The sequence below is a fragment of the Chionomys nivalis genome, chromosome 24 (genome assembly GCF_950005125.1).
Source record: "Chionomys nivalis chromosome 24, mChiNiv1.1, whole genome shotgun sequence".
Lineage (NCBI taxonomy): Eukaryota > Metazoa > Chordata > Mammalia > Rodentia > Cricetidae > Chionomys > Chionomys nivalis.
In genome coordinates, this window is record NC_080109.1 from 19,043,521 (window position 1) to 19,187,699 (window position 144,179).

At 42.0% G+C, this 144,179-nt stretch overlaps 4 protein-coding genes across 4 annotated transcripts; 2 read left to right on the forward strand and 2 right to left on the reverse strand.

Annotated features, from left to right (window-relative positions):
- Positions 1-11,328: 11,328 nt before the first annotated feature.
- Positions 11,329-41,077, forward strand: Erich6 (glutamate rich 6). Its single transcript, XM_057756726.1, has 16 exons — positions 11,329-11,771; positions 11,802-11,848; positions 12,469-12,526; positions 17,759-17,870; positions 19,520-19,556; positions 19,797-19,852; positions 19,947-20,063; positions 22,358-22,433; positions 26,320-26,339; positions 28,537-28,694; positions 29,366-29,439; positions 30,538-30,674; positions 34,778-34,863; positions 37,210-37,365; positions 39,624-39,852; positions 40,814-41,077. Exons 1-16 carry the CDS (start codon positions 11,329-11,331, stop codon positions 41,075-41,077), a joined length of 2,070 nt encoding a protein of 689 aa, XP_057612709.1.
- A 12,121-nt stretch (positions 41,078-53,198) lies between these two features.
- Selenot (selenoprotein T) lies at positions 53,199-70,746 on the reverse strand. Its single transcript, XM_057757330.1, has 6 exons — positions 70,516-70,746; positions 59,813-59,923; positions 59,275-59,401; positions 57,666-57,753; positions 56,027-56,180; positions 53,199-55,630 (listed from the first exon to the last, which is right to left on the reverse strand). Exons 1-5 carry the CDS (start codon positions 70,650-70,652, stop codon positions 56,056-56,058), a joined length of 588 nt encoding a protein of 195 aa, XP_057613313.1. The 5' UTR covers positions 70,653-70,746; the 3' UTR covers positions 53,199-55,630; positions 56,027-56,055.
- Positions 70,747-80,986: 10,240 nt separating this feature from the next.
- Positions 80,987-108,280, reverse strand: Eif2a (eukaryotic translation initiation factor 2A). Its single transcript, XM_057756915.1, has 14 exons — positions 108,140-108,280; positions 101,280-101,349; positions 99,867-99,941; positions 97,118-97,236; positions 94,859-94,958; positions 94,017-94,099; positions 93,252-93,325; positions 92,983-93,127; positions 92,712-92,828; positions 88,789-89,360; positions 86,034-86,147; positions 83,152-83,268; positions 81,857-81,922; positions 80,987-81,351 (listed from the first exon to the last, which is right to left on the reverse strand). Exons 1-14 carry the CDS (start codon positions 108,189-108,191, stop codon positions 81,286-81,288), a joined length of 1,770 nt encoding a protein of 589 aa, XP_057612898.1. The 5' UTR covers positions 108,192-108,280; the 3' UTR covers positions 80,987-81,285.
- Positions 108,281-108,366: 86 nt separating this feature from the next.
- Serp1 (stress associated endoplasmic reticulum protein 1) lies at positions 108,367-112,299 on the forward strand. The gene is made up of 3 exons (XM_057756916.1): positions 108,367-108,840; positions 109,086-109,161; positions 110,396-112,299. The coding sequence occupies exons 1-3, from the start codon at positions 108,757-108,759 to the stop codon at positions 110,434-110,436; spliced, it is 201 nt and encodes a 66-aa protein (XP_057612899.1). The 5' UTR covers positions 108,367-108,756; the 3' UTR covers positions 110,437-112,299.
- The last annotated feature ends 31,880 nt before the right edge of the window (positions 112,300-144,179 follow it).

The following is a 144,179-nucleotide window of genomic DNA, read 5'->3' on the forward strand; positions in this document are numbered from 1 at the left end:
GGGAATTCAAGAATGAGGAGGGGAAAAAACTAAATTCAAACCCAGAAGATGAAAAACTCAAAATTATGCCTTGAGAATCAAAGCATAAATTAATGGGATAAGAAACAAACAAAAACACAAAGAATCAATCTAAGAGCTGGTTCTTTGAAAACATAAACAAAATTGATAGACCCTTAGCTGGATTAACGAAATGAAAGACAGAGGAGACCCAAATAAACAAAAATCTGAGGCAAAGAGGGGAACATTACAGCAAACACCAATACGTTCAGAATATTATGAGAATACTTTAAAAATGTGTTCTTCATTATGCTGAGTGAGGAAACCCAGACGCAGAAAGACAAATGCTGCATCATAGCTCCAGATCGTTAGATCCGGATATCTAACCTGTAGTGACTGCAGAAGCCAATGAGAGGGAAAGAGCCATGTAGGGCGGGGTGCAGAGGAACTCAAGAGACGGGGGTGGTAGGACATGGACATTGTGACGGGGGGGGGGGGGGAGGGAGTGAGACTGCAGGGGAAGGAGAGACAAACAGCACAAAGGATGTTTGGAAAAGCCATAAGGGAACATTTTTGAGACCGGTTCTGTGTATCCTTGGCGGATCACAGAGATCTGCCTGCCTCTTTCTCCCAGGTGCTGGGATTAAAGGCATGGCCACCCACCAGGCCCATCTTGGAAATATATTACACACACACACACACACACAATCATCATCATCTATATATAGGGGTGTATACATACATATATGTGTGTGTATGGCTATATGTGCGTGTGTGGATGTCTCTCTGTGTGTGTTGTTATATCACACGGGGTACTAATGTTCATCTCAAGAGCCACAGACATCTAAAACCCCAGTACCAAGCATGAGAAATCTCCCTTCAAATTGTTGGTTAGGGTTAGTCTGGGATATAAAAACAATATAGGCTATTGCCATTACCCTGCTTGCCCCCCAAAACTTGGAGGTAAGTCTCTATTGCTGAAGACAGCACACACTTCAGTCACAGGACTAACTCTAACCCCAACTGAGCTAGAACTGATGGGGAAGCTTCCTTCCTGAGGACTGGCTCCCATAGTATCAGAAGGTCTTCTGTAAGATGCCAAGAGAGAAACAATCAATAATCCTGCCCATCTGTGAAACCTATGAGTCACAACAATGAGTCTGGCAAGACATCTCCAATGACTGAATAGTGGCACTTGGAAGAGTCCAATGGCTGTCTAATTGGACCTTGCTAGGTGTTTGGTACCGTAAACCTAGCCAAGGATCCATGGCTGGAGAGGCTACAGAACATAGAGAAGAACCTGCTATGGTCATTCTCCTAGCTCATGTTACTTTCTCTAATTGCATTCTAAACACTTATGCTAGTATCCACGGGTAAGTGTAGCTCTCACCCCTCAACAAAAAAAACCTTTCTGTAAAAAGTGGGGGCTCCTATAGAGATCTGCAACTGGTCAAAATACAGAGACTAAGTGACAATGGGGTGCTCAGTCCATAGTCATCTACAGCACAACCGATACCCCTAAACTTAGCTCAGGGAGCATTATGGCAAAGGGGACAGAAAGATTTAAGAGCCAGGGCATCAGGATGCTATGTACCAGGCTTTTTCTTTTGGGTCACCAACCAGCTCCCAAATCATGACACAGAGACTTAATATTACTTATGATGCTCAGTTTTATCTTATGCTTGTCCCAACTCTCTCTTTCAACTTAAAGTATCCTGTTTCTTTCATCTATGTTTCACCTCAGAGCTTTTTACCTTTTGTTTTCTCTCTCTCTCTCTCTCTCTCTCTCTCTCTCTCTCTCTCTCTCTCTCTCTCTTTCTTTTTCTTTCTGTATGTTCTATTCCATGGCTGGCTGGCAGCTACTGGTCTTCTGGCCCCAGGTATGTTTTCTCCCTCATTCTCTTCCCCTCCCTCCCTCCCCCCTTCTCTTCTCTCCTCTCTCTCTCTCTCCCCTAGATTTCTCTTCCTACTTATTCTCTCTCCTTGCCAACCCTGCCTATTCATCTCCTACCTAGCTATTGGCCATTCAGCTTTTCATTCGACCAATCGGGTGCCTCAGACAGGCACGGTGAAACAGCAACACATTTTACATAGTTAAACAAATGAAGCCTAAGCAAAAGCAACCCATCTTTACATAATTAAAAAGGCAGCAGAAACAAATGTAGCACACCTTTCCACAGTTAAAGTGATATTCCACAGCACAAACAAATGCAACACATCTTTACATGGTTAAATATTCTTAAACAATGCTACCTGTGAGATAGTGTCTTCTAGACATGACAGGGTTGCTGCATCCCTGAAATCTCAACAATATAGTTGCCAAAACAAGACTCGCACAATGACAACCCCAATTGACATGGCAACATAAATGGGAGATGTTTCACAGGCCTCCATCCTTAAATGATGAGCTACAGGTAGTCAGTGGCTGCTTTGGGGCAGGGCGGGGAATCAGTTTTCTCCAGGGACCTTGATATGTTATCCATTCCTAAGTGGTCAGCCCCAAACACATGTACATACAAGCAACACTAAATGGACTCAGTAGGCTCTCTGTGTGCATGTGTATGAGCACATGCATGCTTGTACCTGCACGTGTGTATTTATATAACAGTAACTACAGCCGGGCGGTGGTGGCGCACGCCTTTAATCCCAGCACTTGGGAGGCAGAGGCAGGCGGATCTCTGTGAGTTCGAGACCAGCCTGGTCTACAAGAGCTAGTTCCAGGACAGGCTCCAAAACCACAGAGAAACCCTGTCTCGAAAAACCAAAAAAAAAAAAAAAAAAAAAAAAAAAAAAAAAAAAAAAACAGTAACTACAGGAGAAGAGGTAGTGAATTCAAGAGACAAAGTGGGCACAAGGGAGAAGTTGGAGGTGGAAGTGGGGAGGTGGGGATAATGTAAATATAGTACTAGTGTGTTGGATGCTCAAAACCATGAAAATTTTAAACTGAGAAAAGAAAGAAGTTACTCAAGACAGTTCAGTAGGCGGGGCTTAACAGGAGAGCGCTACTGTTCCCGAACATCGCGATCCTAGCTGTCCCTCTTCTCCCAGCTCCTGCCCTTGGTGCAGCGTAGCCCTGCACTATGGTAAACTACGGAGACACAAACATGATGGTACAGTCTCTAGCCTCGAGGGACTCAGGGAATACAGACAGTTACACTTGAACAGAAGCTCAGCAGATGTTGCAAGGAATCCCCTAGGTTAGGAACTCTTCTGGGTGCCCCAGAAACAAGACACTTTATTAAGGCACGTTCTAAGACAGCACTTCCAAAGGAAGGCTACCAGACTGGAGCATCTCAGCTGAGGAAACCTGCTCGCCACAAGTGCGAAGGGTATCCGTGAGAACTGAAGAAACGGTCTCTGCCCTCCTTAAGGCAGACGTGCGTGGGGGCAATGCGGCTGCTGTCCTCCAGAGTAACTTCCCAGAGTGCTTCCCTCCCATAGAATATCACGTTGTATTTGAGGGTGGACTTTTCATTCTTCCTTGGTACTAGTCAAGTCCTATGGGCTGAGCTGTTAGTGTAACAGTATGCTGCCCCCTCCTGTTCGTCTGTATTACTACACCCTGTTGTAAGGGGTTGAGGAGGAACAGAGGGAGGGAGAACTGAGGGAAAAAAGAAATAAACTGGACATGAGTTGAAACTGCCCAAAACATACAAATAGCTGTCATATAAACCATCAAATGTAATCCATTATTCTTTTTTCCTCCAAGAATAAAAATGGTAAATTTTGGTTGGGATAATAGCTACTAATAACGAGCACAATATTAGGTTCATTGCAAACACTGCAACATTTGATTCTCCCAATGTCCTAAATAGTACTAGTTTCTTTGAGCTTGTATCCAATTCAAAGGATGGAGACATAAAATATCGCATCAGAGAAAAAAAAAAAAAAAGCCAATGGCTTTTATAAAGACAGAATTTTGTGTAGCCTTCCAGAAATCCCATTGGAATCCACAAAGGAGAGAGGACTGGGCATTTAGCAAACCAAAAGGGATGGGTTACGCCCTTTTGTCTATTAACTTTTCTGTGCCTGTGTAAAAGAACCACAACCAAAGCAACTGATAGGAAGACGGTAAACCAGACCCAGACAGCCCCTCTGCGCTCTTTATCTGAGATGCATGTAGGTTTTTAAATGATAACCAAGGGTCTGAACAAATTCTCTTACAATTTGGAGTGGGCTAACAGCAGAAAATGAGGGTCAGTGCTAACCAAGAGTGGGAAAGGGGGCTGATGGACCCACCATGACGCCAGTGGAGAGCCTGCTGGGCTGTGTTTTAAACACCAGGGTTACAAAGACATAGGCGAAGCCCTGCTTTAGCTTCAAATCCTGGCAACCACCAAAATAGAGCTGGGTAGATTCCATATTATTTCTTATGATAAGTACGCCTACGTGCCTTCCTAAGCAAGTGTAATTCTCTCCAGAGGAAGATTATATAATCTTCAACCTCAGTTTGTTTATCACCAGAAGCAGGAAATGCAGCAAAAGGTTGCTGCAGTGTGGCCCGGCGAGTCTGGGGGTAGGCGAGGCTGCTGCTTGGTGCAGTCAACCTGCTCAGAACAAAGTTCAAGACTGAGTGGAGCAAACTTAGCAAGCTTATTGATTAAACAGAAAGAAAAGGCCTACACAAAGAAAGCCAAGTATGGGTGTCAGGAGAGGAAGCACCAAGTGCCTCACAAGTAGCAGGCTGCATGGTTTGGGGCTGCAGCTAAGTGGAGATATTAGGGAAAGAAAGCCTGTTTCTTATCCTCGGTTTCAGCCTTGAAAGACTTTTACATACTGTGCTGGTTCCTAGGTGAAGAAGGGAGTTCTGGTGGACACAAACCGCTCAAAGGGGTTTAGCTATAAACAGATCACAAGGAGGATAGAAAAAAGGCCAAGTTCACAAATCATTAACAACCTTGCTTGGGAAGGGTGTCAGAAACAGGAATACAGCAGTTTTGCAGCCTGGTCGGTCAGTTTTTGTCAGAATTCCTGGGCGTCACCCAGGTAGAGGTGGAAATCAGGCAAGGAAAGGCAGGTGAGAGGACCCTTTGCTCTCAGGTGTCCCCCTGTTTCCTGATTACGCCGACCTGAAATGTTTTCTGTAATTTTTTAAATAGCATCTGGTGTATAATATACAAACATTAATCAAATATGTAAGGGGATAAGGCTGCATGAACAAGAACAACAAAAACCAGCAGAAACTAAACAACAGAACAGGGCTACAAGATCCCGGACACGGGAGCCATCAGACACAGCCTCAAGGTCTAGTGCGAAGTAACCAACTCTCCCGAAATCCAGTGGGTTTTGTCTTGTAAACTCAGACACGACAGCACAGGACTTAGTTCACGCCTCACAGCTGAGGTCTACGGTGCCGATCTGAGCTTGAGCCGGCTGGCTCATACCTGTGACCAGCTGCCGAGGTCACCAGAGATCTCCTCGACATTCAGCTGGGTGGCAGTGTTCAGTTGAAGGCCCTTCCACTGCAACTACTGGTCTCTGCTCCGCATGGCTCCAATCCCCCAAGGATGAGCCCAGGCTGTCATGTGATGTTCGCAGGCAAGCCTCCCTCTGCTCGGGTGCTTTCCGCTTGTTTGTGATTGGCTAGTGCCAGTTTCACCAAAGCAGATGTAAACAGGGGAGATGTGAGAAGTCGCAAAGTTCTACCACAAAGGAGTATACGGAAGGGAGGAGGGGCATCTGTGATGATCTGTTCCACGTACCAATCTCCCCAAGGGCTTCTACAGAGCTCTTGGAAACCTCTAGGGGTGTCTCTCCCAGATAGTCTCTCTGTCCAGAATGGCAGGTTGCTCCAAAGACAGTACATTCATCTTTAAAAGCAAAAGCTGCTTCCACCAGGTACCACACATGTGTTCCCACCAAGTGCCACACCCCTGAGGGAAGATACCTGGGATTGCAGAACTATGAGGTGCTATACTGACTAGGCCTGGCCTAGTGAACCAAGACAGCTGCCAAGACAAGACAAACTTGGTGGGCATGGAGAAGCATGTTCTGTGTCCACTTACCAGTCAGAAGAACGGTTTCATTGAAGTCTCATGTTGAAGTCTCAGAATGGCAGCCTGTGTGGATAGCATTGCAGCATCCAGGCAAGTAAAGACTTGTGTTTCACTGAGAAAAAAAAAAAAAATGACTAATGATATTGTCACATAGCTTATGGAGGCATTTAGCTTAATAGATACATGGTTAATATTCAGTTATTAAAACATGACTCAGCATGTATAAAATGTGCCAAGTTGTAGACCTGTAAACTGTATACAACTCTTCCTATGTAAGTTACATTTTAAAAAATTCTTCTGGTGGTGTAGGAAGTCCTTCTGTGTGTGTGATGCTTTTCTTGGTTAATGAATAAAGGATCTGCTTTGGCCTGTGATAGGACAGAATAGAGCTAGGCGGGGAAAATGAAACCGAATGCTGTTCTGTACTGAGGGCTGATGAGCCAGCACAAGAGTCCTACAGTGGGCATTGAGCTTGGCACCCCGGGGTCCTGTGGCTGCTTTTAACAAGTCACGAGACATGGAATATTAAGGGCAGACCCAGTGTCTTACAATACACACCCTGATATCCTCTGCTAAAAGAATCCCTGCCCATCTACACCCATCTCCCACCAGACTCTACTCTCATCCCATAGTACTTACAGCATGCTGATTTTGTAACTGTCACGTGGCCTCTCTTCAGCGAAGGGACTTGTGAGTGCCCGCGGAAATCTTGCTTTGCTAGTTCCCCGAAGCTGAGCACAGTACCAGTGGCCTAACACTCAACAACGACTTTTAAGCGAACAAATCACAACTCAGCGTTCTTAGTCCATGAATGGATGCAATGTCCTGGAAGAGGAAAGGAGGAGAAAGGATGATCCTGGAGTCGTCAGCATCAGCCAGGATAAAGAGTATCTATTTCTTGGTGACTGCAGAGACAAAGTCCAAAGGTAACAAACAGAGTTAGGCTCTCAGATCAAAGGAGCTGAAGCCATAGGGGTGGTGAATCTGGGCTTGACATCAGAACTAGAGACAAGGTATGACTCCAGGGACAGAAAGCAAATGGATGCAGGGAGTCAGAAAGTGGGAAAAAGACTACTGATTCCTTTCCCTCTCAGCCCTCCCAGGCAGTCTCCAACACAGTAGCAAGAACAAAGACGGCAGATGTCACTGCTAATCAAGAGGCAGATGCGGTCTTCCCAAAATCACCTTCTGAACGGAGCTGGAGGGAAACAGAAGCTCTGATGTTTACAAATATGCCCTTCTTAGGCTAGCGCAGCCAGACACATTCTTCAGTAATTGGCTGTGGGCAAAGCTGTGGTTCTTTAATATTCCTCTTCCACTGTAAATCAGAGCAAGGCTTAACAAAAAATATTCTGAGGAAATGCACCTCCTTCACGAACTGCTAATGAATATCTATGAAACTACTAAGAAAAGTCCAGATATCAGGCATAAGAAACCCCTCTTCTACCTGTTGTCAGAGACCCCCCAAAACAATGTAGGCCACTGATGGAGCCCTTAGATGCCTCTCAGAGGTTGGAAATAAGTCAGTAGAGACACCATCTGCTTCAGACACAGCTCTGGAGGACCCCAGCCTGATCTGCCTCGAAAGCCTCCTCTCTGAGGACGAGATTTCGTAACCCTGATAGGTGCTATGCAAGCTTCCAAGCGATAAGCAACCAGTGGTCACACCCAGCTGTGATGCTATGAACCACACGAAGAAGAGCATGGCGTGAGAACCTGCAGGGTGCAATAGTGGCACTCATTTCCTCATGGTAACCAAGAGTTCTCCAATCAGACTTCCGGACTGATCAATAGGAGACAAGCCATACCTGGTACTGAAACTAGCTAACCACCCGGGGCTAGTCAGGTCATAGATCTTAGAGAAGAATCTATTACTGCCACTTTATTAACCCAGCGTAATTACTAAATACTTATACCCATTGGTAAGAGTAGCTCTCACCCCCTTCTCTTTGCAACAGAGATCATTGCAGAAAACCACAACTGGTCAAAAGGAAGACAACAAGCGATTCTAAGAGGGCCCATCACCCAAAGGATACATCGACAACACAGCTCCTGCACCCAAGGCTCAGCAAACATGGCAGAGGAGGGGCGGAAAGGTCATTAAAGCTAAAGTGCCGAGCACCGCGCCCCCGTGTCTGCGCTTGGTGCGCTATTACCCAGTTCGCGGGCTTCGGGCAAGGGGCTTGGAGGTTAAAATACACAAACACACACAGAGAGACAGAGACACGGGTCATCCTTGAATTCCCCAAGAATGCCCCTTAATTGTGTTCAGGGGCAGATTATATAGAGATAGCCACGCCCCAGCCAAACCCACCAGAAATCACTCTCCTGCCATCAGGAACTCCTGAAGGTCTCGTGCTCAGAGCAGCTGTAGGCACTCAGATCAGGGGAAAACAAGTTGTTTACAAGAAATTCAGGATCTGGGGTCTCACTGCTCCCAACACCAAAGGATCAGGAAGTCACCACAAGAATGTATCTCATAAGAAATGACAAGGAAGCTACACCCATGATACCTCAACAACGTGGAAATATCTACAGTATCCTGCACACCAATAAGAAATGGGAATTGTACAAAAATTTCTCAAAGTACTGGTATCGTGTCAGTAAATAGAGGGGAAAGCAAACAACCCATGACAACAGAGAAAACAACTACATAACACTATATATTTGTGGCAGGGAAAATGTGGGTTCCTAAAATACATGTGGGTGCTCAAATGAAGCTCTCCAGACATTATTTTACAGATCACTGAAGTTATCAGTATTTTCTAAACAGAATATTATGGATCTAAGACAAATAAAACCCTGGATCAGTTTTCCAAAAGGAAAAGAGTAACTAAGCAGAAAGGTAAGTGACTGACAGTTTGCACATCAAGGAATGAAGGCTTAATCCCCCAGCCATGTAATTTGTTACTTCTCAAGTCCCGGATCCTAAGAAGACACGGGAAACGGGGAGTGCTAAATGACCCCTTCTCAGAATGACAGACAGTAGCATCAAGGGAAACAAGACCCTGGTCCCTGTGGAAGAAGAGTCCCGGAAGGAGGCTGAACATATCCGAAAAGGAATACTCTTTACCTGTAGCCTACATCGGAACTGGGGAAACAGAGCAGTCACAGAAGCCATCCAGAGGCAGGCCGTCTTGACTAAGCACACCCACCCTGACCCCCGTCTCTCCCCACAGTGTGACTGTCTTCTGAGAGCTCTGGAAGCAGAAACAGAGCTGGATCCCTTTAAACAAGTCACTTCCCCATGTAGAGGGCCAGTTGAATTTGAGGACCTCAAGCTGTTTCTAACACCAGAGTGCTCTTACTAGGGTTTAAGCTCAGTTGTAGGGTGTATACCCCAGGCTCTAGGCTCACCCCTAGCACCCGTTCCCATAGTTGTAAAATTGTCTACAAAGGCTTTTTTCGTCTTAAATCCCACGTATCTTATTTACTCCCTGGAGCACGAGTTCTAATAGTTCTTAATAATAAAAGCCCAGAGTCAGATACAGAGAGGTCAGAGAGAAGAAGGAGCCAAACGACAGCCACTTTACCTACTCACCTTCCCAGTGGAAAACAGACTGAGTTCCTGTTTCCTCTGGACACATCGCTTCCTCTCTCCGCCCAGCCATATCACTTCCTGTCTGTCTGTACAGACCTCCAGACCTCTATGGTTAGCTAGTGACTAGCTCTGCCCTCTGATCTCCAGGCAAACTTTATTTGTACAAACACGAGATCACCACACTTCCCCACCTCTCCAGGTCTCTCCAGGAAGAGAGTGCCTTCCTGTCCTGGACCTGCTGCAGTGCTCTTTATGTCCCTGTCCACGCACATTTGACCCTTTTTCCAAAGCCCCCAGCGTGTTGACTAATTTGTACCCCTCACTCCCTGGTCTAAATCCTAATGCAAATCTTATCCAGTTATCTCGCTGAACCCTGACAGGGAATTAAGTACTTTTGCCAGTTACTTAGACAGTCTTCATCTGCCTACTGTCCTGGCCCAGCTTCCAACAGAGGCTTGGATCATAGTAGTGCTTAATAAATACAGTCTTGAATTAACAACCATAAAACATTGCTCAGTGAACCAACACACCTAACTTCTCATTCACTTTAGAGTCTTACTGGTAAGACCCTTGCATGAAAGACTGGCTAGACTCCCATGGCCCACAGCTAAACCTCAGTGTTAGGACAAGCTAGCAGGACATTCACACGAGACCATGTGCTCTTCTGTGGGACAGGAATTATCTATGGGAACAACTCCTCAAGAAGGGTCATTCTGACAGTATGTTAAAAAGAAACAAAGCAGGGCCACTTAGGATTGTCTAGATAAAAACAGAAGTTAGGGCCATTGTGGCATTGCATAATACATATCACGGAATTGTCCTGCCTCCCAACAGAAACTCTTCCTTAGATCCCCTTCCAAACCACTTGAAGGACATCTGTCTGCTGATAGGTCCTCCCAAAGGCACCATGCTGCTAGTACCCCTGTCTTCCTTCGTGTTTCCAGTAGTCTTTGATGAAACCTGTTCATAGTTACAGACCACCATTTTATATTCAATATCCACAAATATTTGCCGTTTCACCCACAAAGACCGGCAAAGGTCAAGTGACATAGCAGGAATCACACACAGTGACTTCTAGGCCTGACCCTGGGCATCCGATGAACAAGTCAACCCGATGTTCACTATGTTATCCTGGATACCTTTCTGAGTATGGGCAAAGATTTTACAAAATAATTAAAGTACCATGAATTGAAAACAAACGCCCTAGAAGATAAGAGGTGGTCCGTGGTGGCCAGATATCTCAGGTGGTTTCTACTTTCAAGATGAAAGGATGGATCAAGCAATAGACCAAACTAGGGCTAGAGGGACTCAAAATATGTCAGCCGCAAAATATATAGGATGTCTAATAGTAGTAGTAGTAATAATAAACATAAACAATTCAAGGCAATATTCTCGTAAGTCAAGTCTGCAAACTACACACCAAAGGCTGATGTCTAATATTGTAAACAGAGTTTTACTAGAATTTCCAATAGGCATCTTTCTACTAGAATCAAATCACACAGCTCCCTCAATGCCAAGTGGCGTTGTGGATGTCCATCTCCAGAAGCCACTTCCTCTTTTAAAACCTGGAGGATGACTCCAAGGGAGGCTGCTTCTCTGCAGATTAGGAAGGGCTAGGAGTTTGCCACGGTTCTGCCTGGGCTCCCTACCCTCCACTGGTGCGCTAAGGGGTACTGCTGCTTTAAAGCCCTGCGCTAAGGGGTACTGCTGCTTTAAAGCCTAAAGGTTCGGTCATTACCCTGGGAGACAGACGCTCAACTGCAGCTCGCGCTCCCAGACCTCTCGCCGGCAAACATGCGCCCCCGTCGCAGCATCCTAGAAGCCAGGAAGGGCAGCCCGAAGGAGCCCGGGAAGGGCAGCTCGAAGGAGCCCGGGAAGGGCAGCTCGAAGGAGCCCGGGAAGGGCAGCCCGAAGGAGCCCGGGAAGGGCAGCCCGAAGGAGCCCGGGAAGGGCAGCCCGAAGGAGCCCGATGAGGCCTCGATCGAGGAAGAGGAGGTGTTGGAGGAAGAGGAGGAAGAGGAGGCGGAGGGGGCACAGGGGAGGGAGGAAGTGGCGAGCCACCAACAAGACAATCCCGACCAGTTGATGGACGATGACGACCTCTGGAAAACCACGGACAACCGTGAAGGCCTTTCCGACAACGACGACGAAGGCTTAGAATTGCGTCCTCGTCTAACTAGCGTGGTCACCCCCAGCCTGAGCTCCACGCCCCCACCCAGCCATCTATCCAGCCCCATGTGGAGCGAGGAGGAGTTACAGCAGCCCAGCGAAGGCTCTTGTGCTTCCAGCAGCAGCAGCGCCTCGTCCCATAGAAGTAGTTTTGGGTTTCTCTTGGGGAGGGGAGCTGACCTGGGGGCAACCTGCGCACCCCTCCCTCTGCTGCCCACTGCACAGACACTATCAAGTCTTGACTGAAGGCCATGATGGCTCCTAGTGTAGGATATAGAGGAATCGCTTAGTAAAAGGTGGAAGATGGGTCTCTCACTCCCCCGACAGGGTTGCCTGAAGGGTACCGAGCAACTTACCGGGTTCTGTAGTAACACACACAGCTCTCTCCTGTGCCTTGAACTTCCTTGCTGGCCCCGCTAGATCTCTGTCTTACAGAAAAAGGAAAGCAGGGCACTTAGAACCACTCCTCAAACTCTCACAGTTCGCATTTTCCAGGGGGTTTGTCTTTACAGTTGGGGAAAGGGTGGTGTCCTCGCGTATTCTAGGATGTGTTGTTTACCAGTATCCGTGGCCTCTTCTACCCCTGATTATGTGCTTGTAAATACACGCGGGCGCATGCGCACAAAGTCATATACACACACACACACACATCCCTGTGACAACCAGACTGTCTTCATCCCTCACCAAATGTTCCCGGGGGACAAAATTTCCCTTCAAGAACCCGTGGCATGGAATGGCTAAATAGTTCAATGTTTCATTCAACAGGTTATCCTAAAATATTTCAAACATTTAAGAAAGACTTGTCTGAAGTGACTGTAGATAGGTAAGAAAATGTTTTCAATTGTCATGTTTTTTTAAGCAGATAGATTGGTTTTAGATTTTAGATTGGTTACGAATAGCGCAAGTCACTTACAACGTACTTCTTCAAAGAGTTTGGTTGTTTTTGCTTTTGTTTTTTTTTCCCAAGCATGCTAGTACATGATGTAATCCCAACATTCCAGAGTCTGAGGCAACCCACTCTGGCTTACACAGCATAAAACAAGAAAGTTCACAAACAACAACGCCTACATTAGTAGTCACTTTGTAAGAGAGAAAGATGAGGTTGCTGGCTTCATCTTATTGCCCACCTGTAAGTATGATGTGTCTACTTATCAACACGATACATAGTAAGGACAGACCACGTAGACAATAGTATAAGTGCTGGGGCTGGAAGATGGTTCACTAGTTAAGGGAGTGTACTGAGTTGGGTTTCCAGCACCCACTCAGGGGTGTTCCACATAGGCCTGCAACACCAGCTCCAGCACCTCTGGTCTCAAGAGGCAGCTGGACTCACTTGCACATTTCACCACTCCTAACACACACACACACACGAGAGAGAGAGAGAGAGAGAGAGAGAGAGAGAGAGAGAGAGAGAGAGAGAGAATGTTTGTGGTTTTTATCCATTTAATTCAAATTTCTAATGCAATGTGTGGTTTTTAAAGAAATAGAGTAGACAAACCAATAAAATTGAAATTCTCCACATCATTCTTCCCTGAGCCACCAGAGTTAACATAATTTTGGCATTCTTGGTTTTCCTTCTATTACATGTGTGTGTGCATGTGTGTGCACACATGGGGGGTACATGTGTCTATTTTCGTGCATAGGCATCGTCTTGAGGGGCTGCTCATCTTTCTTCTTTGAGATAATGCCTCTCATTGTTAGATTAACTGGTCAAACCCCAGGGGCCCACTGGTCTTTGTGTCCCTGTTGCTAGGGTTACAGATGTTAACTGCCATAACCAGCTTTTTTACATGTATTCTGGGAGAGGAAACCACAGCCTTGTGGATATTACTTTGCAATTTTATAATATATAATATATTTTAAAATATATGCATTATTTTGTTAGTTACAGTTTGAGAAAATTGAAAAAAAAATCCTCAGTTGAATGTTAAGAATCCAGTATATTGGATTCATGGACAAGAATATAAAATCCGATGTTGCCTAGAAACCAAGATTTCCCATTCGGTTGTGTTCAGTTGCCTTTACTTTCTCTGGGCTGTTTCATGGCCCCATTCTCATGATTTCCAGTTGTCCACCTTTCCTTCCTTTCTTTTCACTGAGAAAATTCTTTAGATAGTATTTTTCATGTAGTTCTCACGAGTACTCAAATTCCTAAGCTGCTCCCTGCCTGCAAACTTCTCTATTTTACCATCAGGTTTTATCAGTAATACAACCTAGCCTGTGTCTCAAAGCCTGGTCCTTTAAGATCCGAGGACATTGCCTCATCGGCTCCCAGGACCCAGGGTTAGTGATCAGTCTGCTTCAAACTCTTCTCATCCTCACACCTGCCCTTCGTCTCTCCCCTTTCTCATCCTCACCCCTGCCCTTTGTCTCTCTGCTTTTCATTCTCACCCCTGTCCTTCGTCTCTCCCTTTCTCATCCTCACCCCTGTCCTTCATCTCTCCTCCTTCTCATCCTCACCCCTGCCCTTTGTCTCTCCCCTTCTCATCTTTACCCCTGCCCCTTGCCTCTCCCCCTTCTCATCCTCACCCCTGCCCTTTGTCTCTCCTCTTCTCATCATCACCTCTGCCTTCATTTCTCCCCCTTCTCATCCTCACCCCTGCCTTTGTCTTTTACCCTTCGCATTCTCACCCCTGCCCTTTGTCTCTCACCCTTCAAGTTTGTTGAAACAGTAGCTGTGTTCTCTGCCCTGTTTCTCATCCAGGAGGAAAACTGCCCAGGCAATATGACCACTTTTCAACAACAATAACAACAAGCTGTTCTTTACCCTGCTTTAGAAATAAAATTACTGGGGCTGGAGAGGTGGCCCCAGTGATGAAAAGCACTTGCTGTTCTTGAAGAGGACCCAAGTTCAGTTCCCAGTACCCACATGGTCCCTAACAAACATCTGTAACTCCAGCCAGTTCCTGGTCTCCAAATGGCACCAGGCACACACACGGTACACATGCATACACACAGGCAAATCACTCATACACAAAAAACTAAGATAATTTTTTAAAGAAAAAAAAACTGCTGTCAGGTGCCCCAAATAAAAGAACAAGATGCCTTCCTGACTGGTTGTTCCAAGGTCATTTCTTGACTTACTATGATGATAGCCAGCCACCATTCCCTCCTTTCTATTTTTGGCTGTATGAAAATAGAAATTTCTCAGAAATTCCCTTTTGGGAAACCTTTCTCTTGTTTTTAAGTTTTCGTCTCCTCTGCTCTGGCCCTCCTCTCCCCTACAGTGGCATATCCTTTAAGGAGGTGAGTATTACTTACATGCCAAAGAGAGCATCTTTCCAGAGCCAGATGTGCAGAGTGCGTTTTTCTTCAGTAAGATCTGCAGAAGGAAGGAGCCTTCTGTACTGAGCTGCCATGTTGTCCTGGTCTTCAGCCATGTGATTGCGAGTCTGTGGGAAGCTCTTTTCCAGACAAGATTCTTGTGTCTCATAAATATTCCTAAGAATATGTTTTTAAAACTAAACACACACACACAAACTTCAAGTAGTCTTTACTGAATTTGGTGAGATTTTGGGTGGGTTTTATTTTTTTTCTTTAATGCCCTAAAAATGCAACCAACATCAGTTCAACTTCCATTTTCAATTGCCTTACTGATGCTCTCATTACAACGGTGCACACCTTAGAAGGCAGACTGTGGTGGTTTGGGTGAGAATGCCCCCCCAAAGGCTCATATATTAGCATGCTTAGTCATCACCCCCCCCATAGGCTCACATATTAGCGTGAACAGAGTAGAACTGTTTGAGAAAGTTAGAAAGATTAGGAGGTGTGGTCTTGTTGGAGTAGATGTGGCCTCGTTGAAGGAAGTGTGTCAGTGGAGATGGGCTTGAGATTTCCAAAGTCCATGTCAGGCCCAGTCTCTGTCTCTGACTCTGTCTGTCTCTCATGTACCTGAAGATCAGGACGTAAAGCACACAGTTACTGCTCAAGCCACACACCTGTCAGCCTCCCACCATGATGACCGTGGACTAACCCTCTGAAACTGTAAGCAAGCCCCCAATTGGATGACTTATAAGACTTGCCTTGGTCCTAGTATCTCTTCTCAGCAATGGGACAACAGCTAAGACACAGATGAAAGTGACAAAACAAGCTTTGGACCAAGGGAAGAGCCTCTCTGACTCTTGTGGATGTCCCTTCATCTGCATGGGCTTCCACTCCCTTGTCAGGGAAAAGGAAATACCAAGGTTTGGATTAGCTTGTGTGGAGGTAATCGAAACAGCACAGGCAAAGCAGCCTTCGTTCCTACCCTGGATGCTCTCCACAGAGTGAATTTGGTGGCCATCCTCACTTATCTTCCGCCTAACAGTTCCATAAACAATACCTGATGGAAGACTAAGGAAGGCAAGGACACTTAAATTTAAAAAAAAAAAAAAAAAAAAAGTATTCATTTTTGGTAGCTATTGCATCGCGAGGGAAATACACAGGAAATGTCTGGGGATTTCCCTCTTGTGGAGTAGTCCCTGCAGCTTGTCTCTCAGGAAGGTAGATAAACAGGATCGCCTCGGAGACTTGCCCCAGAGGCCTCCACAGAGGAGTTCTTTGCCTATTCTAGGACACAGTCATTTCAGAATCGAGAAACAAACGCAGGTTACTGATGCAATGTGCCAGGGAACGGAGTGTCAGGGAGGCAGGTGAGGACACAGCTGACCCATGGTGAATAGGCACCGACGCCACACAGACTAATTGAAACAAATGTTGTTCGATCGTTTTAGAAAACACAATCATTCGATTAAAATGCAAAGAAGCAAGGGAGGTTGAAACACAATGTTTACTTGTTACCACTAGAGTTGTTTGATTACCATGCATGTTCCTTAACATCAGCGCTTTTTAGAAAGTTTTTATAATTTCTTGGCATTCAGGAGGCAAAGGCAGGCAAATCTCTAAGATCGAGGTCAGTATGGTCTACAGAGCAAGTTCCATGACAGCCAAGCTACACAGAGAAGCCCTGTCTTGAAAAACAAATAAGCAAACAAAAAGCCTGTAAAATGTGTGTGCGCACACATGTGTGTGTGGTGTACGTGTACGCATGTTTGTGCGCAGGTGCAGTCAGGCCTGCATGAGCGTGTGGAGGCCAGAAGTATCTCCCTTTATTGCTTTCCACCTTGTTTTTTCTAAGACAGTCTCACTGGAACTGAGTTCACCCTTGTGCCTAGATGCCTGTCCAACATGCCCAGCCCTGTATTAATTTTAAACTAAATGAGATGCAGTGTGAACTTAAATTCATGCAAAGGTTTAAATGTGCACATCACGAGCACAAGCCGTATGGATTCCACGCATGTGCAGGCAGGTACAGTGCTAGTAAATCCCTACAGGGAAGAAGAAATGATGTTAGCAACCTCTAGGATCTAGAAAGAGTCAGGGGAGAGCTGGTGTACCCAAGCTATGCTCACCTACCGCATTTGAGCTGGGCCTACTTGGGTTATGATCACCTACGGCGTTTGAGCTGGGCCTACTCAGGCTATGCTCACCTAGAGCAATCTCTTTCTCACCCTCACAGCGGCTGTGAAAGAAATGCCAGGCACTCTCCTGCGGCTCTCTATGAGTCTGTGATCCTCACGTCCTCAGAAAATGTTTAGCACGCACCACAAGCCCCCAGGTCATATCCTGTATGACGTCATACAGGTCATATCCTGTATGACGGATGAGAGGCCACATCTTTCCCGCTTTCCGCCACTGCTGGTAATCAGAGACAACCAATGTACACTATGGTGGACATGGCTTCCCGTCTACCACTTAACTTCATGGGCCTGAACTCTCTTCAGAACCCCCGCCATGCTGTCTGTCTACGGCATTCAGTAACTCCTAATAAAACTCTTACCCAGTCCTCTCATGGACCTCAAATCTGAGGACTCTCAGGAAGGAGGGCTTTCCAAGGAATTGATTTGATTCACAAGTCCTGTTTAACTTTACTGAAAATAAAGGAATGGAAGAAAATATTTCAAAGAAAACATCAGAACTTTCTACGGGTATATGTCATCCAGCTGAAAATATACTAGAGAGAAGTAGATCTGCTAACAACCATATAATTAAACTAACATTGTGACTTAAATTTCAGAGATATGTACCCAAGTTTGTATGAAAGAGTTCAGATATCAGTACAAACAGAGGAAAGTTGGCTTCAACAAATTTCTAAGAAGGAACCAAGTGAGTATTTTGATTCCTTAGCTGTTGCTGTGTGGGGGTTGGGGGTTGGATTGCAAATTGGAAAATCAACCAGTGTGGATGGGGCAGCAGGGCTGACGCTGAATCCAGGCAGTGTAAATAAACATTGAGATACTGGGCAAATCTGTTCATCTCATCAAGCCTTAGTCACTTTATCTCTTAGCAAAATAGTGACACAGAAGTGCTGATCATCAAAATGAGATTAGATATTTAAAATCATTGGCACACAGTATTTGATAATTGGCAGTGTTTGTATTCATCAAGAAATAACTTGCCATTAAGACAAGCATAGTAGCATTTACCTTTAGTGGGAGTATTCAGAAAGTATAGGCAAGCAGAGCTTCGTGAGTTCAAGGCCAGCCTGGTTTACATAGTGAGTTCTAGAGCAGTCAAAGATATGCACTGAAACCCTGTCTTGAAAGAGAAAGAGAGAGACCCATTATATTTTTATTATATATCCTTCTATATATATTATAGAAAGGACATATGCACTCTTTTAAAAATTTACAAACCATCAATAAAAAATAGTGGTTTTTTAATTTATTTAATAAGCTATGGTTTAGGGTGTAGAGAGACTATGGAAGAGGGCCCATCTAGAATGCAAAAAACCATGGGTTCAACCCCCAGCACCATAAGAAAAAAAAATTCAACATTTAACGTACCTTACATAAATCTTTAGAAGAAATTATGGGGAGGAGAGGGCTTGTTTCAGTTTACAGTTTTACCGTTCATTGTTTGAGGAAGTCAGAGAAGGAACTCAAGCAGAAACTCAGAGGAGAAACCGTGGAGGAAAGCAACTTGCTGGCCCATGCTTTGCTAGCTTTCTTACTTATCATAAGCCAGGACAGCCTGACCAGGGAATGGAGCCACCCACAGTGGCTGACCCTTCTACCTCAATTAACAATCAAGACAACCCTCCATAGACATGCTGAGGTGGGTGAATAAGGATGCCCCCTATAGACTCATATATTTGAATCCTTGGTCCCCAGTTGGTGGAACTGTTTGGAAAGGATTAGGGGGTGTGGCCTTGTTGGAGGAGGTGTGTCACTGGAGATGGGCTCGATGGTTTCAAGAACTCCTACCATTCCCAGTGAGGTGTCTCTGCCTCCCGCTTTCAGGTAAGAATGGAAAAGCTCAGGTAATGTTCTAGCACCATGCCTGCCTGCCTGCTTCTATGCTCCCGGCCATGATGGTCATGGGCTCAGTTTCTGAAACTGTAAACCACCAATAAATTCTTTCTTCTATACACTGCCTGGAACATGATGTCTTAGCAGAGCAATAAAAAAGTAAGGCACATGCCCACCGGTGAATCTGGCCTGTTCAATCTCTCGATTGATAGTCCTTTCTCAGGCAACTCTAGGCTGTGTTAAGTTTGTAGCTAAAGCTAACTAGGATGCCAACAAAGTGGCACTGGTGTGTGAGAAGTTGTGTATCATTATCTTTCCAAAGAGCTGACCCCCATGTGTGTCTCTGTTCAATTCTTATTTACACAAAGGGAGGACATTTGAAAATGAAACGAACATAGGCACTTATTTTTCTATTTTATTTTTCTTCCTATTTAACTTCTTTCTCCTTTTTCAAGATTGATGATAACTACATATATACTTTCTGTCTTATTCTATTTTTAGAAAAAGTACCATCCCTAGAAACAAAGGAGGTGCAACCAGAAACGCCGGCTTCTAAGCTAAGAGGTAAATGGATGCTTGCTTTGCTGGAAAAGACAGATGTACATAGGCAGGCAGGGCAGATGAAGGGCTTAGGCTGTGTGTGTGCACATGTGTGTGCATGTGTGTGTGCACATACATACCTATTTGTGTTTGAGTATACAGGGTTATGAGGTCAGGATGGGCGAGGATCTCTAGGTTAGAGGACAACAGAATGCACAGCACAAGGGTTGCAATTTCTCATCTGAACCTATCCTTTCTCTTCAGAAACGTGGGTAATTAATCCTGAAGAGCGGAAACTAAGTATTTTATGTGAGACGGAGGTGAGAGCTATTTATCACAATAACCAATGCACTGTTCTTGTTGTAAAGCGACTTATTCGATCTTTAATTTTTCCCCTCTCTTTTTAATATTTAGTTTCATGAAGACTTTGTAAAATTCTTTGAATCTCCTCTAAGAACACTAACCAGCATTGGGCCTCCGCCCTTGCTGTCATATAGAAAAGACCTTCCCTATCTGGACATTAGCATCAAGGTAACTTCAGTTCATATGTCTTATTATTTCTGTAAAGGACTGCATGGGGCCACACAGTGATTTGTACCACGGATGTGAACAGACCTTCAAATAATCAAAGCAAAGGGTTCTTTACTTGGAAAAGCACGTGGTGGTTTCCTAAGTCTTAATAACTGAGTGCTGGAAAACAAAAGAACCTCTCTGCACTGTGGCTCCGGAGGTTCGAAGTCTGGGTCCAGATATCAACAGGGTCACATCTATAGTAAGACTCTCTCTTCGCTTTTTCCTCTTTAAGGACTGGGGGGCAATGTGTGGCCATCGCTGGCTGGTAGTTGCACCCTGCCAGTCTCTGCCTCAGTTGTCACTGGTTTCTTATTGGGTCCCTAGGTCCAAAGGTCCTTCTCTACTGACAACACCAATGACACTAGATGAAGGCCTGCTCTAATAACCTCATTCTAACTTGGTGGCCTTCATGAAGACCAAATAGAGTCACATTCCCAGGTACCAGAAGTTAGACCTTCAACATACCTTCTAAGAAGACACAATTCAACCAACGATAGTGGTCACAAAGCAAACACAGGTGAACCTTTGACATGTTCAATGACATTAAGGGACCAGTTACTGATTGTGTTTGAAAAGCTAGACAAAGGTTTCATTAGTGACTCCAGTGAGCCAGGGCACTGCCTTCCACTCCTGCGTGGTGATGGAATGACTGGTAAAATGGTCATCCCCAAACCTAGATAGACCTTGTGAAGGGAATGCCCATTCCCAGATCCGAATCCCCTAGATGAATTCTTCTGGGATATGCCAGGTGATGTTTTGTGCATGGGTAAGGAGGCCCCAGCTGTGCCCCATGAACACAGCACGTGTGCAGGACCGATGAGACCCTGTGTGAACGCACTGATGTGCAGCTCATTGCCATTGTGCACAGTAGCTGAACCATGTGGTACTAATAAAGGGCAACACGTTAAATACCACACAACTTATCACCAACAGCTATTGGCTCAGCTGTTCACCCAGGTCTGCAAACTAGACTCTTCAGACTGCAATTTTTACCTGAACCAAGCGCTTTGATTCCTCTGAGCCAGAAGTCTCTGGAGGTAGTGGGTTACAGTCTTCCTCTGACCCAGAGATGGACTTGACCATAAAAAAAAGCCTTGTGGCTTCTTCTCCAGGAGGATGTCCTGACCTAGACAAGGCTGGCTCCTTTGGCTCTGGAGGCAGACACTGCAGGTAGCATTGCCATGAGTTGGCGTTCAGGAGCGGAGGTAGCTGGCCTGTCTAACCCTCCTCTCCCCACACTCTTCCTGTGAAGAGTCCACTGCTGCCCGTGGTCTTCCAAGGGATCTCTGTCTTGCTTCGTTCTCAGGTGAAGGGATGAAAGAATCATGAACCAAAGGATGTACCACCAAGTCTCTTGTACAGAAACAGTCATCACTTCAGGGTGGCCCCATATTTCCCACCAGCACCTCTCCGTTGCATGGCTTTGCCCCCTCAGCACTCTGCTGTTGACAGGGCGCCGAGCTTGTTGTAGGACAGTTTCAAAAGCCTGCAGATATAGATGTCTTTACTCGAGTGGTCCATCCCCAGCGGCACCAGCTAAGGCCATCACCTTGATAACTGGGGACTTTGCCCGTCTCAGAGGACAGCTTAGACGGCAAATACAGATGTGCCAGGGCTGTTTATGATCCGAAAGGCACCTCTGAGTCTTTCCCTAGAGGATTTTTCTGAGGCACAGCTACTCACCTGCCCAGGATGCCCTGCAATCATAGGTGTATTGAATTACCAACATGGCCTCAGTTCAGGAACCCCTCAGAAGAGACTTACCTGAGCCACCCTGACTTCTGTTTTGTTTGTTTCCCCCTCATCTGCTTCTTCTCTTCCTGGATTGCCCCGTGGAGTTCAGAACCCCAATCAGGGGTCCCCCTGAAGGAAAGACTCTGGTTGACTATAGAAAGTTGGCAATTGTACGCGGTCAATTTGAGCTCTACCACACAAGCAGGACCAGAGAACAGCACTCCAAACACATCTCAGGTGGCTTCTTCCCTTCTAGCCCTTGGGCAGAAGCGATGCCACTCACTAGACTACACGGACCTTGCTAGCTCGATCCCTTCAGCCACAAAACCTCAGACCCTTAAAAGGTCCCCATCAGGTATTTCAGGGACAAGTGTTCTCAGAAAATCGGCCCATCCCCCACTGCCTTTTTTGCCCTGATAGATATTCACTGCCCACAAAGCTACTCCAGTTCCCCTTAGGTCTGCTGGGCCCCAGGGCACTTCTTCAGTTCCTTTCTCTTTCTCTCCCTTTCTCGGAAGGATGAGGAAGACCTAGTCCTCGAGTGTGAATTCTGTGGAGGTGTTCTACGGTCGCTCCTTTCCGATGCGGACATTTGCTCTCACAACACTGACACTGAGCATCAAAAGCGTGTAAGTTAGTTCTAAGTAAGGTTTGATGGAGGAACTGTAACGCACGTAATATTTTCCCCTGCTTCTTTCCCTTATGTGATTTTTCTTAAGGCCTGTGTGTTACCTGTCAAGGAGATGCCAATCACAACCATCGCATTCACTAGGACAGATATCATTTAAAAGACCGAGAGGAATGGGTTGACAAAGCTGGGAAGAAGCTGACTTGATGGCTAGCCTGGTGTTGGGGCACACACACGTCATCCCAGAACTGTTGGGGTCCATCCTGATGTTGGGGCACACACACATGATCCCAGAACTTGTCAGGGTGAATCCTGGTGTTGGGGCACACACACATCATCCCAGAAATGTCGGGGTCCAGCCTGGTGTTGGGGCACACACACATCATCCCAGAACTTGTCAGGGTGAATCCTGGTGTTGGGGCACACACACATCATCCCAGAAATGTCGGGGTCCAGCCTGGTGTCGTGGCAGACATACATCATCCCAGAACAGCCAGTGTCCAGCCTCAACAAAATTCACACGCACTAGGGCAGGAGTGTGAGGATTAGATTATTAAGCAAAAGGAACAGAAATAGGAGAGAAATAAAAGGCAGAAACACAGAACAGCATCGGGAGGGAAATCCACCAAACACTGAACCATCCGCATTTATTTTCCACAAGCTTATATACTTCCCTCTAAAACGGGAGGGAGGGAGGGGCTGGAGAGATGGCTCAGCGGTTAAGAGCATTGCCTGCCCTTCTAAAGGTCCTGAGTTCAATTCCCAGCATCCACATGGTGGCTCACAACCATTTGTAATGGGGTCTGGTGCCCTCTTCTGGCCTGCAGGCATAACGCAGACAGAATATTGCATACATAATAAATAAATAAATAAATATTAAAAATAAATAAATAAAAAATAAAAAAATAAAAGGGGAGGGGGGAGGCAACAGACTTCATTAGCATGATATTAGGAATAGGCTTGAATTCTCCCACCTTTGGTCCAGGTGGAGAGGATCCACCTCCAGACTCAAAATACTAATTAACCACACCCTAGGTCAGGATCTCTTGTTTATAACCACATCTGTTACTTTGAAAAAACAAAAATAAGCCCAAAATCTGTGGGCCCCCACAGAACTCAGAAGGTAGAAATAAGAATAGACGGTTTGAGGCCAGGTTGGTGTGTGTGTATATATATATATATATATATGGCCCTGAACAGAGTGGGCTAAAGGGAGGGAAGAGAAGAAATGTTAACAAACTTTCCACAAAAGAAATGAGTAATAGGTTTTCTGTTCCCCAATATTAGGTTTCTCTACCCATGTAGTAAGCCAGATCAAGCTGTATTGAAAAAAGTATAATAACAGGTATATTTGAGCAAAGCAACTCCCAAGCAGGTTCTCCAGTCCCAGAGATTGAGGCTGGAGAAGCCACGTGCCAGGGAGACTATATAGCCCGTAGGCAAGGGATGATGATGTGTCTGCCACAGGCTGGGTTTGTGTCCATCAAAAGCTAGAATGTTTAGGTGGGCTGCTGATGGCAACAGGAGAAGTAGTTGCAATATTTGCCAGGAATTCTGAACTGGGTTTTTTGGTATCTTTTCTTTGTTGGAGATTCTCTTAGAGGGTGGGGTTTGGAGAGAGAAAGAAGGAGAGGGGAGGGGGGAAATGGGGCTTTCCAGATCACACAGGGGTGAGCTGGAGGTACCAACCAAACATCCTGACCTTTATGGGTATATGGATGCCGGTTCAAATCTGGCTACTTCCTGTTAGCATGGGATGCCATGGGGAGAGGGTAGTCAAGAGTTGTTGGGCCCAGGCTCAGTGGGAAGTATGGGTAAAAAAACCATTCAGTTAACTGCCACCCTAGAGACTTCATGAACCAGTTCCTGGAAGAAGAAGAAGAGAAGGCAAGTTGCTAGGAGAAAAAAAATAATTACCACCGGCCCCATGAATGGGGCTAGTCATGGGAAGAGCAAAGATTTCCAGAAAGAATGGAATGGAGATGTGCCCCACTTGTATTAGCAAAATTCCTCAGACAGTTTGTGCAATGACTCAATAATGGTCTCAACCAGGCCAGATTTTTTTGAAAAAATAGCAGCATTCTTTCCCCAGGAAGATGCAGGTGTCTATAGAGCAGCTGGAACAGGTTTACACCTTGGTGTCACAGCAAAGGTTAGGGTTAAAAGGCATGAACGTTTTTCTTTTGTCTAGAGTCTGCTTGCAGGCTGCTGAGCCACACCTTTAAGTCTATACTTAAAAGACAGCTAAGGAAATTTGAAATCTTGAGCATGTGACTGAAGAGTCAATAGTTAGTGCTTTGTTATCTTATCAGAACTGGAAGAAGAACCTGAAGCACAGGTTCAGTGCTAAAACTCTGAACCTCCAAAACCCCAGGAGGGGGACTAATGCCCGAAACATCTTTATACACCTTAAATGATTTAGTAATACCTTTATAGCTTGCATTTATATATCTTAAATCATTTTCTGTGTTCCTTTAGTGAAAAGTTACATCCGAAACCTGTTTATCCTTTACTATAAAGCTTGTGAACAAGGCAAACAAGTTTGTATTTTTTTTAACAAGAAACTTAACTAATGAACTACCAAGGTGATATTAGCCTTTGGGGGAGGGGGCTGTTAAATTTGTGAAGCTATCCCTTGCCTAGTCATCAAATACCATAAAATCTGAGAAGGATAAATTTTACCAGAGTAAGCAGAATGCAGACCAAGCTGCTTCCGAATCCATTAAAAATGATAGGGATGCAGTGAATCCCAGAGGAGGCCCAAGCAACTGACCTCTCTGGGAGCACCAGAGGAGACCTGAGCAAGGGACCCGCCCAGAAGCACCAGAGGCCTGAGCAACTGGCCTGCCTGGAGCAGCAAGCGACCCATAGGGGAGCAGTGAGTGACCAGAACGGTGGCACTGCCTCCACCTCGAGGAGTGACCATCTGAGCCTTAGGTCTGCTTGCTCCTGGAGGAGAAATCACGTGAAGCTCTGCTCTGCCTAGACCTGAAGGAGCGTTGAAAGGAGCCACAGCCCCCAGCTACACCAACTGGAAGAAGAACCTGAAGCGCAGGCTCCACCCATGCCAACTGGAAGAAGAGATGGGTAGACAACAAGACGAGAATACACTCAACAACGTGAAGAGCAATGCAGCACCCCCAAACTAGTGGCTCCACAACAGCAAGATCTGAACACCCCAGTGCAGACGAAGCAGAAGAAAACGACCTGAAAAATAAATTTATGAAGATGACTGAGGTTCCTTAAAGAGGTAATAAAAAAATCCCATTAAAGAAGTAGAGGAAAAGGCCAACAAAAAAAATTGGAAGAAATCAACAAACCTGTTAAAGAAAACAAACAAACAAACAAAAGCAATCAGATAGGTGGAAGACACAATTCAAGACTTGAAAACCGAAATAGAAACAATAAAGAAAACACAAACTGAGGGAATTCTGGAAGTGGAAAGTTTGGGTAAATGATCCGGAACCATAAATGCAAACATAAACAACAGAATACAAGAGATGGAAGAGAGAATCTCAGGCGTTGAAGATTTGATACAGGAAATAGATTCAATGGTCAAAGAAAATGTTAAATCCAACAAATGACAAACTTAAAATATCCAGGAAATCTGGGACACTATGAAAAGACCAAATTTAAGAATAACAGGGATAGAAGAAGGAGAAAAAAGTCCAACTTAAAGGCACAGAAAATATATTCAACAAAATCATAGAATAAAACTTCCCTAGCCTATGGCACGTGTCTGGGAAAATGCAAGAAGTTTACAGAACATCAAATAGACTGGACCAAAAAAGAAAAGTTCCCTGGTCACATGATAACCAAAACACTAAAAATACAGAATAAGAATATTAGGAGCTGTAAAGGAAAAAGGCCAAGTAACCTATAAAGGCAGACATATCAGAATTACACTTGACTTCTCAATGGAAACCATAAAAGCCAGAAGGTCTTGGACAGGTGTTATGCAGACACTAAGAGACCACGGGTGCCAGCCCAGACTACTATACCTAGCAAAGCTTTCAATTACCATCGATGGAGAAAACAAGAACCTAGCACTTAGGCTGCGGATCAGATACGGATCCAAAGTGCACTCAGTAAGTACGTGAGATGGAAGAGAAATGCATCCCGTGATGCCAGCATTGGTCAACAGAATATGTGCGGTTCTTCTCCATGGCAGCACCTAAATGCTGGATACGCAATGCTTCAACGGCTGAATGAATCTGGCCGGTGGATTGGGCTACTGGATTTGACCCCATTCACCTCCATCACCTGACCTCCGGCCAACTGACTGCTACTTCTTTAAGGATTTTGACAACTTTTTGTAAGTAAAACACTTCCACAACCAACATAAAGCAGAACGTGCTTTCTAAGAGTTTGTTGAACATGAGATTTATGCCACAGGGCATAAATAACTGGTTTCTCATTGAAAAAGAAAGAAAGAGAGGAAGGAAGGAAGGAAGGAAGGAAGGAAGGAAGGAAGGAAGGAAGCAAGGAAGGAAGCAAGGAAGCAAGGAAGGAAGCAAGGAAGGAAGCAAGGAAGGAAGCAAGGAAGGAAGCAAGGAAGGAAGCAAGGAAGGAAGCAAGGAAGGAAGCAAGGAAGGAGAAAAGGAAAAGTGGGGTGATTGAAATAATTCCTATTTTGATTAATAAATATGTGTTTGAGACCAGTTACAATAATTTAAAAGCTGTGGTCCAAAATTATGTAGGTAGTTTTGCACTAACCTACATAATTGCCAGCAGTTTTCTTCCTAGGTTTATACCCAAGAAAATGGACAACGTGTATCTGAAATTTGTAAGCAAACACTCATGACTCTTCATGCACAAAAGTGGAAACATGCATCAGGACAATCGGTTATTATTCACCCAGACAAAATGGAAGTCTTGAAACATGCTACAAGATGGGCGAGGCCGAGACACCACACTAAGTAAGAAGGCCAGTCATAAACTAGCATCTGCTGTGTGGTTCAGGGGCATCAGGTGTGAAAACAGACAACCATGGAGAGATAGAAAGCAGGTTCAGGGCTGAGGCCTGGGGCTGGGTTTTCCTAGCATGCCCAAAGCCCTGGGTTTTATCGCTGCTACCGAATAAGAGGGGCATGTGTTAACACCAAATATGGGAAGGGAAAGATCAGTGACCCAAATGATCATGGCCAAATTAATTAAAGCAAGCAATTAATTAAAGCATGCTTTTTTTATTTGTGTACACAAGCTGACTCCACTAAGGCAGAGTTCAAGAAGTCAACATTGGATGTGAGGAAGACAAAGTTTTTAATAGCTCAGGGGTATGGCTTCCCAAATGGGGAATTTGGTGGCAAAATAGGCAGGGTTACAGGAGCAGAACATAACAATTTAGTCATAACGACCTCCTGAAACAAAAACATGATTGCAAGGGGGTCTGAACAACAGGTAGCCAAAAGAAGGTAGTCATAACAACCCTTTTGAAACAAAGGTAGGGTTGCAAGACGGTTATTAATTTTTTGAAGTAAAGACATGATTGCCAATCCTGAAACAGACAGTACAGAATCATTTGTAGTTAAGGTTACAGACGGGGCATAGACCAAACCTTGAGAAACAGAGGTTTAATCATAAGTAGGAATGAACCTAGTTTGTCTTTACGATGAGATGGCTTTCGAGCCTAAGACGGAGACAGGCTGGTTCTTCACATGGTGGCACTTGTGGTACTCCCAGAGCTTGGGAGGTGGAGACAGGGAGATTACAAGTTCAAGGTCATCTTTGGCTGAAAGTAAACTGGGAACCATGAGTTGCTGACTCAAAAACAAGGAAGCAAGCAGATTAGTAATTTGTGGCAGCTCCTGGCGGAATTACTGTCCATGGGTACAGGTTTTATCTGAAATGACTGGTAATGGTTGCTCTGAAAATACTAAAAACCAGCTGAAATAATTTTTTAAGCAGAGGAATTGTGTCACGGTGTGTAAACTTTATCTTAACAAAGCTACTAAAAGAGTTATGGCCTCTTGTTATCCATATCTCATTGGTGGTTTTGGGTTTTTACCCCTCTGATCCTCTTCACCTGTTTCTTACCCATAACCGGATCATACCCTCTTTGTCTTTCAGGCCTTCTGTTGTCTTCAGTTACAAAATCTTCTTGATTATATCAATGAGGAAAGGCTAAACATCCAAAGTACTAAGACGGACTTAATCAGTATTCATCCTCATGCAGCCCATGGCAGTGATGTCGATAGACTCAAGGCAAAGGAAAAAGCCATACAGAGGTAAGGCAGGGTCCTCGTACTGAGCCAGACAGGAAACACTAACCGAGGAGCATCTCATAAAATGAATCCTGGTCTCTCAAAATACATAATTATGAGGATATGTTTCATATAAAGAAATAGAAATGAACTAAAGCAAACTCATTATAATATTCCTGGTAGATGTCATGAGATTCAAAAGTTCCAAGAAGAACCTTAGTTCAAGAATGATTCCCTTGTCTACACAAGGCCCTGAATTGAATCCCTAGCACCACATACACAGATACTAAATAATGACAATGATGATGATGAAGATGGTAATGATGATGATGATGGTTATGATAATGATGATGACGGTGGTATTGATGATGATGATGGTATTGATGATGATGATGATGATGGTTATGATGATGTTGATGATGATGATGATGATGATAGTAGAGATGGAACCTAGTGAGCTCAATGGCTTAAAGTAGAAATTGTCAATTATAAATTATCAGCGCAATTCAAAATTCCTATGCTCGAGAAATTTGCCCTATGAGCCCACTCACATGCTCTGATGACATAAGCTGGATTTATAAGTGATAACAGATGAAAATAGCAAAAGATGGTACTTGAGCAGTTGAAATTTGTAGTACGCTATTCCCGCTTTCAACCACAGTTCCGATTTACGCTTGACGGTTTTGATTTTGTAGAAAACAAGAACGTCAAATGGCCAGACACTTCGCAATAGTCTCCCATGAACCGAGCACCCCGTTAGTTGAAGATGGTAAGGGGGTTGTCGGGGATGCTGTTCGGCATCAGAAAGCTCAGATGTTGAGCCAAGGCATAAAATCAGCACGTTACAGAAATGCTGAGAGCGTTCATTTGAAAGTGTCATAGAGTCTGTGTCTATGGGTAAAATGGGTCAAGAAACCTGGGGTTTAGGCTCTCTGGCTTTAGAATTCTTAGTCTTCGTCTCATCGTTATTAGATGAAGTGAACCAGGAACATCCCCAGAGCACTGCTTAGACAGCGACTGAGCGTTGTCAAGCTTGTGTCTCTGGCGATAGGAAGCACACGTTTCATGTTTCACTCTTATCTCTAACGTAGATGTGGAAAGCCTGTTAAAAGACATTTGAATGCTTCCTTCTTGTACTCGCCAGGGCTAGTCAGTGTGGGCACAGAACAGGAGCAGTTGAAGGACTGAGTTTTGTGTCAGAAATAACACATAGTATTTAGAAGAAATAATTTTCTCAGTCAGCAACAAGCTCCTTCTGTTATTGAAGAGGAACTTAGTCAGTTCAGTTTGTATTTTTGTAACTAAATATCTAATATTAGAGGGGGAGAGTCTTGAAATTCACTGTTTCTTATTGAAACTAAAGGCCACCAGGCATGGGGACACACACACCTTTAATCCCAGCGCTCTGGTCAGGCTCTGGGAGTTTGAGATCAGCTTCGTCTACTTCAACTACTTCGTCAAGCAGTCAGAGCTATATAATTCAGACCCTGTGCCCAAAAAAAGGAAAGAAAAAAAAAGAAAGGAAGGAGTGAGGGATAGAGGGATGAAGGACAGAAGGGAGGGAGGGAGGGAGGGAGGGAGGGAGGGAGGGAGGGAGGGAGGGAGGGAGGAACTCAAAGCCTGGAAATTCCTCATAATGAAAACTCTCTCAGAGGAATTTTCATTTTCTATTTAATAGAAAATTATGATCATTTTTAAATCAAAGAACCTCTTCCTAATTTAAATTTAATAGAGATCCTTATTTTTCTTCCATTAAAAAAAAACGTGTGATAAATCGATGCATTTGCCACAGGGTTTGAATTTCATTATAAAGTTCTTTTTAAGGCAAAGCATATATGTGCTTTCCTGAGAACTTTTTCTCCCACAGATACAAAGCCCTTGAAGACAATTTCTTACCAGCTTTCTCTGGATATTCCGGAAAAGAAGAGCGATGACGACGAAGATGATATTCTGATGGGGAACATCTCCATCACTTGCTGTGATTCCAGGAAAATGTGTGGAAAGGTAACTCTTTTACAAATTTTGTTTTTGATTTTTTTTAAGACAATTTTGCTTAAAACAAAAGTTCTCACAGAGCTTCACTGCATGGGCCATTGCTATTTCTCAAAAATAACTGGTACAGACTTGGGATTGCAACTGTTTCTACACTTTATGTCTTATTAATAATATTTTTAGTTAAAGCCTTTTGGCCTTAAAATGTGATAGTTGTACATTAAAGACCATCTGGAACTCTTAAAAAATTAAAAGGCGGGAGGAAACATCACCGAAGTCCTAACCTTACTTCCTCAGAATTGTGTTGGCGTTTAAAGTGTTCTATGTTTGCAGTGCACCTCCACGTTCCTGTAGTTAAGGAGGAAGAATTTTAAAGGGGACACTCCTCTCTTAAATGACCCAATGCAATCTCCACAGGTTGTTGGCTTACAAAAGAGTTCCACAATAGCCCGGAATGGAGTATAACAAAGGTTTATTTATCTGGGGATAAACTCACAGAAAGAGCAGCAATCCGCAGTCCTCTGCATGTGCTAGGAACTGGAACCGAATCCAGCAGCCAAGAGACCCACACATGCTTTTCATCAGCATTTATAGCACATGAGGCCACGCCCGATATGGGCCGGTACCTTAAAGGCTATTGGCCAAAGTAGTTCCTACAACAACTGGGTTCTAAGACGAGTGTATTTTACATATATTGAGGGGAATCTTCATATACTGATTGTAAAATTTATGTAGAAGTATAAAGAACCTAGAATTACCAAGACACCCTGGGAAAAAACCGAAGGGAGCTGTAGACCTCTGCTGATACAGCGATTAAGTAAGGGTGATGCTGCGGAAAAGATCAGCAGAGCCACAGAACAGTCTAGACTTAAACACCAGCAGACATGCATTCATAACTGCTGACAGCAGGGCCACTGAAGGGTAGTGAAGAAAGAAAGTCTTTTGAATGTCTAGTCTGGGTCAGCTTGGCCTGGGCGGCCGTATTCTTTATTAATGTAACTGGAAGGACTGCCTCACACCGTATGTAGAAACCAATTCTGGAGGAGATTAAATCCCGAGACACAACATACAAAACTATAAATATTAACCTTTCTTTCTTTTTTTTTTTTTTGTTGTTGTGTTTTGTTTTGTTTTTCAAGGCAGAGCTTCTCTGTTTAACAGCTCTGGCTGTCCTGGTACTTCTTTGTAGACAAGGCTGGCCTGGAACTCACAGAGATCCCCCTGCTTCTGCCTCCTGAGTGCTGGGATTAAAGGTGTGCACCACCCCTGCCTGGCTTCTTTTCGTTTTCTCAAATGTATACTATTTGAGGATTTCATATAGGCATGTGGTGTATTTTCATCATATTTAATACATACATTCAGTGTATTCCAATTATATTCATCTCCAGCTCTTCTTCCTAACTCTCTCCAGATTCAATTCTCATTCCCCTCCAACCCCTCCCCACATCATGTCTCTTTTATTTTATAACTCAGTCCAATTTGTGCTGTACAATGTATTTTGTTGACATCATAGAACAGACTTATACCTTAAAGCAGTATTTGGCAAGGACTTGATGAATTAAATTAAGATTTTAAAAAACAAAGCAAAAAAATGAAGAATCATTTAATTACATATGGCATATAAAGAAAGGTCTTATACTCTAAATTTATGAAGAATTTTTAAAAATCAAGATGAAAGAGTTAATTTTTCCAGGTGTGGCAGTACATACTTTTAATCCCAGTGGAAGGAGGCAGAGGTAGGCAGATCTCTGTAAGTTCAAGATCAGCCTGGTCTACATAGCGAGTTCCAAGTTAGCCAGGGCTATATAGTAAGACCCTTTGTCAGAAACAAAACAAAGAAACACAAAAGTGTATTCTACAGAAAAGTGAGCCCTTTGCCAAAATTCAAACAGAAACTTTTCACGAGAGAAAATGCAGATGACTGAAATCATACAAAAGCCTGTTCAGCTTCCTTCGTCACCCGAGAAATGAAAATTCATTACACACTAACCACACTGGTAACAGTATAAACTCTGATAGAGCTGAGCTTTGGGGAGCGAACCGGAGCATTTTCTGTGACATGGTATGTGACACAGAACTATAAAGTCATCTAGGTGGAGGCATACCCTACAGGAACTTAATACCAGCATGCAGACATGCTTAAGAATGTTCTAGTTATCCGGGCTTCTATCAGCCAAAAGATGGAGAAACCTGGGGTCCCTCACCCACAATGAGCAGTGACAAACAGGCGCAGAAAACCACGAGCAAATCAAAGTCACTGCAGCGCAGCGGCTCAAGGAGAGGGGTCTTCCCTTGAAGAAAGAAGACCTGACAATTACAACAGATGATCCTAGCTATCTTAGCATCTCTACTGCTATGAAGAGACACCATGACCGCAGCAACTCTTATAAAGGAAGACATTTAATTGGGGCTGGCTTACAGTTCCGAGGGTTAGTCCGTTGTCATCATGGCGGGAAGCATGGCTGCATGCAGGTGGACATGGTGCTGGAGACGGAGCTGAGAGTTCTTTGTCCAGATCTGGAGGTAGCAGGAAGAGACTGTCACATTGGGTATAGGTTGAGCATCTGAGACCTCAAAGCCCAGCTCCAGTGACACACTTCCTCCAACAAGGCCATATCCACTGCAACAATGCCACAGCTCCTAATAGTGCCCTGTGGGCCTATGGGGGCCATTTTTATTCAAACCACCACACGCCATGTATAGTACATTAAAAAAGAGAACATCTAAATGACGAACTACAGAAGTGCACAGAAATTACCATCAAATCACACTGTCAGATGCATCTTGGCAGGGTGCTGATACTGGACTTGGCCCACTGGGCTGCACACACCAGGGTAGGCATACCAGCATGGGCACACTGGGCTGTGTACACTGCAGGGAGCACAGTAGGAGACTACTGGAACCTCTGGTTCCATTTAGGACCTTGTGTGGTCATGGCACAGCGTTTGTTTCACAATTACTCGCGGCTGAAATAACATCCTCTGGCGCTTGTCTGAAGTATTCCATATTTCATAGCTTCTGGAAACAATAGCCTCCCCCCCCCCCACTTTTGAAGAGGCTGTCATTTCCAGACGGAACAGTAAGTTTTCAAAGTAAATGACAATGTTCATCCAAAACCTTAGATCATTTCACCCTAGGAATTCTTGTCCCGTTTTAGTGCAAGCCAAGATCAGGAATGCATAGAATTGAACCAAATCCTCAATTTATCATCAGTATTATCAGCTATGGATTCATGTTCACACTGAACTTCCATATAAAAGGGGTTGGACTTGGAGCCACGATGGTCATCTTCCTGCATCTTCACTGTCTCCTCACAGGCTTATTGCTGGGGAGGTAGCTGGGTAGAAAGTGCCTAGCGTTGCAGGGCCCTAGCATATGCAGGGCCCTGGGCTCAATCCCTAACCCAAGGGGAAAGGTGAATAAAGCAGTGTAGACAGATTGTTCTTTGGACCACCAGCTCACAAAGAACGGCATGGAGACTTATTATTAATTTTGAAAGCTCGCCCTATAGCTTAGGCTTGCCCCACTAGCTCTTACAACTTAAATGAACCCATTTCTACTCACCTACCTGCTACTATGTAACTGGTGGCTTTTTCCTCTCCTGCATGGCTTGCTCTGTCTCTGCAACTGGCTCGTGACCCTGCCTTTTTTCTTCCCAGAGTTCTCTGGACCCAGAAGTCCTGCCTAGCTAATGACCATTCAGCTCTTTATTAAACTAATCAGAGGGCACCTTGGCAAAGACACATCTTCACGGTGTACGAAAAGATTACTCCACAATAAAGTAGGTCAGATTTATAAAATACCCCTTCAGCCCAGCACTTCCACAGATGTGTGAATATCTTACAATAAGGATATGATTGTTACCATTGTGGTGTGACCGGTTTGTCTCCTTTTGTTTCTTATGATAATAAATATGAAAAAATTAAAACTTTCAATAGATAAGCGATGAGAAGGGACTTATTACACAACACTGCAGGCGTTCAGATGATCTGTAAACCATTGCTGCTGACTGTCCCATGTTGCTGAAGTAGGGCTAAGCACAGAAAGTAAGGAAATGGTTTGCTCCATGTGTGACATCAGCAGCCAGCAGTTAATGTTGTTTACTGTACATGCAGATCGTGAGGAATGAGCTCTTGGAGAAGCACTACAAACACGGAAGCAAGTTTCTCACCTCCTTTCCAGATGGAACAACACAAATATTGTATCCTTTCTTTCCATGCGTTATTGTATTAGCTTTACTTCCCAAGAAAGAAAACAGGCAGGGCCTGATGGCATAGGCTTGTAGCCTCAGCTACTTGGGAGGCTGAGGTATGGGAAGCTGAGGTGAAGGAGTCTGTGGTGAGGGAAACTGAGGTGGGGGAGGCTGAGGTGGGGGAGGCTGAGGTGAGGGAAGCTGAGGTATGGGAGGCTGAGGTAGGGGAGGTTGTGGTATGGGAAGCTGAGGTAGAGGAGGATGAGATTGAGGGAGGCTGAGGTGGGGGAGGATGAGGTGAGGGAGGCTGAGGTGGGAGATGAGGCAGGAAGATAGCAAGTCCATGACCTGCCTGGGCAAATTAGAGTGAACCAATCCCAAAATCAAAAATCACAAAAGAGCTGGGGAGGAGGTCTGTGACAGACCACATGTACTAGGCCTTAGTGTTTATCCCAATAGAAAATGGAAGAAGAGAGGGAGGGCCAGACAGAAAAGACAGGACAGAAAAGAGAGAGAATGGGGGGGGGCATCCAGAAAATACATATATACTCCCAGAATTCTACCATCCAGAGAAAAGCAGATGACATTTGAAATTCACCTTCCCTTATACTGTCCTGAGTCTATAAGCTTCCATATTACTGAGATTAATATATGCATATATATATATCATATATTTCCCTTTGAATGGGCTCTTTTATATAATGGTAAGAGAATATAAAATGCCATTGACATTGAGACACTCCACATTTTGTACCAGACAGTGCTGAGTCTGTGAGCCCATCAGTGGGGACAGCTCTCTGCCTCACCTGCTACGCACTTACAGTGTATTTCCTTGAGTTCAATCCCTAGGAGAAGAAATTCTAGATGAGAAATTTGAGCATTTCCAGCTCTGATGTTTTTTACCCCCAAACCACAGACCAGTTAATACACCCACGAACTAAGTCACTAGCCACTTCATCATAGGCCACTCAGACAGCCAGGCCATAGAGTTTGGGCATAAAAGCCACTCAGAGTCTCTGGAGAAAAGAAAGAAACAAAAACCCAAAGAGAACTTTTCATGAACTGAGTGCTTCCTGTCATTTTCGGTCAGCGTCCCAGATGTTTAGGCAAACCCTAACAATAAACCAGGAAAATACGTTCGCGGTTACAAACGACAAAGCTGGCGTCCCCGTGAGACAGAGTGGAGGTGCCAACTTTTACTGCTAATGGTTTCACGTCACAACTTTAATTCTTAGCACTCTTAGAGGCTGTGGCTGATGTTCCAAATTAGTCTTGATTACCCTTGTCTCTGAACATCCTTTGCACACAGACCCGATTAACACCACCAGACACGCTCGGTGGGCTTTCTTTCGGATCTGCTACAAGTGTGATGGTTTTCTTAATTCCGTTTTCAAATGGTCTCTGCTAAGATAAAGAAACCGAGTTGATTTTGTCTTGCAGCCTATGGTGACAGTCCTCCTGAACTCACTCACTGGTTCTAAAGTTTTGTTTTGCTGTGTCCCTGAGGCTTTCTGTATACACAGATCCCGAGTATGCTTTTTATCTCCCATTCCAATCTAGACATTTTCCCTTCCTAAATTTTCCATGGTTAGGACGTTCATGTAAAATTGACTAGAAGGGGCCAGCAAGATGGTGGGTAAAGGTATTTTTCCACCAAGCCTGATGACCTGAGTTCAATTTGCCAGGATCCACACAATGGAGAGAGAGAGAACTCAGTCCTGCAAATCGTTCTCCAACCTCTGTATGCATGCACTCTGTGGCGCATAGACACATATACACAGATAAATAAACAAATAAAATTGTAATATGAATATTAAGCATGGGAAGTTGTGGGAATAGACATCTTTGTTTAGGTTCTCACCTTAACAGGAAAGCATACCATGAAGTAGACTGCCAGCCTGTGGTATTTCTGTGACTACCCTGTTAGCTGAGATGTTCCGATCTATTTGAGAACTACTAAATCTTTTTATCAGGAAGCAGTATTGGTTTTTCAGAAGACTTTTCTGTACCTATTGAGATGGTCATGCTCTTTTTGCTTTCTATTCTACTAATGTGGTTTATTTTATTTGTCGATTTTCGATGTTGAATCACCCTTATATCTTTTGGGATAAATTTAACTTTATCATGTTGCACAATCCTCTTCCACGTCTCTAATTCCATTTCTTACCACTTTGTTGAGAATTTTTACCTTTCATAAATATATTTTCATCCATATAAAAGCATAAATTTCTTTTGTATTAAAACAGCGACCTTTTCAGAATGCTTCATAATTTCAAAAAGCTCCTCATAAATTAACTTTATTCCACGCGTAGCCCAGGATCACTAGAAATGTCACAGGACCTTATCTGACCTCAGCTATCCATCTGGAAATCTAGCCATTATCCAGGTGCCCAACAAGACAAAAGGTTTCACTTGTATCGTCCAAGAAGACACACCCACCAATCCCGCTATCCTGGCGGTGCTCGACTCCTCTGGGAGAAGCTCCTGCTATCACCCTAATGGAAATGTCTGGTAAGTTTCTCAGGCCCTTGCTGCTATTTTGGTTTTGATTCTGTTTTACACTCTAATTGTTTAACTGTATCTTTTCTCTTCAGTGATAAGAATGGCTTTGGAAAGATTTCTCTAAGTTAACTTCTTTAGAAAGTAACATAGCTCAGAGACACACAATGCCAGGTTGCTCACTGTCTGAGATACATTCCCAGCTAGTGAGCTTCCTGCAGCCATGCCAGACAATAATATGCAAACCTCTGGAGCCACAAAGCCTGGGAAGGCATTTCCATGCAAGCCTGGGATCCACAGAAGAGAGGAAGGAGAGAACTGACTGCAAGGAGTCATCCTTTGACCTCCCCACTGACGCTGTGGCTCACAGGCAACCCCCACCACATGCACCTCAGGCATACGCACATCATAATATAAAGATTTAAATCTCTGTAGAAAGGTCTTGATTCCCTTTTAATTTACCAGTATATACACTGTATACGTTCATATTATTTCATTTAATCTGAAAAAAATTTTGGGTTCTAACTTCAAACACAATTTAAGCCTTTCAGAAAGGCGTGTGTGTGTGTGTGTGTGTGTAGACACAGCCTCACTCTGTAACCCTGGCCAGACTGGAATTCCCTCTACAGAGCAGGCTGGCCTTAAATTTGTGACCCTCAGCATTCCAAGTGCTAGATTAGCTAGATTACAGGTGTAAGCCACCGTAGTTGGATTTTAAATTATCTGTAGGTATATAATGTCTCTTGGGAAACTGCCAACAGCTGGCAAGCTTTGGACCTTGCTGACAAAGTTGGGACGCAGTGAAGCATTGTATTTCTAGTCCACGGTAGCGACTGATCCGCTAACACCATGTACAATGGGAAATCTCTAGTTATCCTTCGGGATTCAATAGTCAGCCTGGGCTACATTTGGTGGAGTGTTACAATAACTGTCACCCATAGAGACCAGATGATTTCAGGGGCCCCAACTCTATGAGCTGAATTCTTGGGTACTCTGACTGGTCCCTGCCATCCCCAAAACCTCTTCTCGCTGCCTCTGTGAAGTAAGTCTCCTTTCTCTGTGGCCTGAAGTTCCTTGAAGGCGTATCCCGAATCTTTACCCTTACACAGCTAAATCTATGGCATAAGCTCCAAGAATCATCAAAGAACTGATTCAGAGCAGTTCGGTCAAATACTGCTGTGTGAAATCGCCCCTTTCCGGCTCCCGTAGGGTTTCCTCCTGGTTTCTTATTTCTTTTGCTGTCAGGTTAGTATCAGTGATCAGTCAGTGCTGGAGAAACAAGAGGTAAGTTCCCTTACTCCTGGGGCCCTCGTGGGCATTGTCAAATCTAGCCAACCTTCTCAGAGTACAGACCTCCCCTCCCAGTAGGGATGGTTACCTCCGCTGAAAACGGTGAGGGAGCATGGGAATGAGGTTGCCAGTAGGCTGTCACGGTGATGAGTGCCACAAAACCTCCAAGCAAGCAGGATATTTGTAATGTAGTAGATGTGTGGCCTTGGCAATGCACACGGTTGGAGAAGCCCACCTCATCTGAGCACATCTTTGCTCCCCTGGAGAACTTCTCTCCATAGCCACACACTCAGAAGTACCCCTGAACCCCTGCTGTCCACACCCAGACCCCCAAAGCCTCGTACTTAATGGCTGGTGGTGCAGCCCGGTGGGAGAGCTCCAACATGCATGGCCAATGCCTTGGCTTCAGCCACCAGCACCCTCTAACCCCCCAAGAAAAGAAATATAAAAGGAAGGGTATTTGACTTTTAGCTGTGTCCACTCTCTTGCACAAGGAGTACTCTGGGCATCCCCCAAATTTATGGTCTTGCATTTTGGACTGATAAAAATCTAAGCATTGGTCCCGTCTCTCTCAGAAACAGCTTCCCCTCTGTATCCTTTCTTTTCCCAGAGGAAACCTCCAGGTTTCCTTCGCTCGCTGTCTCTCTCTCTCTCTCTCTCTCTCTCTCTCTCTCTCTCTCTCTCTCTCTCTCTCACACACACACACACACACACACACGGCCTTTTTATATCAGTTTATCGGTATGCTTCGATTTGAACCCATTACTCCAAATAGTGTAAAGTGAGTAGCGTCACCCATCTGCCTTGGCTAGGAAGTGGTAGGGATAATTTAGCCTTGAATTACAGAGCTACCACTCGTAGGGCTTTTTCGTTTGTTTTTCAAACCAAGGTCTCACCCTGTCCCGCCACAGCCCTCTGTAATTGCGAGTATGAAGCCACCACACGCAGCTCTCCTATCAATGACTCGAATTTCCTTCCAGGGTCTACATCAACGTCCTGGGAGGCCAATATTCAGACCAAGCTGGCAACAGAATACGAACTTGGAACTGGTCAAGTTCCATGCCTTCCTCGTCCTTTGCTTCATTTAAACCTGTTTTTCTGGCTTTGAACCATCACATTGGAATTCGCATCTTAGAACAAGACAAGGTCTCCATTAATTTTCTAGCAATGGGCCAACAGGCAAGAATCAGCGTTGGGACCAAAGTAACGGTAAGCGCATTAGAAAAATAGTTCCAATCATTTAGATTTTAAGAGTAAACTAATTTTGCTAACCTGATTACTGATGGAATAGATGGATGCCTAATGTGTCCACTGAGAGTTCTTGGAATTCACAACGAAGGTGCCCTGTGTTACTGAAGCGAACCTTACATTTTCTTCTCTCTTAAAATCCCTGTCAGTTCAGACTTAAGTCCCAGCAGCACAAACCAAGAGCTAGCTGTATGACGGCAGTCACCTGCCTTGCCCACATTGTTTTATAGTTTGTGTTTTGAGGTTTCTGTTTCCTCTCTGCTATGGCAGAAAGCTCTAGCCTGGGCCAGGAAACCGGTTCTAATCGTATTGGAGATACTGCTAGACTGCCCAGGTCTTTACCAAGTCGTCACTTTACCACATTCTGAGCTGCCCGTGAACCTGTCCCTGAGCCAGGCTGCCTCTCTTACCACCATGGCTGCCTTCCCCACTAACAATTAGCTCCCGAAGGATGAACAGGCTCTCTCCGCGACCTTTACTCTAGTGCTTTGCCCCGACCTGATCAAAGCACAATCCATGTTGGCCATAACTCAGGGGTTCAGAAGGTAGACATCCAGTTGCAGCGTGCAGTTGCCCCTTGGTCACGCGAGTGAAGTGGAGCTTCAGTTTCTCAACTATAAACTAAGGAATGAATGGTTCCTGCCTCCTCGCAGTTGCTGGGAGGCGACTGGGAAAATGTAAAATACCACGCGCTCGAGGCACCTGGCACTGGCTATGCGCTTGAGCATGCAAAGCTACCTCTGGGTAAACTACTGAGACTCAGGCCTTCATTAAGCTTACCATGGCTGACGCGACAGCAGGGCAGTTCCGTTCCTTCTCCAGAGGAAAATGGTCCCACTGTTCCAACTCCAAATGGTCCTCTCCCCGTGCCCGTCCTGCTCCTGGATACTCAGCTCTGCCCCTCTCTTTCTTTGCCCACAAGTGCTACAAACCAGAGGAGCTCCCAGCCCTGCGGTTCGTGAGTGGAGATGACCTTCTGCTGCTGGCCAGCTTAATAAAGATCCGGCGGCTGTTCCACAAGCTGCGAGGATGTGTGACTTTCCCCTCTAGTCAGGCGTGGGAAAAAGTAAAGCAACCGACCTACCTTTCTTCGCTCTCTCTAAAACTACTTGCCCTCTGCGATAGTTCTGGCTTACAGAATAGTACAATGGCAACAATTATGAAGCTAATAAATGAGATAGAGTAACGAAGTGTCGTCGCCATAGGATTTTCTTTTGTTATGGGTCTTTTAAGCAACACGAAGTTTCAAAGAGTAGACCAAATGAGCAGGAAATATCAAGAAATACGTGACTGTATACATTTGGAACACACTGTGAGCCATCGCTGGGGTCGATTCTCAGTTGGAAATTTAACTAACTCACTTCCTCAAGACCGGAAAATAAGTATGGCATCAAGAGATGCAATAGTGGGCACCTACTCTAACCGGGAGGGGGTGGGGATCAGTGCTTATCTGCCCCCAAAAGGGAAGTCTAGAAGAGGGATAACTCCCAGAAAGCCAGAGTCAACCTGTGAGGGGACAGACAGGAAATCTGGAAGATTCTGCAATATACGAAAGGAAAACCCTGCCATCTGCCAGGTCCGCCTCCCACCAGAGAGAATTATGGCTCCTCCCCTTCCCCCTGGTCAACATCAGGCTGAGGAATCACATACGAACCAGTTACCTAAGCTGCACAGCACTATGCATTTCCCATTTGCTTTGGTGGGGTAGGGGGCAATACTGATCCCTAGGGATAAACTAGCACAGTCCCCTCTGCTCAGTCAGGGTGATGAACAGGAGGCCAATCAGTGAGGACCTTGTCTAGTTACTGGTCTGCTGCTTCAAAGAGATACCATGCCTGGGGCGATTTATAAAAGGGAGCATTTAATTGAGCATTTATAAGAGGAAGTATTTAATCACAGTGGGGATCATGGCGGCAGGGAAGCAGGCAAGCAGGCACAGGGCTGGAACAGTAGCTGAGAACTGACCTGCAAGGTGCAGGCAGCGTGGGAGTGGAAGACCGGGCCTGGTACGAGTAAGTGTTACAGCTAAGACCGGAACGGTATCCCGGCAGTTGGGAGTCAAGGAAAACCACGAAGTCACACCTCACAACAAACCTCACACAAGATTTAAGACCTAGGGAGGGAGGGTGACTGCCTCTGCCTGACAAGAAACGGCAGAAGAACCAGCAGAAAACTGAGCAGAAGACAAGCTTTATATAGCGTTTCTTGGAGGGTGGGGCAGAACTTTCCAGGATGGACTGGGTTTGGAGGGATTATGTGGTCTGATCTTGGGACAAACCCAGGGATTGGAGGAATTTTGTGGCTGGATGTTGAGCTTTTAAAACCTCCAAGCCTACCCCCAGTGATATCTCCTCCAACAAGGCCACATCTCCTAATCCTTCCTCAACAGTCCACTAACCGAGAAACAAACATTCAAGTATATGAGCCTACGGGGGTCATTCTCATTCAAACCACCACAGACCATAAGACATTCAGGGGACATCAGGATCCCACATCTGCTGAACATCCTGGGATTTCTCAGCTCTTCAGGAGTGGGAGAGAAGTTTTAGGTAACATTCCTAATTACCAAATTTGGCACCATGTGGCAAAAGGGGGGTTAAGTCTATCTCTCCCCCACCCCCATTAATAACCATCAAATCAGGTTGTTTTTCTAATAGAACTCAACGGAATCTGTCGTGGCGTGAATATTTTCTACATTTTATCCCCAGCAAAGGATATAGTGCTGGGGGTTTTAGAATCTTTAGAACATGAGACCTAGCAGACAAGGCTGTAGGGGTGAAGCTTGTGGGTTCCAGCTGGCCTTTCCCCAGCTCTCAGCCTCCTGGTTGATGCCCGGTACTAAGCCCCAGCTCAAGTTGCCACTCCATACACTCTACCACGACTTCCCCAAGGGGATGGACTACAGAAGTGTAAGAGCTTCTCCCCATAACTCACAGGGAGACAGTTTAGTGGTTGTGGGTGACGGTAGCCTGGGTCTTGCTCTTAACCCATTAACTGCTTCCCCCACCCCCAAATATCTGTCGTTGGCTTGTATTCTGGGGATCCTGTGAGAACTGAGGCTGTATTGTCACTGTTCAATTCTGTCTTGCTGATTCCCACTGCTTGTCTTTGTGGGAAAGGAACTTCTAAAGTCATGCCTTTTTTTTTTTTTGACCTTTTAATATTTTTAATCATATGACTGTAACTATACAATTTCCACCATTTTTTATTTTAATTTTTTTTGAGATTATAATATAATTAAGATATTTCTCCCTTCCCTCTCCTTCCTCCAAACTCTTCTATATGCCTCTCCCCACTCTCATGCAAATTCATGGCCTCTTTTTTCAGTAATTGTTATTATATGCTGTCAGGGGCAAGTCTCGACAAGATTACCTTTCTTTCAGAGTGGAGGTGTGAGAATTTAAAAATACGGTAAAGAATACAAAGACACAAACAAAAATAATAAAACACAGAAACATATAGGATAGTATGGGGAGGGAATTTCAGTGAGTACTGAAAATCCATCCCTGTTTAATTTCCAACAGCTTAATATATCCCTGATTTCAAACAGTAGGAGCAGAACAAAAGACTGCATTAACATACAAATTGAAAGTCATGGGGTCCATTCGCTGCTCATGCCCTTGACTCACGCCCTGGATCAAACACTGTGTGGGCAAACCACTCCCTGACTGGAACCCCAAGTTATTTCCATAAAAGGGAACTAGAACCTAGCTGGATCCTAGACTTTGTTTTAGGTAGAAACCAACTACTTCCCTATTTCAGGAGCACGAGGTCTGGCAACTAGCCACACTGTTGACAATAGCCTTGAGAGAGCAGAACTCTGATTTACAACTAAGTGGGACCTCTGTTTGAGTTAAAAGCACAATAATCTAGAACTAAAGACAAGTCCCGAACTCTCTGACCTTTGGGCCTCCACAGTATGCATATATGTGTATACATATATATTCCTAAATATAACCGGTCAGTTCACATCAAATTACTTATTGTTTCAAAAGCAATACAATGTTTCAAAAAAGTTTACATATATGCCAAAATTTCAGGTTACTGTGAAGTTTTAGCTCTAAAATATCTCCAGAGGGGCTGGAGACATGGCTCATCAGGTAAAGGTCTGTTGTGGAAGATTCTGTCTGTCCACTGTGAAGATATGACACTGATTGGTTTAATAAGAAGCTGAAGAGCCAGTAGCAAGGCAGGATTTCCAGGCAGAGAGGATGCTGGGAAGAAGGCAGAGATGCCAGGAGATGCAGAACAAGCAGGTTGGGCAGTATGGAGATAGGTAATAAAGCCACAAGGCAGAAAGAAAATAAACAGAAATGTGTTGTTATAAGAGCTAGTTAGAAATAAACTTAAGCTAAGGCCAAGCTTGTATAATTAATATAAGTCTCCATGTCATTTTTTTGTGAGCTGGCGGCCCCTCAAAAAGCCTGACTATAGAGTGCAGATTGCTCTTGCAGAAGACTTGGGTTCAGTTCCCAGCACCCATATCAGGTGGCTCACAACCACCTATAAATCCAGTCCCAGGAGATCCAACACACTCTGGCCTCAGTGGGCACCTTCACACATTTGGCACACATAAACTCACACACACACACACACACATAAATAAAAAATAATTAAAAATATTACAGCTTATGTGACCCAGCAAAATCTTTCAAGCAATATAAAAATTACAATGTGGTTACATCCTATTTTTTAAGTGAATGATTACAATGAATACAAGTAAGAAGCAGTGTGTTTCTCATGTCTCTTACATGATCGAACATTTTACTTATTACAAGTGAAAAGCAAACCATTCCCAAGGACTCACATATATCCACGGCCAAGCAACCTGTTATAGATTAACAGAGTGTAAGCAAGTAAGGTAATTTTCTCAGTCAGTTCCTTTACTGGCAGTCTGCATTTTGTGGTTACAAAGAAACCATCAAACATTTTATTATTTATCTCAAAAGGTAATTATCTCAAAAGATAATCTTATAAAAAATGTTAAAAGAACCACAAATCTAAACTTTTTTATATGAAACACAATACCATCTATACTCTAAATCCTCAGGGTGAATGCACACTCATCAACAGCTTTTTTATTAAATCATATCAGGAAGCTGAGGGCAGAAATGGGTCCAAGAAATTAATCATCACCTTTGGTCACCAACCTATCCTAGCAAGAAAGGCCCGACAGCTAGTAATAACTGGCTGTCTCTGTTCTTGTTCCCCGACCTCGATGAGTCCTTTGATCAACTACTGAAAGTGTGTCTGTCTAAATTTTCTACATCAAAGCCAATAGCAAAAACACTTTAACCCAATTTTACTAACAGTCTGCATCTCTAAATTCTAAGGACGGTAGTTGAGTCATTAATCTGCCTCAGCAGCAATGCCTGGAAAAAGTCAATCACTATTATTGTAAGTACCAGTAACAGCTGCCCAGTGAGGAGCTAGAAACCCCCTTACAGTTTTTATAGAACCCATTAATTATGAGGGATGTGGTGACCACGAGGGCAAGAATCAGAGCTATGCTCAATAGCAGAATGAAGCCCTCAGGACACGCAGTCCTTGGGGCTCTGCCTTCCCAGGGCTCACCCAGCAGGGTCTATGCTGACAGCCAGGTCATAAGAGTTTCAAAGATGCTGCTTGTTCCTCTCGCATGGCCTCTGATACATCTTGATCGAAACAAAATACCTATATTTTTGCGTTGAGCACCTCGCTTTTCCTTGCTTCTTGAACTTCTAGTTTCCATAAAGAGAAATAGAAACGGTGACTAACTGAGCTAGCATGACCCACGCATGACGAAGCCCCTACTAGAAATCGCGTTGTACACCATGAAACCACTCGGAAGCTGTTAAGCCCATAGCAGATACTGGATGAGGTCTCAGGCTAAAATTAGCAGATTAAAGAGACATTTTTAAACAAGTCATTCAAGGACCGGATATTATTTCAAAATATCTTTAAAAAATAATTCCATGTTACATTACTTCTTTATTAGTTCATTAAAAATTATAAGTTTAAATGGAAACCTTTACAGATGGTCCCAACTTATAGTGGCTTTGCTAACAATTTTTCAGCTCTATTGCAGAAATCATACATGGTCAGTAGAAAGTATACTTAGAGACTTGGGTCTACTCTTTTCCTTGGCTAACAGTACACTGTATGGGATTCTCTCAAGATTCAGGGTAGCAGCGGCAAGCCGGAGCTCCGAGTCAAACACGATCACGACCTGCCTGTGCTCCGTGGCACATTATGTTGCCAGTATATTGTGGGCGTTTTTTGTGTGTGTTTGCATTCATCCACATCTACAGAGTGTGAACCCATGTGCGCACACGAGCTCTTAGACAATGCATTAGAAAACTGACTCCATCTCAAAAATAGAAAAAGAAATCACAAAAGGGAGTATAAAGTTAATTGGATTATGGCATTTCAGGGTGGGGCTTGTAGGAGGTAATTAGAATCAGAACCGTTGGACTGACAAAAATAAGGATATTGAGCAGGGCAGTGAAGGTGCAGACTTTAACCCCAGCAGCACTCAGGAGGCAGAAGCAGGCAGGTCTCTGTGAGTTCGATGTCAGCCTGGTCTACAGAGAGTTCTAGGACAGCTAGGGCTACACAGAGAAACCCTGTCTCAGAAAACCCAACAACAATAATGATGAAGATGATGGTGATGATGATGAGGATATGATACATACTCCTGATCTCCTGCCAAGGGCTAGTGGGTGCTGTCTCAGGATGCTGCTATCAAGCAGGCCTTCGCCAGGTGTGGCTCCTCAATCTGGACCAGGAATTTGGGGCGAAATGCGATCTTATAACTTAACAACAGAAAGCAGATTAATACAGGATCAAGTGGCAAGTGAAAAGCCAGGAATAAGATTGTGTGAGCACAGACAGCTATGATGTGCACATTACACCTTGCGGGGAAACCCAGCACCAGATAACACGCACAGAAGTCTGGGAAGAAAGGAGCTGTCTATCCAGCTCCACTTTTCACATACTTGCTCAACACCACTTTGACTAATGACAACAGAGCAAACTCATCCAAACTAAGAGATGACGCCTCAATGTGTCACTTAAAGCATGTACTTAAAAACCAGCAAACAGCCGGGCGGTGGTGGCGCACGCCTTTAATCCCAGCACTCGGGAGGCAGAGGCAGGTGGATCTCTGGGAGTTCGAGGCCAGCCTGGTCTACAAGAGCTAGTTCCAGGCACCAAAGCTACAGAGAAACCCTGTCTCGAAAAACCGAAAGAACAAAAACAAAAAATCAAAGCAAAGTGTTAGGTACTGGTGCTAGGCCTTGTGAGTCCGGAGAACGGAAGAGGGAACAGTACTGAAATTTCTCTGAGGAAAGTATGGAGGCGCTAACACCAGAGCTGGACGACACCAGTGTCAGGGCTAGGACGCTTGCTGCTGTGCTCAGGGCTACAGGCTAGGTTAGGACTAGAGTTAGGGTTGGGAGTAGGCCAAAGGCTGCTCGATCTAGAACAGTTAGGGTCAGGCCTAGGGTTAGATAGATATGGGATAGGGCTAATACAGGAACCGAGTTAAGGTTAGAGCTAGGGCTAAGCGTGTGTGGGAGGGGTTAATGTTAAGTATCAGAAAACGTTTGGTGTTAGGGCTGGGGTCACGGAGGAGTTAGTGTTATCATTAAATCTGAAGGCTGGGGTTACATAATATTATTTACATATACATGCTCATAATTTACAATTTTCATTGCATGTGTGTTTTGCCAGCATGCATGGCAGTGTACCACATTGAGTTAATGGTGTCTCTGGAGGGCAGAAGGCCTGGGATGCCTGGGACTGGAGTTATAGATGGTGGTGAGCCACCGCGTTGGTGCCAGGAAATGAACTTTAGTCTCCTGCAGCAGCGGTTAGATGAGTCACCTATCTCCCAGCCTCATTTATTATCTTTAAAACAATCTCCCACCGCTAGGTTTTATGGGCCACTGAAAGACAACCAATAGCACCTTCTAATACTCTCCAGGCACCGAGAAGAAGGTACAACGAGCAGAGTTTCCTGAAGACTTGCTCTTAGCAACTCAAGAACGAGAAGCAAAGAACCTGCAACTGTTTTTCATTCTCTTATTAAGAGTTGCTAGGACACAGAGCACAGTCCAGCAGGTGGCCCTGGGGAGCATCGGCAGCAACCTGCCCAGGAGGCTCCAATCCTCTCCTAAGCAAGCACTCAAATGCTGACTCCATCAATGCTAGACAACCCTCGGCTGGATAGTGACAACTGGCGTTTGATTTGAGCGGCTCATCTAGGGATGTGGCGAGGTGGAGGAAGAGGCAGAAATGAGGCCAGGCTACGCATGGTGGCATGTGTCTTTAATCCCGGCATTTGGAAGGCAAAGATAAATCTCTGAGCTCGAAGTCTGCCATGGGTTAAGGAAGAGAAAATTAGGAGTAAACATCCAATAAGAAATAAACAGGAAATGAATGTAGGGTATAGGGTATAGTTGGGTGGTGGGTATGTGCTTGGCACACCCAAACCTAGGTTCAATGCCCAACATCAAAAAAACAAGCAATTCAACGCGCCCCCCTCCCCCAATAACAAAGATAGGAAACACAGAGGGAGCACACAGAGGGAGCACAGCTATGTGCTCCTGATCTACTCTGCAGGCCCGGGTGGGGTTGTCGAGAGGTCTGAGTCAGCACAGCCCCAGAGGCCAGCTCTGTAAGACTTTCTAGCTACGTGAAACATGAATCTTTTTATCTGGCAGGCAGAAACCAGTTCATATTAGGGTCCTCTAGCAATCTGGAGTTATCACGTGGCTAATTATTCAAATAAAAGGAAACACGTGCATTTTTCTGCAGTCAGAACTGTAAGAATTTAAAGATTTTTTTTTAAATATGAAAATCAAGATCACTACATCACTGCTGTAATGTAGGCCTACTTTTCTGAGAAAACCTAGCAATTCAAACCAGTTAAATTATGCTTGGTGACCAATTCCTCTTTATTAGGTCCGAAGGAAACTCCAATTTTCCAAAAGGCAATCCAAATATCCAGAAATCAGCTCACCTGGACTACAGGAGGCTTTCTGGTGGTTGGATAAAAGCCAGCCTTCCTCAGGAACTTGTGAGGCCAGCTCCTGTCTACCAAACACAGCCATTTCCCTTACCTTTGGCCCCCGGGATTCCTCCATACCTGTTACACATTTCAAAGTCCACCCCAGCAAGCCAACCCTTCCCACCTCCTTCCCAAGCCTAAACTCTCAGATCCAGGGCTTCCCTCCCAGCTACTCAGTCTCCTAACCTGCTCTTCTCCCCAGGCTCTGTGCTCTTTCTGTTCTGCTTCCCTCACTGTTTTCTCTATTCTCTGCACCCTGCTAGTCTCCCTCTGGCAGATATCCCTGGCTACATGCAGTTTGCTTCTTTCCCTTTCTGCTCTTGGCCTCTTCCAGATACCTCTGGCTGCTCTCTTATATCAACAGTAAAAACCTTCCCCTCAAGGATCCCACGGAGCAGCCATGGCGCCAGGTTAGACACTTTGAAAATGGATCCATCCAAAAACATTTGTAAGATTTATCCAGAAAACTTTAAAATATTAACCCACAGGAAAGGATATGCGACGGCCAAAAGAATAACTGCGTTAACTTTTTTCTGAAGAAATATTTTCTTGTCATTCTGTTTATCTAGATTACCATTTTACCAAACTTCTTATTAAGTGCTGCTGAAAAAGCACGCAATTTTCCATTTTTCTTCTGGGCCGAATCATGCAACAGGATGAGCTCAGAAGACCGATTTGAACATTATCTTGAAGTTTATTAAGAAATGGAAATTAGCTGGGCAGCGGTGGCGCAGCCTTTAATCTGAGAACTTGGGAGGCAGAGGCAGATGGATCTCTGAGATTGAGGTCAGCCTGGTCTACAGAGGAAGTTCCAGGACAGCCAAGTTTACAGAGAAACCCTGTCTTGAAAAACCAAAACCAAACCAAACCAAAAAGCCATTAGAAATAAACATTAGGGCCTTTTCCCCTGCAAGGTCTGTGAACCCTGAAACATAGTTTGCTCCAATACTGAGGGGACCTGAAAAGTGAGTCAGCAGCCACAGGGCTGGAGAGCCAGGTGCCCCCCTCTCTGGGACCTCCCCAGTGAGACAAAACCCAGGGGCCCCTCCCCAACTCCCTTGGCTTTTCTAGTCAGCCAGAAGAGGGAGTTTTCCTGCCCCTGGGCTATCATCATGATCAAGTAGGCTTCATCCCAGAGATGCAGGGCTGGTTCAACATACGAAAATCTATCAATGTAATCCACCATATAAATAAACTGAAAGAAAAAAACCATACGATCATTTCATTAGATGCTGAAAAAGCATTTGACAAAATTCAACACTGCATCATGATAAAGGTCTCGGAAAGATTAGGGAGATAAGGATCATATAAATATAATAAAAGCAATATACAACAAGTCGACAGCTAACATCAAATTAAATGGAGAAAAACTCAAAGCGATTCCACTAAAATCAGGAACAAGACAAGACTGTCCACTCTCTCCATACCTCTTCAACATAGTGCTTGAAGTTTTAGCAATAGCAGTAAGACAACATAAGGAGATCAAGGGGATTAAAATTGGAAAGAAGTCAAGCTTTCGTTATTTGCAGATGATATGATAGTGTACATATCTGTGACCCCAAAATTTCTACCAGAGAACTCCTACAGCTGATAAATACATTCAGTGATGTGGCAGGTTACAAGATCAACTCAAAAAAAAAAAAAATCAGTTGCCCTCTTACACACAAAGGATAAAGAAGCTGAGAGGGAAATCAGAGAAGCATCACCTTTCACAATAGCCACAAATCACATAAAATATCTTGGGGTAACACTAACCAAGGAAGTGAAAGACCTATTTGACAAGAACTTTAAGTCTTTGAAGAAAGAAATTGAAGATATCAGAAAATGGAAAGATCTCCCATGCTCTTAGAAAGGAAGGATCAACACAGTAAAAATGGCAATTCTACCAAAAACAATCTATAGATTCAATGCAATCCCCACCAAAATCCCAACAAAATTCTTCATAGACCTTAAAGGAACAATAATCAACTTCATATGAAAAAACCAAAATACTCAGGATAGCCAAAACAATCCTATACAATAAAGGAACATCCGGAGGCATAACCATCCCTGACCTCAAGCTCTATTACAGAGCTACAGTAATGAAAACAGCTTGCTATTGGCATAAAAAAAGAGATGTTGAAAAATGGAATGGAATTGAAGACCCAGATATTAGTCCACACACCTTATAACACCTGATTTTTGATAAAGAAGCTAAAATCATACAATGGAAAAATGAAAGAATCTTCAACAAATGATGCTGGCATAACTGGATGTCAACCTGTAGAAGAATGAAAATAGTTCCACATCTATCACCATGCACAAAACTCAAGTCCAAATGAATTAAAGACCTCAATATAAATCTAACCACACTGACCCTGATAAAGTGGGAAGTAGCTTCAATGCATGGGCACAGGAGACCATTTACTAAATATAACCTCAGTACCACAGACAATAAGAGTGACAATAAATAAATGGGACCTCCTGAAACTGAAAAGCTTCTATAAAGCCAAGGACACAGTCAATAAGACAAAAAGGCAGCCTACTGAATGGAAAAGATCTTCACCAATCCCACATCAGACAACAGACTGATCTCCAAAATATATAAAGAACTCAAGAAATTAGACATTAAAATTCTAAATAACCCAATTAAAAAATGGTGTACTGAACTAAAGAGAGAATTCAACAGAATTTTAAATGGCCAAAAGATACTTAAGGACATGTTCATCTTCTTTGCTATCAGGGAAATGCAAATCAGAACAACTATGAGATACCATCTCACACCTGTCAGAATGGCCAAGATCAAAAACACTAATGATAGCTTATGCTGGAGAGGATGTGGAGTAAGGGGAGCACTCATCCCTTGCTGGTGGGAATGCAAACTTGTGCGATCACTTTGGAAATCAGTGTGGTGGTTCCTCAGAAAATTGAGAATCAACCTACCTCAGGATCCAGCAATACCACTCTTGAAAATATATCCAAAAGATGCCCAATCAATACTACAAAATCATTTGTTCAACTATGTTCATAGCAGCATTATTTGTAATAACTTGGAAACAACCTAGATACCCCTCAACTGAAGAATGGATAAAGGAAGTATGGTGCATCTACACATTAGAGTACTACTCAGCGGTAAAAAACAATGACATCTTAAATGTTGCATGCAAATGGATGGAAACACTATCCTGAGTGAGGTAATCCAGACCCCAAAAAATAAATGTGGTATGTACTCACTCATAAGTGGATATTAGCCATAAACAACCGACATTGAGCCTATAATTCATGATCCCAGAGAAGCTAAATAACAAGGTGAACCCAAACAAAAACATACATAAATGTACCTGGAAATTGGAAATAGACAAGATCGCTTGACAAAATTTGGGAGCATGGGGGCGGGGATTAGAAGGAAGGGGAGAAGGGAGGGTTGAGGAGAACTTGAGGGAATGAGATAGTCAAGATGGAGGAAGGACAGATATAGGAGCAAGAAAAGAGATAAATTGACGGAGGGAGCCATTATGGGGTTAGCCAGAAACCTGGTTCTGGGAAAATTCCCAGGAATCCACAAGGATGACCCCAGCTAAGACCCTAAGCAATAGAGGAGAGGGGGCCTGAATTGGCCTTGCCCTGTAGTCAGACTGATGATTATCTTAAATATCACAATAGGACCTTTGTCCAACAACAGATGGAAACAGAGACAGAGACCCACATTAGAGCACTGAACTGAGTTCCCAAGATCTAGTTAAAGAGTGGAAGGAGTGAGAGTATGAGCAAGGAGGTCAAGACCATGAGTTCACTCACTGAGACAGTTTTCCTGAGCAAATGGGAGCTCACCAACTCCAACTTGACTGGGAGTGAATGAGCATGGGATCAAACTAGTCGCTCTGAATGTGGTTGACAGCTGGGGCAGACTGAGGGGCCATTGACAGTGGCACTGGGATCTGTCTCTACTGCATGTGTTGGCTTTTTGGGATCCTATTCTCTATGGACATATACCTTGCTCAACCTGGATGTAGTAGGGAGGGCCTTGGACTTTCAGCAGGGCCGGGTGCCTTGCCCTTTCTTAGGACTGGAAGGAAGTGGGGGTGGGAGGGTGTGTGGAGGGAATGGGAAGAAGGGAGGGAGTGGGAATTTGGATTGGTATTTTTTTTAAAGTAATAAAATAAAATAATAAAAAAGAAAAGAAATAAACATTAGATGACAACTTTTACAATGCACAATTCCCCTAACTACCTTCACGATGTAAAATGTTGGCGCGAAATCAGCCACACACAGCAGGCTCCTTTCACATCGGCTTATTTATTTTCACAATGCAACAAAGAAGTTCCAAATCTTTACAATTCTTTACCTGCTTCTCATTTTTTTTAAAAAAAGAAAAGCCCTAGAATATCAAATCATGTTTAAAAAGACTTTAACTGAATATTTTAAGTTATGACAATGATAGAATATGCCAGTCAATCAAAATCCCAAACTAATAAACCTTTAAAGTAAGACTGGACATCACTGGACCCACCACTCTCACAGCCGCTCAGGCTGTGACTGTCACTAATGCCAGTGCCGTCACCAATGCCACTCACGCTCAGAAGGCGTGTGTTCCTGTACATCTTACACACCGAGGGTCAAGTTTAAAACCAGGTCTCGCCAGCTTTTTAAAACCATTCACAATGGTGAGTGTGTTGAAAACTCCAGTGGAATCCGCCAGCCTGGTGCCAAGTCCACAGTCTTCTAGCTCTAGAGCACAGACAATTCTGTAATTACACGGCTGCACCAATTTATAAGCAACTAATACATTTTGAATTGTTAGTAATATAATAATGTTATAAATAGTTTACTTTCTCCTTTTCCTTATAATCTTTATATTCATGCATCTCATTTATTTGTTTAGTAGACTACTAAATTCTGGATGTAAGCATAAAATAAAACAGATGAGTATGGATAAAACAGCTCAATTTTACTAGATGTCCAACACAGTTAAAGCCATTAACTAGGAGACAAATTCAATCTAAGGCAAACATGGAGAAAGTTGGATCTGACCTTAGGTTCTTCATAGTTTAACCTTTCAAGTACACGTGAACACCCATGGCCCAAATTCTGAATGTCTATGTGCCTAAGCTAACTGTGTCGTAAATGGAATGTCCATTACTTGAAGAAAGGCCCCTCTGATGCTAAACTTTACAAGATGTGCAGTCTGGAGTGATAGGCAATCATATTAACAAGGCTAAGACTTAGTCAAAAATATATATATTTACACATAAATAATAACCTCTAAGGAACTTGAGTTTAAATGACAATGCCTATCACCAGAGGAACCTGGGCTAGCAGTGCTGCAATCCTAGTCAAGGGTAACATTGCATCAGTTTTCTTCAGTTCATCACTAGACTATCTATCTGCCTGTTAGCTGAAGATCACAGTAGATTCCACACTGAGGCATTGCCTGAATGCACTCAAGGTACGTCCAGTAGTCAAGAGTTAGGTGGACCAACACCTCCCCTAAATTAAGCTCTTTAACTTCCACTCACAAATCCAGGCTCTTCCACTTCATCCCTGTCTGTTACCATGGCCACAATGTAACTGATATTCAGTTTCTATCTCTGCTTATAATAATCATTCTTATTATCAAGTTTCTTTTAAAACTCTGGAACAATATGAAAACATTAAAAATATTTTTAATTTTGTCTTTCAAATACAATAAAATTCTGATATATGATGTTAAGGTTGATTCAATTACTAGGCAAATGATCTGTTTACATAATACATACTTTGTAAAGAGGTTTCACTGAATTTTTCTTTAGTGAGGTGAGTTTCAACTGTTCTAAAAACAGTAAATTAGCTCATTACTTGTGTGTGAATCTAAAGTATGTCCTTTATGAGAATATCTGTAAGCCAAAACAAAACATTAGGCAGATGGTATTAAAAGTAATGCTAACAGGTATACTAAGCAACAAACTATTGTTTAACTTACATCTGCTCAGATTTTTAGTTTAGGATAAAGGCCCATTAATCAATTCATTAGATTGGTCAAGGCAAGACATCTGAACTACACAATGGGATTTTAAAAGCAGTTGGTTTTGTTGTTCCTGATAATAATTCACTCATACACACACACCACACCCCACACACAAGCACAAGAACGCACATGTGCACATGTACACACACAGGTACACACACACATATGGTAGAGCACTCTGGATATTGGATTTCCTCCCATCATCCTGTATAATTTACTGCTCACAATCTGCAGTGTTTTGAAAACTATATATTAAGCATGACCAAATTAGAGCTATCTGATAAACTTTTATAAATTAGTTGGGAACTTCAGGTGTTTCCAAGAAAACTGACGTTAAAACTATAAAAAAAAATGAAAATTCATATAAAAACACAAGTTTAACACACATCTTGAAAAAAACTCAGGTTGTAACTCAGTTGTCTATTTTCTCAAACATGACCAAGAAAAGAGTTACAAGTAGTAATGCCATGTCAAGAAGAACAAACAGTTAACAGTGGGCTCGGGAAAGCTACACAGCATCATTGCACGCCACGGCTGTGCACAATTCAGCATGTGCCAGCAATGGAAAAACTGTCTTGCACTGAGGTTTTCCAAGAGGTACAACGAGCCTGCCAAGAAACATCTGGCCTGTACTAACAGCTGGCTGTCTTCAGTACAGGCCTTCATAATGTCAGTCACGCTGCTCTTGCAAAATCCCTTAGTGTCTGAAACAAAGAGAAAAGAAGAACGTATTTTAGTCACTGATATATCAACCCTAGGAAGCTAACCCATTGACCGAGAGGACAGAAAATGACACTGCTAAGCAAGAGCTAACCAAGCCTCTTCACATTTACACATCTGCTCAAAAATTTTCTATCTTAAGCATGCTAAAAAAATAATCTGCGTTTAGGAACTAATTATTTGAAAGTAAGAAGTTATGCATCTATAAACTATAATAAAACACATCAATTCTGGCTACAAGGAGTTGAGAGTTTGAAAGATATCCACCTGCTTCCTCTTAGGTGGGAAACCGAAGTGATAGTATCTGTAGCGTCTACTAGCATTTGTGGTAAGAGTTAAAGGAAAGCTACAAAGAGCTACTGTATTTTTAAACTACTTACAAAATAGTTTTCAGTGCTGATAGGTAGGGCTATGATCGATGATGTGGTATTGAGTCCATGTGCACATTGAGTTTCATTTCATTGTCAAGAATTTGGACAAGTTGTTGCATGGATGGAAGATGACCAGATTCCAGCTTAGACCATACCGGCACATCTACAAAACAAACAGCCAGCACCCCACCCCACCCCAAAGAAACATTAATGTAATCCCACGATAGACATCGACCCCACAAATACTTATTGACTTTCATTCACAATTAGGGGCTACAAGAGTGCAACGCTTCTTCCTTTTTGGGGGCTTTCACGGCAGCAAAGGAACCACTGGGCACACAGACGTCACCACAGAACTATCCGCATGCTGGAAGACTAAAACCAGACACTGCAGTGCCAGGAGCGCAGTCACCAGCCTTTCCTGCTGACTGCCAGGGAAGCTCAGCAGGTAAACTAGGCCTAAAAAGGTAACACTAAGCCACTAAGCTAGAGTAAAGGCTCACAGCAGTAGAAAACTGCAGAGGTAAGAAGCAGTGTGAAGGCTAAAAAGGAGAGTGTGCCTGCACAGGCCGCCGTTATAAGGAAGTATTGCAAGGGAAACCAAGAGGCAGAGAAATTTACATTGGGGAACAAACTGCAGCAAACCAGAGTTGAACATTTTGTCTAGGGAAGAGTATCTGTCACAGTCATTCAACTCACAAAGCAACTTGAGGCAGGAATGGGAACGCACTTTAAAACTGGGCAAGCTGTGTTCAAAGGAAACCATCAGACAGGCAATAGGATATGAGACACAGGACCATAGTCGGTTGACCCCTAAACTAGATTTTATAGGACTTCTGCTCACACTGAATATACTGGCATTTAACTTGAAAAAGAACTTAATGAGTTTTAGACACTTGGAGGACACAAGGAAAAAAGTCACTGAAAAAAAAAAGCAAGCAAACAAAAGAATCCAAGCTGGACAGTGGTGGCGCATGCCTTTAAACCAACACTCAAGAGATTCGAGGCCAGCCTAGGCTACAGAGCAAGTTCAGGACAGCCAGGACTGTTACATAGTTTGTGTCTTAAAAAACAAAACAAGAAAAGTAAAAAATCATCGTTAAAGATATGTTCACCAACAGGGGAGTCAAGTAACAGACTAGAATGCTAGCAGGGAAAATTAGCAGATGTGGACTTGTAAGCAATGTGGGAAACAGAACTGAGAGGTTCTGGTGGAGAGAGTAATGGGAGATTACCCTAGGATTCCAGGTAAATTAGCAGGAAAAATGACGGAACAATTAAATGAAGAAAAAAATCCCAGAGGAGACTAGAAGCAGCACATAGGATCCAGAGGTGGTAGCTAAGAGCTTATTTTGAAGCAAGTTATGTTAAAGATTCCCAAGTAAAGCACTCAAAACAGATCCACAGTGCCCTAAAACGGATGCACTCAGGAACTACACCCGTTTTATTTTAAAGCCTGGAGTAAACACATGGGAGTCAAATCATCTAGAATTTCTAGAACCTCAGGTAGCAACTAAGATTTTTTTCATAAAAAAAAAAGGCTTCTGAATTTTCAGTCTCTATCATATAAACTCACTTATATGAACATTAAAAGCCTGTTTGTTATTAAGCACGTACTCATCACAAATGCACAGCACTCAGAACCTACCATTTAACGTGATCTCAAATGCGCCTGTCGACATACACTGGTTCTCAATCATGTTGCTCAAGAAGAAAACCATCATACATGCATAAACCTAGAAGCCAAACAGCACAAAATATAAGACATCTTCATTTGATAGAAAGTTTCAGCCTTAACTGGATAGCATTTTCTTTTAATATAAAAGTGTCCACACAAAATGTCATCTTACAAATCATCTATATACCAGGAAAAACTCATAGCTCTTTACATGTTAAAGAACATACAGACACCATTCTTATTATTTATAGAATTTCTAAAACATTTCAATAACTGAAGTTAAATAAAGAATACCAAATTTAGAGTGGCTCATTTTACCAATTTTAAGATGTAAAATGTCTCACAAGAGAATAGTGATGCAACCACCAGCAACTTTACATATATTACATACAACCTAAATTAAATAAAAATCTTAAAATCATCTGTAGGTTTAGACTGTGCCCTAACACATAGAAGAAAATGTACTATGTCTGACTTCATAAGAGAACAGTGATGCAATCGTCAGCAACTTTATAGTACATAGAACCTACTTAAGCTTAAAAAAATCATTTTAAAACCATCTGTAGGTTTAGACTGCCTTAGCACATAAAAGCACATGCATTCACTCTTCAAAGGCAAATCTACCCTTTTGAAAAAGAGAGTAGAAGTGCTTTAATTTAGTAAAATTACTGGACGGAAAGCTGAGTATGGTGAAGACATAAACTCATAACACACTGTTTCAGAAAGTCAATGCCCATAAGGGAAAGAAAGTTTGCCTGACTATTCTCTTTGAGCCAGGTGGTGTATGACAGGTTTTGTGGGAACACAGAAAGCATTGCCACAAAATCTGTATCTTTACCTCTTGGCTTTTCCATGATCAACTAAGAATGGCAACTATACCTCTGTGTTATCCACATGTGAGCACAGCACACAACACGTGAGACTGAATTGCAAACCCATGTCTAGTGAACAACAGGGTAGAGATGTAGCTCTCCTAGAGACAGCTAAGGATGTTTACGGTAACAAATGCCTGTTCTGGAGAACCAGCGAACAGGAGTCTGCTAAGGGTGCTGAGGCCAGAACTAAAGGGCAAAGTCAGAGCACTCCCCAGAGAACTTCGCTTCATAAGGGAAGCAGCCAAAACACTCCCGTTCAAGACAGAAATAGAATTAAATCCATTTCCAATAATGGTGAATGACTCAGGAAAAAAAAAGATTTAAAAACAAGACTAATTGGCAGAGGGTCACAGGGCGCAGCCATGCAGCAATAACCTTGCCCACTTGGCTGAATAACTAAAAAAAGCCCAACATTGAGAAAGACTAACTTCTCCTTTCACTATCCTAAGCATCCTTCCCTAAACACTCTGGACTTCCCCAGTGTCTGGGCTTCCTAGGCCTTTCTCTAGTGACTCTCTGTACCATACGGCTGCCCACCAACCATGGCTCTGACGCCACACCAGCTTAAACGTTATGGCTTTTCCTTCTCTCCTCCAGGCAGACGCTGAGGTTTCACAGCTTCTTTCTCTTGTAAGTTAAACACACACACACACACATGCACAGGGTCACTACAACCCAAAAGCCCAGTCACCAAAGCCACATACCTTATTTTCTTGGCCCCACTGCCAGATGCTAGGAGCTTGCATGCCGAGAAAAGCAAAAGGATCCTTGCCAACAATTATTAAGCCTATTAATACTAGTTTGAAGATTGACAGGAAAGATGCTATATGTCTAGCAAAAGAAAAGAAAAAAGTTAATCAGAAACTACAATTTCTTATCTTTTCTGGAATTTAATAATCACATTTTATGTGAAGACATTTTCTGGATATAAAATCCAAGTTATTAATTGCATTAAATTTAGTATCATTGGTTTTCTAGGAAATTTGAGTAACCTGAGGTGGTTCAGGGGTAAAAGGCAGACTCAGAAGGTGAGGCAGGCTGGACTCAATCTCAGACTAACTTCCCAACATGAACTGCACAAGGAGACACCTCTTCAAACGCCCTCAGCCATTGCTAGTCACAAAGCAGAGCTTTCTGTTCATTACTATGAGAACGAAGCAGTACCCGACCCAGCGAGGCGAATGGGACATTTACAGACTGTGTAAGCTGAAAGGCTGTACTCAAGCACTGGGATTCACTCACCTATAAATTGGTTGAGGGAGGTAATTCTCTCCTTCAATGCGGATGTCTGGGTACCGCTGGCTAATAACCCGCATGTATTCCTCAAACACCCGCCTGTACCCTCAGGATACACTGCCAAAAAAGAAATGTTCCATTCAGTATTTTGAGTGTATCTAGACTTAAAGTCAAAGAAAGTGTAAATATTATCAGATTAAAAATTTTTCAGAATCCACCGCAATTAATGACTGACCCTAGACAATGAACACAGGGAAGATTTTTCCATCTTACGAATTTTCGTGTATTTATGTTCCCAGCAGATTAACCAGCCAGTTATAACACTACACTTCACAGTTTTGGGTTAGACAACAGCAAACACCAATCCACATGTCTGCACATCACTCTCACATCAACTGACCCTTTGTAGAGAGTACAAAACGTGTTGATGGAAATGCAAGCCGCGCAAACCCTTCCCACTGCCTTACTGCTTGTAGGAGCCCTGAAGTGCGTTTGAAAAGTTCTAAAACCAGGTCTGGGCCCAAGGACTGCAGAAGGCCTGTGAGAGACCAAACAGGGAAACCGAGGACCCGAGAAGGCTTCCTTCACAGTTTTTCTCACTTACATCCGTATTTCCCCAATAAAATGTGCATATTTCTCTTCTCAGTCCTACTGAAAGATTTTAACTGTACTTCCCTCAAAGATTCTGGTATTAAAGGAATAACTTTTAAAAACATACATTCATTTCTAGAGAAATTCCAAGCTATCTTATAATAGGAGTTCATTTCTGAAACATGAACAATGGTGGCCAGGGGTTGTGTGTCCTGTAAGTAGGATCCTAACCCTCTGCCATGTGAACTATGAAAACAGGAATGGAGGGAGTAGAAGAAAAAAGGGTGGAGGGAAGTCAGGTTTTGGTTTTTTTGTTTGTTTTGTTTTTTGTTTTTTCCTTTTTGGCTTTTTTTTTTTTTGTAACTGTAAAGGCCTGAGATTTTGGTCATCCCCCTTTCTGATAGAAAAGCACTCGAACTGAGTCATACCCCGTAGCCTGCCTAAATTTTAATCTTAATTCGGAGGTAAGATACTTGAAAAGGTCTGAGCTTACTGTAAATAGATATCTGGCTACAATTAGCAGATATGGCAGAGAAAAGAAAAGTGAAATAGTTGGTACCCAGTTAGGCAACTATGATAGTTTACATGTAAGTGGCTTCCGTGAGCTCATAGGGAGAGGCACTATTAGGCTTTGTTTGAAACAGGTATGGCCTTGTTGGAGGAAGTGTTACTTAGGGGCGGGCTTTGAGGTTTCCTATGCTCAAGATCCTGCCCAGTGTCAGAGACCAGTTCCAGTTACCTTCTGATCAAGATGTAGCCAGCACCATGTTTGCCTGCATGTCATCATGTTCCCTGCCAGGATGATAATGGACTGAACCTCTGAAACTAAGCAAGCCACCCCTATTAAATGTTTTCCTTATAATAGTTGCTATGGTCATGATGTCTTCACAGCAATAGAAACCCTAACTAAGACAGCAACTAAACTGGTAGAGTTGAAAAAGCACTAAGCCTTTTTGACATAGCATGGGAAAGACTTTTTCTAGAATCCCTAAGTTTCCAGTTCCATCTCCCCAAATACACTGTCACTGAAGACTAGAGCCATCTCTCACTGTTCTTTGGAGTGCCCAGAGCACAATGAAGCAACATTTCATGAGTGTTAATATAGATAGGTCCAACTTATTTAAAGAACCATGAAAATGTGAATCAGTTTTAACATGTTTGTAGATAAAAGTATTTAGTCTATATATAACGAAAATGTTAGCAAAACCTTTCAAGTCTGCTTATTCTCCAAGCAAATCTTTCCTGACCCTAAAGTCTACAGTCTGCCCTACAGCGCTCTACAAATGCTGTTTGTCATACCCACCTGTTTTCAGGTAAGAAACCTTTAATTTGCTCAGCTCTGTTCCCCAGTCATCAACTATCACACACAACCCTCTTCTCATACACATCTGTGCTAGTCCATCCATTCCCCAGCCCCAAGCCAACTACGAACTCTTCTGCTTACTCCTCCTGGTTCAGACTAAGCCTCCCACAGGTGTTGAAATGTGAAGACTGCGGTCTAATCTGAACCTTCTGAGCACTGCCAGCAGGAAGGCACAGCTCACCCGCTCCTTCTCACAACTCCTCCTCCATCCCACACACGATTCCTAGGAATCTCCAGCACACAGCCAGCTGACTCCAGTCACGTGTGTGTTGTACTGTTAGCAGTCTACTTTATACTGAGTATTATGACAGTTCCCATCGGCTCACTGTTTTCTAAATGAATGGCTTTCTGAATTAGATATTCCAAAGGGTAAGTACAGGGCCTGCGGTGCATCAAAAAACAAAAAGATCTGGTCAGAATGACTCAGCAGGCAAAGGTGCCCACGTGAGAGTGAACATGTGAACACACACACATTACAATTTTTAAAAAATGTTTTAAGCTACAACCACACTGGGATAAATGCAGAATTGATCAAAAATAGCTTTTTGACCACAAGCAAGACAAGAAGATGGGCAAAATACAGTTACCACTTTCAATTCTTATTCTCTTTTGATGTCTCATGAAAACTGATGTAAGCAGGTCCTAGAACAAGCCAAGCCTGTTAAGTTTTGTCTTCCGTTTTAGACCTGAGCCAACTCAGAAAAGGTGGATTGATTTGCTCCTAGTCACAAAACTAATAGAGGACAGAATTAGATGAGAAACCAAATTATGTGGGCCCATCAACAAACATATGTGACTCCACAGTCAATTTTATTGTCCTCAAAGGGCAATAAAGTAAGGATTTTCAGATTAGAAAGACTGACAGACACAAAAAAGTTTCATGAGCTAGTGAGATGGCTTGGCAGGTAAAAGTGCTTGCCACACGAGCCTGATGACCGTGTTCAGTCCCTGAACCCAGGCTGAAGATAAGCAACTCTAAGGTTGTCCTCATGACCGCCACATTATCGTGCACACACCGCCTCGATAATAAAAATCTTAAGAAGCACCGAGGGAAGACTGCTAAACGCAGACCCGTGCAGAGTCAGGAAGTGCGCTCTCCAGCTACCAGCAGTGCAGGTCCATCAGCATTCTGTCATTGCGGCCGCTCTGGTCTAATGAGAATACCTGTACTAACTATCCAGCTACCCCTGTACGCTGAAAACAGTCATGCAAAAGGGACACAGGATATGTAGAAAAATGATTACAACAGTACTTTAAACGATTACATTTCTTAGTCTCCTGAAGGAGTTTACCATCCCATCTGAGAGACAAATGTACAGCAGACACTGGGGAACAACTGCAAGAAACACAAGCGAGCCCACAGTGCGGTGCGTAGATCAAACACGTGTATTAAAGTGAGAATGTAGCTGGAATTTCACTGCTATATATAATTTTCTACCCCTCTTTTCTCAGGCCATAGCCTATCTGGATTCAACCTTTATGAGAAAATAATCTCTACTCTCTCCTTATTGGCAAAATTGGCAATAATAAACATGGGCCCAGGTCCTACCTTAACTGGACATTATGGCTGAACTGAGCAGTAGAGTCCTAACAGGAAGGTAACTCCCCAAGGTACACAACCACCTTCCAAATGAACTAGTCAAGGTGAGAGACCACGTGACACACACGGAAGGGAGAACCTGCCTGTGTGGCACAGGTGATAAGTTTAACAAAAGAAATTCTGTGCCCTCTGAAAGAAAAACCACTGTGATCTCAGGACACAGAACAATGAAAAAACAGCTTTCTCAAAATTCTACATCCACAACTTCAAAACTGGTAGCTGAGATGATCCAGCCTCACACACTATCCAGCCAAGACTTCAGATAAACTCTACACTTTCCAATCACACAGAGAGTAGACAAAAAATAATACAGCTACTTCTCCCAGGACTTGATAATTATCCCATTTTTCTCAGAGTCCCCCAAAGATTCTGTTGCCCACAAACAACATGGTGCCCACATTCCTAAGAGGTGTGTGGGGGGTAACTTTTGGTCACTCAGTGGGTTATGGATATTTGCCATCACTGAGGGGGGCTGGTCACAAGTTGTTATTGGTAATGGGAAGGAAAAAAGCTGAACAAAGGAAATTAGATTCAAGAATCTCTTCCTAAAGGAAAAGGGGAAAATATAGTATAGAAATGAGAGAAAAGGGTGGATTGTTGAGTCTACTTCTGAAAAACTACTAGTCTCAAATATTTTACATTACACTGGTATGGACTTTTGTACACTGATACAGATTTAAGGCTATTCTGTTCCACTGTGTAAATGTTTCTACTCTTGCTTAAGGTACTGAACCTATGCAGCTCATTTAATACATCTCACACCTCACAGAAGTCTCTAAGACATATGCAGGGACCCACATTTTTGCGCAAACTCCATGTTATCTAAATCATCATAATTAGAGATCATAACGCACTTCAGATGTTTTTTTCAGTAATTATAACACTTCTATTCACAGAAGCAATTAAACAATTAGAGGTCCTAGTACTTTTTAACATATAGTATTGCATAAAACATTTTCCTCTATGAAGGCAGACCAAACGACACTCTCATCTCTCTTCACAGCCAGGCTCACTCTCGCACACCATCCAAGGAAATCGCATTTTGTTAATTTTGCTCAGTTGCACATGTGAAATTTTAAACTTCCTCTCCATGGAATCATTCTCTCATCCAAAGACAACTGTTGCTTTGGTTTGTATATTGTTCAAAATTTATGCAGGAAATGATCCAGCATAGGTTGGATCTTGCAAAGTCTTCCTGAGTGACTGTCCATTTGGGCGTTATCATTGACATGCCAGAATGTTCATATGTATTCAAATTTATGGTAGCTCACTGTCTGCGGAAATATGGAGGTGCATATCAAAGGACCTGTTGACCAACAGTCTCCATCAGTTTAACTAGGTAAAGGGATGTCTTGATGTCCTTCGTGTAACCAGAGACTTTAGTGTTGTAGGTGGTGTTCTCATTTCACTGAGGTTTGATCATGAGAGGTGGACAGCTCTTTGCACAACATCTTAATTCATCACTGAAAAAGAGACTGATCACAGAGAGTAGAGAGTCACACAGAACCAGACCCCCTTTAAAAATAAATAATTAATAAATAAATAAATGATAAGACACAAAACAAAACAAAACTGGATCTGTGCTTTGATTCCAGCACTCCAGAAATAGAGACAGGTGTGAGTTCAAGGCCAGCCTGGTCAACTTAAAGAGTTCCAAGAAAACCAGTGATAGACTGGAAACCACTGTTTCAAACACACACAAAACAAAAAGAAAGACCTCAAAGACTATGGGGGGGGGGTCAAAATAAAACAGCAGAAACAGTAACCAAAAGACTCCAAATAAGAGTCTGCACTAAAAGCTGATCTGCAGGGCTGGAGAGACAGGCCAGAGAGCACACACCACTTATCATTCCACAGCTCAGCATCCGGACAGCTCTCTCCACTGTGTCTGTGGAGTCCACGGGGAGCTCAGTGGCAGGTGCTCATTTAGACCAAACAAAACGGCAGAGCATTTGCATAGGCCCTGCACACATCTTCCTGTAGGCATGAACGCATCTGTAGATTACCTTAGTGGTCAACGCAGTGGAATAGTTGTGTACTCTTTTGGAGAACACCAGTACAGTGCAATCACTACACCATCCCCTGCAGATACTTTCAATCTGAGATAGGCAAAATCCACGGATGTGGATCTCACAGATACAGAGGGCCAAATGAAATTCACCACCTCAGCCTGCTAAATTACCTACCTTTAGAAAACCTCTCTAACCTCTTTGTATTTCCGAGTCCCATCACCTCTCAGCTGAACAACTCTAAAAAGCCCTTTCCCTCATAAATATATTCCCTTCCACTCCTGTGCTCTGAAAAAAATTTCCACACTAAAACTAGTTGGCCTTTCTTAAGCTAACTGGAACGTCAAGTATCTATGCTACACATTCATTAAGGTCAATAAAGGCCGTGGGCTTCTCTGGAAAGTGTATTTTCCTTCAATAAGGCCATGGCTTACTAAGCCCTACAGAAAAGATCTATCATTTGATCTCTGTTCAAAGGGTGAGCAGATGACTCCATTTTGAAAGTACTTGCCAAGCAAGCATAGGAACTTGAGTTCAATTCTTAGCACTAAGAACAGGGGAAAAAAAGCAAGAAATGACAGTGTGTGCCAGGTCCCAAGATCTTGTCTCAAAAATCAAGATGGGGCTCCTGAGGTTCTGGGGAGGAAGTTCACCCACCCCCACCAGGTTCATTTCTTCAAAGATCTTCCCGATCCCAGACTGGCAGTCTCCTATCTGCAAGACTTTCCCTAACAGTACTTAGCAGAATTGCAATTTTATGTGCTAGTCTGCTACAAGAGAATGGGATTAAGTTCTGTGCACGACATAAAATACCTGCAGAGTAGGTAAAACCATAGTTTGTGAAGTGTGCAAATATCGAGAGTCAATTAACCAATATGATCCACAATGTCTCCAATTCTGCATTTACTAATCTTGATCAGTATCAACATATAAATCAGTTTTGGTCTTTTTCTGTGGAAAAGGCGAGTATGAGCAGGTCTCTTGTAGCATGAATTTTAATTGGCATTAGTAATAAAAATTCATAGTCAGATATAGGGGTTAATGCTGAATATCAGAGAAGCAGAGCAGCTAGCTGCTAGAGAGTTCTTTTATCTCTACCAATGCTCAGACAGGAGCAATTCTGTCCTCAAGACCGGATCTCCAGACTACATCTGTCTCCACCAAACCTCAGACTGCACTGAGCTCCTATCTCCTCCCACCTTATATTCCTCTCTCTGCCCAGCCATATCACTCCTGTCTCCACCTCCCTAGTGCTGGTATCACCTTTGTGTAAGCTGTTTCTCTTTTGGATAGATTCAATCTTGTGTTGCCCAAGGCAGTTTTGAACTAACAGAGATCCCTGTCTCTTTAATCCCGAGTACTGGGATTAAAGATGGGTGCCACCACTCCCTGGCCTCTGGTGGCTTAGCTCTGCGCTCTGATCTTTAGGCAAGCTTTATTTGTTAAAACACAAACACATCACTACAGTCTCTGGAAGGCAGAGGGGGAGTGACTGGAAGTTGTAAAGCTACTGCCTGACACAGGAGCTGGGAACTTAGGGCTACAAGCTCTTAACTGAGCATCTCTCCAGCTCCCTCGATATTGGGTCAATTTCTTTCTACTGTACTATGAAAGCAAGGCTGAGACAGCACACATTTAAATAAAAATCTAGTTTCACAATACCTGCCTCACTTATCTCACGAAATTGTAGGCAGGAGCTGGCTGTCCTGGAATTAGAGCAGTGAATAATTGAATACTAATTTGAAAAATGTTCTGAAACCTTAATTTCATCTAATCTACTGTTATCAGTAATTCAATTGTCTAATGCTCAAGGGAATATTAATTGTAAAAAGTTATAGTCAGTAACCCCTTAAACTGTAGGAACTGTAGAACTGAGTGGATAATGGATGTTAAATCACACGTAAAAGAAAATAAAGACCCATCATGCCTATGGGCAGCTCCCAGAATACACTGATCCATAGAACTCAGAGGAAGGACAGTGATACAGAACCTTAGGCCAAGGTCTGACTAGAATTTAAACATCCAAACACTCAATATGAAATCATTGACACCAAAAATCTATCTGCTGCTCATTCAACTAACAGAACAGCCAGTGCAGAGATACAACAGAACTCAGATACAGAGAACAAAATGGTACCGATTTTTGGAAGTTTTCCGGGTGGCCCTGTTTCGTACACTGAAATCTTTTTTTTTTTTTAAATATTTATTTATTTACTATGTATACAATATTCTGTGTGTATGCCTGCAGGCCAGAAGAGGGCACCAGATCTCATTACAGATGGTTGTGAGCCACCATGTGGTTGCCGGGAATTGAACTCAGGACCTTTGGAAGAGCAGGCAATGCTCTTAACCTCTGAGCCATCTCTCCAGCCCTCGTACACTGAAATCTTAAACTAGGGTCACAGCAGGAACCGAATGGACAGTTGTGGGAAAGGCACAAGAACACAGAACGTGGTCAGAAGCTTCATCTTTTCTAATTCAATTCCTCACGCAGTGTTGCAGGTCTGTTTTTCTAGCACTGAAGTGGTAGCACCAGAAGGCAGGTGTACTGAGCTACAACTGTTCACGAAAAGGTACTCACAATAAATATGAACACAAAAATAAATAAAACTTCTTTAAAACAGTTAAGTTGAAAAAAAAGTTTTATGGCACTGAAATTTCAAACGAAATTTAAGGTTTTTTTCATGTGTTTATGCTCAGTTGTATTAGTTTCTTCCCCCTTCACAAACCTCCAAGTAAATGTTTTAAAGGAGTCTGTCAAAACCAGAAGCCTAATGGTCATGTACCATGAACAGACGAATCTGTAGGGGAAGAGCAGAAAGCTAGTTTGACAACTTGGTAGGTGTTATAACAAACCTGTTTCTGATATAATATTCTGAAACAATAAAGTGGTGTAGGAGAATTGTCTATATTCTGTCAATCATGTTTTAAATAAACGCTGATTGGCCAGGCAGGAAGTTAGGCGCATCAACCACACAGGAAGTAGAGGCTGGGTGATGGGAACAGGAGAATTCTAGGAACGAGGAAGCCCATTCCTCCCACTCCTGCCCAGACCACCAAAGAAGCAGGATGTGACTTGCCCCACTGAAAAAGGTACTGAACTATGTGGCTAACATAGACTAGAATAATGGGCTAACATAAGTCACAAGAGCTAAAATGAAGCCTGAGCTAATGGGCCAATCAGTTTATAATTAATGCAGACTCTCTGTGTGATTTTCTTTGGAGCTTACCGGTTGTGGGAACTGGGTAGGACGGAAACCCCAACAAGCAGGCCCCCTGTGTTACAACAAAGGGCTAAGGATGACTGCAAAACAAATGTATCTGTCATTTTAAACAAGTCTGAACCTAAATTACAAAAATATACTAATTCACCCAAAATTATGATGTTTTTAAAAGCTTTAATGCCTGCTTGCCATTCCCCCCACTTGCTGTCGTTTTGTTGAGACAGGGACTGGGGTAGCTCAGGTTGGTTTCTGACCTATGTAGCCTGGGTTGATCTGGAATATTTGATCCTATTTAAATCACTGCTTGGCCCATTAGCTCTAGCTTCTTATTGGCTATTACATCTTAATTTAATCCATCTCCATTAATCGATGCACCACCATGAGGTGGTGGCCTACCAGCAAAGTTTCAGCATATCTGTGAGCTCCATGGCTTCTCCCTGACTCCGCCTCCTTTCTCCCAGCATCCAGTTTAGTTCCCCCCCCCCAGCTCTGTTCCCCTATAGCTCTGATATAGGCCCAAAGCAGTTCCTTTATTAACCAATGATGTTCACAGCATATATACAGAGGGGAATCCCATATCATCTCCTAACTACTGAGATAACAGTCGTCACCAGGCTACGTGTACATTTTTAGAAATCTTAAGTAAAGTTGTAACAAGAATCCAAGTACTGTGTCAGAGAGATTTGGAAATTGGATTGAATTCAATGCCCCTGGTCAACATGGTGGAAGGTGAGAACCAACTCCTGCAAGCTATCCTGTGATTTCTCCATGGGTACTGTGACAGACAGACAAACATTTACACACACACACACACACCAATATATATACATACATATATACATGTATATATGTATGTATATATATATATATATATAATATAAATAAAAGAATTCCAATGCAAGCAAAAGTACACACAAAACAGTACTTTGAAAAAGCAGGAGTTCAAGTTGAAAACTTAAGTCTTTTAATCATTAGCCATCTTTATAAGCTGGCACAACAGCTACCACCTTCTTATAAAAGAAAAAAAAAGCATAGGGAGCCATGGGTGTAGGCCAGTGAAACAGCGGCGATCTGTGGCGTGATGATAAATCCGGGCATACAGTAAAGTTCGCAGGGAATTTTGTTTGTAACCGGGAAGAAATCACCAAATTTTCACGCCAAACTCAAATCCCCATTTTATTTTTTGATTCTGCGGTTTAAATATCACAAACTGATCTTTCATTTTCAGCTGTTGGCTTCGTCTTCAGTGATTATGCAAAACGATGAAATAAAAATTTAAACTTAAGATTAACTGGTACACGTTTTGGAAAAGTCGGTTTTAAATGAATTCTGGCCAATAACGGCACTGCAAAGTATCCATATTCTGAAAAGAATTACTAATCTGACATCCCATCCTGAGAAAACCCCATCTTTTGAGGTTTCACTTTTTCCAGCCTTGTGATTTTTTTTTTTAAACGGCGCTTTTCAAAGCTTCCCCAACCCCTGTCACCTGAGTAAAAAGGATCCCTTGTTCTGCTTCTAAGGCGCAACTATCCTTCAACAACAAAGTCAATTACTAAGTGGCGTCGAAAACGGACGGGTTCCCTTCCTTTTTTTTTCCATGAATGCACAAGACCTTTCCAAGTCGGCGGACGCCCGGGAGGAGTGCGGGAGCCGCGGTACCAGGAGCGGCGGGCTCCACCTCGCGTCCTCCGAGCTCCGCCGCACAGCCCGGCCCGGCTCCGGGCGCGCAGCGATGCGGAGCCCCGCCGTCTCGGCAAGGCCTGCGGGCCCAGCCCGGCACTCCGGAGGCTGCCGGGGACACGGTCAGGGCCCCGAGGGCAGAGACGACCCGATGCGGCCGGGAGCCGGCGCCGCGCTCTGCCGCCAGGCACCGAGCAGCCCGCTAGGCCGCGAAGCCGGGGGTCGCCGCACGTACTCACCAAATCTGGAACTTGAGCAGCGGCCCCGTGGCGTACTGCATCTTTAATCTCTTGCTGGGCACGCCGCCCAGGTTGGCAGAGGCCTCGCTGCCGACCACCGCCGACGCCGCCACCAGGAGAAGCAGCAGAAGCCTCATCTTCGTGGAGACAGGCGCTCAAGCCGGCCGCCTTCAGACCGAGAATGCAGCCAGCACCAAAACCTAGCCGCGAACCGCTCCCCACTGCGCAGGCGCGCTCCGCCAAGGTCGGCCAGGGAAGCCGGGCTGCGCCTGCGCAGCCGGCGCCCGCGCCCATTGTGGGAAGGAGAGCTGTGACCTGTTTGGCTGCCTTGATCCACCACCATCTTGGATGTGCGCAAACGCTAAGGTTCCAAGGGAGAGAGGGAGAAATTTTGCTGGTGAGATATAAAGAGGGCCGGTAATTGTTCCACTTGGCAGATATGAGTTCTACATTCTCCCCATTTTTTTTTTAAAGACATTCTCATACAGCCCATACTTTGCTTCAATGTAGGCAGCTAGAAGCCTTGGACACCTGATTCTCCTGCTTCAGCTCCTGAGTCTGGATTACAGACCAGTTTATCATCATCATAGTCATTATTAGGGGTTGAACAGTTGATTTGAACATGCTAGGCATGGACTGTACTACTGAGCTACACCTCCCAGCTCTTCTACATCCAAGGGCACGCCCAAATGGTTTTTTAGACAGGGTTCCTCTGTGGTTTTGGTTCCTGTCCTGGAACTAGCTCTTGTAGACCAGGCTGACCTCGAACTCACAGAGATCCGCCTGCCTCTGCCTCCCAAGTGCTGGGATTAAAGGCATGCACCACCACTGCCCAGCTAAGCCCAATTGTTTAATGACTTTTCCTTTACTCTTACAATATTGAACTCTCCTAAAAGAATTGAAAACAAATTTTGTTTCCGGTAAGATGATTGCATCTGTTCCAAGATGCAGTTTGATCATCATAGATAATTGGCTTCATTTTGGGGTTATGGTAATGTTTTGTCCTACAAGGTTCCTGTCGCTTTTGATGTTGGGCCTTTATCATAAAGACGTTTATTGCTTAGTCGTGTCGCTCCTGGACTCCAAGGTATCTGCAAGTTAGGACCACTTCTGGGGGCCTTCCTTTGCCGTTGTAGGAAGACATCTTACATAAAATCGTACTGTTCCTTTCGGCGTCTTTTCAGAGAAAGTAACATTCCTAAAGTGTCACCTTGCAGAATGCATGCTGGTAGGAAAGAAATTGTTGGGTATAAGATGCTCATTTGTAGTAGGAAGCGGTGTGGGGGGGGGCTTGTTTGTCCTGACTGCCCCGCTACTCATTACTGGTAGTATAACTGTGGACATTATCTTGATGGGGCATGGTGGCCCACGCTTTTCAACGCAACACTCAGGAGGCAGGTGGATCAGAACAGCCAGAGCTACAGAGAGAAACTTTATCTGACTAAACAACAGAACAAAAAATTGTGGACATTATCTGAAATTCATTGCTGGGCAACTTCTACTGAAACAATTATTAACCAATACTTATGCTTGAATATACAATTTAGTTCCAAAAGTCACAATCTCAAGGATATTTTAATAGTGGGGAAAATGCTTTTCGTATCATTTCAGGGGGAAATGAAGGATACAGCATTCTATTTAGGGTATCCCTTTACGTGTCTCAACCTCCATCAGCAAGCAGGTCAGAGTTTTCACTTTGAGAGCAGCCAATGTTTGTATCTTCCTCCTTATTTTTTCAATATCTCCTTCCCTCCCCCAAACAATGGATATATTACTTTTCTATTATCACAAATATATTCTCCATTATTTAAAATGAGGATGGGGTAGGGAACGCAGAATCATCCTTAGGAATCTAATAAAAACCTTCCTAGTTTTTCTTTGATTTAAATGATTTGGGTTTGCATGGTTTGGTCTTTTTCAGATAGATTCTTAGTATGAGGTATAGGCTGTCCTGAATCTATATAGCCCAGGCTGCATCTGCTTCCCAAGTGATGGAATTTTAGGTGTGTACCACAGTATCCAAGTCTTTGTTTCTTTTCCTTTCTGGTTGAGACAGGGTCTGGTATAACCCAGGCTGGGTTCAAGCGACCTATATAGCATAGCCTCGAACTGCTGGTCTTCTTGCCTCACGTCCCAGTTCAGGGATTATGTGTGCATGGCAAGGCCAATGAGAAGAAAAGATAGACAAGAGAGTATGCCCGATGGTCGATGAGCCCCAAGATTCATCTGCCTTTGCTTCCCTATGGCTGAGATTGTCTAAAACAATCACACCCAGGACTGGAGAGATGGCTCAGTGGTCAAGAGGACTGGCTGTCTTTCCAAAGGACATGGTTTCCGTTCACAGCATCCACATGGTGGCTACCAATTGTCTATAACTCCAGTTCCAGGGGATCCGACTCCCTCTTCAGAGTCATGCATACTATTGTAAGTAAAACAGCCATACACATAAAATAGAGATAATAAACCTCCAAAAATTAATCTCATCTACTTATTTTTTTGAGACTGAGTCTATGTAGCTATGTCTGTCTTGGAACTCACTATCTGGACCAGGGCGCCTCAAACTCACCTGTTTCTTCCTACTGAGTTAAAGATAAATTCCACTATGCCTGGCTTTTTAAAAAAATATTTATTTATGGTGTGTGTGTGTGTGTGTGTGTGTACTTGTGTGTACCATGCAAGTGTGGAGGTCAGAGAACAACCTATGGGATTGGGTCTCTCCCTCCACGTTGTGACTTCTGTGAATTAAACAGATTGTCAGGCTTAACCCCTGAGCCACTTCACCAGCACCAACAAGGACCACATTCTGGGGCTGAGCACTTTATCAACAAAGCCATCGCCTTGGTCTCCACCTCCTTAGTGCTGGGATTAAAGGTATGTGACTCCTGTGTACTGGATTAAAGGTGTGAGTGGCCACCACCAGGCTGTGTTTCTCTTTGAGCCTGGAGAGATTACTCAGGATGGCCTTGAACTCAGAGGTTAAATCTCGCCCTCTCCCAAGAGCTGGGATTAATCACTGCCTAGTTTAGCTCTACACTCTGATCCTCAGGCAAGCTTTATTTGTTAAAACACAAAGTATCACTACAATCCCTCAATAACAATAGTCTCATTCCCCAATAAAAAGACACAATGGATTCAGAAACAGGATCCATCCTTCTGCCACAGCCACCCCCCCCCCCCAAAAAAAAACACCTCAACATCAAGAAAAGACATCAAGGTAAAAGATTTAAAAATATATATTCCTAATAAATGGACCTAAGAAACAAGCTGGTATGGCCATTTGAATATGTGACAAAATAGCCTTAAAAAATAATCTGAAAGGGGGCTGGAGAGATGGCTCAGTGGTTAAGAGCTTTGCCTGCTCTTCCAAAGGTCCTGAGTTCAATTCCCGGCAACCACATGGTGGCTCCCAACCATCTGTAATGAGGTCTGGTGCCCTCTTCTGACTTGCAGTCATACACACAGACAGAATATTGTATACATAACAAATAAATAAATAAAAAAAATAATCTGAAAAAATAAAGAAGTCATAAAAGTCTCCAACTAACCAAACAAACAAAAACCCAACCCCAGGACCAGATGGTTTTAGCACAGGATTCTTCCAGACTTTCAAAGAAGTTTTAATGCCAATATACCTCAAATTATTTCACAAAATAGAACCAGAAAGAATATATAAGTGACCCTAAAATTTCCACCAGGAAACTTCTACAGATAATAAATACTTTTAGCAAAGTAGCTGGATACAAAATTAACTCACAAAAATCGGTAGCCTTCCTATATACAAATGACAAACTCACTGAGAACAGAAATAACACCTTTCACAATTGCATCAAATAATAAAAAAATATCTTGAGGGAAATTCTAACCAAGCAAGTGAATGATGTGAATGATAAGAACTTCAAGTCTTTGAAGGAAGAAATTAAACAAGATATCAGAAGATGGAAAGATCTTCTATGCTCATAGATCAGTAGGATTACCACAATAAAAATGGTCTTCCTACCAAAAGCAATCTACAAATTCAATGCAATCCCCTTTAAAATGCCAACACAATTCTTCACAGATCTTGAAAGGACAATTCTCAGCTTCAAATGGAAGCACAAAAAGAATTCAGGGTAGCTAAAACAACCCAGAACAATTTAAAAAAAAAAAAAACTGCTGGAGGTACACCATTCCTAATTTCAAGTTTTGCTACAAAGGTATAGTAATAAAAACAGCATGGTATTGGCAAAAAACAAGAACAAAACAAAAAACCAGAAACATTGACCAGTGGAATCAAACTGAAGACCCAGATATAAATCCACATACCTATGGACACCTGAAAGACACACTGGAAAAAAGGCAGCATCTTTAATAAATGATGCTGGTTGTACTGGGGATCTGCATGTGGAAGAATGCAAACAGACACATACTTATCACCCTGCCTGCACAAAACTCAACTCCAAGTGGATCAAAGACCTCAACATAAAACAGATACACTAAACCTGACAAAAGAGAAAGTGGGGAATAGTCTTGAACTCATTAGCACAGAAAAAAAAATTGAACAGAACACCATTAGCACAGGCACTAAGATCAACAATTAATAAATAGAACCTCATGAAATCGATAAGCTTCTGAAAGGCAAAGAATACAGTTATTAAGATAAAAGGGCATCCTACAGAATGGAAAAAGATTTTTATCAACTCCATATTCATTAGAGGATATATATCTAAAATATATAAAAGAACCCAAGAAACCAGATATCAAAAAATAGTAATTGCAATACGAGCTGGTAATAGTGTCGAAAGCCTTTAATTCTAGCGCTAGGGAGGCAGAGGCAGGTGGATTGCGTTGAGTTTGAGGCCAGCCTAGTCTGCAGAATGAGTTGCAGGACAGCCAGAGCTACACAGTAAGCATAGTGAGACCCTGTCTTGAGCTTTTCCTCAACAGAAAATAAAAAGACCCACAAATCTAAACAGAGAATTCTCAATAGAGGAAAACTCAAATGTCTGAGAACAAGGTATTCAATATCCTTAGTCACCAGAGAGATGCAAATCAAATCAAAACTACTTTGAGGTTTCATCTTACACCTGTCAGAATGGCTACAATCAACAACACAAGTGACAGCTCCTGTTGGTGAGGATGTGAGCAAGGGGAACCATCCATTGCTAGTGGGAAGTCCTTCTGTATATGTGCTGCTTTTACTGGTTAATGAATAAAGCTGCTTTCGGCCAATGCTTAACGGAGTAAAGCCAGGAGGGAAATCTGAACAGAGATGTAGAGAGTAGGCGGAGTCAAGAAGATACCATGTGGCTGCAGGAGGAGACAGATGCCAGAACCTTACAGGTAAACCTTGTGGTAAAATATAAAATAATAGAGATAGGTTAGTTTAAGAGAAGAGCTAGCCGATAAGAAGCGTAAGCTAATAGGCCAACCAGTGTTGTAATAATATAGTTTCTGTGTGATTATTTCGGGTCTGGGAAGCCAGGAAACGAACAAGTAGCCTCTGACTATAATACACCACTATGGAAATCAGTTTGGCACTTCCTCAGAAAGATCAGAATCCATCTACTTCAAGATCTAACTATAGAACTCTTGGGCATAAACCCAAAGGATGCTCCACCCTCTCACAGAGACTCTGGATCAACCATGTTCTTTGCTGCTCTATTCATAAGAGCCAAAACTGGAAACAACCTAGATGTCCCTAAACTGAAGAATGGATAAAGAAAATGTGGTACATTAACACAATGAAGTATTTACGCAGTTGTTTTTTTAAAAAAAAAATCATAAAATTTACAGGCAAATGGATGGGAATAGAAATCATCCTGTGTGATATCCCAGACCCCCAAAAGACCAATATTTGATTTTATGTCAATATTAGCTGTTAAATCATTGGTAACCAAGTTATAATTGATAGAACCATAGAGTGTAGGTATAGAGTAAGGAACTACAGGGAGCAGATAGCTCTTGTTAGGATAGGGAAATAGGATAGATGGATGGATGGATGGATGGATGGATGGATGGATGGATGGATGGATAGATAGATAGATAGATAGATAGATAGATAGATAGATAGATAGATAGATAGATAGATAGACAGACAGATAGATATGGATGGAGTGGCTGGAATGGGAGGATTTAGAGGGGAACAAGTAGCTAAAGAGGGTTGCAGGAAAGAATAAGGGGAGAGAAGCTAAAATTACTGGGCATTTGAGGGATAGTGCAGAAATCTAACACAGTAGAAACTTCCTAAAATATACAAATGCATCAATTCTTCCTGAATGAAATCTCCAAATACTGGCAGAGCCAGAGCCCAGCTGCCCAGATGAAGCTTCGAGTAACAGGATTGGGTTACATCTAATTGAGCTGTTGGCCAAAAAAATCCCCACAGGAATCCCCAAATAGCCCAGAGTATTGCCAAGACTATGGGCTGCTCTCTACAAACTGACAGAAAGGCCCCAGAGCTGAAGACACCTACACAACTCACTGACCATGGAGATGTTGAGCTGGCGCCCACATAGAACCTTCACCCCTATGCTTTAGCGTCTTGGGTATAGTAAGGTACTCTGCAGGCTTCCAAAAGAGAAATAGAAATACAAAACCAGTCACAAACCTTTGATCTAGAAAAGTAAATACTACCTGCAAGACATGCTAGAACAATGGTGGCACAAATTTGTGAGAGTAATCAGCAGATGATTGATTTGACTTAAGACCCAATCTACAAGATAGAACACACACCCATCATTATATAGCCCAGGGACTTAGGTAAAACCAAATGCTGATCTAAGGGGGGGGGGGAGACAAAAAATATAGAGATAAAATGACTCCTAATGATATTCTTCTATACTCATAGATCAGTGTCTTGTTCAGCCATCGTCAGAGAGAGATGCTTTCTCCTGCACACAGCCAGACATTATGTAATGAGTTAAGAGACCTTGAAACACCTAGACCTAAAGGGAGGTCTCCATCAAATCCCTCTCCTCAGAGCTCAGGGAACCCTGGGGAAGCTGAGGAAGAAAAGGTTTAAGAGAGTATGGAGGACACAAGAAAAGAAAGCCCTCTAAATCAACATGAGCAAAGCTCCCGGAACTGCTCGGGTCTGCACCAGTCCTCTCCGTTTATATGATGGACGGCTTCCAGGTTAGTGTTTTTATGGGATTCTGGACTGGGTCTGATTCTTGTGCCTTTTCCTTCTATTGGTTTGTCTTGTCTGACCTTGATGTGATTAATTTTTGTCTTGTCTTATTATTTAAGAAAATCAACAAATGGATGAAAACCCAGGCACTAGATTAAAGATTTAACAGCTGAAGTACCCCACCTACTGGGAAAGGGAAACCATCGTTTCCAGTGGAGTAACTAACACTGGGCATTTCAACCATTCCAGGGCAGGCCTCATGTTCAATAGCTGACCAACACCTAACTACTCCAGTTTCCTTGTGTACTTTTATTTGATTACAGTTTGGTGGGGGTTTTTTTTGTATTGTTTTGGTTGCTGCTTTATTTTCTTGGTTTTGGGTTTTTGGTTTTTTGAGAAATAATTTAAAGTTTGGTAGATAGGGAGGGGGAGAGGGGAAGAATGTGATCAAGATACATTTAAATTTTAAAATAGCTTTAAAAAATAAAAACACAATAAAGAAAAAAAATCTAGGGGGAGGGGGCAATGTGTGGGAGGAGGGGAGGGAAATGGGAAACGGGGAACAGTTGGAAATTTTAATTAAAAAAAAAAAAAGAAAAAGAAAAAAAATCTACTGGCACATAAATGCTTCTGCTTACAAATGACACCCTCAGTTCTAAAATTTCATTAGCTGAAGCAAATGACTTACACAGAATTGATAAAGTGTAACATGAGGTATAATTTTTCTGACATGCCTAGAAGAAAACAAGAAATATCTGGGATGGGCAAGATAGCTCAGTGTGTAAAGGTGCTTGCTGCCAAGTCTGATGACCCGAGTTTGATACCCAGGAGCCACATAGTGGAAGGAGAAAACCAACTCTCAAAATCTGTTCTGACTTCTACACACATGCACACACCTAATTAAATAAGTATAATAAAAAACTAATAAAAGTACTTACTGGTAGGCTAGTAATACTCCATATGAATATTACTAAATGTTGAATGCTTAAAGCTGTTTACTGGCCACGTCTTTTCTATTCTAGTCTTGGGATTGTTTTATTCTCATAGAACAACTTGCAAATGTACAATAAACAGACTACAAATAATGAATGTCCAAATGACACATGTATCCCTTTGTAACCTACACTATATCTAATAAACACCTGAGGAACTGCTGCATAAAACCTAAAAAAAGTGGGAAGGTTATTGCTTATAGACCAGATTTGACTTTATGGTGTTGATGGCTGAGTATGACAGAGAACAGGGCACCTGATACAGGCTTCCTCTACTCCTCCTTCTCCCCTGCAGGAGAAAACTCACCCTACAACTTTGTTAAAATTAGCATAGCATGTCACAATCATCCCTATCATTTTATTACTCACAAAATGTGTTGGTTTGAATGAGAAGGGCCCTCAAAGGCTCATATATTTTAATGTTTGCTTTCCAGTTGGAGGAATTGTTTGGGAAGGATTAGGAAATGTGTCACTGTGAGTGGGCTCTGAGGTTTCAGTAGCCCACAGGAAGCATGGTCTCTGTCTCTTGGCCTGTACCTTAGGATCAGATCTGCACTGCTCTACTGCTGGAGCAGCCACGCCTGCCTGCCTGCTGCCACACTCCCCACTATGACAATGACATCCCCGGAAACTGTAAGCAAGCCCTCAATAAATGCTTGCTTTCTCAGTTGCCTTGGCCATATGCTTCATCACAGCATTAGTTACATCATACAGAAGACTTACTAAGACATAAACTCTTGCCAGCGTGCCTACCTTTGGATACTCATATACCAACATATTTACGTTAAACTGTTTGAAACCCCACTTGATAAAAACTTAGTAACCTTGTCCTTTCTAGTACCTTACTAACTCAAGATGCACATAATGCAGAAATGACCATCAAGCATCAGTGAACGAAATTCCCAAACCCAAAGCAAACCCAATTCTAGTATAGAGATGAGCACCTCTGCTTCGTTAATAAGCATGTGTGTACATGTGCCTGAGTTTCAACACTAAATGTGCATCAGTGTGAATGTTTCTAATTGCTACACTGCACATGACAGATAGTGATAAATTACAGATGACAGAGAGTACTGACATGAAATAAGCTCCATAAGATTTTAAGACAAAAGGGGTACAAAGGGGACTTACTGACCTTTTTCTTTCTTTTTCATGGTTTTTGACCTCAAACTTGTGATACTCCTTCCTCACCCCTACCCCACACCCCTGAGCTCTAGGATTACAGGTATATGACATTACACTTGGCACAGAACAACTTTTATATCCCATCATTTCTTTAAAATATACATGAACATATATATTTGAATGTACATACACTTTGTACCTTTAAACATAAGAAATTGATGAATGTTGCTACAGAATATAGGCAAAGACATGTTTTCATTTTATGCTCCCCCCCCCCGACTTCCTAAAAATGTGTACATGTGTACTTTCTAAAGAAATAGAAAAATTAGTACTCTCATGACTCGGTGGGTAAGGGTCTTGTTGCCAAGCCCAACAACCTGAACTGATGCCGAGAACCCACGTGGCAGAAAAACCGACTTCTACAGATTGTCTTCTGACCTCCATGTGTGAGCCATGCACACACCACCCACCAACACACCCATGTAAACATCCAATAAACATATGTTTAAAACAACAACAAAAATCTTCAGAAAGTCAAATAGAGAAATAGCCAAAGGAAAAACAATTTACTAAAATATGAACAACTGACAAATTTGGCAAAAAACACATAAATGCATCCCTAATAATAAAAAAAAAACAGATGTACCCAATAACAAAAAAATATCATTTTTAGTTTATTAATCTGGCAAAAATTCAAAGGCCTTTTACAGTCAATACCAATAAAGGTAAATAACTTTACTGGTGGACGAATAAATTATCAGTGTTTATAAAAGTAAGAGTGAGCACAGTTCGGGACCAGACAGTCACCGCCCTCGGGACACCAGCAGTGTGCCACAGGAACCTAGCGCATGCGCTCAGGAGTCAGAGTACTTCTGTTCAACTCCATTTCCCACACACTACCAGGCTGCTTTCTTTTTAAAGTATTTATTTTTATTTTAAGTGTATGGGTGTTTTGCCTGCATGTATAACTGTAATGCCTGGTGCCTGTGGAGGCCAGAAGGAGGCATCAGATCCCCTGGAAATGGAGTTACAGACATGGCTGCATGTGGTGCTGGAACTCTAACTTGAACCCAGTGTCCTTATCTGAGCAACCATCTCTCCAGCCCCTAAAGATTTCTTACTTTCTGGACTTAAGTTTCTTTACTTATAAAATAGATATGATAGCAACATACACTTCATATTTTGTTGTAAGAATAATATATCCTGTAAATTTATAATAAAGAACTTCTTAACTTTAAGGCAAAAATAAATTTAAAATGTCTTTATTTATTTATATAGGAAATTCTGTTACCTATTTTAAAAAATGTCTGTCAATTTGTCAAGCTCATCTTAAAGAAACCATCTCTCTTTATCACATACTGACATGATACAGGATGTAGATGTCAAAGTCAACTTGATAGACATCATTAAATAATCACACATATGCAGCCTTGGATAAACAGTTAGCAATACAGACTGATGTTAAAGGTGGGCATGTAGAGATTCCATGAACACCATGGGATTAACAAACGTGTTTCCTGCCAACAAATTGCTTTCTGTCAATCTTCACACTCCCAATTCCAAGTCTTCAAGCTCCTGGAGAAGGGCTGTCTCTTTTTGAATCTTCTCCAACTACAAACATTTCAAACAATAAAGTTATTAAATAGAAAATAATTATTGGATCTGTAACCTAACAGTATGAAGGACAAAATTTAGAGATGGAATATTCTTACACTTTATCAGACCCACTGCACACAGCTGTCATACTGTCATTCCAGCTCAGGATTCCCTGCATCTGCTTGTGCTTCAAAGTACTGAGAACAAGGGGAGGGACCGCAGCAGGACAGCACAGCAGACGGGAGCCCACTATTTACCTACAGCTGTCACTACTTTCACAGACCCCACTAGGATGCCCTTAGGAACGTGACTCATTCACCGTGATCGAGGGCAGCTTCTCCTACCAGACAAACTTTAAGAGTAGCAGAAAGAAATTTAAAAAGTATTAAAAGGAATTTCACAAGCAGTTTCCCAGACAAGTTCGTCAGTTCTGTGCTTTTCTCCTGACTGAACAATTGCTTACACTAATGAGGTGGGGGTGGGGTATGCCGATAAGTCCAAATGGCAAGTGAAGCCTTACCTGATTTTTCTCTAGCTGCTTCCCAGCGGCTGCCTGCTCTTTCAGCTGCTCTATTGCTTTTAGTTTCTGTGAAATCAAATACAGGGAAGGAGAAAGAAGAAAAGTCACTCTCTAAAGCGCTTCTCCCCCACACTCCCACCCCCGGTTTCTCTGTGTATCTAGGCTGTCCTGGAACTCACTCTGTAGACCAGATTGGCTTCAGACTCACAGAGATTCACCTGCCTCTGCCTTTTGAGCGCTGGAATTAAAGGTGTGTGCCATTATGCCTGGCTAATGCAAATTATTTTACCAACAACAATCGTACTACATTTCTTTCAGAGACAGTCTATTAAAAATACTAGGACAAGCCAGGTGGCCATGGCACACCTTTAATCCCAACACCTGGGAGGCAGAGGCAGGTGCGATCTCTAAGCTTGAGGCTAGCTTAGTCTGCAGAGTGAGTTCCAGGACAGCCAGAGCTGTTATATAAAGAAATTCTGTCTCGAAAATCAAAAACAAGAAAAAAAAAGTTAGGATAAATTCTTTTTAAAAGTTAAATATAAAATTATGTTAAAAACATGGGATTAGGCAAACTAGGTTTTTGCAAGATTTTGGGTTTTTTACTTGTTCTGTGTGTAGGTGTCTAAGCTATGGTGCGTACACGGGGGCAGAGGAACCCTGTAAGGCTGCTTTCCCTCTCCTGTCGCTCCTCTGTGAGCTCTGGGATCAGACCTGGACTGTGAGGTTTGCACAGCAAGTTTTGAATGATGTTGTGAGTGTGCGGGTATGGCTTTACAGCTACAACACAGGTGCAGCATCTAATGCAACTCTGCACTGTGGCAGGACAACGTCTCTGGACTTAAGAGAAGTCTTTCCCACACACACACCGTAAGTTCCCTTCTCTGTGTGTGTGTTCATGTTAAAAGCTGGAATAAAGTACTTGTTCCCATCTAGCTCGAAGGGAGCCACTGAAAGCTAGGACAGTATTCAGGGCTGGGGATGCAGTTCAGCAGAGCAGCACTTGCTTAGCATCTGTGAGCCCTGGGCTCACTCTCCAGCTCACAGCGATGACAATAAGAAACACCTTTACTACACAGATGTCTATCATTCCTTATTACTTCAAAATAACAGACTAAGCAGCTTCAGTCGCCAAAGCATGTGTGACTGGAACTGACTTGTGGTTCATGGAAGCAAAGGAACAATGAGAACTGTTACCGACTCTAACCCCGTTGAGCGCCTGAGTTCCACTCTTAATGATGCTCTTCTCACGAACAAGCCTCCTGATGTACATACCTATTCTTTATTTAGTCTCTCACCTTCTTAAGATTCTTAATTTTTTTGTCTACTTCAGGATCTCCCGAAACAGACTGGGCGATAGTGTTCCGTGGTGCACTCTGAGGGACAGGAGTAGGAACCACATCACTTCTTGCTTCCTAAGGGGAAACACATTTACACAGCTATTTCCTCTCAGTCTGTGTGAGACCGCCGAGTGGGTAAAGGTGCTTGGCAACAAGCCCGACAGCCAGAGTTCAGTTCCTGGGACCCACATGCTGGAGGGAGACCACAGCACACATGTGGTCAGAGGACAACCTGTAGGCATTGGTTCCAGGGGTCCTGAATCTGACCAATTAAAACACATTTCTAGAGGTGTAATATATATACAAATATACATGTATCATATATATTATACTAACTATATAGTATATATAATATACTAAAATATGAAAGAGAACAACTTCAAGTTTTAGAAGAATATAATATGATTCTAACTTTTGAAATTACATTATTGGGCCAGTGAGATGGTTCAATAGGTAAAGATGCTTGTCATTGGGCAGTGATGGTGCACGACTTAAATCCCAGCACTTGGGAGGCAGAGGCAGGTGGGTTTCTGTGAGTTCGAGGACAGCCTGGTCTAGAGTGAATTCCAGGACAACTAGAGCTGTTATACATAGAAAACCTATCTTGAAAAAGAAAAGAAAAAAAAAGATGCTTGTTGCCAAGTCTGACAACCTTAGGTTGCCCTTCAACCTCACTGTGGCACATTTTCCTTCTGATGAAACAATCCCTCCAAGGAGGGAAGCAGGGAAAGAAAAGGTCACAGGTCCTGGAAAGCAGAGAGTTGAAAGCCCTCCCGGCTTTATAAAAGGAGTAAACAACTGCCAGGGTAAAGAGAAGAGGCTGAGACAGCGGAGCTGTCTGGTAGCTGTGCAGAGAGCACCAGGGCTGCAGAGTTTGTACATAGCACTCTGCTGTGGTGGGCTTTTCAGCAATGTAGCTAGTTGCCTTTTGAGACATCTCTGTTCCTTATAAGTAACCTCTTACCCACAGTCCTGTTAGCAGCCCCAGTAAAACTTACTGGTTCACCAAGTTGGACTTTGGTACAACTGTTACTCTGGGCTGTTGTGGGTGAAGAGATGAGTGTGTTGCATCTCCCCAGGAAAGGTCTACCACGGAACACCCCTCCACATGTGTGTGGATGTGTCTCAGGAGTGGGTGCATGCTCACTTGGACAAGTTCAAACTTCAGAACCCATTTAAAAAGTCAGATACACTAGACAGGGAGGGTCAGGAGGCAGAAGCACACACGGAGTTCACTCATGGGCCAGCTAACCTGGAGTATAACAGCACAGCAGGGAAATACGGGGATCCTGGCCTAACAGGTTGGAAGGTGGCTCTTGACAGCTACACACATCTGCATCCCTGTACCCAGAAATGATTAGAGCATGAGTGCTCCAACTTCATGCCTGGGAGTAGTAAGTATTCTTAGGAGACTCTATGTCCTCCATTATGGAAGGACACAAAAAGGAAGTCCTCCCCCAAGCAATGAGACCACCCCCACCTTGCTGAGACTCCAGCCACAATAACTATGGCAATAAGCTTCTACTGACTAGGTATTTTTATCTAGTGTAAATAGACTAAGGTATCTGCTCTGCCTAAATCTCAAAAATGTGGTTACTGACTTCACCAACCAGATATTCCCAATGCAGCTGAACACTCTATCACCATGAACCATATAACACTGCAATTTATGTCAATTATTACAAACACATGGTCTTTGCTTAAGTATATAAAAATTATTTTTAGTCAACTTTCATTTTGATTACTTAGTAGTTCTAAGTTTTTCTTATTTCTGATTACTTAGATTTTCAATTAAATTAATTCTATGTAGTAATGTAATACTGAGTAATACATGCTTTAACAGTTATGAAATTTTCAGGTTTTCAACCTTTTTTCCTTTATTTTGAAGACAAAGCCTTATTCTGTAGCCCTCCCTGGCCTCATTATGTATCCTAGGCCAGATGGGCCTCCAACTCCAGACGGCCCTCGCACTCGGTCTCCCAAGTGCTGGGATTGCAGGTATGAGCTGCCACACTCCGCTTTCAGCCTCTCTTAATAAACACGTTTCTCCAGGAAAGCAAACCACACCACTTGCCATTTCCATCAAGAGTCTGCGGTAAGAACATGTGAAATAGTCCCATCTGCCAGCGCGGGTCTCAAGGTCAGGTCTAGGGTCTTCAGACTTTTTTCTTTTTATCACTTTGGATTCATATATTAATGGTTTGGTCCCCAAGGTAGTGCTACTAAGAGGTGGGCCTAATGGAAGGGAATGCTCTTGAGAGCACAGTGGAACTACAGCTGTATCTTACTCCACAACAGGTTTCTGCCCTGATATGCTATACAAGACCAAGGCCATAAAGAGAATAAAATGAATTACAAAGAGATGAAGCTGTAGGCCAAAGGCAGATCTCTTGCCCACCATCTGTAAAGCCCTAGGTTCAGTCCCTAGCGCCACTAAAAGCAGACACAGTGGTATACACTCATCCTCAACAGTTAGGAGGATGAGGAAGAAGGATCGTGACTTGGATGTCAGCCACGCACTACAAGACAAGAACCTGTTACAGAACCATACAAACAAAATCCTGTGAGTCAAAATAAATCTTCCATCTTTACAACTTTCTTAGCCAGAATCCCACTGTAGTGAAAGAGGTTAGCAGTTACCTAATAAAGATATAGATACCAACAGATACCAATTCAGAGGCAGGCACAAGAGAAAGCTACCTGGCTACGGACATCCAATTCCAACTACATTTTCTCACATCACAGTCACATCTTTAGGAACGTAATTGTTAACATATGGGGGTTAAAGCTAGATCAAGTAGCTTTTGGCTTGGTTTTGAAGAGCTCATCACTCCAAATACCTGTTTTGCAGCTTTTTTAGCTTCATGCTTCCTTTGATTTTTAAGGGCTGTTTTTGATAACGGCTTGTCACTTCCTGGATGTGGCTTCATATTCTGGGGAGGTTCATCTTCATGCTATGGAAAATGTAAAACAAGCACTTCTGAAATGGAGTCCAATAGCAAATTAAGTAAGTACCTTAACTAGTCTAGGACAATTTTATCAGAATTATTTAAGAAAACTGGCATGGAATGTTTCAAATCTCTTAATAGTATTCTAAATAAGGGCCCCCTATTAGCTGATATGTATCTTCTAGTTACAAAAGTCCAGGCAAAATTCACTTTTGGTTTATAGAAACAATGAAATTTGTCTCAGGACTACTAGAGACGTGTAGTTCTCATGAAACTTGAGTAACAACAGCTTCTCTGTGAGGTTCTGATGTGATTAATAACATTGCGAAGCAACAACTTCATTTGTTTTCTTCACAACAAGAATCATGTTACAGCTCTTTACTGGGAAAGTTAAGTTGAAAGGTTAAGCATTGTTGAAACAGGCTATCTCAATGGGATTTGAGAGGCTTTAAGATTTTTTTAGTCAAGAAAGAAGGATGTAGTTTTCTTTTTGTGCAAGCCAGAAAAAGGATAAGATGTGTTATCTAATTCTCTGGGTACCAGTTTATTCAGCCCCTTTAAAAGGAACATTCAGCTAGGGTGTGACTCAACTTCTCTAATAACCTCAAGAACATGGAGTTCATGCTCAGATATCCTTTATTAATATCAACACAGAAATTCAGACCACTGATCAATGTTCTTCTGAGTGCTGAAATACAGTTTGAAAGTATATGTGAATCTAACCAATATTCAGGAAATGTGAGGAACTAATGGCCTGAGGATAATAAATGTGTTTTCACAAACCAGCAGTTTGTGGTGGTTTGAAGAACAGCCCCACAGGCTCATGAAATGCTTAGTCAGCAGGAGTGGCACTACTTGGGAAGGATTATGAGGTGTGGCCTTCTTGAAGAAAATGTGTCTGGGGGTGGGCTTTGAGATTTCAGAAGCCCAAGCCAGGCCAAGTCTCTTTCTTCTTGCTGCCTGTGGATCCAGATGTAGAACTTTTAGCTACTTCTCCAGCACCGTGTCTGCCGACATGTTGCCATGCTTCCTGCCAAGGAAATAATGGACTGAACCTCTGAAACTGTAAGCCAGTCCCAGTTAAAAGGGCTGTCATGGTCATGGTGTCTCTTCACAGCAAAAGAACACCAACTAAGACAGTATTTTAAGAACTGAGACATTTATGTATACACATATATAGAGATCCATTTTGTCTTAAAAAAACAGTAACTCTGGCAAACTGGACCCAAGATCACCCACGGAAAAACCAGCTGCTGCTGAACATCTAGCTGCTCACCATTTCCTCCTGCTTACTATTGTCGTATATCGTCAGCCTCACTTAATCAGCATCTGAATTTAAGCCCTGCACCTGTTATACAGCTAGCGTATCATGTTGTGTTACCTTTCCCAGAAATTTAACTCTGAATCTAAAACAACAGACTATTGCTATTGCCCTAAGTCACCCATCATAATTACATGGTAGGACCTTACTGCTGAAGATACTGCATACTTTGGTTGTAGGACATAAGAGAAATCAATCTCAAATTGATCAGGAAGTTTCTTCCCTGCTGCCTAGTATTCATGGGGCCAGACAGTGCTATGCAGACTGCTGGGAGAAGAAAAGACATCAATGGTCTTACCTAGTATTGGATCCTGCATTGTACAATACAGACCTTCCAGGCAAGATGTGCCTAGTGTTACAACAGTTGCATGACTGTTAAACAGTTACTGCTTTCTGACTGGATTTGAGGCTTGTTCTACAGAAGAGAGTTTCATGCCTCCTACTCTATATCCTGGTCAATGGTCCTCATATATATATATATATATATATATATATATATATATATATATATATATATTTGCTAAATAGTCATGTTGTCAAATTGCCTTCTAAATATTTATATTTATACCCACAGACCTGAGCTGCTTTCAACAATGGTCAAAGAAATTTCCTTTTTCAGCGGGCAGAAGTCAAAGGAGAGATCCATTACTGGTGAAAGTGCTATGAAAGCCCAAGGCTCAGGCAACACTACAGAAGAGGAGTTAAAAAGAACGTAAGGGGTGGAGGATAGGGAGGGGAGCTGTAAAATGCTGTGTTCTGGTTAGAGGTGGCTCTTACATTTCACAGCAGTTGAGGTTAGCTGATATGATCAAGCCAGCCAAACTCTGACACAGATTTGTTATATGTCATTTGACATACTAAGGCCACAGCCCTTACTGAAGAACTATTGGTGATAGTTGGGAGAAGCAGAATAATTGCTTTTAAGGATATGGCCATGGGTAAGACTCCCATTTGCCAAAAGATGGCCCCATACCCATGCACAAATGCACAGCACTGAATGGACTTACAGGGAGGGTTATTTAAAAAACAACAACAACATGAAATTGGGAGGGGATTATGAGGACACTTGGGGAGAGAGTAGATATGGTCATATTTAATTGCATATGTATGTGAAATTTAAGAATAAAAAATTGTTTTTAAACTGTAAACCCCCTTAAATTAACCTTTCAGACAGCTTAATATATGAGTTGATCAGCATCTTCATCTTCTGTGGGCCTTACAGAGCTCTCTGGAGTGTATTCTAAGCAAGTACTAAGCAACTCAAGCAATGAAGGAAAGGGCTGTAGAGTTTCACACAAAATCACTTTCCCCTGTGCTATTACTTACCAGTTTGGAATTGGTGACTGGTTTATTTCTTAAGGCTGGAGGTCTATAAGCTGTTGTAACTTTAGGTTCCTCACTAGGTACTTCACTTGGCACTGCTTGGTACTTTATTGTTTTTGCTGGAAATACTCCATCCAAAAATGGCTGCCAAGACACCTGCCATAATTCTCCACTTGATGGCACATCATACTTATGCAAGACAGAGCCAGTATAATGCCAAATCTTAAACCCATTATTGACACGTAACCTGGGAGCACATGTAGCAGTTAAAATATGTTCACCATCTGGGCACCAGGCAAAATACGTAGAATCAGAAGCCACTGGTTTAGAAATCAGTTTGTAGTTTTTAACATCCCACACTTCCATTTGTCCCCGAAGATTTCCAAATCCAGCCAGTACTAATATATGTCCATGAGGGCTATAATAGGCTGCATTGCGAGGACCAGTCCCGAAATCAAACACAGGATCACACTTCAGGTTGAAAACTGTCGCTTTCGCAGGCATAAAACCATAAACAGCACAAAACTCAGTAGAGCTAGAATTCCAAACAACATCATAAATTGGGCCATTTTTTGCTAGAAAAAAATATAAGATACAAATCAACAGTAAAAAAAACTATATGAACACTAGTGCAAGATACAAATAACATTCATAATCATGCCAAACATTTTTCAAACTTTAAAAATATTTTTTCATGATATACTATGAGTATTAATACATAACCATACATCCAAGAACTCCCATAGAATTTTATTATCTTCTAAACACATTGGCAATATGGGCTCATGGAAGCCAATATAAACTTACTGTAATACTTTATTACTAGAAATAAAAAACATTTTTAAAAATGAGGCTTTGCTAGGATGTCCAGGCTAGTCAAATTCCTGAATTCAGATGATCATCCTAGCTCCAAAGGGCTGAGACGCAGACTCATGTACCATGTACCATGTCCAGCAATAGTTGGTTGTTTTTTTTATTTTTATTTTTGGAATGAATACCTGCACATTACTATACAAATACAAACTATATAAAACTATATAAAATCACATGCCATAAAAAAGTGTTTATCAAGGCAACCCATTTCATTTCTTGAATATCCTTTTAGAATATTTTCTTGAAATAAAGCATCTTCTCTAAATACAAAAAAAAAAATTACAAAGTTCTAGGCTTTCGTTAATACCATATTTTGGAGATTTTTCTACATGATCATGTTAAAAATCTGCCTCAGCCTCTGCCTCTGTAATTCACTATAAACCACCCTGATCATTTCTCCAGTGCAAGTGCAGACAAACCTAAGAAGGCAGCTGTGGACAGACACTGGTGGGTCACACCTTTAATTCAGCACTTAGGGGCAGAGGTAGGTGGATCTCTGGATTCAGGGTCGCCCTGGTCTACAAAACCAGTAGTAGGACAGCCTGTGACACAGAGACACACTGTCTCAGAAAACAGACGAAGAAGAAGGATAGCTGTGAGGTTACTGACTTGGCAATGCCCTCACAGCGTTTCACGGTGTTCTGTGAAGCAGCTGCACTGGTTTCCATGCCCATCGATAGGTTCTAGGGTGCGGGTCTCCTCACGTTCACACTATACAGTTTATTTTTACTGATTAAATGTATGACTTGGTTTTAATTAGTGCTATCTTTTAATAATTAAAAGTAATTTCATTTGTTTTCTGGTAGACTAATTTCCCTATAATATTCCCATTTCTCTTCCCAGTTATTGAGTAGGCATAGGCAACTTTTGAAATTAAGTTTACCCTTTCTTATACATCCCTTGTCTGCTTGTTGCTATTTTTGGATATTTCTTCTGGAGTCTCTTATAATTCAAGTCAGCCTGGAACTCATATGTAAATGAAAATGACCTTGAATCTCTGACCCTCCTCCATCTGCTAAATATTTGGATTAAAGGTATTTATTACTACGCTTAACCTTGTTAGCTTAAAAAAAAATCTTTTTGCTTACCTAAGTTAGTAGATTCTTCTAACAGAAACCTAAAAGATTTTACATATTACAAATTTATTGTATTTTCCTTAGGATTTTTTCTTGCTTAGAAAAATCTTTTTTTTTATTCCAAGATTTTTTATAATTCCAAGTTTTCTCACACTTTTATAATAATGTTATATTTAATGTTCATATGTTTATAATGTTTATATTATAAAATAAGTGCTAATTTTATAACACACTAATGTCTACAAATATACAGATCTATTTCTATATATTTTATTTTATACATACATTAATTTTTCATAAGCCAGATCCAAATGCTCTTAAACTGTTTTACATTTTAATATCTTGTAGTATCAGAATTTCCCATGGCCAGCACTTGGGAGGCAGAGGCAGGCGGATCTCTGTGAGTTCGAGACCAGCCTGGTCTACAAGAGCTAGTTCCAGGACGGGCTCCAAAACCACAGAGAAACCCTGTCTCGAAAAACCAAAAAAAAAAAAAAAAAAAAAAAAAAAGAATTTCCCATGGCTTCTTAATGGTTTTCAAAATAGTCTTGTGTTAATCTTTTATTACCAAATTTCAGACCAGTTTATCTAGTTTTTTTTTTAATCTGATTGGCATTAAAATGTTAAATTTTAGATTAACTAAGAGAGGAATGCCATCATTTATAAAAGTTTACTGATTAATGTTTAGAGTTTATCTGAAGAGTTTATTCCATAGGCTCTTATAGTATGTTTCTTGGTGTGTCTTACTGTATTTAAAAGGCTGTTAGTTGACTGCGATTTCATTTATACAAAGACAAATCCAGTGTTGTCCTTCTTTAGATCTGTTGAGGTTACTTGATACGTCAGGTCTCTGTTTAACTTCTTAATTCAGTGGGTATACAGGGCATTTTGGAGGGGAAACTATGGACTATTTCTCTACTTACACATGTTCAATTCGAAGGGAAAAAATTAGGAAGCTGCTAGAATTTAAAAACTATTATTCTGGGCTGGAGAGTTGACTCAGCAATCAAGTGCCACTTATTCTCTTGCAGAAAACCAGAGGTTCAACTCCCAGCAACCAATGGCAGCTCACGACCAATGTAATTCCAGTTCCAGTGCACTCTTCTGACCTTCTTGGGTTAACCACAGGTATGCATGCACACAGCATACAGTCATTCATGTAAGCAAAGTACTCAGACACATAAAGTAATAAAATAAAAAAATCTAAAAATATTTTTAAGTAAAATAACTATTATTCTATAGTTAATTTAGCGTATTCAGGTAACATTGTTGGACTTTATTCTCATTTCTGCAGCAATTATTAAACTTACTATATCTGCTTGCTGCATTAGTTAAGTGCTCAGAGAACGGCTATAGAAGACCACATCACCCAGAGATTCTACTCCTACTCAAGAGCTGGCATAAGGCTAACAAACTAACTGGAGTCTGCCAAAGTCAGGCTTGCTTGAGGATGACTTTAAGTTTGTCAATGAAGAGGAATTTTATAAGAAATGTTATCATGGTATTTGAGTTTAGTCACTTGATTAAGAATTTAGACTGTTAGTCGGACGGTGGTGGCGCTCGCCTTTAATCCCAGCACTCGGGAGGCAGAGGCAGGCGGATCTCTGTAGGCAGCCTGGTCTACAAGAGCTAGTTCCAGGACAGGTTCCAAAACCACAGAGAAACCCTGTCTCGAAAAACCAAAATAAATAAATAAATTAAAAAAAAAAAAAAGAATTTAGACTGTTCCAGGCATGGTAGCACACGCCTTCAATCCCAGCACTCAGGAGGCAGAGGCAGGCGGATCTCTGCAAATTTGAAGTTAGTCTGGTCTACAAAGCAAATTAAAGAACAGCCAGGCTATTATATAGAGAAATCCTGTCTCAAAAAACAAAAACCAAACAATTTAGGTTGTATTACCCTCGTGGCATTGTGTCTGTGTGTTTTCTTTTACTGTTATTGATCTTAACCACAAGGAAACTGTTAAGGCGTACTCACGTAATTGTACTACAGCACTCTCTCCATTTGTGGCAATGTAGTGCAGAGTTTGTTCTCCATAGTAGGAAGCTCCTGTCTTGTCAACCTCGGTACTAGCTATTACCAGCACAGCAGTAGCTATAACAGTGAAGCAGTATCCAATTAGATTCAAAATACATGTTAAAAATCACCTATACATTCCTTTCTTTATATGTGTGTGCGTGCGTATGTGTGTTTGTGAGAATGTCAAAATTAACATCTGATAACAAAATTTAAAAATTATTCATCATACCTTTTTTATTCCACAGCATCGTAACCTTATCAGCTTTAAAGAAGCTTTTATTGGCCAGGGCTGCATGAGGTCCAGCAAAGTTGGGGTACTGATATAATCTAACAAATGAAGGTGCACCTTTACTTCCTGGGACATAGACTGCCACCTAAGACACACATGCACAAATGTATATTTCAGAAGCATAAAATCTGAGATGGATGCTTTTAGAATTACTTTTAAAAAAGAGAAAAGAGTTAAGTTCTATATAAGTAAATAAAAACAGGAATTACCTTATAAGGTTGGCTTCCAGGTGATAAATTAAAGTCATTAACTTTTTGCAAATGTAATTTATTTGCAATTGTGTCTAAAATGAGAGGAAATGGACTACAGATTGATAAGTTAACAAAAACACATCAAACTCAGAATTCATTATAAAAGGCTATTATAACTACAAATTGTTCATTGCAGTTTCATGCAGATGAGGCAGAGCAAACCGACAGAAAAGACATAGGTGGGAGCCAGAAAGAACTAGGCTTCGGTTCCAATAACCAATCCATTTACTAGGTGTGTAAACTTGGGCAATTAACAAGATGATACTAACTATACCACTAACTTCCCAGGGACTGATGACAATGACAAGCACATAGCATATGCTCCAATAAATGCCAATCTGTATAGTAAAGAATTCACAGAGTCCATTAGATGGGAAAGACTGGCCTCAGCTTGTGAGGGTAAAATGTGTATTCTATTTGATAAATACGATAACTGATACTGATTACACTATCCTAAGCAATGAGAATCCATGTTAATAAGCAATAGTGTACCTTAGTTAATGGGATAAATACAACAATAATATTTAGGATGGCCCTAACCCTATAATGCCACCAAGGAAGGGAAAACTATGTATTTAGATTATGGCTAGTTTGTAGTTAAGCACTTGGCTAGTAATGTGAAACCCTGGGGACAGATTCTTAGCACTGAAAACAAACAAACAAAAAACTCTGAAAACTGCATTTAAAGCAAATAATAAAGTTATTTAGTAAGTCTTTTCATACTAAAATTGTTGTTTTCAAAGAAGTGAATTTCATTGTTAACATTCCGCGCACAGATAACTTCATCATCTGACCAGGAAGGACACCTATATCAAAAGAAAGAGAATTGGGAAAAAGTAAAACCATGTTAAAGCTATGATGCTGTTTAAGATAAAACACATCACACCTGCTACCAACAGTACTAATAGTATAATTAAATGGTTTATCATTAAAAATACATTGTTTCTTTTTAAAAACTAAAAGGGATATTTTACTATAATATAGACCTATAGACGTAAAAACCCTTAAACAATAGGATTTTAGAATAATTTATTTTCAAAGTCAATACTAAAAAACAAATATATGCAATGATATTAGCAATATCATGAAAATGTCACTTTCTGGACTGGAGAGATAACTTAACAGGCCAGAGAGCTCAATATTTAAGAGCACTTATTCTTTTTTTTTTTTAAATATTTATTTATTTACTTATTATGTATACAGTGTTCTGTCTGCATGTATGCCTGAAGGCCAGAAGAGGGCACCAGACTTAATTACAGATGGTTGTGACCCACCATGTGGTTGCCGGGAATTGAACTCAGGACCTTTGGAAGAGAAGGCAATGCTCTTAACCTCTGAGCCATCTCTCCAGCCCAAGAGCACTTATTCTTGCAGACAACCTGGGCTCATTTCCTAGCACCCATATTGTAGTTCACAATCATCTATAACACTAGTTCCAGAAGATCTGATGACTTCTGACTTCCAAGGTCACTAGGCTTACTTAAGGTAAACATATATACATGCAGGCAAAACATTCTTAAAATAAATCTAAATATTTTAAATAGTACTTTAAAACATTTATTTACCAGTTTTGCATTTTTTTCTGTATGAAAGATTTCAAACATGTTCCAGTTTTCACGTCATAAAGCTGTAGGTTGGGTACCCCAGCTGTGCCATCTTTAGAAGCTGCAATAAAAATTTTTATAGTGATTGTATTCTAACACTTGTTAAGATTTCATGCTCACAAAAATCTTGAATAGTATTAAGAATATTAAATAAAAGAATTGCCTACAATCAACTTTTCCTCGTCTTTTAATCATTCATTGCTAAAACCATGACAACATGACAGTTGTTTGAATTAAAGCCCATCTCTGAAATGATTGCTTATAAGTTTTAAGAATACTTCAGGGATTTATTTATTAATTCTGACATTATTGTCAAAGGGATTAAGTCATGAAGGTTTGTACTAATAATTTATGATTTTCAAAGTCCCTTCAATTTACTTGGAAAAACAAGATTCATTAGAGTCCAAGCCTCTGGAAAGAATAAAACCCTAAGGTTTATAACCAACAATGAACTATTATCATTTATTTATTTATTGTCATTGTTAGAGAATGTCTTACCCCATTCTTCCTTTTTATATATATGAGATAGTCATATATATCCTAGACCGACCTCACATTCCTGCTGAGAGTGATGCTGAACTTCTGATCTCTAAGTACTAGAATTACAAGCATGTGATACTTCAACCAGTTTACGTAGCATGGGGATCAAACAGAGGCCTTATGAATGCTGGCAAGCACTCTACCAACTGAGCTGCATCCCAGCCCTAATAAAAAGTTCTTAACAGAGCCTTTTACCACTTTCTTCTCTCTGTATGCATAGAGCATGGCTATATGAAAGTTCCTATGTCATTACCATTATATGGCTTTAAATGTGTCAAACAGGACAGTTTCCTATTCTTTCTGTTCTTGGAGACAAGTTCTCAATTTAGACTCTTCTCTACCTCAGTCCTCCAGCTTCAGCCTCCCAGCAGGACTGGACTCACAGGCAGGTATGCTCCACACTGTCCTAACACACGCTTGTTTCATATTCTATCCACTGTACTGTCTTTTGCTGATAGTGATTAATAAAAATGTTGACTAAATCATTATTATTCCAGATTTTTACGGATCTTTTCTAGCCAACAGTTATTTCCCTTCGAAATTTTCTTTTGCAGTTTTCTTCTCCTTTATCTCATAACTTACATTTTCACTTTACTTCTTGAGTAATGCTATTTGCAATCAAATATGGCCCAAAAATATTAAAAGTAAATCCTAGAAATAACTCATTCATTTGAAATTGCCTACCATCTTAAGTGATGAAACTTGAGCCATCCCATTCTGTCTAATTGGAACACAAGTATTTCTTTTTAATAAATCATCCTTTGAAAAAAATTATTTATTGTTTGCTTGCTTATTTTTTATTATTTATTTAGAGGCAAAGTCTCACTATGTATCTCTGGCTGTCCTAAAACTCACTTTGTAGAGCAAGCTGGTCTTTAACTCACAGAATCCACCTGCCTCATTAATCACCTATGGGTCCAGTATATCAAAACTACATCCATATGCTTCTACCCACCCAACAGTCTTCTTGGTGATTATATTTACTGGAAGAGGACAGAGTGCTTTCACCAAATAACCCTTATTTTACTTAACGAGAGGAACACAAAAGTAGTTATGCTAGCAATTTGCATAAGAGAAGCTACAAGAGAGCTTCCTAAAGTAAAAAGGTTAAAGTTCTTATTTAATGTAAGATAATGCTGCATCATTGCAGATGTTAAGGTTGGCAATGGGAAAGAATCGTCTATCCATGAAATTATGAACAAAATGTTCGTGTTACTTTTTTTGAGAAACCCTAACAGTTAAAAGTTACAGTCACAGAACTGTGAGTACTTGGTTAAGATGAAAAAGGCTGGGGCTGTGGGTGTAGCTCAGTTGGGAGGGTGCTTGTCTAACATGCATGAAGCCCTGGGTCTGGTCTCAATCACCACACGGATGGAGCAAGGTGCTATATACCTGAAATCTCAGCATCCAGCAGCAGTGCAGACAGTAGACCAGAAGTTCAAGATCATCCATGGCTACAGAGTGTGAGAACAGCCAGGGCTACTTGACATGGAGCCTGCTTAAAGGGTGTGGCTTACTTGCAATCTTAGTCATACACTACATATTCCCTGCAGGCGGTGGGGGTTAGGGGTGGGATGTCTGCCTGACCTTAAATTACCATCTTACAAGGTTATAAACTTAGCTTTTTCCCCACCAAATGTACTTGGTCCTGCTAGAATACTTTCCAGGGGAAATACTTACTCGTGTAAGGCTGCCACGTTGCCAGGACAGTGTTATTTGGCGAGAATTCAAGGCAAACTGCTTTTGGGAGGTCGAAGGAGTGCAGTAGTCCCTTGTTAGTGACATTGATTATATTTACTCTGGTTTCAAAAGAAATTACTTCAGCAAAAATACCATTTTAAAACAGCACTAACTAAAACATTCATGCCCCTTTTCAAATACAGAACACTCCAAGTTGTTCACTTTTCATAAAAACTACTTTTCAGGCAATTTCAAAAACCACCAAGGAAACACAATGTAAATTTTACCCAAAAAGTATTGAGAAATAGTACAGAATTAGTAGGAAGACCCAGAAGTGATACGGCTTCCATGACTGAGCACAGGGCTAGGCTGCTGGGAAGTTGAGGGTCAGCAAGTCAAAGGGAAGGCAGGCATGAGGCAGAATGGTGAAGCACCCTGTTTACATTTGAATAGAAACCGTAATAGTTGGGGAAATCAGTAAGCAAGTCTATTAAGATCTCAAAAGCTGTCTAACGGATAGGCCTATTAAGAATTGCTGTGTAATCATGTGATAAAAGTAGTTCTATAGTGCTCATATTGGATGCTTCCTGCATAATCGCAGGCAGTGCCTTACCACTTTCTGCAAACCTCTCATTTGAATCCTTCCAAGTGTCATCATCTCAATTTTATAAACAAACGCATTTACAATTGAACAAAATCAAATGAGTTGATCTGATCAGCTATAGTTTATCATATCACTGATAAATATTAGTGCCAAGTTTTGGAAGTCAGCTTGTCCGGACATACTTCCCTATGTTACATTGAAGTGCCAGGTTGGGGCTGCAAAGATGCTTCTTATGCCTTCTATGGACATCACACACATGGTGCAGAAACACACATGCAGGCCAAACACCCACATAACCCACATACATGTAAATAAACAAATAAATAAATTTTAAAAAACAAAAATTGAACTAAGCATAGTGGCACATGCCTTTAATCCCAGCACTCAGAAGGCAGAGGCAAGCAGATTTCTGTGAGTTCGTGGCCAGGCTGATCTACAGAATTCCAGAACAGCCAGGACTACACAGAGACACTGCCTCAAAAAAAAAAAAAAAAAAAAAAAAAAAAAAAAAAAAAAAAAAAAAAAGGAAAAACAGGCCGAGATTGCCCAACCCTTAGAGAAGGCAGCACAATGAGGCTGCATCTATAAATGTGCTGGAATGCATTAAAGGATATTCAGGAAGGTATCTGGCCTGTGGATCACAGGTTTAGGTGCACCCATGATTAATCTTTTTAGGGTTAATACATGCATATATATGTAATATCCCATCTTAAGAAATTGCTGAAATAAATTTTATTGTGCTCATGTCTGAGGAGGATACCAAGGTCAGGATAAACAGATCCAATAAGAATGAGACTGTATTGCACACTTAAACACACATGCACAGGCGTACCACCACACGCAATGGTCCTCTGCAAATTATAAACTATAAAAACACACTTTAAAATCAGGCTTTCTTGTTTTTGTTGTTGGTGATATTCCTAGTTTAATAAAACTTTTAAAAATCCTATTTAAGGAAAGACCCGTTAGTTTCTGAATTGGGTAACTACAAATTGACCAAAACCACAATCAATATCCATATCTGATTGCCTTGTCCAGGAACAACACACACTATTTTATGGTAACATCATTCTAAGAAAATAAAGACTAGCATCTGATATAGAAAATACCTATTAAAATGATGACACAATTTAAAATAGCATATAGGGATATACTAAAAAAAAAGCTGGGCCAAGGTGGTGCACAACTTTAATCCCAGTACTCAAGAGGCAAAGGCATGTGGATCTCTGTGAGTTCCAGGCCAGCCTGATTTACACAGTGATATGAGGCTAGCCAGGGCTATCCAGAGACCCTGTCTCAAAAACAAAACAAAAAACCTTAACATTGTGGCTAAGATTCAATGTGATTATTGACTTGTAATTTTACTGGTTAGCCAATAGCCTAAAAAGCAAATCAACTAATTTAGCAGTCTTTAATAGTTAATTTAAAAAAAAATCATGTTTATCTGACTTTCAGAAAATTTTAGAATATATTAACACTATAAAGAACTTTTAAACTCATTATTTTCAGACTAATGCATTATTTTTCTCTCTTTTGAAAAGCCTAACAGTATACATATGTTTGATAGCAACAAAAGAAAAATAAGTAAGAGATATCTGGACATTTTCTTGATCTATAAAACACTGTAGTGACCATAGGAAATTAAAAAAGACTGATTTTAAAAAACTATGACCATTTAATGAAAATAATTGTTTTCCTTTTTTTTGTTATCTAATAGTTTACATGAGCTATATTAATCATTCTTTCTATACTTTTATACACAATAAAACTAAAAGTACTTAATTACTGATTTAACAGCAAAAATACTAGATATTTAAGTATACAGTAAACAAGCAAAAAATAATTATTTTCTAAATGAAAATAGTGAATCTAAGAAACCCTAACCAATGATTTAGAATACTATTTAAAATAATTTTTTTGATTTCCTCCATAATATTTTTTTCATAGTAATTTTAAATTGTGAGTCACTACATAACTCAGGTTATGGCATATGTATAAGAACATCTTTAGGGTATTTAAAGTACTCTCACTACACATGACAATAAAAGATAGACTTTACCAATGATAACCGAATACATGTATTTCAAACCATGCCAGCCATGTAATATTCATGGTGCACATAAAATTCCATAAATGAGCACTAACTTTTCTCCATTGTTCCAGGCAAACAATGTCCCATCCTTACTAAAAGTGTAGACTTTGCAATTTTTTCCAGATTCCCTGAAAAAAGAAAAAGTTTAAATTTAAAAGCATTAATAATACTTTTCAAAAAATCTGATTTAAAAATCTACAATCCATTAATTCAATGATTTAATAACTTAAACAAATTTTATGAACATTCCAAAATGTTTTTGTCTATTTAAATACTTAATCTCTTATAATGCAAATGTCAGCAAAGATTGTAAAATATGCTGGAAACTTCTTGCAAACAGATAAACCTTCAGAAATAGATCATTTTTTGGTGTGGTGGTTTGAATGAGAATGGCTGCAGAGGCTCATAGATTTGAACATTTAGTCATCAGGGAGTGGCACTACTTGAGAAGGATTAGGAGGTGTGGACTCCTTGGAGAAAGTATGTCAGGGGGGAAGAGGGGGAGTGGGCTTTGAAGTTTCCAATGTTCAAATCAGGACCAGTGGCATGTTCCTCCTGCTGACTGTAGGTCCAAATGTAGAACTCTCAGCTACTCTCCAGCACCATGTCTGTCTACATGCCACCATGTTTCCCACCATGATAATAATGGACTAAGGCTCTGAAAATGTAAGCAAGCCCCAATTAAATGCTTTCTTAGGTTGTATGGCATGGTGTCTTTTCACAGCAAAAGAATACCAACTAAGACAGTGGTCAAAGAAACCAAAACAATGAAACTGAATGTGAAAGTTATCAGCTGTCCCCTCTGAGCAAGCTGAGGGACTGCAGTGCAGAGGCTTGGTAGAGACTAGCCCCACACTATATGCATAACAAAACAGTAGTGGACAGAATACCCTCAAGGACCAAAGGGCTCTAGGATTTGAAAGACTAAGCTATTCCATCAATTTTTCCAGTGGAGACATAATGTATAAAACCAATACAAAGATCTTAGTAAATGGCGTGCAGGCTTCTGAATATCATCTGTAGAAATATGACTGGTGTCAACATTCTAGCAAGAAATTAAAACTGTAAGTAGTACAACTCTCTACTGGAGATGGCCACTGTGAATATATCTAATAGCAATGAACGCCTAGCCAAATGTAAATGTGTGTGAGTATACATGTATTAGCTTATCTATTATTTTCCTTTTTGGTCAATGAGCTGAGAGATGGTCCCACAATCAAGAGCATTCGCTGCTCCTCCAGAAGACTCAGCTTCAGTTTCCAGCTCACAACTACCAGTAACTCCAGGGAATACAACACCCTCCTCTGATTCCATGGCACCACACACACAAGTGTTGCATAGACATACACATAGGGAAAATAACCATACACATAAAAACTTTCTAACATTTTAAGAAATATCAGTATCAACAAAAATCTTTCAGAGTGCACTGTATGTTTCTTATTTATCATTTGACAGAGCTGTACCTTGGAAGCACTGTGCTTTCTGTAAAGTGTGGTGGTCCATTCACCATGTACAGTCCTTCTGATCCTCGGACTAAAGAAACAAGGGAAAGAAGCTTGGTTACCATGCTAAGAAAGACCCAGAGATATTACTGAAAAGCAAAGGGCTTTCAAAATACAGTAAAATCATGAAACATTTCCTCCTACTACAGAATGCTAACATTTCAAGTCCACTTTCCTGCCTTCCACATAGAAGTCATGTAGCTGAATAGAAATAAATATGCAACTGGAAAACTTCAAACAATGTAACCATCCAAACAAAAGACTGTGTCATAGTAGAAAGAGCACAAACTTAGCTGGATACAGTTAAACAAAGAGAACAGTAACAAATTCAAACAATCCAAGGAAAAGCTAGGAAAGGGCATCAAAAAACAGAAAGGAGCTAGAAAGAAAAAAAAGGAGCTAAAAGAAGCTGGAAAAAGAAAACAGGCCTCAGACCTAGAAGAAAATGGATGTTGAAGTTAAGTATCCTAAAATAACTTATTTTATAAATAAAATCTCAAGAGTTTCAGGCTGATTTCTAAAACCAGATTTGCATTTTGAAAAGACCAGTCTGGTACAATGTAGAAGATGAACTGGCTGGAGAAAGTCTGTAGTAGTGTGACAGAAGGGTGTGGAAATTTGATTCAGGGTGGAGCGGCAGGGATGAAAAGCAGGAAATGAGGATGGGACATGTAGGAATGTAACAGGCTTAGGGATGGGCTGCTACCTCAACAGCACTATAAGTGCCCAAGGGAAGAAGGTTTAACTCCTGTCCCTGGCTTCCATTTCTCCAACTCAGACTCCTCCACCCTTAGTTGCTAGGAAAGCAATGAAGCTAATAGATGGGGTGCGGCTTAGCTCCAATCTTAACTTTTCATTCCTTTCTTTTCCCAAGAAGTGTTAAGAGATAGTTATTAGAAAAATACTTTGCCTAAGAATTAGTTAGCTCAATTTTAGGTATCAGGCAGTCCCAAAGAACAGGAAATAATTTTTAGTTAGAAGAAAGTAAAGTGGGGCTGGAGAGAAGGCTCAGTGGTTAAGAGCATTGCCTGCTCTTCCAAAGGTCATGAGTTCAATTCCTGGCAACCATATGGTGGCTCACAACCATCTGTAACGAGGTCTGCTGCCCTCTTCTGGTCTGCAAACACAGACAGAATATTGTATACATAATAAGTAAATAAATATTTTAAAAAAAAAGAAGTAAAGGAACCATAAATGAACAAAATGATAGTTACATCTTTACGAAGTTGTCAATTTAGCAAACAGAAAACAAGTAAACACATAAAAACTCTACCCCTACAACACAGTGGAGCCTATCAAGCCGCTCTGTCCATTTCAAAACTGAAACTGTACACAGTGCCTTACAGACTATCTGACGGGCTTCTGTGTGCCTCCACTATGTGCTAAGTGTGACCACTGTCTTCAGAATGATTTCTAGCTGGGTGTGTCGGCACTCCTGTCATTCTAATATTCCAGTGGCCGAGGCAGGAACACAGAGGCCAGTTTGATCTACAGCTATAATTTGAATCAAATGCTGAAGATACTCATTTTAAAGAGATATACTAAAATCTGCAAAATGTCCTGTGCCAAAATATGTCCTAGAGTTTAACACTGTGAAAGTTTGTGAATTTTTTTTTCTTTCTTTTTTTTTTTCTAGTTTTTTGTTTGTTTGTTTGTTTTTGAGACAGGGTTTCTCTGTAGCTTTGGAGCCAGTCTTGGAACTAGCTCTTGTAGACCAGGCTGGCCTCGAACTCAGAGAGATCCATCCACCTGCCTCTGCCTCCCGAATGCTGGGATTAAAGGTGTGCACCACCACTGCCCAGCTGAACCTTTTCTTTTTTTCTTTTCTTTTGAGACAAGGCCTCATGAAGTAGCCCCAGCTGGCCTAGTTAGAATTCTCTATGTAGACCAGGTTGGCCTGGAACTCATAGAGATCAGCCTCCAATGAGGTACCATGACCAAAGGAAGTAATACATTATAAACCCATTATCACTATTATTATTTACTTTGTGTGTTGATCAATCTTACATACATTCAGATAAATGTATCTACCACTGAGCTACCTCTACTGCCCTGAAGTTTTATTCTTCACAGCATTAAAATCCTGCTACTACACAGGGAAGGCAGCATTTCTCAGCACCAAACCTGCTGCAATGTATGTAAGATGCATTAGGATTTAGAATAGGCTATATTTTCTTAATACTATAATTAATTTTTTTAAGAGTCAGTATCTCATTATGTAGCCGTGTCTGGCCTGGAACTTTAAGTAGACCAGACAGGCCTTCAATTCACAGAAATCTGACTAGCTCTGTCCCCTAGAACTGGGATTAAAGGCATGTGCTACCACATCCAGCATAATTCACATGGTAACAAACATTATAGGAACAAAACAAATAAAAATTTCAAACGAGGGCATTTACTAATACCTTAGTTGTACACGATGTAGAAATTTAGCCAGTGTAAGGTCACTCTCACTAAGGTGTAGTAGAATCTAATACACTAGGAGCTTTTCCAGAATTTACATACAGATCTAGACTAGAATGGCAAACTGTCAAGACAGTCCTAAGAAGGCTGCACTGGAACTATGAAATGGGAATGTGGCCCAAGTGTCCTGTCACTCTCCCTGCTTAGCCCAAGCGCACGGACGACAAAGAACCAGAAGCTTTTCCTTACCTCACCTCAGCTGAACCTCTTTCCCCAGCTCTAGTGGCACTGTCGTTGGTAGCACTGATCCCCTATACTCTTCATTCTTGGTAACAGTCTAAGGACTCAGGATATTTAGACAACCATAAGGGCTTTTCTAAAATTTGTATTTAAGATTTATACTTCATACCAGGGCAGATGGTTAATCCCAAAATAGTAGCAGTGAGGAAGAGACAACAAAAAGAAGGAAAGCAAAATCCATGTCAACGATACTCTCGCACAGAACTGAAGTCTTAGAAAACAACATGTAATATTTTAAAAGCCAGTGTGAAAAGTGCCATGTTTTTGGGGCTCAAGAAGCATTTATGTCTCATGTGATCTATTCTCGGTTATCTACCTTTTTTAAGGATAAGCGAAATCTCGAGCCAAACTAAACAACTGCTTCTCAACATACACATGCTCATGTTCTTACTTCTTGATTTCTATTTTACTGATATATTTACTTTTGAGACAGAGTCTCACATTGTACTTCAGGCTGTCCTGGAACTCACAGTAATCCTCCTGATCAAGCCTCCTTTGTGCAAGGATTAAAGAAAGGTCTGAGCTCCCCACATCCAGCTGCTCATGTTTACATTCTAAAAAAAGCAAACTTTAAAAACAAAATACTCAAAGCTACCTTTTCGATTATTTCATTTATGCAGCACTTTTGAGATGACAAAATTATTGTGATGCCAAACAAAACGGTAGTTGTCAAGGATTAGAACCTTAAGGATTATATTATAAAAGGGAAATGCAAGCATCTCTTGTGCTATATTCTAATAGTGGTTTCAGAATGTGTATATTAAATGAAAATAAGGACATAACTTCTCCAAGGTATGGATGAGGAGATTTTACTGTAGATATGAGGGAGAGTACAGCCAGAGGCATCTGAAGTGTCCAAACTGAACCAGGCCATGAGAAAGAGGAAGAGAGACGCAGTCAAGAGAGCATGGACGGAAAGGCAGATTTTGTTTTTTAAAGATTTATTTATTTACTATGTATACAACACTCCTTCCATGTATGCTTGCATGCCAGAAGAGGGCACCAGATCTCATTATAGATGGCTGTGAGCCACCATGTGGTTGCTGGGAATTGAACTCAGGACCTCTGGAAGAGCAGTCAGTGCTCTTAACCTCTGCACCATCTCTCCAGCCCAAGGCAGATTTTTATAGGACTCGGGAGCTGTGGGGAGGGGAGGGAAGTGAAGCACCTGGGTTAGAGGTTTAGGGCAAGGAGTATGAGGGGAAGAGCTGAGAGCACACAGGGCTCTGCAACAGGTGCTTGCTACGCTGTGAGAGCCCAGAGGCCAGTACATGCTTTAGTATGCAACAGGCACCAACGCTAGTTATTTGTCAAAAATAAAATCTTTGACATACATGTACTAGAATCTCTTAGTCACCCCCCCACACACACACACACAAATAAACGAAAAGAACCTAAGTAAGGACTGCAGTTTGGTGGATACTACTGTGTGACTACTATGTACCAGTTTTGACAATATTCAATCTTTATGTTACATCATCAGTGGGAAGGCTAAGTACTTTTTGTCTTACTGTTCTGCAGCTTCCATGAGTCTTAAATGATATCCAAATAAAAAGATTTTTTTAAAAAATTATTTTTAGTAATATTTTAATGACAGGATAGCAGAAATTAAGCAAACGGACTTCAAGTTTTACCAAAAATAGTTTTACTTTTAGACAAAAATCTGTACTCAAAGCTTTTTTAAAAAAATGCAATACATTTCTCTATATATAGCGTTCTGATAAAGCATTCAGTATAATTACAAATGTTTGAAAGTGACAAAGTAAACAGAACGCAAAGTTTGCTAAACGTATGTATGCACACTCAGTATGAAGCTGTTTTTGATGACTAGGAGCTGGTATAATAGATGTCAGTTTTACACACCTAACGTCGAGCCACTCTTTAGGAAACACTAACTTCCTTTAGGAATATTCAAAGGTGAGACAACATCGGTACGGATCTCCTGACTAATAGTTGGCTGATAAAAGGATAAGAGTGAAGGCAAGGACAGCCAGCCTTGAGATTTCTGTCGGGACTGCTGGCCAAACAACCGAACGCTAAACGGGCTGAATATCTGCCCAGCATGAAATCTCCTCCTTTAATGAAAGAAAAGCAAGAACCAGGGAACACAGAAAACAGATTTTTGAAGTCTTATAAATACTTGAATTCACTGACACTAGAAGAAGTGTTTAAAAACTCACTTTTCACATGGTTTTTCACAGGGTCTTTTCTCATTTTTGACTCAGAATTACAACAATAAAATTCACGGTTAAGCTCCAAATTATTCACAGATCTAAAAGTTTAAGTATGTTAAAAAATATTTGGAAATTTAAAAACTAAAAACTAAGAATGTTGAAAAGAATAAGCAGCGTGCTGGTAGAAAATAGAGTGGAAATATCTGAGTATTATCCGGAAGCTGCAATTTTATAGTGTAAATCTGGCCGAGTAATCTTTGGGCATCTAAGAATTCTGAGACCATGAGAAAGTGTCAGAGCAAAGACTTTAACTTTGAGCACTGTAGGAAAAATTGTCATCTGATTGTACACAAACAATCTATTCTCCACTCATTTATTTCCCTTTGTTTAGTGTCTATTATGTCCTGGGTCTGAACTAGGCACTGAAAGGGTGCGGATGAATAAGGCTCTGCCCTAACACCAAGAGTTTACAGTCTAACAGGGAAAGAAAATATCTGAACGGAGAACTTCCTTTGTGAAACTAAAAAACAAAAATTCTTCCCTAGCATATAGGAGGTATAAAAATAGCTCAGAAAGTGGCTGGGAAACATGGGAAATTGCTTGGAAGATGCTTGCCAAATCAACAGAAATAGGATAGTTTAAGGGACTTTATCAAACAACTCAGTACTTGTGGGATACAAAATATGATGGGATGGAAAAATCAATAATATGAGGAGCTAGTTCAAGATTATAAGTGGTCCATATGATGGGCTAAACAGGAATGACTTCACACTGCCTCGACAGGGCAGAACACTTAATAGATTTTTAATGTACTCATTTTTAAATAAAATTCAAATACTGATTTAATATTAAAACCTCTAAGTAACAAAGTCATCTTTATGAAGCTAGAAAAACTACTTATTTAATTACATAATCATTCTATTTAAACAGTCTCAGAGGGCTGGAGAGATGGCTTAAACATTGAGAGTACTTGCTGCTCATCCACAAGACCCCAGTTCAGTACTCGACACTCACTTAGGGTGGGGTTAACAACTGTAACTCCAGGTCCAGAGAAGCCCAACACCCTCTTCTGGGCCTCTTAAGGATGCTCACAGACACATACATAAAAAAAAAAAAAAAAAAAAAACAATAAATCTAAACAAAACAAAATCATCTCAGCCTGGCATAGCGTTTAGCAGATTGTAGCCTTCATTTTATAAATGCTTGATGGATAAATTACCGTAGTCTAAATGAACAGAAGTAAGCACAGACTTTAAAATGTACTCCTAGAATGGCAAGAAGTATAAAAGCTTCGCCATGCCTCGGAAGGACATAACTCCCAATTTCCAAAAGCAGACGTTCTTCCTAACGATCTCGTCCTTCCCTGATGTTGTCGAAGAGTTGTGTCAGCTTCAAACTCCCAACTCCTCTAAAATGCTCACAACCGCTTCAACCGAAAGCGTTAAACTAGCACGCTCCAGCTCACTGCCGCCACCCTAAGCCACATCGTCACCATGAAAGCTAACCTGCACGAGCATTCTCTCGCTCCCTGTTCAGTCCTGCAAACCTCATAAAAATAGGGAGTGCATAAGTTTTAATTATGCTCCGGTGAATTTGATGTGTGCAGTCGCGTTTCTTCTGTTATATAGAGGCAGGGGGTTAAGAAAGGTCCGAGCAACACTAGCACTGCAGACCAGAGATCACACGACCAGCACTTTCCTGTTGTCTATTCCGTGGACGATGAAGAATGATGGACGGATACCCTGGAGGAGGGAACACCAGAGACGGAAGCTTCGCTTCCCATCGCCACGCTCTCATGGAATAAACCACAAGCCAGCCTGGCTCTTCCGCGAGCCAAGAGAAAAGGCGAGTCGGACTCCGAGGCTGGCCCGGCAATCCTCCAAGCGCAAAGACACGGGGAGCAACCACTCCGAAGACGGGGTCTCCCGCTCTTTTGGAACTCACCTGTCAACAGCGGTGTGGACGGCGCCATCTTATCCCGGAAAGAGAAACCCATGCGCCGGGGTGAGAGTTCACCGAAGGCCGAACCCGGCCTCTACACGTCTCCCCAAGCTCCAAGACCGCGAGCCGGGGTTTCCGGCGCCGCCAGCGTCGGGGCCAAGCCACTTCCGGCCTCGGAGCGCGCACGCGCAGCTCGGGGGGCCGCGCTTTCCGGAGCGTGGAAGGGCCGGCCTGAGGCCGCGGCCGGCCCTCGCCCTCCCTCTCCGGAGCGGGCGGAGTCGGCACTTCCGCGGGGCGGGGTCTGCCCAGTGCTGACGTTGGCAGCCGAACCCGGCCGGAGTAGTTCGAGGCTGCCGGCTGCGCTCTCCGGTTGTGGGACTCTTGCTTCTCGTCCCTGCGCCCCGCTCGCCCCCGGCGCGCCCCCCACACACCCACACACCCTCGGCTGCTCGGACCGCTGTGGTTGGCGGCTGCCCGGCGCTCCGGTGCTCCCAACGCTCGGGCATCCCAGGCCCGGTGACTGTAGGTGGCGTAAAGCGCCGCGAACCGAGCCTCCCGGCGGCCCAGGAGCAGCGAACGAGCGAGTCCGAGGGGTTCCTGGGGCAGGTGGCGCCGCGAAGATGGTCGCCAAGCAGAGGATCCGGATGGCCAACGAGAAGCACAGCAAGAATATCACTCAGCGCGGCAACGTCGCCAAGACCTCGGTAAGGAAGAGCGGGCACCCCTCTCCATGCCGACGCCGGGACCGGGGGCCGAGGCCCGCGCAGGGGCCGCGGCGAGTTCTCTTTCAGACCCGCCTGACTCTGGACTCTAGCTGCGGTGGAATCTGGGGCGGGAGGAGAGATCTGTGAGGTGCCCCGTCGGCCACCTGGCCCTGGGGGTGCAGGCCGCGGGAACCCGGGAGCCGAGTGGTTTCTCTGCATTTGAAACTGGATTTTCCTTTTTGCAGAGAAATGCCCCCGAAGAGAAAGCGTCGGTAGGACCCTGGTTATTGGCCCTCTTCATTTTTGTTGTTTGTGGCTCTGGTAAGTGTTTGGGCGGCGGGGGGGCTTTCTTGGTTTGGAATGACGTGGTGAACGATCAGTGGGCGAGTCCTGCACGCGTTGTTCTCTACCCACCTGCTGAGAGTTTCACGCAATTGTTTCTTGTGAACCAAGTTACTTGTACCATAAACGGTGGTGCCCCAGAAATTTCTCCCACCTTGATTTGTGCTCAGGAAAGATTTTAAAAAGACAGAGAGGGATGAGATCTTCTTAATGATCAGTTGAAAGAAATTACAGACCAAATAATTCTTGGAGTAAGAATGATTTGTCACCCCTTTATCAATGGTATTGCAAAAATCTTAAGACCATCGCTAACATCTGGATACTAGATTGAACTGTGCCAGCTTCTGAGGTCTGTATGTCAAAAACTAACTAAATAAAGTAAGATAGTCCAAAAAATTGATTGTCTGTGGAGGAAACATACCTCTTTGGCAATTTAATGTGGGAGACCAATGTTTTGAGGTTTATTAAAGGCATGTTGAGAAAACTTAGCTACCAAGGCAGCCTGCAAAATTTTAGGGTGGTAGACCCTTGCCTCTGCAGATGCGCTGCAGAATGTCTTTCTGCCCCGCGTTGCTTCAATACGGAAGCTGTTAGTATTGAGACAGATGCTTTTGTTTTCCCACATTCTACAGTTACTGGGGTTTCCATTTCACTTTGCCATTTTCCTAAACTTAACAACTGGAAGCTTTCTTGATAGATGGCCAAGAGCCAACCGGCTTATATAACCCAAAGATTACTGAGCTTCAGCTTTGTGAGAATAAGAAGTGTGCATATGTTAGAACCAGGCCCGCAAGGATGCGTAAGAGATAAACTGAAATAAGTCTGTGCTAGAAAAACGTTTTTTGTTTTGGTACTTTTGATTTACTTGTAAAACAATTTCGTGTCTGGAAGCTCTCTTGGACACCTTACAGGTAAAATTGAAGGAACCTTCAGTTGAAGAAATAATTTGAGTTGGAGATGTAGCTCAGTGGCAGAGTACTTACCTAGCGTGCATGGGGCTCTGGGTACTATCCCCGGCACAAGATGGTAGTAATAGTGTAAAGGCATTAATTGTTTACCTGTGATACACCTGCCTTCCCCTCCTATTATAGTAAAATTAGGTTAGCATTTGTAATGATTTTTCTGGAGTCTGCAGCTGCTCTGGTAGGTTAATTTTCAGTTGACAGGCCTGTTTTCGTCGGCTTCTTTTAATATTCTCTCTTTCTCTTTCCAGCAATTTTCCAGATTATTCAGAGTATCAGGATGGGCATGTGAAGTGACTGACCTTAAGACGTTGCCATTCTCCTGTGAATTTTAGCTTGAACTCATTCCTGATGTTCGCTGCCCTGGTTACAAACAATTCAGTAAATCATCCTGCCTCAGAATGACGTTTTCATATCATTCTTCATGTGGCATTCCAAGGTTTCTTCAAGAGTCATTCCAGGTTTTCTAGTCCATACCACAGTGCCTTGCAAAAGCACCACACGAATAAAGCAATAAAATTTGATTATTAAGCTCCAGTAGTAGACTGTACTTATTCAGTACAGAATGAGTTTTATGTGGTTGTTAAAACTTACGGCTAATTAGATTAAATCTGTGCAGCCAGGGTATAGATTTTGTTAACCCTAATGTGTAAATGCAATTAGCTTAACTTAAATTTTGGAATCTTAAGGTTTTCTATAGCTAGGCACTTTATTACTCTCTTGAATGGAAAGCACACTCCATTATAGGGTCATCATGTAACTATCCTATAACAAGGTGCTTAAACGTGGACAGCTACACAGCCTAGTTTTACACAGTCATTGCCACCTGAAATGTTTGAAAAGCTTCAAGGGCATCCTATAAGTAGAGGTTCTTACGGCTGCATCTGTGTTACCGGCAATGTTTCTGTTACGCAGCCTTGAATTTTGCATGAGTAAGTATAGTCACCTACGATCGATCGCGTTTGGAACTTGGTGGAGCATTTTGTAACGTAATCAGTGATTGCAATTTCACTAAAAGCTATCATGTGGAATGAAATTAGGGAAGGTTTGCCTGTGTCATACTGATTTCACCAGAATGAATTAACAAGGGGTTTTCTGTGCTAGACAAAACTTCAGGGGGAAAGACTGTAGGAAGTGAATGCCTCCTCAGGACATGTTGAGTCCAGTGTGCCATAAGATATCTTAGCATGTTGATTTCACTTTTAATACCAAAAAGGCACATCAGCTAAATGTTATGATTGACATGTCCGTAGGGTACGAGGTCTGTCACTCTAAAGTAGCATTTGAAATGAAATGAACTTACTGATAAGGATCAGTCTCGTCTTCCTTTGTCTGACTTGATAGGTTGTGATTGATCAAATCTTCTTTTTACTGATAGGGTGAGAGTGATGAGGCAGGGTTGTGGTTTCCTGGCGCTGTCAAAAACTGCAAGTCCTGACTATTTATGGACTTAGCCAGAACTTGGTGCAGAACCCAAGCAATTTCTGTGTTTATGAATTGGAAGAAGCCTGCCTATGTTTGCTTTGTCAATTGCCTCGCTCCTGAGGCAATTTCTTGAAATAAACTGTTTTCAAAGGAACAGAAGGGAACTTTGCTACCTGTTCTGTAAGCAGTATAAGCCTCAGGGGGCTTTGTTTCCCCTCGGATGTGGAGGAGAGTGAAGGAAAGCAGTGGTGAGGGATGGACAGGACCTTAAATGTTTGTGGACAGAAAAGAAAGCTGGCTGTGGGACTGCGGGGTCACTGATGCTTACCTGCCTCTTCACCCATAAGTGAATCCCTACACGTGATTCCCTCTGAAGCAAGTCTTGGTTAACTAATTCTATTTTATTATAACTTTAAAAGTGAAAGATAATTCTCTAAATTTATAGCAGGTGCCTTATTTCCTTTGAAGCAAATCATTCCGTACCAGAATTTCCCTCGGTTTACTATAGATAATTGGCTTTAAGGTATTTTTGTTTTTAAACATACATTTTAATTGATTTGTTAAATTGCTACAGCAATCATTTCACATTTGTAAAATTACATTCCCTTTGTATCATGTAATTTACCTATCGAGTGCATTTTATATTCAGGTTGGATTATGCATGTTTGGGTCAATGAAAGCTATGTCTGTTTGATTTATGGTTTAAAAATAAAGTTCCCTGGATATTTGATGCTTTTGTTGTAAAAGAAAATCATTTTGCAGAGTTGTTATTTGAGTACTTTTCATAGTTCTTAGAAAATTATTTTAATGAATGCCTGTATTTAGCCAGATTGGTGGTGACACATCCCTTTAATCCCAGTACTCAGGAGTCAGAGACAGGCAATTCTCTGAGCTCTAGGTCAGCCTGGTCTACAGGATGAGTTCTAGAACAGCCAGGGTTACACAGAGAAACCTTGTCTCAAAAAACTTCCTAAGAAAGAAAGGAAGGAGAATGCCTACTTAATTAAAGACTAATCAAGTGACTGGGTTAGGGTTACTACTGTTGCTGTTAGGAAATATCATGGCCAGAAAGCAAGTTGGGGGAGTAAAGGGTTTATTTGGCTTACATTACCGAATTGCTGTTCATTGAAGGAAGTCAGGGCAGGAACTTAAGCAGGTCAGGAGCCTAAAGGCTGATGCAGGCATGGGGTTGCTGCAAGTACTGGCTTGCACCTCATGGCTTGCTCAGTCTGCTTTCTTAGAGATCCCAGGACCCGCAGGCCAGGGATGGCATCAACCATAATGGACTGGACCCTCGCAGGCATTTTCTCAACTGAGGTCCTCTCCTTGTAGATAACTCTAGTTTGTATGTCAAGTTATAAGACTGATCAACACATTATTAAATTAAAGAGAAGTACATATAAGGTCTGTAAACTGGATGTAATAGCAAGGAAAATGTATAAAAAGCAAGAAAATTCAACACTCATCTACTTAACATGTAGTGGTTACTACCCAAGGTTGATTCAAGGAAAAACCACATTTCTTCGATTCCACTTTTCTACTCGGATTTTATATTATCTTGTAATGTTTAGCACAGCATGAAAATAAGTTTACTCATAATGATCTAGCTCTAACAGAACAAGGCGTTACCATTTCATTGTATGTGCTAGCTTGTATACAACATTGCTGGAAATAAGTAGGCTTCGAAAATAACATTGTAGCAGGATTGCACTGTCATGGGATTTGACTTATGTAATGTGTATACTTAAATATTCAAATGCAAGACCAACTTGGGCTCCCTAAGAGGGTTGTGATCTGGGGCACACAGCACTACATACAGAATTGTTTTAGGACTTGGTACTGGATCTATCAGTAAAGCCATGGTGCTTGGCATCTATAAAACTTACAACATCTTGAAATTCTCAGTTTAAACTTATACATAAGTTTGATTTGCTTTCCACCTCCTATGTCAGAAGGTAGGCGTTGACTTCAGTAGCAATTCCGTCCCTCTGTGCCCCAGTTTCTTTCAGATTGATGTGATAAAATACTCTTGACAAAGCAGTGTAGGGGAGACAGTGATCTAGGGCTCCCTTTGGCTAATAGTTCCTTGTTATAGTCCCTCACAGTAGGGAAGTCACAGTAGCGGGAACTTGAGGAAGTTGTTTTTATCACATCTGTAATACGGAACAGCCATGAATACACATATTGCCAGTACTCAGTTTGCTTCCTCCGCTCCTGTGACGTCCAGGCTCGCCTGCCTAGGAAATGGTGAATTGGTCTTCCCTCCTCAGTCTAGATGCCCCCACAGACATGAGCAGAGGCCATCTCCCTGATGAGTCTAGATTCTGTCAGCTTACAGTAAACGCCACACCCTTTGAGCTTTTCCTACCCAGCTCCATTGTACGGACTAGGCTTAAAATTGGGTTGAGATAGTGTGATCTTATTCAGAAAAGTATTAATGAGCAACGAAATACTAGAAACTATAAAGAGAACATAAAAACTGGTCTTTCATGATTCAAATCCCTGCATGTTACAGAAACAAGCTGGAACTGTGGGAAGATGGAAAACAAAATGCACATCTACCCCATAACACACAGACGGAGCCGTGGAAGGCAAGGCCATGGCTGCCTCAGTAGCTCAGAGGAAACCTGTAAATGCGGTGTGGTAGTGCTGGCTGTCGCTGGGGAACAGAAAGCCAAGGTTTTCTGACTCACTGTGCTCCCCAGAAACCACAGACCTGATCACAAGATGTATGTGCATTTCACATGTACTTTGAGAAAAGCCTTTCATTTTTTTCGGGTTCTAATTCAAAGGAAAAAAAATCATCCTTTTATAAATGCAGTTTCTTTTAAAGTTAGTTCATTGTGCATTTGCTATTGGTTTTTCCTATAGTAGAAAAATGGAAAATTGTGTTATCAGCACAACTTATTTCTGGTAAAGTCCGCTATAATTTCATTGTATTTTATTAAAATGTTCTCATCTGTGGTGTTGAGAAATAATTCCAAAAATAAAACTATTTTTAAAATAATTATTAGGAGCTCCTGGGAGGCTGATGTAGGAAGGCTGCCCAGAGCTCCAGGCCTGCAAAGTGAGACCGAGAAGGAAGGAAGGTATCCTTTTGTCTTTAAAGATATGAATCCCCACGATTTTTCCAGAGGTAAAATTTGAAGGTGCGCTGATGTTTTGGGAGTTTTCACTTCCACTGGGATGGAACAACTCTAGCCTTTGTTCTCAAGGGCACATCACACGGCTCCATTTGCCTTAGCCTTGGCCTTCACAGCTTCCCTCCGTAGAATTGTTCTAGTCCTCGTTTGCCAACTTCCTGTACTTTTCAGCACACACGCACGTGCGCTTGTGCACACACACACACTACATCACTGCCTGTCTTCTCAGATCAGTTTTCATTGCAGGTCTAAATACTGAACCTGTTAGAACTTAGTATACTTCGGTGCTTATTAGTTCCAAGCCTTTACTTTATTCTATCAAGTGTGGGCTCCCTAAGGACGAGAGCTCTATCTTTTTCTCTCCTGCTTCCACCACTCCCAGACCTCTACACAGTGGGACTCAGCGTATTAGCTAAGAGACAGTCCAAAAGCAATGAGCGCCTGATGGTGGGTGATAACACATCAGCAAGACCTTGTCTTCCTGCTGGGCATGGTGGTGCATGCTTGTTATCCCCGCACTCACAGGGCAGAGGCAGGAAAACAGAAGGTTAGACGTCAACTTAGACTGTAATTTGGACCTTATACTCCCACCCCAAATGCACAGCATGTTATACTACAATCCCAGCCACTGTGCTACAATGAGAATTCAAGGCTAGTCTGGACAGTCGAGAAATAATCTTTAAAAAAAAAATTAAGTGGAAAAAAGCATACCTCAGTGTTAGATGGGTTGCCCTGCATGCATGAAGCCTTGGGCTAAACTCCGAGTGCCATCAAAGCAAATTTAAAAAAAAAATCCAAAACACGCCATAACAAAACTTGTGTGCCCCTGTGAAATCCTCTAGCACTATAGTAACAGTCACGCACCACTTAACCCCTCGTGACCTAGTTAAGAACTGTGCTCGGCACCAAAATGTAGTTTCTTGGAACAAACTCACCCAGGATAGACTTATAGGCTTGACACTTGGAAAAACACCAAGAGCATGATATTTGTCCTTTCGTCATATTTGTAAAGGTCACATTAAGTGTTGAGAAAAGCAAAGAGCATTTTATCAGAGAGAGGTAATATCTGACCACACCAGTCAGTCTGGTTATAAGGGTGAGACACCTGCCATTTCGAGCCTGTGCCTGGGGGCTTCAAATTGCTCTGCTTCACTTCCATCTTCGGTTGGGGAGGGGGGGTGGTTAAGAATGCCCATATGACCTTCTCCACGTAGAACCCCTGCAAGCCTCCTGGGTGGACCCCGCACCAACTCTAGCCCTTGGAAACAGGTAGCCCCTCCTCACAAAGCAGCCACAGCACAGTGATGAGCATTTAGGACGTGGTGTGCTTACCAAACCAGATCTCATACGCTGAACAAAAGACTCTCTGGGTTCTTTCGGAAAATGCCTTGTGTATAGCGCTCCTGACCCCATGGCGCCAGGCGCCCTGGAGTGCTGGAGACTCGAGGGAGGCAAGTTTGGTTTTCTGTCAATAAGAACATAACTGCAAGTTCCAGGGCACTCGTACATAAGGAACTGAGTTGGTGATATCTGATAAAGGTTAATCATAAAGGTAAATAGCTAGCCAGAGTATCAAAGCATGTTAGCTCCAGCCCAAGCCACAAAAGGACAATTGTTGAGATACCCCCACCGGATTATGTGGAGACAGAAGCTTCCCGGAGGATGAAACCTGTTTCCAAAGCTTGAAGTCACTCATTCTTGCTTGAGAACAGTATTAAAACGTCTGATGCAAGAACCTTTTCTTCTGTTAAGGAGGACATGAAACTCCACCCTCGTTGCCCAGTGCTGGCAGGGAAAAGCCAGGCCCCACCTCGTCGAATTGCCTGCCACTCAGAACAGGGTGCTGCGGTCATGGGTAACTTGGATGTCTGTTGAAAATAGCGTCCCACCCTGGTCAAGGCTCTCTGAATTAGAGCTTAAGTTTTCTCAGGATCTCCCATGTGTTCTGGTCTGCAAGCTGACACTGGGAAATGTTGAAAAAAGACTAGAATTCCTTTTTTTAAGTATCTTTTAAAAATTATTTCAACGTATGGCTGTTTTGTTTGTTTCTATGTATGTTCATCACAAGTGTACAGTGCCCAAAGGGTGTCAGATTCCCCTGAAACTGGAGTTAACAGACAGTTGTGAGCTGCCAGCTGCCATGCGACTGCTGGGAATTGAACCCAGATCCTCCGGAAGAGCAGCCACTGCTCTTCGCTGCTGAGCCATCTCTCCAGCCTCCATAGGACTAGATTTCTGATTCTAGCTGTGGCACTAAACGGCCTCATGGCCTAAAATCGCACAACCTTCTTTCTTTGCCTGACCGAGAGAAAGGAAATCTGTCTGCCTCAAACAGCTGTTACGATAAAAGCACTTTGCATAGTTAAAAATATTCAGTGCAAATAAGACACCGCTGACTAGGAGAACTTCAAAAACAGAGACATCTGATAGGGTGCGGGACTTTCCTCACTGAAGGCAGAAGAAACAGCAGCCCTCACACCAGCTTGGCAAGAACTCACTCAGCCTCTGATCGCTTGCTCTTCATAGATTTTTCCAATGTAATTTTACTTTGCCTTTAGAATAACTACCAAGCACTTGCAGGACTGTGGTTCATATTTGGCTGTGTAACCCACAATATGAAATGCATTTTGTATGTACTTGGTCCTCAAAGATCTGCTGCACTGGAAAAGAAAGAAAGAAGAGAGAGAGAGAGAGAGAGAGAGAGAGAGAGAGAGAGAGAGAGAGAGGCAAGGGGGGATCTTGGCTTCAAAGTTTGTTCATTCAAAGGTCCTTATGACATCTCTACCACTGTATAAGAGACTTTCCCTCTGTGTGAAAAAGATAGTATGCAAATAAACAGACGCAAACACCTGTCCTTGGAAACGCTTCAATTCTCATGAAAAGTAAGCAAAAACTATTTAGAAACAATGGACTAGATTTGATACTGATTCTAAAAATAACCTTAGGTTTACAGAAAATTTTGGCACCGATAGGACAGAAAGGTTTTGTGTATCTTTTATTCAGCTTCCTTTAAGAGCTTCCTTATCAACAGTATGGTGCATTTTTCAAATCAAGGAACTAGCGATAGTTTGGCATGGCTGCAAATGCCTGTAATCCCAGCCCTGTTCCAGGAAGGCTGAAGCCGGAGGCACAAGTCTGAAGCCTGAGCACAAACAGTTAAAACTCCCATCTCAAACCAAACAAAGCAAGTTAGCTGGGGAACGATGCTTTAATTCCATTTGGATTTTACAGATGTTGATGCTCCTTTCTTTGTTTCTGAACCCAGTGTTACCAAATTTCAATTTAGCCTTCACTCATTTTTTTTAAAAAAAAAAAATCAAATTGCTGCGAAGACTATTGTGTCATTTGTCTGGGGGCAAGCTTGTTATGGGATCTGTTTTATGTGTTCTGCCTGATGTTTCATCTTTAAAAAGCTAATCTAAGTAATAAGATTTGTGGTTACTTCTAAACTCATTAAAGGTTTATGCCTAATTTTAACATGTGTACATGTGGCACACGCCTTTAATCCCAGCACTTGGGAGGCAGAGGCAGACAGATATCTGTGAGTTTGAGGCCAGCCTGGTCTACATAAGAACTACATAATGAGACCCTGTCTTTCCCCCCAGTCCCTGAAAAAAAAAAAAGATGTAGAGATATGTATAAATTTGCATATGTATGTGGTTTTTTTCTTTAAGATGTTATCATAAATACAGTTTCTCTTTGACTATACATTTTAATTACTTTAGTGATGACTCTACATTCTCTGTTTCAAAGTCAATTTCTTAAGTTTTCATTTAAAATAAAATTATTTTATCCAAAAGACAAGGTGTTTTAGGAATTTAAAAATTAAAAAAATGGATTAAAAAGCAGTATAGTTATATAAATATAAAACATATTTTTCATAGAATAGGTTAGAGAGAATGATTTTAGATGATACAGGGTTTTTGTTTTGTTTTGTTTGAGACAAGGTTTCTCTATGTATCTCTGGCTGTCCTGGAACACACACTGTAAACCAGGCTGGCCTCGAACTCACAAAGATCCATCTGCCTTTAGTCCCTTCATTCAGGGACTATGTTCCACCACCACCCATAGATGACACAGGGTTTTATATGGGGAACTTACAATTAAGGGCTCCTGGGAAACACGACAATCACATGATTGCTAATTAAAACGACTCCAGAGCTAGAAAGGTAACTCAAGAACACTGTTGCAGAATAATCTTTTTGAACACTGTGAGGGTGTGTCTTTGCCAAGGCACCTTCTGATTGGCTTAATAAAGAGCTAAATGACCAATAGGCAGGCAGTATAGATGGGACTTTCAGGCACAAAGAGAACTCTGGGAAGAGGAAAGCCAGAGAGGCCGTGGAGATGTGGAATGAATCAGACGTGCAGAACGGAAGAAAGGTAATGCCATGTGTTGTTAGACCATAGATTAATAAAAAAAAAAAAAAGTAGGTTAATTTAAGATATAGGAGCTAGTAGGACAAGTCACAGCTAAGGCTGAATTTTCACAATAAATGACATGTCAAGAAGACGGACATATGAACTCACAGAGACCTTCACAAGTCTGCATTGTATGGGGTTCTAGACCTGAAAGGAGAAGTAGGCACATGACCCCCATCCCTAACCCAGAAGCAGTCTCCAAGGGATAGATAACCCCTTGCAAATGAAAATTTAGTTTTCCTCAAGGGGGTCTCACTGGGGAAATAAATTACACGTAAGAGTAGACCACATAAATGAACTCAACAGCATCTCTGGAGGTTTGCTATCTCATAATGTCCTGTCAGGGCTTTTTAAATAAATAAAAAAATTTTAATAGACATACATGCTAGCAAATCATATACATAAATGAATCAAAACAAAGGTTTCTGGAACTATTTCTTCCTGAGATGCTACAGTTACTCTGTTTTAAACCGTCTCTTCCAACACAAGTCAAAGCACTGCTTCCTCCATCTGCTTCTACAGGCTTGATTATTTTAAGTTGAGAGATACTGTTTCTATGATATCACTAGAATGTCTGCCTTAGTGCATTTGGCAATCCCTTCTGTCCTGAAGGTGTGCTATCCTGACTACTCTGGCACACAGTGTGCGCTCATGTGTATGCATGCACACACACAAACACGCACATACACGAACAAAATATTCATACACATAAAATAATAAACTTTAAAAATGTTTTTAATTTGGGGCTGGAGAGATGGCTCAGAGGTTAAGAGCACTGGTTGTTCTTCCAGAGGTTCCAAGTTCAATTCCCAGCAACCACATGGTGGCTCACAACCATCTGTAATGAGATCTGGTGCCCTCTACTGGCCTGCAAGCGAACATCTAGACAGAATGCTGTATACATAATAAATAAATAAATAAATCTTTAAAAAATGTTTTTAATTTAAAAAAGAATACTCATCACAACTTTATTAAAACCTAACTGTGCTCTCCGGTACCTTCCCCTGTCTCCCCTAACCCCCTCAAATATTAACAATGTTCTTTAAGAGAGCCAGTGCTCATGGCTCATGGGCACTGATTCTTCACAGACCTCTCAACATACCTGTGATTACTCCTTTAATAGCTGTTTTGATTCTAGCATTATAATACCTCTCTAATTTGCCTTGTGACTCAATATATCCAGACTACTGCTCAACATACTACACAAATTCTTATGGACCACATCCTCCTGATACATACATAAATCTGGATACCAGTCTCTTACTCCAGACCAACAGCTGACTATGAACAAGAGGAGGAGACCACACCCCAATCCTTTTCCCTGATAACAAGGATAAACAAACAGAAAGCCAGCGACTCCAATCCCATGCCTGTTGCCCCATGAGCCGCCTCTCTACTACCTACCCCTTCTATATAATTCATCCTCTGTTTCTTCTTTATAAACAAAAAGGCTGGGATGTTAAATTACAGATCCCAAATTGCTTTTCTCTCCCATCTGTGCGTCAGACCACAGCCTCATGTAGTCTGTCCCTTAGGATAAGGAACTGAAAGATATGCCATGTAATGTGACTCAGGCCTTGCCCTGGTTGGTTTTTGTTAGCTTGAAACTAGCTGAGTTATCAAGAAGAAGGAAACTTAATTGAGAGATTGCCTCCATAAGATCGGCCTGTAAGGCAACTCTCTGGGGTACTGTCACTGTGGGTAATGCTAACCCTGGGCAGGTGGTCCCGGGATGGACAGGAAAGAAGGTTAGTCAGTGTGGTGGGACATGCCTCTAATACCAGCATTCAGAAGGCAGGCAGGCAGGCAGGCAGATCCCTGAGTTTGAGGCCAGTTTGGTTTAACAGAGTGAATTCCGGGACAGCCAGGACTACACAGAGAAATCCTATCTCAAAACACCAAAAGGAAGGAAGAAAGGAAAGAAGGAAGGGGGAGAGAGAGAGGTGGGGAGAAGGGAGAGAGATGGGAGGGAGGGAGGGGGCAGAAAGAAAGCAGGCTGAGGCCAGTAAGCAGCACGCCTCCATGGCTTCTGCATCAGCCTCCACCTCCAGGTTCCTGCCTTGGCTTCCTGCCGTCATCTTCCTCCATGACAGAGAGTGAACTGAGAGTTTGTGAGAAGCGATAAACCCTTCACTCCCTGAGTTGACCACAGCAGGAGAAACCCAGCTAAGCCAGCCTTGATGGGAAAAGCAAGCCCACCTCCCCACCCCGTTGCCAGGAAGCAGGGCAGCTTTGAACTACTGTCCAATCTAGCACCTCCCACATAGACTAGGTTACAGAACCTGCCACTGTCCTCCTTTAAACCCGTAAGAATCTGAAACCCCTTTGTTCTGGGGATTGAAGGCTCTTTCCGTTAGGACTCCTGTCACACCATATGTGGCAGTTATGCCTTCGAATGGCAGCTCCTCCGGGAGATTTGGAGGAGCCCCAGGGTCTGAAGGGAAGGTGCTCTCTCTTCAAAGCCCGGCATGTTGCCTGTGGTATGGGCTCTTTTCCTCTTCAAACCCTGATCAGGTCCCCAGAGCTGGGCATCTCCAGTCAGCTCCTTTCCGTGAACTCCTTGGTTTCTGCTTCGTTTTATTTGTAACATTGTTTTAACAGCTGCTTAAATACATCTCCAGGAACTAGAGAGACAGATGCCTCTGTAGTTAGAAGTGCTTGTCACTCTTGCAGAGGATCCAGCTTTGGTTCCCAGCACCCCTACCGTGGTGTATAATTCCAATTTTAGGGGATCTGATGCCCTCTGACTTCTGCAGTCACCAGGTCTGCGCATGGTACAAATACATACACCAGCAAAACATTCATATGCATAAAAACATCTAAAATATTTAAATATATGTAAAACAATGGGCTGTCAGCATGCCACAGTCACATTTGTTAAAATGTTGCCGTGTTTGCTTTAAAGGTTTCCTTTTCTGGGTGAAAATAAGGGTAGGGTGATAGTTCAGAGCTCCTGTCTGTGTTTAGCATTCACACGGCTCTGGGTTTAGCTTTTAACATCATCAGAGTAGCTGGATAAATACACGAGTGCTGCATAAATAGATACATGATAGACAGATATAGGATAGACAAATTAGGATGCAGACACCCCTTTTGTGTCTGTGTGAGATCCTCCCATATTTTGTACTTTCATTCCCTGTATAACAATAAATACGGATAGCATAAGACAATACTCTTGCACATTTTCAAAGATCAAATAGCTGCTATAAAATGTATATTTTATATGCACCTTTATATTCAACGTTTCATTTTGGTACTGACGCGTGACATACATCCTGGGATTACAGCATGTGCCACAGCAGTCTAGCTTTACCTGTGCTTTTGGAGTCATATGGAAAATCCATTGCCAAATTTTTAGAACATGGTGATATACCCGTTCTGTAGGTTTTATGATTTGGGTTCTCATATTTAAATATGGCTATATCTTGAGTACTTTGGCATATACTACCTGGTAACAATTTACTTCTATTCTGTGTGTCCGGATCTAATTTACACAGTGCAATTTGCTTAATGATATTTTCCCTCACTGAATAGTCTGGCAATCGTGCCGAAAACTAATTGATCATGTATATACTGGTTCCTTCCTGGGCTTAACATTTCTAACCATTGATCTGTATGTATGGGGTTATTTTAGTCCACCGTGTCCCTGTTGCTTTGTTTTGTGGTGGGTTTTGAAATCAGGAAGTGTAAATCATCTAACTTTGTTCTTCTTTTTTTCAAGGTCGTTTATAGCTATTTTGGGTCTCTCGAGTTTCCCTATGAATTTTCAGAACAGTTTGCCAGCTTCTAGCAGGAAGCCAGCGAGCACTGACACTCTGTGGCTTCTGCACATTAATCTGGGCTGTGTTGCAATCTTTACAATATTGTTTCCCAATCCCCAAACAAGGCATTTCTTTTCATTTATTGGAGTATTCTTTCAACAATGCAGTTTTCAGAGAGTATGCTTTACACTTGGATGACATTTGCTTCTTTATAAGCAGTTTTCCTGATCTTATTTTTGTCTGCTCTGTACTAAGGTACAGATAGATACAATGTGTCCTGCACTGGTCTGCTGGATAGTAGTGTGTAGATAAATACAATGTGTTGTGTGTTAACCAGAATGTGTCCTGCAGCCTCAGTGTGTTTATTTGTTGCTTTTAATGGATTCTTTTTCACATATAGGATTATGTTATCTACAAACAATCATAACTTGACTTCCTTCCCTTCCACTTTGAGTAGTTTTAATTTCATTTTCCTGGGTACTCACTGAGCTGTGCACTGTCCCTGTGCATTGTCCCACACAGACGGCAGCACTAGGCATCTGTGCCCAGTTCCTGGGCTTTTACAAGAGTAAAGAGGTCTGTTAGCTGCTTCTCCAGCCACACCACCCCTCCCCTAAGTCCCTACCAACCATTGTTCTACTTTTTCTTTTGCCCATTTTGCACTTTTCATAGAAGCAGTATGATCCCATTGTATATCCTTTTGTGCCCGACTTGGAAGAATTATTTCAAGGTTCATTTATTTTATAGTGAGAATCAATTCTGCTTCTTGTTATTTTTCTACCATCCGCTGATGGACATCTGGATTCTTCCTACTTCAGCCTGTCATGAATCGCGTTGCTAAGAGAATTCATGCGCAAGTCTATATGTTGAGTGTCTGTGTTTCCATCTCCTGGGTGTGCACCTTTCAGAAGAACTGATGAGTTTTAGAGAAATTTCAGAATGAGTTTGTCTTCTGTTCTCTCGATATGAGATAGATTGGGAGACAGATAGCTATGGGTGTGGATACACATGAATACTCATTTTAAAGACAAATGGTAGCGTCACACAGATACTTTTTCTCATTGCTTTTCCACCTAAAGTATATCCAGATAAGGAAACAAAAGTAAAGCATGGGTCCCTGGCAGCAGCCCATGCTGACCACACCAATGGAGGATGACAGATATCCTCTGGTGGTTTTGTAGCTACATGATCAGGATGTTCCATGGTTTACTCAATTAGCCATCTGTTCATGGGTATTTCAGAAGTTTTTAGAGTCACATGTATTACTAGTAAAACTGAAAAAGTCATCTGCATATTGTAGTTATATATACATATATATGTATGTATATGTATGTATATAGAGGGGGGTCTCACTATAGAGGCCTGAATGACCTGAAACTTGGTATGTAGGCCAGGTTGATTCACAGAGATCCTCTTGTCTCTGCCTCCAGAGGGCTGGGATTAAAAGTGTGCACAACCATGTTTCTGTAAAAATTTCTGCTTTAATTTCAAATGTTTTCAGTTTCTATTGGGTGTAGCCAAGTTCCTGTTTATCTTTCTGTCAGCTCCAAAGAAAATTATATTTCCCCAGTGTGATGCTGTTTTTGGTTGTCACCCGACAACATCTGGAATTAACTAAAATCCTCAGAAAGGGAGGGGCACACCTATGAAGGACGTTTGCTTAATTTGAAGTGGGAAGATCTCCTTCTAATCCAGATCTTTGAGGTAGGAAGATGCACCTTTAATTTGGATCTTTTGAGCTAAGAAAACCCACCTCTGATCTGGGCCAAATCTTCTGCTGGAAATCTGTATAAGGATTGGAAGAAGGAAGCTTTTGCTCTTTACCTGCTTGCTCTTGCCTTCCTAGCTAGCATGTTCACTCCTTCACTGGTACTACAGCCTACTTCTTCAGGATCCCAGTGTGTACTGAAGACCAGCTGAGACACCCAGCCTTGTGTGTCTCACACCTTAATTTCTTGCAACTTCCATTCATAGGCAGCCATTAGTGGATTTGTTGGACCACAGACTGTAAGTTATTCTAATAAATCATATATATGTATATATACCATCACTCATCAAAAAGGACTCCTGTAGTAGAATATGTGTGACTTTATTTGAAAAATGGTACAGAAAAATGAGGGAGGACAGATCAAGGCATGTTGCTCCTCTTGGTATTTGTGTGTGTGTGTGTGTGTGCATTTTATAAATTTGAAACTGTTTCCAAATAAAAAGTTTTGTATCACCAGATTAAAAAGATAATCATGCCAAGTGGTGGTAGCAAATGCCTTAATCCCAGTATTTGAGAGGCAGAGGCAGGTAGATCTCTATGAGTGCGAGGCCAGCCTGGACTACAGAGCAAGTCCCAGGACATTCAAGGCTGCACGAAAGAAACCCTGTCTTGAAAAATCAAAGTCAAAAACAAAAACAAACAAAGAAAAAACAAAGGCAATATTTTAGCTGGGCTCTGGAGCACACAGCTACAATCCCAGCACACGGGAGGCAGAATCTAGATTACAAATGCTAGACCAGCCTGGTCTACATAGTAAATTCCAGTCCCACCAGGGTTATACAGGGAGACTTTGTCTCAAACAAAACAAACAAAATAAAAAGATAATCTCTTGCTTTCTTAAATTTCCATTCATGCTGTTTTTTTAAAAAAGAATAACTACATTAATATTTTTCATAATGCTGTGATGTCACCCTGGGTTCAATTTCTGCAGCTGTTACCCTTACGGAGCCACCTGTTCAATGCATCAGCAGAGAGGAGACTTGGCTGAGAACACTCTGAGAGCGCCCACCCTTTGAACCTGCTCTCAGGGACACCCACAGAAACCAATTTCAGATCAGCCGGAGTGAGGCAAAGTCAAGGAGTTTATTAAGTAAAGATCAGGGACAGTGCGTGCTCCGGATTCAAGTACAGAAACATATGGTGGGGGATGACTGACTGACTGACTGACTGACTGACTTAAGGACAACCACCCCAAGGCTGGTGCAAAAGTCTCCAGAAAAAATCCCTCTTAGATGTTGTTACATCACAATGTAGCACTTCTACGATTCTCTAAACTACATTCCTCCAAGGAGGTAATTTCCAACAATCTTTAAAGATTAAGCAAAGTACAAATAAAATTTGAAATTAAGCAAAAATATAAGAGCTCTTTAAGTTATTTCTCGTATCTTAAAGAACTTCTTTTTGTAAATGTACTTGTAAGGTGGTTTTGGTTTTGGTTAAATCACAGGGCCCCTAACTGCCTTTCTTTCAGTCCCCCAAATCAAGCCGCACCCCTACAGCTCTCCATCTCCCGTCTCCCTGTCCTCCTCTCTCCCCATCTCTTTCTTTTCTTCCCTCTCTTCCCTTTCACCCTCCCCTCCACGTTCCCTTCCTCCCTGCCTCCTTACCCTCTGCATTGATAAGAAAACCTGCAGTGTAGTGGCCTTGCAGCCAGACCAGGCTGATCCTCCCTTCTGAAGACTTTGAAAAGTCAGAAGTGCACTCCCTCCCCTGGATCTTAAGGGATGGCTCTTGTCCTTTCAATGCCCCATCAGGCTGCCTACAGCGCAAGGAACTATCGTTTCTGTCTCTCTAACCTATCCCTCCCTTCAAGGCCTGATGTCTGGAGACTCTCTGAATGAAGCATCTTCTGGAGGGGAATCTCTAGTCTGTTCTTTTTCACGAGTCTACTGTGTCTGTTCTTTCTTTTAAGTTGTGCATTTTATGACGTGCGCTGTTTTCATTTAAGGATGAGGGGGAAGCACCAATACTTCAACTCAAGATCACAAGCATTCTGGCCCTAGGAAGGCAGAGTTTATTTGTTGTTTGAGCTTTATGAAGGAAAACAAAGATTATCTCTTAAGCAGTTTTGGTTTTAATTAGTTTGTTATTTCTTGTCTTTCAGCAATAGGAAATACAGATGAGGGGAGGGTTGTCTTTTGTTTTCCACATCCTGCTTAATTTTTCCTGCCTCTCCAACCTGCCTCAGAAATGTCTTTGTGTTGATTTTGTTTTTGTATTGACAGTATGAGAAAAGAAAGCATACGATGGTAAAATTAGTTAAAAATAACCACAAAGCACTACACGCTGACAGTGGGCCCGCACAGTGCAGTGTAAAATGCATTCATTTCTGCGTTCCTTCGATGTCGTCATAAGTCAGTGGGGTGTGGAATCAGCTGGAGCATAAAGAAAAAGCTGTCGGGGCTGGAGAGATGGCTCAGAGGTTAAGAACACTGTCTGTTACTTCCAGAGGTCCTGAGTTCAATTCCCAGCAACCACATGGTGGCTCACAACCATCTATACTGAGATTTGATGCTTTCTTCTGGCCAGCAGGCATGCATGCAGATATAACACTGTATGCTCAATAAATAAATAAATCTTTAATAAAAAAAAAAAAAGAAAGAAAAAGCTGTCAGCCGGGCGGTGGTGGCGCACGCCTTTAATCCCAGCACTCGGGAGGCAGAGGCAGGCGGATCTCTGTGAGTTCAAGACCAGCCTGGTCTACAAGAGCTAGTTCCAGGACAGGAACCAAAACCACAGAGAAACCTTGTCTCGAAAAACCAAAAAAAAAAAAAAAAAAAAAAAAAAAAAAAAGCTGTCATCAGTGTCCAGATATGTCAAACTTCTAGTTACAAAGCAGGGAATTTAGTTAAAACATTCATTCACGGGAAATGAAGTGATCACTGCAAGAATGTTGCAATAAATCCTTTTCTCAGGTGTGTGTGTGTGTATATTTAATCCAGTAAGCTCCATGATGACAAAAGAACAAAGTTTGGCTCAACATTTGACTTAATAATTCATCATCAACACTTTTAAAAGACATAATAATTTGAAATCATTGTCTTAAACCAATCTCTTTACATATTTCACTCGTTCTGATGATTTTTGTACTGCTCTCACGGAGTGTAGACATGACCCAATTGTGTAACAGTCCTCTGTTATAGAACGAAAACGATTAAGTTCAATGCTGACTTCCTCAGTCATCTCTAGCCCAGTCAGTTCTGGGGTTTGGAATCATCTCCAGGAACAGATGCAACCTGGCTTTGGCTGTCCAGATCTTTGGTATTGACCTTCAAGAGGAAAACTTCATGAGCAGTACAATATGTTATAAAATTAAATGAGTGTTGTTTACTCGTCATCTCAAGTCTTAAACTAAATCCATTTCCTGCTTGTTTTGAATACTTCAAAATATTGTCACTTCTAGTTTTCCATTTCCCAATATTAAGATCACCTGGGGTAGTGATTGACTCTCTCACACTGAAAATGGGAGACTTCTGTACCCAACTCTCGTCAATACAGAGATCATTCAGACAAAAACTCAACAGAGATGCTGGTGGTAACAGATAGTGTAGACCAAATAGACCTAGCAGATATTTACAGAACATTTCAACACAAAAGGATATACCTTCTTTTCTACACCTTATGAAACCTTTCCAAAATTGACCAGGTAGTCCTCCACCAGGCAAATCTCAACAGACAAAGGAAATTGAAATAACCACTGTACATCCTGTCAGCCACCGCAGGATAAAGCTACAACACAAACAACAGAAAACTTACAAGCTCCTAGAATTTGAACAACTCTCTACTGAATGAAAATGGGCCAAGATAGAAATTAAGAAAAAAAAGGACTTTGTCAAACTGAATGAAAATACATACACAACACACCAAAACTTAAAGAACACAATGAAAGCAGCCCTAAGAGGCAAGTTCATAGTATTAGATGATAGCATAAAAAGCCAGAGAGATGTAATCCTAGCAACTTAACAACACACCTGAAAACTCTAGAACAAAAAGATGAAAACACACCCAAAAGGAGTAGACCGCAAGAAATAATCAAATGCAGAGATGAAATCAACAAAATAGAAGCAAATAAAAACAAATAAGAAGAAATAAAATAAAGAGTTGGTTCTTCGAGAAAAATCAATAAGATTGACAAACCCTTATCCAAATTAACTAAAAGGCAGAGAAAGAGTAAACAAATTTAAAAATTAGAAATGAAAAGGAGACATAACAACAGACATTGAAGAAATCCAGAGAATCATAAGTACATACTTTAAAAACCTGTACTCCACCAAACTGGAAAATCTAAAAGAAATAGATCAGTTTCTAGATAGGCACCACTTATCAAACCTAAACCAAATCATACAAGCATTTAAAAAAAGACCCATAATGCCTAGTGAAATAGAACAGCCATTAAAAGTCTTCCAAAGGGAAAAAAAGAGCCCAGGATCAGGAGCTGGAGCCATAGCAATAAAAGCACTGGCTATTCTTTCAGAGTTCTGGGGTTCGATTCTTAACACCCACATGGTGGCTCACAACTGTCTGTAACTCCGGTTCCAAGGGATCTGACATGTTCTTCAGACCTCCTCAGGCAACAAACCAGGCACACAAACAAGCATACACAGAAAATAAATAATAAACAATTAATTTTTTAAAAAGCCTTTGGCCCCATATGTACACATAGAATTCTACCAGACTTTCAAAGAAGACTTGATGCCAATACTCTTCAAATTATTCCACAAAATAGAGACAGAAGGGACATTGCCCAATTTATTTTGTGAGACTACACTTACCCTGATACCCAAACTTCCAAAAAGACTTAACAAAGAAAAATAATTACAGACAAGTTTCCCTTATGAACATAGATGCAAAAATACTCAATAGAATACCTGCAAACCAAATCCAAGAACACATCAAAATGATCATCCACCATGATCAAGTGGAAGTCATCTAAGAGATGCAGACATGGCTCAACACGTAAAAACCCACCATTTAAACAGACTTGAAGACAAAAATGGCATGATCATGTCATTAGATCAGAAAAAGCCTTTGACAAAATCAATACCCATTCATGATAAAAGTTCTGGAGAGATTAGACATACAAGGGACATACCTCAGCATAACAAAGGCAGTTTATAGCAAGCCCATAGCAAATATCAACTTAAATGAAGATAAATTCAAAGCAATTCTACTAAAATCTGGAACAAGGCAAAATTATTTACTCAATACCTTCAAAATAGTGCTTAAAGTTCTAGCTAGAGCAATAAAACATCTGAAGGAGATCAAGGGGAAACAAATTGGAAAGTAGGAAGTTAAAAAAATCTTAATTTGCTGATATAATAGTATATATAAGTGACCCTAAAAATTCCATGAGGTAACTCCAATAGCTGATAAGCACTTTCAGCAAAGTAGCTGGATACAAAATTAACTCAAAAAATCAGTTGCTCTCCTAGATACAAATGACAAACAAACTGAGAAAGAAATCAGGGAAACAACCCCTTTCACAATATAACCAAATGATATAAAATATCTCAGAGGTAACTCTAACCAAGCAAGTGAAAGACTTGTATGATTAAAAACTTCAAGCCTTAAAGAAAGAAATTACGGAAGATATCAGAAGATGGAAAGATCCCCCTATGCTCATGGATCAGTAGAATTAATATAGTAAAAATGGCCATGTAGGTGGAGTTTCTCTGTTTCTCAGCAGCCGCGTCCAAAATAACCACTGGTAGGCTTAATATTAATTACAAATTCTCAGGTGATAGCTCAGACTTATTACTAACCAGCTCTTGCAACTTAAATTACCCTATATATCTTGTCTAAATTTTACCATGTGGCTCAGGGATTGTTACCTCAATTTGTATACATCCTGCTTCTTCTGTTTCGGACTGGTGACCCCAAGAATCCACCCTTCTTCCCAGCATCCTCCTAGCCTGGCTCTCTCTCCCAATCTCTTCCTGCCCACTCTAGGCCAATCAGCTCTTTATTTACCAGTGAGAGTAATACATACTTAAGAGTGCGCAAAGATTGTTCCACAACATGTCCATCCTACTAAAAACAATGTGATCCTCTTCAGAATTCCAACACAATTCTTCACAGATCTTGAAAGGACAATTCTCGGTTTCACATGGGAAAATACACACACACACATACACACACAGAACAAAAACAAAAACAAACAAAAAACAAGAACAAAACAAAACAGAAAAACGACCTCACACTGCTTGGGTGATAGTCCAGAGACCCAGAGACTTAAGATAACTTAAGATAGTCCAGAGACTTCAGTTATTCCAGAGATTTAAAGTAACATCAAATATTACTGACCTTTAAAAAACAGTTGCAATAAAATTACTCTTAATTATATTTTATCATACTCATAGATCAATGTCTTATTCAGTCATCATCAGAGTAGTTTTCTCCTGCCGCACGGGATCAGATGCAAAGACTCACAGCCAGACATTACACACACACACAGACACACACACACACACACGAGAGAGAGAAAGAGAGACACAGAGAGACACACACAGAGAGAGAGAGAGAGAGAGAGAGAGAGAGAGAGAGAGAGAGAGAGAGAGAGAGAGAGAGAGAGGAAGAGGGAGAGAGAGGGAGAGAGAGGAAGAGGGAGAGAGAGGGAGAGAATATGATCCTTGGAACACTCAGCTCTAAATGGGGTGTTTCTATCAAATCCCTTCCCTCAGAGCTCAGGGAAGCCCATGGAAGAGGAAGCAAAATGAGTGTAGAAGCCCAAGGGGATGGAGGACACCAGGAGGAGAACAAGTCCCTTCATCGGCTGAGTATGGCTCATATGAACTCACAGAGAGGCAGCAAGCACAGGACCTGCATGGGTCTGCGCTAGGTCCTCTGCTTATATACTATGGCTTTCAGTTTAGGGTTTCACTGGAACTCCTGAGTGTGTGAACAAGTGGGTCTTTGATTTTGTGCCTACTTTTGGGCTCTTTCCTTCTGTTTGTTTTGTTCGTCGGATGTGTTAGATTTTGCTATACTGTATTATCCCACAGAAGTCTGTTTGTTTTCTAATGAGAGACAGAAAGGGAGTGAAGGACAAGTGAATGGAAGGGAGGTAGGGAGTAACTGGACGGGGCAGAGGGAGAGGAGGTTGCAATCAGGATATCAGGATACATTGTATCAGAAAAGAATCTATTTTCAACAAGGGGGGGGGAATGCACAGAATTTTAAAAGAATAAAATTTAATTGAGATCCTAAAAATAAACAATATGTTTATTTATTTGTATTGTACGTGTATCTGTGAACACTTAGTGTCTGTGAGGTCACATTGGATCCCCCAGAACTGGAATTACAGATGGCTGTGAGCCTCCATGTAGGTTTTGGGACTTGAACATAGGTCTTCTGCAAGAATGTCAAGCATTCTTAACTTCTGAGCCACACCTTCTTATTATTCAACGTGAGACCCATGTCCAAAGAAGGGACCCATAGTTAGGGTTGGCCTTTCTACTTTGATCTACCCAGTCTAGAATCTCTCCTCCAGACATGTCTAGAAACTTGTCTCTTGGTGATGCCAGATCCTGTCACCTGTAACTAACACAAGCCCTAACCAGGGTTTCTATCCTGACTCAGTTCACCCAAGGAAGCTGTGCTCCTAAGGACCTGCAAAAGCGATGATTCAAATAACCTGCTTTAGACAACTTAGAAAGGAACCCCAGGGAATCCTTGGGCAATTGGCACATGTTCGTAGGTCATATCTCAGTTGGTTTCCTGTCTTGACTCTTCTGCCTCATGGAAGTTTCTGAACTGGGCCTTTCGCCTTCCTGCTGTCCTGGGTAAGACTTTTCTTCATGTCTGACCTGCTACTTTCCCTTACAGCTCAAAGTGCAGAACTCAAAACTCAAACAGTCCAAGAACTTTTGGAAACGTAAGAAGAGCTGGATTTATTGACAGTTGTTTCTGCTTCAAAACTCTGAGGCCCTGGGTTTGCTATTTATTTTTAGGTTGTTTTTATTTTTGGATTTTTGAGACGGGCCTCATGCATGCTTGGCTGGCCTTGAACTTGTTATTTGATCAAGGGAGACTAAAAGCTCTTGATTCTCCTCTTTCAACCTTCCAAATGACGGGGTTTCAGATCTGAGCATCTGGTAACAGGCAGAATTCTAGAAAAACTGTCTTGTTAAGGTTGTTCTGGGAAGGCTGCCTCTGTCTCTGGGGCTCCCCAGAGCCATCTGTTTATGTCTTGCATTTGTTTTCTACATTTTTAATTCAGTTGCCAACTTTGTTTCTTTTATGGCTCAGTGGTTCTATGTTGTTTGATGTTTCACCAAGACTTTTAACCCTGTGACTATCAGAAGCCCCACTTCTCAAACTCCATGGACCAGGCAACAGCAGGGCATTTCCCCAAACCATCCTTAAGTGTGACTCTCTTTTCATGGAAATCCATGGAACCCATTCTATGTAACACACGAAGCCAGCATGTCCTTTCTGCTCAGCTCAGAGGAGTTCCCGGGGAAGAGACCTCCAGACTATCTTCCACGATTGGATTCTTACTCTCCACAGGAAATGTGCAGGGAAGATTACAATTCAAAGGCCAGAAAGGAAACAGGTCCCAAATGCAGGTCTAGTCCAGGAGTAGCCTCAAACAGGAAACAAATAAAACAAAAATGGCTGTTTCTCCAGAATGTGAACCAGCACAACAGCAGGAACAGCCACGACCTGATAGCAGAGTTGCCTGCATTAGCTGGTATGCAGTGCATGCTGGGAAACTGTGCCCAAAGCAGTTCACTCTAACCAAACAAGCTTCTTCCAAAGCACAGACCTCCTACAGACCATCACCACACACAAGTGGGTTGCCCATGATTTTCACACCTGCTGTGTTTCTTGCAGCGTACTAAAAAGATTGTCTTCTTTCTGCTCTGGTCTAAAGGGTGAATCTTTCACTGACCTCAGTCCTTTCACCCTAACACCAAGTCCCCAAGCTTCAGCCCATCCTTCAAATGGCCTCAGCTTCTTGTTGTTTTTTCAATGCCTCAACTTCCTCCTCTAAAAAATAACTAACTGTAAAAACAAAACATCAACCCTATCAGCCTAGATACCGTCATCCACCTTAGCTCCACAGGTCCTCTCTTTCTGTGTTCAATCAATGCCTCTCACTGTCTTCCAGCTAATTAAACCAACACCTATGCCATTGCCTATTCTGCTCCCAGTGTTCAAATTGCCCCTGACAACCAATCCCTCCCTGATACTGCTCCAAGTGGGTAGACATTATGATGGACACGGGCACCAGATTAGTGGACTGAGACTGGCTACCTTTGCTTACTAGAATGCCACTGTCCTGGCACAGCATAACGTGAATCGGCTTTCATGTGGGCTCATCCCCTGACCAATAACTGACAGGTCCAGCTCCCTTAACTCTCAAGGGAGGAGACAACGGCCCGTAATGTTCTCATCTTTGGAATGGATAAGGGTCAGAGGTGGAATTCAGGTTCCATTCTTTTGACCGGGAGGATGCAGCTTTCTCATAATGAACCCCAGCAAAGTCCTGCTATCTCCATCCTGTCACACAGCATCTGAAATCCTCAGAAACGGCATTTGTCAAGCCTCTCTTTCCAGTGTCACCAGGAAAACAGGATGGTGCCTTAGAGTTATTTCACTGAAGGCCCACTGTAGGGCTGGAAAGATGGCTCAAGGCTTAAGAATCTAGTATGCTCTTGAAGAGGACCAGACTTCTATCCCTATGGGCGGGCCTGTCAACTTATCAGAAGTCACATCCTTAAAGAAAATTGACTCACCACCACCACCACCACCACCACCACCACCACCACCACCACCACCACCACCACCACCACAGAAGCCATCAACTGTCCACAGCATCTCAGTTAGGAGTGAAGCCCGTGAACCTCTATCCACTCTGAGCTTGAATATTGACTGGTTTCACAAGGCATTTTTAAAGGCTCAGTAAATAATACATAGAAAAGTGGTTCTGTGGACTACTGTGAGCACAGAAAACATTGAAATAATTCATTCATCTAACAGCAAACATCTCAGGGAAGAGCATCTTCCTGCAAGCAAAAATTCTAGGAGGAGTAGTCTAGACTGAAGAGGAGTGAGAAGGCGTTCGCCTGCAGACACAAATGAGATCCTCGGGGGCCCACAAGGTGGCAGGAGAGAACTGACACAGAGCTGTCCTCTGACCTCCACGTGTGCAGGCGGCACTGCACGCGAGTGCCCCGCCTCACAGACAAAACCTTCACAGGGAAAGATCCAGGAATTCTAAGATCGACGTCGAATCACATAGCTGAAGAGTTAAACCTATGTCATTGTATTAGCGTGTATTATCTCATTCTATATATCAGTTGTCTATCAAACTATGGAGCTCCAGAGAACAGGACACATGTCAAAGAATGCCAGGAAGCTGAAGGAAAGAAATTCCTCCTGGGAGAGCGCAGTAGGAAAGTCCACACATGTGGGAAACACGTTTACATCCTTTCCTGGTATCCTAAATTACCACACGGCAGAGGTGACCATCTGATGTTTGCAGTATTATTGAACACTCACACGACTTCTCCCCCTGTGGATCTAAAGCTGAAAGAAGTGTTTTAAAAGAAAAGCAAACTTATAGTGAAAAAGTAGTGTCAGGCCGGGCGGTGGTGGCGCACGCCTTTAATCCCAGCACTCGGGAGGCAGAGGCAGGCAGATCTCTGTGAGTTCGAGACCAGCCTGGTCTACAAGAGCTAGTTCCAGGACAGGCTCCAAAACCACAGAGAAACCCTGTCTAGAAAAACAAAACAAAACAAAAACAAAACAACAAAAAAAAGTAGTGTCAGAATTTAAAAATCAACCTGATCACACACGTTTGTAAAAATATAGATGGTTGTACCTTCTTTTTTTTAAGGGGGAAAATCAACAGAGATAAAAGCAAATACAATGAGTGATTTTTGGAACAGGTAAATTAAGGCTGTATGAAAACTATAAAGTCTCTGTGCTCTTCTCATGCTCTTCTGTCCTGTGCTACCATGTTCTTATATTCGTGTATGGAAGTTTTGTCTAGAGTACACACACACACACACACACACACATACACACATAGCAGTTTATAATGGGTCTGATGCTTTAACATTGATTTAAAATTTAAGAATTCCCCCCACACACACACAAAGCAAGAGAGCAGCCATGAGGTGATGTGATGACATGACCACAGAACATTGTTTTTCTGAGTTTGCTTTTATGCCACGCTTCTATTTTGTGTGAATTAATATACTCTGTGCTTAGCGAGACAGTAGGGATGCAATTGCTTTCATTCTTACCATTCCTGTCATAAAGAGTCTAAACAAGCCAAAGAGCTCAAAGTTGATTCTGTTGGCAGAAGGTAATGGCTGAAGGGCATTAGAGAAGTGGTGTGACATCATTTGGTTCCATAAAATAACACCTTTATCAAAAAGTTAAAAAAAAAAAAGAAAAACTGAGAAGACTGGTATAATTTTAACACAGTTTTGGAATGGACTCAAGGCAGATAAGGATGGAAAGATACAGTGTAAATATTAATAAGTGGCCGGGCGATGGTGGCGCACGCCTTTAATCCCAGCACTCGGGAGGCAGAGGCAGGCGGATCTCTGTGAGTTCGAGACCAACCTGGTCTACAGAGCTGGTTCCAGGACAGGCTCCAAAGCCACAGAGAAACCCTGTCTCGAAAAACCAAAATATATATATATATATATTAATAAGTGTCAAGGACCTGTCTTCTAACTTGAATACTCTGTGGAGCGATCTTGCTGAAAACGCAGAATTGAAACTGCACTCGAAGGACAATAAAAGTATACATCTTAACAAAAATAAAGACTTTCAAGTATGAGTTGAATCTGTACATCTTCTTATTAGCAATTAATTCTGTTACCATTTCTTAGTTGTCTCCTTTAATCAAGTGTATGTTGCCTCCCTTATGGATGGATATTCAACAAAACACATCTTAATTTTCGATGTGCCCAAATACATTTTGGAAACTTGAAGTCAAATATTTAAAATCTGACAGCCACTCAGAAGAATTGACTAGATATATAATAACATGAAGATGTTTTGATGCTCCTATTGTATTGAAGAATTATGGAATAACACCAATGATATTTTCATAAGCGGGCAAGGGACTTGAAAAGGCATTTCCCCAGAGAAGATATACAGATGGCTGATGGGAGTGTGAAATGATGCATACATAGCTCTGCTAAACAAAATTAAGCAGTGGTCCCCAACCTTCCTATGCTGCGACCCTTTAACACAGTTCTTCATGTTGTGGTGTTAAACATAAAATTACTTCATTTCTACCTCATAATGATAATTTTGCTGGTGGTATGGACTATAATATAAATAGCTGAGATGCAGTCCTCAAAGGGATTGAAACCTGCAGGTTGAGAACCATTGTATTAGAAGAATGAAAATTCAAGCCAAAAAGAAACAAAACATATAAAATGGAAAAATGAAAGCATATTCAACAAATAGTGCTGGCATAATTTGATATCAGCATGTAGAAGAATGAAAAGAGATCCATATCAATCACCATGCACAAAACTCAAGTCCAAATTGATCAAAGACCTCAACATAAAGCCAACCACATTGAACCTTAGAAGAGAAAATGGGGAATGCATTGGCACAGGAGACCATTTCCTAAATATAACTCCAGTAGCACAGACACTGAGAGAAACAATAAATGGGACCTCCTGAAAATGAGAAACTTCTGTAAAGCAACGGACATGGTCAACAAGACAAAACAACAACCTACAGAATGGGAAAAGATCTTCACCAACCCCACATCAGACAGAGGTCTAATCTCCAAAATATACAAAGAACTCAAGAAATTTGTCATCAAAAGAACAAATAATCCAATAAAAAATGGGGTACAGACCTAAACAGAGAACTCTCAACAGAAGAATTTAAAATGGCTGAAAGACACTTAAGGAAATGCTCAACAACCTTAGCCATCAGAGAAATGCAAATCAAAACAACTCAAAGATTCCATCTTACACCTGTAAGAAAGGCCAAGATCTATTGGGAGCTCACCAAGGCCAGCTGGACTGGGACTGAATAAGCATGGGATAAAACCGGACTCTCTGAACATGGCGGACAATGAAGGCTGATGAGAAGCCAAGGACAATGGCACTAAGTTTCGATCCTACTTCAGGAACTGGCTTTGTGGGAGCCTAGCCTGTGTGGATGCTCACCTTCCTGGACCTGGATGGAGGGGGGGGAGGGCCTTGGACTTCCCACAGGGCAGGGAATCCGTACTGCTCTTCAGACTGGAGAGGGAGGGGAAATGGAGTGGGGGGAGGGGGAGAGGAGTGGGAGGAGGAGGAGGGAAATGGGAGGCGGGGAGGAGATGGAAATTGTTTCAACAAAATAAATAAATAAATAAATAAATAAATAAATAAATAAATAAACAAAACAATCTCTTCTCATTTTACCAGTCAAAAAAAAAGAAAAAAAAGAAAAAAGAAAGGCCAAGATCAAAAACACTGATGACAGCTTATGCTGGAGAGGATGTGGGGTAAAGGGAACACTCCTGCATTGCTGGTGAGAGTGCCAGCTGGTTTGGCCACTTTGGATATCAGTATGGCGATTTCTCAGAAAATTAGGAAACAACCTACCTCAAGATCCAGCAATATCACTTTTGGGCATATACCCAAAGGATGCTCAATCGTACCACAAGGACATGTGCTCATAGCAGCAATTGTTTGTCATAGTCAGAACCTGGAAGCAACCTCAATGCCCCTCGACCGAAGGACAATGTGGAACATTTACACAGTGGAGTACTACACAACAGAAAAAAATCATATGTACTCACTCTTAAGTGGCTTTTAGACATAAAGCAAAACAAACAAATAAACAAACAAACAAAAAGCCTACAATTCACAATCCCAGAGAACCTAGACATCAATGAGGCCCCTAAAAGAGACGTACATGGATCTAATCTACATGGGAAGTTGAAGAAGGAATGAAGGGGAGTGGAGAAAAATATATAACTCAACAAAATCAATTAAAAAAAAAGATTGCAAAGGTTGGGCAACAAAAAAGAAAAAACTTGAGTCAAAATGATATACACATAATTCAAAATAAAATTAATATATATATATTTTTTGGTTTTTCGAGACAGGGTTTCTCTGTGGTTTTGGAGCCTGTCCTGGAATTAGCTCTTGTAGACCAGGCTGGTCTCGAACTCAGAGAGATCCGCCTGCCTCTGCCTCCCGAGTGCTGGGATTAAAGGCGTGTGCCACCACCGTCCAGCTAAAATTAATATTTTTAAGACAATAAATATTGGCAAGTCTTTGGGAAAGTAAGGCCGTTACAAACTACTGAGACTACAAACCGATATAACCTTTGTTAAAAAACAAAAAAAGCAATTCCTCAAAAATTAAAAATAGAACGACTCATGAATGCTAAGCTTTACTACCACGTGTAGTTTCTAAAGAACTGAAACCAAGATCTCACAAAGATGTCATGTCAGGATTTCCATCTTCACGGTAATTTTATGTCCATATCTTACAATATGGGAACAACCAAAATATTCATCAGCAATCAGTAAATAAATGAGTGAAATCAATGTGGCATAGACATAGAGCAGAACTCCATTCGACCTTAAATAAAAAGTGTCTCTTGCCGCATATGGCACCTACGGGAGATCATGCTGAGAAGGAAGCCAGTCACAGGAGAAACTGCCTCATGATTTCGCGTGGCTGAAGCAGAAGAAAGTAAAAGGGCAGTTGTCAGTCGCTAGGGCGAAAAGGAAACAACTGGGTTGTGCCTCAGTGTTGCAGGTTCTCAGTTCTGCAGCTAAGGGTGCAGCTCTGTGGGAGGGCTTACCTCGCTAAGGGTGCAGCTCTGTGGGAGGGCTTACCTCGCTAAGGGTGCAGCTCTGTGGGAGGGCTTACCTCGCTAAGGGTGCAGCTCTGTGGGAGGGCTTACCTCGCTAGCCCGTGTGAAGCCCAGTCTTATCCTCGGTGTCACAAAAGAAGGAAAGAAAGAAAAAAAAAGAATTCTAGACATTTGCTGAACAGTGAGTGCTACAGCTGTGGTTCACAGCAACGCACCGCACATGTCACTCATCACGCCATAATAGTAAAGTATTAGCCAGGCATGGTGGCGCATGCCTTTAACCCCAGCACTCAGAAGGCAGAGGCAGGCAGATCTCTGTGAGTTCGAGACCAGCCTGGTCTTAGGAGCTGGAAAAGTGGCTGGAGGGCTGAGAGAGAGCACCTGTTGCATTTCCAGAGGACCCCAGTTCGGTTCCCAGCATTTTAGATGGAAAATGTAAATAAGGTTTCTGGTATTTCTTCTAGCTCCCTGAAGAATCTCTGTACACATACACTCACGGATGGATGCTCATCTTTGAGACACAGACAGACTGAGTAAGTGGTCCACAGTTGTACAGACAGCTGCTGCCAGGATAGTTTATTTTAATGCTCTTGAAAAGTAAGTAGGTACTTGGGCGGCAGAGGCAGGAGGATCTCTGTGAGTTCAAGGTTAGCCTGGTCTACAAGAGCTAGTTCCAGGACAACCAGGACTATTACACAAGGAAATCCTATCTCAAGACAGAAAACAAAACAAAACAAAAAAGCAAAAACAAAAACGGTAAGTAGCTCTTTTCTTGTTATTTTTCCACTTTTTAAACTGGTGATTTTTGTCAAAAAGCTCCCAGCTTTCTCATGACACAAGTTCACCTCAGCTATGCCAAATGGCAGCGATTCACAATTCCTGTAAGATGGGCTTTCCTCTAGGTTCCTCCTGGGACATCAGTGACTCCCACTGAACAATGATGTGAAGGAAACATGGAAACAATGGGAGATTCAGGGAGAAGTTTGTCTCCAGCTGCTAATTCCATTGTATCCAGTTCCCGGTAGATAAGGAGAAGTGAGCAGTTTCCCCTGAAACTTTTGGAGTTCTTAGGAAGCAAAGAACACAGTCTTCTGTTACTGGGTAAATCCCTACAGTGGCAATTCTGTCCTTGTTCTGTGGAGGACATCTCCACAAGGCTCTCTAGACACACACAGGCTCATGACTCACGCAAAGGCACGCTCAGGCACACTCACACGAACAACAAACTTAACTGATAATAATGTTCAGAGTGATTATATGGCCGCTCAATTATTATAACCTTAACCTATTGTATAAGAAGAAACCCCTACCTGAAAAAAAAAACTATCAAGTAAGGTAAGCTGACTGTGACTATTGAGTATCTCACCTCCAGAGATGGCCAGGCAAAAGTTACAAAAGTTACAGAAAAGTACAAAGAATGGAAAATCTTTCAATTTCGGTGGAAAGAGCAGCTCCCCTGGCTTCCTGTCCTCTTTCCTCACCCACTTCCCTTTCTTCTTTCCTTTCCCTCCTCTTCCTCCTCTGTCACCTCTTCCTCTCTCTTCTTCCCACTGTTGCTGCTGTCCTGTCTGCTTCATTTGACACACACTCCAAGTGACTGTCACGTAACCAGGAAATATTCCTACTCCGTTAGATTCATTCAAAGTATACATGTACCTCGATTTTAATTTTTACACTTTTGGCTTGGTCTGGTTGGGTTTTGTTTTTTTTTTTTTTTTTTTTGGTTTTTCGAGACTGTATTTTTTTTTTAAAAAAAAAAAAAAAAAAACAATGGGCCTGGACTTGCTTTGTGTCAAGCCTCGTCAATGCTCCTGCCTCAGGTTTCCAAGCACTGGCATTACAGGTGTGTGCTACCATGGCCAGCTCAATTTTAGTTTTAAAGATCATTGACTTGAACATATTATGAATCTCTTAAAAAAAAAAAGTTGTGTCTAGACGCCTTGGATTTGTAGTTGGTCTGAACTGTAAGAAGTTTCTGTACTGTTAGGTCACTGGTATACTTAGAAGTCCATCTGTAGACAGATTTGTTCAACTTCAGCACAACACACCACACACAGGAAACGCTTTTCTTTGGTGTCGTCTCCACCTGGTGGTTAGAAATCAAAACACAAGCCTCCTTTCAGTTCCTCTTGAGCTCAGACTTTAGGGGCAGCAAGCTGGCCTTTGTCTATAGGCTTGCTAGCTCGAGTGATCCAGGCTAGCCTCCCAGGCCCTCAGCAATCCCCGTGCTGGATTGGAAATAACCTAAGTGCCCGGATTACAGGTGTGTGCTGTAATGTCCAGTAAACCCTTAAGTCAAAACTAGAGAAACATAACGATTCTGAGAGGGAAGGGAGTGCCTCAGACCCCCCTTCTCTCCTCTGGCCCTTGTACAGAAGCTAATAATGGAAAAAAATATCTTCACTTTCATAATTAGGTTTGAGATGACTTTCTACTGTGGTGTGAAACTCTCCAACCCTATCATCACTTTGCACTTTGGAAGTTCTTTCCAGAAATGCTCATAGCTTTTAATATACATTCACAATTTGAAGCAGAAAAACATGCACTATTGAACATCCTACTGGTATTTAAGATGCATATCTTAAATACTCCAGAGCCACATGGAAGGCCACTATACTCTGCCTTACAAGTGCATAATGAAATTCAAGACTAATTCCTCCCCAGATCTCTTAACCTTCTCATCTCCCCTCTTTTCCCCTCCTTTCCCCTCCCAGACCCTCTCTCCTTCCAAGGTCTTGCAACATGTTCCTGGCTGGGGTAGAATTTGCTGTGTAGACCAGGCCAGTGGTGAACCCACAGATTCATCTGTCTCTGCCTCCCGAGTTCTGGAATTAAAGATGTCTGGCTTATTTCCAAGTAAGTAAAACCTCAAGGTGAAGCCTCCTCCTCTTTATATGAGAGCCTACCAGAAGGCCCCTTTTCGCATCCATCTTCCTCCCTGTCAATATGGTACCACCAGAAGGCAGTCATTTGTGAGCTAAGTAAAAGCCTCACAAGGAGCAGGATTTTCTGGGCGCTATCTGGAACTATGAGCGTGTGTTTTACTGATGTCAAGCCATATTGTTGTGGCAGCCAGTACATACTAACACTTCACAAACCAACAGATGCAAGCATGCATATGACAGGGTTTATTTACATAGCCCTGACTGCCCTGGAACTCACTGACTCACTATATAGACCAGAACAGCCTCAGATTCACAGACATACACCTACCTCTATCACCCAAATGTTGAGATGGAAAGTGTGTGCCATGTCACCCCCTGCTTTCCCTCCCCTTTACTGATATATAGGATAATGTCCTTTTATGTAACACTGGAACTTTACAGATTTATTTTTATTTTAAATTACGCATATATGTGTCTGTCTTTGTCGGCATATGTGCATAGGAGTACACTTGTCCAACAAGGACAGAGAGGGCATCTGACCCCTGGATGTGGAGTTATAGGCCCTTGTGGGCCACCCAATATGAGACCTAGAGATAGAAGTCTGGTCCTTTGCAATAGATTCTTAACCCTTGAGCCATCTTTCCAGCCCTACAGTGGGCCTTCAGTGAAATAACTCTAAGGCACCATCCTGTTTTCCTGGTGACACCGGAAAGAGAGGCTTGACAAATTCCCTTTCTGAGGATTTCAGATGCTGCTTGAGAGGATGGAGATAGCAGGACTTTGCTGGGGTTCATTAAGAGAAAGCTGCACCCTCCTGGTCAAAAGACTGGAACCTGGATTTCACCTCTGACCCTTATCCATTTCAAAGATGAGAACATTACAGACCATTGTCTCTTCCCTTGGGAGTTGGGTGTGGTAGCACACACCTTTAATCTCAGTACTTGGGAGGCAGAGGCGGAAGGATCTCTGAGTTCAAAGACAACCTGGTCTACAGAGTGAATGCCAGGGCAGCCAAAGAAACACAGAGGAAGCCAGACGCAGAGGAATATAAAATGGCTGAAAGTCACCTAAGGAAATGCTCAATATCCTTAGTCATCAGAGAAATGCAAATCAAAACAACTCTGAGATTCCATCTTACACCTGTAAGAATGGCCAAGATCAAAAACACTGATGACAATTTATGCTGGAGAGGATGTGGGGTAAATGGAACACTCCTCCATTGCTGGTGGGAATGCAAGCTGGTTTAGCCCCTTTGGATATCAGTGTGGTGATTTCTCAGAAAATTAGGAAACAACCTTCCTCAAGACCCAGAAATACCACTTTTGGGTATATATCCAAAGGATGCTCAATTGTGCCACAAGGACATGTGCTCTACTATGTTCATAGCAGCTTTGTTTGTAATAGCCAGAACCTGGAAATAACCTAAATGCCCCTTGATCGAAGAATGGATAAGGAAAATGTGGTAAATTTACACAATGGAGTACTACACAGCAGAAAAAAATAACGACAGCTTGAATTTTGCAGGAAAATGGATGGAACTAGAAAACAACATTTTGAGTGGGGTAACCCAGACCCAGAAAGACAATTATCACATGTTCTCACTCACAGGTGGTTTTTAATCATAAAGCAAAGAAAACCAGTCCACAAATCACAATCTCAGAGAACTTAGACAAAAATGAGGACACTGAGAGATATCCACAGATCTAATCTACATGGGAAGTAGAAAAAGATAAGATCTCCTGAATAAATTGGGAGCATGGGGACCTTGGGGGAGGGTTGAAGGGGAAGGGAGAGGCAGGGAGGGGAGCAGAGAAAAATGTAGAGCT

Bases quoted from the DNA above. Each gene is read 5' to 3' on its own strand.
- Serp1 (XM_057756916.1), top strand. From the start codon at position 108,757: ATGGTCGCCAAGCAGAGGATCCGGATGGCCAACGAGAAGCACAGCAAG. The intron at 108,841-109,085 runs GTAAGGAAGAGC...TCCTTTTTGCAG, and splicing joins GCAACGTCGCCAAGACCTCG to AGAAATGCCCCCGAAGAGAA. The intron at 109,162-110,395 runs GTAAGTGTTTGG...TTCTCTTTCCAG, and splicing joins TTTTGTTGTTTGTGGCTCTG to CAATTTTCCAGATTATTCAG.
- Eif2a (XM_057756915.1), bottom strand. From the start codon at position 108,191: ATGGGTTTCTCTTTCCGGGATAAGATGGCGCCGTCCACACCGCTGTTG. The intron at 99,942-101,279 runs GTACAGCTCTGT...TTCTTTTTTCAG, and splicing joins GAAAGCACAGTGCTTCCAAG to GGAATCTGGAAAAAATTGCA. The intron at 93,128-93,251 runs GTAATTCCTGTT...TGTGTGTCTTAG, and splicing joins CTGGAAGCCAACCTTATAAG to GTGGCAGTCTATGTCCCAGG.
- Erich6 (XM_057756726.1), top strand. From the start codon at position 11,329: ATGCGCCCCCGTCGCAGCATCCTAGAAGCCAGGAAGGGCAGCCCGAAG. The intron at 12,527-17,758 runs GTAAGAAAATGT...CTTAAATTTCAG, and splicing joins TCTGAAGTGACTGTAGATAG to AGATATGTACCCAAGTTTGT. The intron at 26,340-28,536 runs GTAACCTATAAA...TTTGTCTTTCAG, and splicing joins CTGTAAAGGAAAAAGGCCAA to GCCTTCTGTTGTCTTCAGTT.